Source organism: Malania oleifera, chromosome 1 (assembly GCF_029873635.1).
Source record: "Malania oleifera isolate guangnan ecotype guangnan chromosome 1, ASM2987363v1, whole genome shotgun sequence".
NCBI lineage: Eukaryota > Viridiplantae > Streptophyta > Magnoliopsida > Santalales > Ximeniaceae > Malania > Malania oleifera.
In genome coordinates this window covers 143155347-143299525 of record NC_080417.1, presented here as the reverse complement: position 1 = coordinate 143299525, position 144179 = coordinate 143155347, and the positions used below count along the sequence as shown (strand labels likewise).

At 36.1% G+C, this 144179-nt stretch overlaps 1 protein-coding gene, 1 long non-coding RNA gene, 1 other non-coding gene and 1 pseudogene across 4 annotated transcripts; 1 reads left to right on the top strand and 3 right to left on the bottom strand.

The window, feature by feature from the left end:
• Window positions 1–21370: 21370 nt before the first annotated feature.
• LOC131157836 (uncharacterized) lies at window positions 21371–23904 on the bottom strand. Its single transcript, XR_009137329.1, has 2 exons — window positions 21701–23904; window positions 21371–21612 (listed from the first exon to the last, which is right to left on the bottom strand). It is a non-coding gene; the product is annotated as an uncharacterized LOC131157836 (long non-coding RNA).
• Window positions 23905–29047: 5143 nt separating this feature from the next.
• LOC131157826 (alpha-amylase-like) lies at window positions 29048–69190 on the bottom strand. Of its 2 annotated transcripts, XM_058112229.1 has the most exons (6): window positions 69004–69190; window positions 68331–68405; window positions 30599–30687; window positions 30352–30481; window positions 29483–30246; window positions 29048–29374 (listed from the first exon to the last, which is right to left on the bottom strand). In XM_058112229.1, exons 2-6 carry the CDS (start codon window positions 68368–68370, stop codon window positions 29102–29104), a joined length of 1296 nt encoding a protein of 431 aa, XP_057968212.1. In that variant the 5' UTR covers window positions 68371–68405; window positions 69004–69190; the 3' UTR covers window positions 29048–29101. The 2 variants fall into 2 exon arrangements, with proteins under 2 accessions (XP_057968212.1, XP_057968219.1); XM_058112236.1 differs by lacking the exon at window positions 68331–68405.
• LOC131147428 (small nucleolar RNA R71) lies at window positions 58913–59018 on the top strand. The gene has a single exon (XR_009134808.1). It is a non-coding gene; the product is annotated as a small nucleolar RNA R71 (small nucleolar RNA).
• A 3010-nt stretch (window positions 69191–72200) lies between the features above and the next one.
• Window positions 72201–115957, bottom strand: LOC131149462 (alpha-amylase-like; annotated as a pseudogene).
• Window positions 115958–144179: the final 28222 nt, after the last annotated feature.

Sequence of the window (144179 nt, the reverse complement as noted above, 5' to 3'; positions counted from 1 at the left end):
TAAATGAATTTAATAGAATAATGGCATGTTCTACTGCAAAAGAAATCTAGTATAAGTTAGAAGTTACATATGAGGGTACTAGGGATGTGAAATATAGTAGGATAGATATGCTGACTAGTGAGTATGAGTGTAATGACCCGAATAATAATAATGTAATTTAAATAATAAAGTGGAAGGGAAATTATCAGGGTTTTGTCAACGAACACAGGTGATTCGTCGACGAGGGCATAAGAGGACCTCGTCGACAAAGACAAGATTCGTTGACGAGAAAATACCGAGAGAGGTTTTGGGCAGTCTAAATTTCATCGATGAGGAGTGGGTTTTGTCGACGAAATTATTAAAGGACTCGTCGACGAGATGACGTGTCTCGTCGACGAATCCAGTCCTATAAATATCAAAAACCCGGATTTTAACTTCAAAATTAAGAAATCTCTCACCCTCTCTCTCTCTCCCTTCGGCTCCCTCCTCTTTTCCCTTCCATTTTGGGTCGGATTTTCATCGGATCGAGGATCTGAAGCCACCACAACGCTCCTGGGGAAGTTCTCTCCAAATCTGCTGGAGCGGATCGTTAGTGGAACTCCGTTGGAAATCATCCCTGAGTTGAGGTAAGGCTTTTTAAGCCAAATTTGGTCTTACGGTAGTTATAGGAAATGATATACATGTGAAAATATTGAAGTTTAATGCTGGGAGTTTTCATCAGAAAATCCTACGGGTGTGAGTCCATAATTTATAGGGGCTTTTCTTAGTAGCCAGGTAAGGGAATAAACTAAAGTAATTATTTTCCATGCAAATTATTATTATGTATGAGTAAATTTATTTTCAGGAAAACATGTATTATATCTGTATATTACAAAGGATATGCACGTTTGGGAAAATACTGCTATTATGTTGAAATGTATATATATGTATAAGATGCCAGAAACTATGATTTTAGAATACAATGTATGGTTTTATACAGCAAATGTGTGACATGAATATTATTTTACGTGGAAAAATATCGTGATATGACGATGATATGAAAGAAGTATGTTTTGAGAAATTATGAAAGAATGAAGTACATTATGATGTTGAAAATACATGATAAATTGATTATTTTCATAATGATATACATATATGAAATGATTTCGGCACGAGGCTATATTTATATATGATTTCAGCGCGAGGCCATATTTATGAAACGATCGACACGAGGCCGTATTTATGAAATGTTCGGCGCGAGGCCGTATCTATGAAATGATGAAAAATGCTATAATATCATGTACTATATGTTATCAGAACCTGGATGTTAGTTTAGTTCAGTTCAGGAGCACGGTGCTGTAGCTTACAAATCAGATATCTATGATTAGATTGGTGCTAACCACCCCACGAGGGGGTGGGAGATGGATAGTCGATGTGACTTTTAATAGAGTGTGGACGTCCACCTGACAGTCCGGACCAGGGTGTGGTGGGTCTATCGTACTTATAGACATTTTTGACTCGGCAGTGGTCGACCAGCCATTGTCGGGTCATGCCTTTGGACTGCACAACTCGTCATGGGGGGTAATACATGACATCAGTTAACTATTCATCCTGGGTATGTTTTCAGTATTATTAGTTATAACAGATTTTTTATGTACAATATGATTTATTAGCAAATATGAAAGTATATGATTATTCAGTACGATATGATGAATGTTTACAGAAATATGAAATGTACTGTATATGTATAATTGACTTAAATGTTCATGTTGCCACACAGTTGTATTTAGTTTATTTTCCCTTACTGAGAAGTGTCTCACCTCCGAACATTAAATGATTTTCAGGAAACCCAGAAAGACCGGCGGAGCGTGACCGTCATTGAGTTTATCAAGTTACCCCGTTAGGAGGGTAAGTCTTATACTAGGATCAGGAGATTTTTGTTGTATGATCTTAGGTTTATTTTGACATTTTTGGAGATTGTACATAAACACAGTATTATGGAATTATAGTAGACTCTGATATTATGTATTCTATGGGTTTGAGAATGTGATTTATTTTTACTGTTACTTAGGTTTCTACTGTTTTATGTTAGGCTATCCCCGCTACCTACGGGTTCGGGTCAATGTTATTATTATTTATGTTTGTTATGTGATGAGTTGAGGGGGACGTTACAATGAGGCCTTTAGGATGAATGTAGGTGAGTTCATTCAGAGCATGTACACTAGATTCATACACATCATAAGCTCACTGCATGCATTAGGGAAGACCTATCCCACATATGAGATGATTAGGAAGATCCTTAGAGGCTTGCCTCTTGTTTGGGAAGACAAGGCTACGACCATTTCTGAGGGTAGAGACCTTTAAGCCCATAACTCTAGATGAGTTGATAGGTTCCCTGATCACCTATGAATTAGCTATAAATGAGAGAGTTAATGAACATAATAGGGGGAAAAAAGTGACTGCATTGAAAACCTCCACTAACACATCTAGTGAATGCACCGAACCTGACATTGATGATGATATAGCCATGCTAATTGGAAAATTTTGCAAATTCTTCAGGAAGAATAGAAAGCCATACAAAAAATATAGAAAGCCTGCATCTAAGAAGGGAGAGTTCAGCAAAAGAAAGGAAAAATCAAATGCTCCCACATGTTACAGTTGCAACAAAGTTGGGCACATCAAGTCGGACTGCCCACTACTGAAAAAGGAGGCCAAGAAAAAAAAAAAAAAAACCATGAAGGCAGGGACCTCATGGGATAAATTAAGCAGCAGTGACTCAGAATCAGACCACAGTGACTTAGAGGTCACAAATATGTGCTTAATGACACATGGTGATGAAGTATCATCCTCTTGTTCATTATCTTCATATTATTCATCTGATGATTGTGATTTTGATTGCATGCCTACGTTTAGAGAATTACAATGTGAATATATTCGTGTATCTAAACTGCTGAGTAAAATGACCAAAGAAAATGATGATTTGAAAAAGAAATGTGAAAATTGGTCAAAATTGTTTGGTATTGCAAAAACCTCTTATGCTTCTTTTTTTTAAAAAAATATGTGACTTTTGCTGAGCTTGAGAGGAAATTGGAAGATAGCTCCAAAATTGTTTTTCAATTCACCGAGGGCAAACACAATTTTGAAAAACTACTTGGTGCTCAAAGAAATTCTCTAAGTAAAGAGGGTCTAGGTTTTAATGGCATTGAAAATGTTAGACGACCTAATCTTTACTTGGGACATTTCACACGTGAATCAAAATCTCAAGTCCCACCTAAAGATCCTAAGTGTAGAATGAAATGTTTTAAATGCAAACAAATCAAACATATTCAGTTTGATTGCCCACTTAGGAATAAACATGTGAAAATTAGAAGAGTGTGGGTTGTTAAGGGTGATCCGGTTACTAATCGCCGTTGACTCAACAAAATTTTGGGACCATCATAAGTTATTTAGTCTATTTTGTAGGTATGTTTAAGATTGTCCTCCTCCAAGGATAGATCATACCTGGACAGCGGGTGCTTACAGCACATGATCGGCGACAAGGGAAAATTCGCATCAATCATTCCCAAGGATGGAGGATATGTGACGTTTGATGACAATGCAAAGGGGCGCATCATCGGCATAGGTAAAGTTGGTAAGGATCCTTTCCTTGTTATTGATAATGTTTTATTAGTTGATGGGCTGAAGCATAATTTGTTGAGCATAAGTCAATTGTGTGATAAATGATATAAGGTAACATTTGAAAATGATAAATGCATAGTTGAAAATAAATCAGACCACAAAGTGTTTTTTATAGCAGATCGCCATGAAAATATTTAGACTATCACTTTTGATAACTTAGCTTCACAACAAGTAACTTGTTTCGCTGCAATAAATGAAACTAGTTGGTTATGTCATAGGCGCTTAGGACACGTTAGCATGGACTTACTGTCAAAACTTGTAAGAAAAGAATTAGTAAAAGACCTACCTAAAATGTCATTTGTAAAAGATAAAATTTGTGATGCATGTCAAATGGGTAAGCAAACAAAATCTAGTTTTAAGAAAAAGAAATTTATATCCACCACTAGACCACTTGAAATGCTTCACTTGGATTTGTTTGGTCCTAATTTTATGCATAGTCTTGGTGGTAAATCATATGCTTTTGTCATTGTTGATGACTTTTCTAAATTCATACGGGTGTTATTTCTTTCACATAAAAATGAATCATGTGAACAATTTACCAAACTTTGTAGGAGAATTCAAAATGAAAAAGACTATAAGATAACTCATATAAGAAGTGATAGAGGTACTGAATTTAAGAATGAAGGCATAGAAAATTATTGTGACCTAGAGGACATATCACATAACTTCTTTGCACCTAGGACCCCTCAACAAAAAGGTGTGATAGAAAGAAAGAATAGGTCATTACAAGAAATGGGTAAAACGATGTTGAATGAATATATAACTTACCTAAATATTTTTGGGTCGAGACCATAAATACTGTTTGTTATGTCATGAATAGGGTGTTGATTAGAATGTCAATTAATAAAACCCCTTATGAATTGTGGAACAACCATAAACCTAATATTTCCTATTTTCATGTTTTTGGTTGTAAATGCTTTGTGCTTAGGGATAATGAACATTTAGGGAAATTTGACTCTAAATCTGATGAAGGCATTTTCTTAGGCTATGCTCTTAATAGTAAAGCATATAGGGTTTTCAATAAAAGAACATTAACTGTCATTGAATCTATCCATGTTGTGTTTGATGAATTTAATCCATTTTCTAAGAAAGACGATGAAGATGATATTGATATTAGAAAATGCTTTGATAAATTATCCATTGAAAACAATACAAGTGAAAATTCAGAAGTAAATGATAAATCATCTGAAGAAAATGAAAATGAAATTCAGGAGTTGCCTAGAGATCGGAAATTTATTAGAAACCATCCTATAGGACAAATCATAGACGAACCATCCCGTGGTGTGGCCATAAGATCCTCCTTGAAGAACCTAGTGAGTCATTTTGCTTTCTTGTCCCAAGAAGAACCTAAAAGTATTAAAGAAGTTTTAAAAGATGAGTCTTGGGTAATGTCCATACAAGAAGAACTAAATCAATTTGAAAGCAGCAGAGTGTGGACCTTAGCTCCTAGGCCTAATGATCATATAATTATTGGAACCAAATGGGTATATAGAAATAAGAAAGATGAGAATGGGGTAGTAACTAGAAATAAAGTTAGACTAGTTGCCAAAGGTTATAATCAGGAGGAGGGGATCGACTTTGATGAAACATATGCTCCTGTTGTTAGGTTAGAAGCCATTCATATGCTACTTGCTTATGCTGCTTTTAAAAATTTTACCGGTCGTCTAAGGCCTTGTATGGATTGAAACAAGTTCCTAGAGCTTGGTATAAAAGACTTAGTGGTTTTCTACTAGAAAATGGGTTTACTTGTGACAAGATTGACACTACACTTTTCATCAAATCCAAAAATGATGATATGCTCCTTATTCAAACTTATGTGGACGATATCATTTTTGGAGCCACTAATGATGAGTTGTGTAATGAGTTTGCCAAATGCATGCAAAGTGAATTTGAAATGAGCATGATGGGTGAACTTAGTTTCTTCTTAGGGCTGCAAATTAAACAAGCTGAATATGGAACTTTCATATGCCAATCTAAATATGTTAGGGACTTGCTAAAGAAATTTAATATATAAGATTGAAAAATTCTTGGTACCCCTATGAGTTCTTCCATTAAACTTGATAAAGATGAGCAAGGAATCCCCGTTAACGTGAAATTGTATCATGGCATAATTGGGAGTCTTCTATATCTCATTGCTAGTAGGCCTAATATTATGTTTAGTGTGTGTATGTGTGATAGGTTTCAGGCTGCTCCTAAGGAATCCCATTTATTAGCTGTTAAACAAATCCTTATGTGACGACCTGCTTATTTTCCATTTTTTTTATAAATAATAAAATCAATATTACATATTCCAGCTCAGCAGATCATAATTCACCTAGACCCGTGGGTACCAGGAATGCATCAGAACATAAAATGGAAGCCTAAGCAATAGGAAACATATAATCACAATATTATAAATACAAAAACATCCATCTCATTACCACAAATCCAGAGTCACTATATCCACAGTATTTCCATATATACATCCCAAAATAAGATCTAGGGACATTTCTCACAAAATCTAACTGTCCTTACAAAAGCTTACCCTTCAAAAAGAGCAGATAAATGGCACTAGATCAGCGGGCTTTTCCCGCTCTCCTATCCGAGGCTCCTGAAACGTTTATAAAATTTAGGGGTGAGACAACTCTCAGTAAGGGAAATAAACTAATACCAATGTGTGGCAACATGAGTATTTTGTGTTATATATACACCATATAGAACAAATTCAGTAACTGTTTGTCAAATCTGGGAAAACACACACACACACACACACACACACACACACACACACACACACACACACACACACACATATATATATATATATATATATATATCATCAAAACATGACAGAATATACTGTATTTTCATAAACATATCTCATCTCATATAATAATAATAACACAAAAACATTCCTGGTAGCTTAGTTGGCTCTTGTCATGTATTACCCCCACATGACTGGGTTGTGTGGCCCAAAGGCGGGACTTGACAATGGTTAGCCGACCACTGCCAAGTCAAAAGTACAGTCTGTAAGTCTAATGGGTCTACCAGACCTGGTTCGTACACCAAGGGCGCTCACACACTTATTAAAAACCACATCGACCATTCAATCTCATACCACTCCGTACAGCGGCGTTAATACAAATATCATGACCACGAAGACCATTGACACATAGCAATGGTATTGTGCAAGTGCTAGCCTAGACCAAGCCAACTAGGTTCTGATATCATATAACATATACTGAAATTGTGATACATGGATATCTCATATCATTAATTACCAAACCAATCATGTCGTTTTGCATATATACGTATATTATGAAAATCATCGGCCCGTACGCCGGTATTTCACATTTTATCATAGCTCGGCCCGTACGCCTTCAAATCATAGCATAGCCCGTACGCTGGCAAATCACATTCATAGTTCGGCTCGTACGCCAACAAATCATATCATAGCACAACTCGTACGCTGGCAAATCACATCTATAACACGGCCCGTATGCCGACAAAATCATATACATAGCTCAGCCTGTATGCTGGCAAGTCATACACATAGCACGGCCCGTACGCTGGCAAATCATATAAAAATCTCAGCCCGTACGCTGGTTTTCCATTATAAAAATCCGTATCATAATCATATTTCTAGAAAATAGTATTTCGTAACATTTTATACTCATGCCACACTAACAGGTTTTACACATATTAAACATACCATCATTTTAATAGTATTTTTTCAAAATATGAATCATATATAAATATATTTATTTTTCCTGAAACTAGATGCTATAACAGTATACATATTTTTCATCAAATACTAGCTTAGTTTATCCCCTTACCTGATTCCCGAAAAGCCCCTAAGAAAAATCCGCCCCGCATCTGTAGGGTTCCCAACTCAACACCCTGGAAACAACATTTTCCAGAATTAAAGTTCAGTATTTCTACGTGTATAATATTTTCTTCAGCTGTCAAAAATCCAAATACTGAGTAGAAAGTCTTACCCTAGATTTGGGATGGTTTCCACTTCAACCCCACTGACGATCCACTCCGGCAGACTTACAAAGAACTTTCCCAAGAGCATCGTGGTGGCTTCAAATCGTCGAACTGGTGGAAATTCAGCCCACAATCGAAGAGAGAAGGAGGACGGACCGAAAATCTAGAGAGTGAAGGGATCTGCGCAGAAAAATTCATCCAAAAATGAACTTTAGGCCTATTTAAACTGTGGCCTTTGTCGACGAGCCACGTCACCTCATCGACGAATCCCCTGTGTTCGTCGATGAGGTCCTTTTATACCCTCGTCAACGAATCTCCTGTGTTCGTCGACGAAGTTGACTGCCTCCTTCTGTTTTCGGTTTCCATTTCCTTTTCTTTTATTATTTAAATACCATTATTCTTCGGGTCATTACACCTTAGGTATTTAGTGGAACTATAGAGTTATGCTTATGGTATCCTAAGCATACTACCTTGTGAGTTATACTGATGCTGGCTTTACCGGTAGTAAGGTTGATAAAGAGTACCAGCGGAACTTGTCAATATTTAGGATAATCTCTCGTTTCTTGATTCTCCAAGAAACAAAACTCAGTTGCAGCTGAAGCAGAATATATTGCGGCTAAAAGTTGTTGTGTTCAAACTCTTTATATGAAACAACAACTTATGGATTTTGGGTTACACTATGATACAGTGCCGATTAAATGTGATGATACTAGTGCAATCAACATCTCTAAAAATCCTATCTCACATTCACGAACTAAACACATTGAAATTAGACATCACTTCCTTCGTGATCGTGTGTAGAAAGGGGATGTGACTCTTGAGTTTGTATGCTCTAATGAGAAGTGGGCGGGCATCTTCACTAAACCACTTCTCGAAGATAGGTTCATACAAATTAGACGTGAATTAGCTCCTATGCATAGTAGAGATGCTTCCTAAATATTTCATAGTTTGCATAAATTCAGGGGGAGCTCTTAAATAATTTTACAAGTCTAACAACTAATATAATTTTTGATATCTTGTATTGGCTTAGACTTTGTGAAACTTGATTATTGCCTGTAATGCATAATTCTCATATCTACTGCATGATGATGATGATATTTATGTTTTATTGTATTGATCATACAGGACCAAAACTATTTGATTTTCCTAGTTGTGGATGAATTGCTAAGTCTTATAAACTCAAAACAGGTCATTTTTATACATGATTTTTTTTTGGAATGTCCTATTTTCAATCGTCATTCTGCCCAAATTTTTCAAAAATTTTCCAAACTTATTATGTATAAAAATGATTTTTACCTATTGCCTAAAGCTATAATTTTTAAGGCCCTCTTTGCTGTTGCAAAAAGGGGGAGATGAAGAGAGGCAAAAAATTGGGTAGCACTTAATGCATATTGTTAGGGGGAGCCATCTAAGGCTATACCAATATTTTTTGCATGACGTATTTGTCATCATCAAAAAGGGGGAGAGTGTTGACCTTATAGGTCACACTCGGTTTTGATAATGACAAATACTTGTTGTATTTGATAGGTGTTTGAGGATATGTGCATGTATACAATTGGCAGGTCAAAATGATGGCACAAGATTTATAAGTTGAAGACCCTGAAGATCCTATTTATGTTGTATTTAAAGTCTTTGTTCTTTATGGGTCTGTAATATTAAATAGGGTCTGGACTGTAATAATTATATGCATCACCTGCATGGTATGATAGGTAAGCTTAAAACGAAAAAGGCCTAGAATGATCCTAGGACACTCACACATGCATATATATAGTTGGATAAATGGAATGGGTGATCACATGATTAAACAGAACTGAAATGCACTTAAGTTGCATGTTCGGTCGACCGTACTACTCAAGTACAATATCACCTGGTCGACCAAACTGGTGTCGGGTCAACAGTTTGACCACTGCCCAGTTGACCGAACTTGCCAGTTCATTCTCACCCGGTTGATCGAACTCCCACCAAAGTCAACTATTTGACCATACGATCGACCGAGCCTAAATTGTATGCCAACTACCTGGTCGACCGAGTTCCCATGTGTGAGAACTCAACGCTTCGGTCGATCGAACTACTCAGTTCAAAAGCTCCTGGTCGACCGAACCGCACTAAAATGGAAAATTGCCTCTAGAATTGGGTTGACCGGTCAACCGAACTTCTAGTTCATTTCTTATCCGGTCAATTGAACTTGCACAGCTTGCTCAACCGAACCTGCCTTCGGTCGACCGATGCTCTCCAGTTGCCCCATTATTTTTACCGTGGTTAAAATATTTAAACGGGGTTAATTGTATTAAAATGTATTAAAACATTTATAATAATTCCATATGTGTCCTAAACGGTTATATTATTAAGGAAGTCTTTATATACCCCCTCATTTGGAATAATTAGCACAAGATTGGCAAACTTGATTAGTGAATTTTCTTTAAATTCCAAAATCATACCCTCTTACTTCCAAATATCCTACACTCATACTTACATTGTCATATTGCCAATAATCAGTTTGTAAGTTTGAATTGAGTGTTCTTGTCCTATAGTCTTGCTCTCTCAAATTTGTGATTGTTTGATATTATTTTGTTTGAGAGCAAGACCTCAAGTTTTCTTAGGAGACTTTGCTGATAAGTCTTTCATAAGAAGACTTCACTTGAGCTTTTGAGTATTGTGCTATCATTACAATATCTTAAGAAGTTCTCATTCGATTTTGGTTGCTAAAATATTTCCAAATCATTTTCAAATATCTCGTGTGTTTCATTTTGCGAAAAATTCTTGAGGAGATATTTGTTTATGTTCTAAAGATCTTTGTTGCAATATTCCTTGAGTAATATTATTTTTGAACACAAAAATCAAATCCTTTTTACAAACAAAATTTATACATCTCTTGAGCTTTATACGTTGATAAAAATCATCTGTTGAGATATCTGAAGTGTGGCTAATATCTTTGTTTGAGCATTGTGATTAAATATATTGTGTGATACAAAGATCATATTATTTGCACTCTCGCGCACTGATTGTAATGCTTGAATAAATATTTGAGAGTAGTCATTTAAGACCGCATTGAGCTTACTTCATTATATCATTGGGTGGTGTATGTGATTGTTCAAATCGGGTACATATCTGCTTTACATGAAAGCATAATCATTGTACCAATTTCATTATTGTGAAAATGTCGTTGTGTTTCCAAGCGTGGCCTGAGGGGACGGTAATTTTGCCCAATAAGGATTGAGTGTAAAGGTTGAGGTCAGCCCTGTGCTAATTGACCTGATTGTTTAGGTGTCGCTCCACCCGTTTAAGTGAGCATGATAAGTGGTAATCCTTGTGCTTGTTAGCCAAGGTGGGGACATAGGCAATTGGTCGAACCTCGATAACATTTCTGCGTGTCACTCCTCTTTACTGCTTTCTAGTGCATGTGTAGTTAATTAAATTGTGTTATTTAATTTCTGGTACACATTATAATTGATTTACTTTACTTGCACTAGATTGACCTTAGAGTTGTGAATATACTGCTGTTAGGATACTGACCTAGAGCATTAATTTTAAAAATACCAATTCACCTCCCCTCTTGAGGTCACAGTGAAGCTAACAAACCCCATTCAGATATTTTCTTTGGCTCGCTCGGTATTTCTTCATCGACGACGCTCTGAATTTCGGCGAAGAAGCACTAAAGGGACTTCATCGACGAACTTACTGCTATAATTCCCTTCTTACCCTTTTCTTATTTATTTTACGGGTTCAGGTCTCTACAAATGGTGTTTGTAAATACTGAATGTTTTTGGAAATATGTGTATATATGAGAATGCAGGTGATGAATAATTATTTTGGATTTATTATATTTTTAGAGATTATATTTATGTTTTCCGCTACGTACATGATAGTAGAATTTGGATTATCAGGTAAATGAATGGATTAGTAGCACTCCGGGCCCACGTAGAGGGTCAAGTTGTTACAAGTAACCTGTGGATGTGAAGGATTGAAAGAAAAAAAAATGAAATTAATAGATCTATATGTACGCATAATAAATCTTAAAATATATGGTTCAATATCTTTTCTGTTTTTTTTTTATTACATAGGAACTCCTGCCACCAACAAGCCCAACGGACCCCCTGGTGAGGCACCAAACCAATGGATCGGCGTCTTCCCCCTAGGTCTTGCTGATAAGGTAAAGTTTGAAATGCGAACATGGCTTCCATGCATCAGTTGGACGTTCGGCCAACCCAACCCCCGGGACAGATCTCTATTACCATCCACGGTTCCCGCTAACTCACAAAATAAATTCTCACCATTCACAGGTACCGTTGGCTCCATGAGTGTATCTACTTGGAATTGAACTCTCGATGCTCCTTCTTACGTGCTGGTGCCTTTCCACCGCGCCATGCCCGTGGGGGCTCAATATCTTATTTTGTATGTACCTTCAAGAGAGACTAATTGAGAAGGAGGGGGAAGCCAAACATGGGTAATTCCAGCCGCAGCAATATTAGACACAAAGTTCTTGAGAATGTTATACCATCCTCCTTTTTTTGAAGATTCCCAATTGAAACCCTAATATACATATGGCCATATAAATCAAAAGGTAAAATAACATGTGAAATTGTTCGTAAATAATGATTGATAAATTACTAATAATATATAAGCACTAACTAGGATGTATAAAAAAGTACCTAAAATAACACTTGAGACTCAGTGAAGTTGGGTACGAGACAAAGGAAAAATAAGACACTAATAATTGTAGTGATGCTACTCATGTCTCCTAAATTATAGGGACTATCTTTCTTGAAACAAGTCAAAATCTAAGAATGCAGTGCAACACAACATCCACGTAGCACCTATTTATAGTGTGATGAAAGAAATTTCATTTAATTAATTTGGAAATTTGAAAGATATTTTTTATAGAAAGAAAGAGGAACGTGTTTATCTACACTTCATTTGGAAACCTAAAACTCTCATTTTTACAGTTATATAACTTAATTTTATTTTTAATTAATACTTATTGGATAACTCTCCCCATAAAAACATTAGGACTTCTGTTTAATCTAACTATTTCCTTGGCCGTAATTTAAGCTGATGGGATAGGATAAGCTTTTGCCGGTATTTAATTGCTTGCCAAGTTTGTGGAGTTATTCTTTTGAAGGTAGCTGCTTGCCAAATTTATGGCAGGTCTTATTATAATTTCATTTTCTTTAAATCCTATCTTCAGGATAAATTTATTCTTAGGATCATTTTAGCATTATTTGGCTCCTTTGTGGTTAATGAAATCTGTATCTTTGAAAGGAAAAAAATGATATAAATGCTTGTAAAGAATTGTAAAGTTTTTGAAATATTTAAACTTTAAAATGACCAAAATGCATCTTGCATTTTTAAAAACAAAACTAATGGATAGATAAATTTTGTAATATTTGCAAAAATTAAGGATGTCCATAGATAGTAATGATGTAAAAGTCTAGTTTTTAGATATGACAGATTTGGCAAACCCACTTTTTCGTTGTAATAATATTATATAGTCCTAGCGGCTGGCGGAGTCGGCCTCCGCCATTCCCCTTCTCGCGGGGGAGGCTCGGTCTCTTGGGATTGAGCAGCAAGAGACGGCCCCGCCGCGTAGGCGGAAGCAGGGGAAAGTATATATATATATATGTGTGTGTGTGTGTGTGTGTGCATACAAATAAGCATATAGCATAAACTTTTGTGTATGCATTATGTTAATGTGATTATTGAAAGTAACACGCGAATTGTAGTTGATTGATTTCGGAAAAGTAGATGTACTTTGTGATATCTTTGGAAATTTTGGGAGGAGCTCGTGACAGAGTTAGAAGGAGTGAATGTCATGGTGATGCATCAATATAGGGAAGACAATAGTATAACTGATTTTCTTGCTAAAGAAGGAGAAATGGGAAACAATATAATTTACGAAAAACAATACCTTTTGTCACATTATCTGAAAGGTATCCTTCGGATGGATAGGTGGAGTCTTGTTTTCGTTCATCGTTAGTTCATCTCTAGAGTTTCGTTTGGTGTATTTCGTTTTATTTTTTATTGTTTTTATGTTTTTATCTCCTTTGTTAGTTATGTTTAATTTTGTTTGTCCTAATTCGGTTGGTTGGTTGGTTTTAACTTGTAACCACGGTATTCCTCCGCAAAAAATGAGGGTTTATTAATAAATAAATGGAGGTGCCACCCTCTTTTACCAAATATATATATAGCATAAACTTTTCAGGCACAAATGCAATTTCTTAATTTTGGACATGGCCAGAGTTTGATATGTTAGTACAACGGTGTGTGAATTATTCAGGTAATGTTCGATAAATTCATGATTTAAAAAATTAAACCTTATCATTAATTGGGTTAATTGAAGGAATGATCAGTTTTATTTTTTTTAAAGTTTAAACAAACCCCGAATCTCAAATTTATTATTTCAGGTGAAATTTTTAAACAAACATATATTCATAAATAAATAAATATGCATTTTCTTAGAAAAAGAATGAGACAAAGAAAAGAAAAAAAAAAACAACAATAAACAAAACTTTAAGCTCATAGGAATCGGTTTACATTAATTATTTTTTACTAACTTAGATGATCTTGTGTAATTTCCTTCGACAATTTAAGGGTTATTAAATTTTTATTCACTATGTCAATTTAAGTTAATTATTTTATATCGTACACAAATTTACATTAATCTACCAAATAAGAATGAAATTTGTGTTTTCACAATAAAGTTTGAGAACATTTACTTATTATTTATTTTATGTTTTGAACTTATAAGGATGTGTTTGGAAGCATGAATTTTGAACTTTATATATAAATTTGGATAAGTTTGAACAAATTTTAATATAATTTTATATTACATCGTGTCCAAATCATATCTGCATTCAACTCCAAGACTCTTCCAAACATAGAGTAAACATTTTATATACATGACCATTAACAATGAGCAAGTATCTTATATAAATATTTCAAACCAAACAAGGCAGTTGCTAGTTGTTAATCACCCATTCACACTATTTCCATTTAATTGGTCATTGCATTAATCTTTGCGACAACTTTGATTTTAATAATTCTGTTAGGACCAAGTTAGGGAACATTTCATTACTTAACAAATTCAATAATGCAACATGGCTCGCATCATCCCCATTTAATAATTATTTTTTATGAGTAAAGAATATGTTAATATGATTCACAAGTTAACTATAATTTTTTAATTCAACTAATCAATTAAATAACACGTTTAAATCATGTTCAAGGGTCCGTGCCTTTTTGTCAAAATTCTACTATAACATATTTATTAATAAAGAAAAATATTTATACTCAATTTTTGGGAAACACTTTAGATCTATTTTTTTAAATAAATTTAGATAGAATATAATATAAAATTATATTAAATTTTATTCAAATTTAACATTCGAAATTCATGCTCTCAAAAATAATTATGAGAAACTATTCCCGTAAGTAAGATTTTAATCCATTGGTTATAAATTATTATAATAATATTTGGACCCACTAAATGGCTAAATAGTGTGAAACCTACACCTAACAATATCTCTTATATAGATTTAAGGTCTAGGAGAAAAACTAAGTGAAGGTTTTAGCCTTTCCAGCATCTCCATTTATAAACAATACCATGAAACATGGATAATTGATGAAAGAATCAATAGTCATAGCTTTTAATTTTACATTTTTTTAAATACTGTTGAGTCTCTTTAAGATTGGGGGTGGTTAAGAAAAATTCAATATTTTTTGCTACTTGTTTTATTTCAGTTTAGCACATTCAATATTTTTTTAAGAATTAAACTGTGGACGATGAATTTCACGTATGTTTAATTTCTTGTTAGATGTAACTAAGCTTATGTTGGATGGTAATTTGAAGTTTAAACATTATAATGACTTCTTATTGATGTTGCGGAATGGAAATGTCGAGTGACCTTCGAAGAACCTTCTGATCACAATCGCCTGAAAAAGAAGGAAATGAGGGTGACTTGGAGGACCTGGGGTGTACTCTGGGGGATCACTCTAATGCCTAAGTAAGGGATTTTCTAGAGAGGTTGTAAGCAACAATAAAGATGAGTTAGAATGAGATACCTCAGCCTCTTCGTAATACCCCCTTTTATATTGACGAGGTTTGACTATTGGGAGATTTGCCATTATGGCACTTGGCGTGGATCACTCCGGTTATTATAGTGCTAGCATGGATCACTCTGATCATTATAGGGCTAGCGTCAATTGCTCTGTTCGAGCAATTAACTTGGGTGGTAATGGTTCTCATCAATGCTGGGCACTAGTCTCCCCTTGACTCATGCTAGTTGATATATTTGGGGTATATTAGTTGCCCCCTCTTCAGTTTCGAGTTTTTGAAGCTTGTTTTTAAAGTTTGAAAGTTGTCCAATTGTCCTTTTTGTTTTGAAGCTGTTTTCCCATATATAAGGTTTGCTGGAACGGCGTTGGTGTTTTTTCGGCTTATCCGAGCCGTCTTTGTTGCGTGTAGAGCTTTGCCAAGCCGATCACGTGAGGGTGTCAGCTGATCCGAGTAGAAGTTATTATGTATGTGGCTTTGCTGAGTCGAACTCGTTAGCATGTCGGCTGATTCGAGTCGAGTTGTTGTGCGCACGGCTTTGTCGAACCAAAATCGTGAGGGTGTTGGCTGATCTGAGCCGAAGTTATAGGGTATGCGGCTTTGCCAAGCCAAACTCATCGGCATGTTGGCTGATGTGAGTCGGGTTGTTGTGTGCACGGCTTCACCAAACTGAAATCGTGAGGGAGTCGGCTGATCTAAGCTAGAGTTGTTGCGTATTCAGCTTTGCTGAGCCGAACTCATCGGCATGTCGACTGATCCAAGCTAGGTTGTTGTGTGCATGAATTTGTTGGGCTGAAATCGTGAGGGTGTTGGCTGATCCGAGCTGAAGTTGTCACGTATACGGCTTTACCGAGCCGAACTCGTTGGCAAGTCGGCTGATCCGAGCCGGGTTGATGTGTGCACAGCTTCGCCGAGCCAAAATCATTGAGACGTCGGCTAATTGGAGCTAAGGTCTAGGGATAATGTGGCTTGCTGAGCCATCGTCAACGCGTTTGTTTAGTTTAACTGAGCCAATGTTTCCATCCCTTCGTTGGATCGACCAGCTAAAGATCGAGCAGCTTTTCGAGGTGTATATTATACCGAGTAGTTGGTAATATGAATTTTGTGCTAAGGAGACTTCTAGAAGGACATTTGTGCCAAGCAAATCATCGAGTGTCATTGTATTTATTGCACATATACTCTTGAGCTTAAAATCCCAAATTCTTCAAACACTTTTATTTGCAAAAATCTTTGTTTGAGAACATATTTCTCATATATATATATATATTATTTGAGCAAAAATTATTGGAAGAGCAAAACCCTAGGTTCTGTTATATTTTTATTGAAATATATTTTGGGAGAAAATTTCTTATTAGGGTTTAAATATATTTAAACACTTTTACTCTATTGAGCATTAATTTCATATTATATTAGAGAGTGCATTGTAGAACTTCAACGTATACATCTTTGCTTGTATTTTCAGGAGCATTATCATATACAAAAATATTTTTATTGTATCGGTTCAGTTCATCCTGGAATTGAACTGGGGAGTCTCAACCCCGTAAGTTGGACCGGTTCGGTTCAGCCCAAAAATTGAATTGGGGAGTTTCATCCCCGTAAGTGAGAGAAGTTGGGCTCAGCCTTGTAATTGAGCTGAGGTTTTTCTCGCCCTATAAGTAGAGGATGTAAACAACTTTTACTCCACCCGTTTAAGTGAGTAGGGATAGTGTAATCCTTGGAGGGGTATGCCCAAGGCGGGGACATAGACTGGTTTGACCGAATCTCGATAAAAAATATCATGTGTCGCTCTCTCCTGATCTCATTTAATTTATGCACTTTAAATTTAGCATGTGTATGCTTGTTCACTTATGGTTATATCGAATTGCATGCACACATTCACTTTAAATGAGATACGCATGTATGTCTGTACATATTGCTTATTTTGTTTTTACATACACGATCATAATTAAAATGAGATATGATATGTGGTAAATTGGTGTAAATGTTTAAATTAGTTAAAATATTTTAAAACCCAATTCCCCCTCTCTTGGGATCACACCAATTCCAACATATCCTATTCTTACTTATCCTTCTCGCTAAAATCCTTTGGTAAGAATATTTTGGAGATTGTTTATATTAGCTTACACTCTCAAATTGCTTGATTGATAATTGATTTTATTGAGAGTAAGTGTTTATATTAGCTTACACTCTCAAATTGCTTGATTGATAATTGATTTTATTGAGAGTAAACTTGAGTGTTCCCTTGTGATTTAATTCATAAGTTTTCACTGGGAATAACTCTTAAAGGCTTATAAGTCTTGCATTAGTGTTGCAAGATTCTTGAGCTTGTTTTTGTGCGTTTATGAAATACTTTTCAAACAAACTTGATTTCAAATATCTCCTATATTTTATACTTGATATTTGTCCTAAAAATATTTGAGTGTGCTCTTGAGATCTTTGAGGTTATTGTTTGTGATTGACATACATATTTTTTAATTCAAAGATATATTCACACCACTCTCACATATAAATTGTTATTGTTGCATATAATTGAGAGTTGACATTTATACTTCACTGAGCTTATACATCCATATCATACTGAACTTGATTGGTTATTGCTTGTGCGTATCGGTACAAATCTGCTTGTATTAGAAGTATCTTTATTTATACGCAAAAATTTATATTGATTTATTGTAGTCCAGGCGTGGCCTGAGGGGGTGTTGATCTATCCCGTAAGGATCAGGTTATAAAAGTTGAGGTCAGCCTTGGTAATTTGATATGGTGTTGTATATGGTGCCGCTCCACCTGTTAAGTGAATAATAGTGGAATTCTCGAACTTGCGAGTTAGAGGTAGGGACGTAGGCAGTATTGGCCGAATCCCGATAATATTTCTTGTGTCTGATTTTAATTTTCGCAATTTATTTTCTACACTTGAATGTTTATGTTTTTAATATTGTGAATGATTGAGAAATACTGAGTCAACTTTAATTGTTTAAATACTTGCTCAATTATTTACCAGCATGATTGGGATTACATAGACAGACATTATGTTGTGTATTACTGCTTCTGGTTAATTAGACTTAGGAAGAAATTTTTTAAATACCAAATTCAGAGCGCCCCCCGCCCCCCTCCCCATTTGGTTTGGTTTGGTGGCAGCATTGTTAAGTTTCAAGAGTGATATCTTAGGTTCAATACCAATCAATCCGGTCTGAGTTTTAAAACTATGACGCACACCATTCAACCCGCACATTTTTTTGTGAGGATTATTTTGTCATGCACATGTAATTTTTTAGTCTTAATTATGCTTATATCAACTCAGCTGAATTCCAACACAGCATAAGTGATAAGTCTCTAGTCATAAAAAATAACAATAATCATAATTAGGAGGATATTAAAGTCGAGTAATTAATAATATACCTTTAATCCATCCAAGGAATAAGAACAGTGACAATCATCTGTGCACTTAAATAATAATATGTAAACATTCAATGACATACCATAATTACCATCAAGGATGAGAAGCCAAAAACTCAAAACTAGTTAAAACTCTGAACTCCATAGACAGGTATAGGCCAAATTGAGAGAAAAAAAAAGAAAAGAAAAAGCAACAAAGTCCATATTCCATAACACTTAAAACTATTTAGAATCTCAATTTATTTTACTAATGAAACTTAAGTCCTTCAATCTCATTTTATTTCAAACATCAATTTGTTTCCAAATCAATTAACAATAATAACTCATGGAAGTTCCAATCTAGGATGTAACTTACAAAAACTTCTAGTTAAGCCAATATTGTCAAGATTTGGTTAACTATGATTGTATCTAGGAGAAAAGATTCTGACTTCCTCTAAAGTTTGGCAAAAAGACACGGACCTCTCCTAAGGTTTTAAAAATTCTAGTGACTTTCCATGAAATTTGCCAATAAAGGCACAAACCTCCCCTAACAAGACTTGTTTTTTTTTAAACAAAATACAAGGAAAAGTTTGGGTCTTTTTAACAAACCTCAGGGGAGGTTTTTGAAATTTTTGAAACCTTAGAAGAGATTGGTGTCTTTTGCCCTTGTATTTATTTTATTCCTAAAAGATAATAAATATTTCCGCTAGCTATCTACGGGAAAATTCATTTTCTTAAATAATTGAGAACTATATGAATTTATTTATTTAAATGCTTAAGCATCCCAATCAAGTTTAACATTTGCACTATAAATAATACCTAAATTTTCTTTGGGATACCAAAAAACTTCTCTTACATCTAGGTTATCTATGCTGGGAACAAAAAATTAAATTTAAAAAAAATTAAAAAAACTGTTCATCATCCACAATTCTACCCACCTCAAAAATTACAAAATGTGAACCAGCAATTAAAGAATCCATAAGACAAACCACAAATATAATAATAGGATGATCCATAACTATGCCAACATGTTATGGAAATGATGAGGAGTGATACAAGTCATTAACAAAAGGATATAACTAAAATTCAACACAACATGTGTATTTGAGTTTGGATCGTTATTTCAGATTTTAGAGTTCAAATATTTTGCTACAAGACATGCCCTTTATGTTATGCTAAGTGCGTTAAAATATGATGAATTGTCTAGTCTAGCACTTAGAAAGTAAGGGTCTAGCAACAAGTCAAGCTGAAGTGTAAATGCCTCTATCAGATAATAATGAAAGTTTGAACACGAACAAACAACATGAACAAATGGATAAGTACATAGGGTTTGCAATATCAACAACACATAATAGTAAGTAAGTGAGTTTTACTTTTGTTTTGACATTCAAACAGCAATATATGTACTAATGATGACACCATGCCCAAAAACATTATAATGAAGTTACCTATTCATATCACGTCAACCAATCAAGTTCTTTTTTTATTTTTCTCTTTATTGAAGTTCTATTGTTTTGATTAGTCTCCAACTTTTCTTTGACTTTTACATGAAACCACAAAAGTAATATGGAAGGCTGCCATACTCAATTACGATTAGCATAGATGTTAAATCTCAGAAAAAGCTGGTATGTATTGCAGGAAAATTTTTGGGGGAAAATATTGGCTTGCTTCTGTGTATCACGCTGAATGATCTGAAAATGTAAAATAATTGAAAATCTAAGCAAGGATCTAATTATTGAGCATCATGTCATAATTAGAAGCAGTCCAGACAAGCAGCTTAAGAACAAAGAAGCAGTACTAGGTAATTCCCAGAGCAGAGCAAGTTAGGGTGAAGCAATTTCCCAGCACCAGTGTCATTATACAACAAAAGGGAGGCATCAGTATTCTCTTTTTGAAGACCGAAGGAGTGGAAGACACAGGTAGGTTTTTATGCTTATTCCTATATTTTTTTATATTATTTATTTAATATCAATTCAAAATAGGAATGTAGGCATCTTAATTTTTACCACGTCATTTTAATTATGGTTCAAGTCATCCATTCCAAACAAATAAGGGTTCTAAGTCAAATCGGTCTAAATTTTGATCCCAAGGTTGGGGTTGTTCATCATTAAGTCTTTTGTTGACCATTCTCAAGTGAGTGAGGGGTGTAATTGATGAAACCATACAGCCATGTTCATAAAAGTTTAGCCAGCCCTAGTTAATACATTAGTTAAAAATTATTTTTTGTCTTAGGATTTTGGTAAAGTCATTCCTGTCAATTTTTGGATTAAGTGAAAATTTTAGTTGTGGTCTTTCAGTTTTAACTCCTATTTGTTTGCATGAGTGAATAAGTTTCAGGCATGTGTGACCAAATAAACATTTTATTAAGTGGCCACATGCCCAAGTCATGAGGTACAAGGAATACGGGGAGTGCTGAAGTATAGAGAAATGTTGAGATACATAGAAATACAATACAGGGAAATAATGTACAATATAGGGAAGTACAAAGGAATACAATAAATACAAAGGAAATATAAGGAAAATATTGAAAATAAAAAATCTTCAATTGGCACACACTGGAATATGCTAAAGCATCTTCAGGTTCCCTGTCCACCAAATGGGAAAGAAAAGTTAGTGAATCAAAAAACTTTTAAATGCAGAAATCAGAGAAATTAGACATGTGTGCAGAGTTACCTTAGTGGAAAACCAATTTGGAAACAATCTCCTAGTGAATATTGCAAAATGTTAGACAAAATTTGAAATGTTCCCTCCTCAGACTCGCGCCTAGAATCTCCATTAATTGGAGAATTAGCCCAATCGCAAGAATTTGGGAATGGATCGCTGTTAGAAGGAAAGCCAACAATTGATTGCTGCTAGGAAGGAAAGAAGAAAGAAAAAAGACTGACCTAACCTTACCTAAGCTGACTTAGGACCAACCCTATAAATAGGGGAGTCTCGCACAAAGTAATACACAAAAAATTGAGCGAAGAAGAGAAGGAGTGCATACTGAGAGCAAGGAAGACAGATAGAGGCCGAAAGAAAGAAGTTCCTGAAGAAGTTTTCAAAGTAGTAGCAATCCTACAAGGCTCTCAAAAATCAGAGGCATCCCCTTAAAAGGCACACCCGTTGCCTGACCACCCCATTTGAAGAAGGGGCTCTGTAGTGCCTACATTCAGAACTTAGAAGTCATCCCCAGAAGGACACCCTAGACCAATACCTAACAGACTCACAAGAAGGACAAGAAGACCAGAGGAGAGGAAGACACAAGGTAACTGAAGGCTTTTCCTTCTTGGCTTATAATATTAGACTGTGTATGAGACTCTGAATGTAGGAACTCAAACCCAAATTTGTGTTCAATCCTAAACCTAAACCTGAACTGAACCCCGACCAAGCCCCCTGAACCTGAACCTGAACCTGAATTGAACCTGTCTTAGTCCCACTGAACCCATAACTGAACCAAACCCTAACCAAGTCCCATTCAGCCTGACTCACTTCTAAGCCCCCTTAAGGCCCACACGTTAAAAAAGAAAGCAAGCACACAAACGTTTTAGAAAACCACCAAGCCCATCTATTTTAAAAAAGAGACCCAAAGCCCACTTTAAAGAACCTAGGCTCGCAAAACATTTTTTGAACTCGAGCCCACTAATTTTTATTAAACCTGGGCCCATTTATTTTTAATAACCCAGACCCATGTTTTTAAAAGAACTCGAGCCCACTAATTTTTCTTAAACCCGAGCCCATTTATTTTTAATAACCCAGGCCCATGTTTTTAAAAAACTTGAGCCCACTAATTTTTCTTAAACCCGAGTCCATTTATTTTAAATAACTCAAGCCCATGTTTTTAAAAGAACCCGAGCCCACTAACTTTTTAAAACCCGAGTCCATTTATTTTAAATAACCCAAGCCCATGTTTTTAAAAGAACCCGAGCCCACCAAACATTTTAAACCTAAGCCAATTGACTTTTTTTTTTTTAACCCGAAGCCCATTTTCTTTAAAAAAGAAACTAAGCCCACAACACATTTTAACCCAAACCCAACACGTGTCAAGTCCCCTAGGCCCACTCGGGGCACATCTAAGCCCACATAACCCAGGGGTTGACTCATGCGAGTCAACCCCGTAGCAACTCAACGGGTTAGGGTTCGGACGAGTTGACTCGTCCCTGAACCCTAACCTTTGGATTTGAAAACCCTAGAATCGCTTAAACACGAGCACACAACATCAGATCAACACTTAACCCACATGTAATGACGGATCATACACACAATCACGCACAAAAAAAAAAAACAAAAAGATTGAGTAGGGGGTAATACTTATCTATTGCACCTTCGAGAACCGAATAGACCCCCCATCCTAGATCTAGCACCGAACTTCACCATTGGAACACCCTCGGGTGTTTTACAATTCGCCACTATAAAGGCGAACAAATTTGGGGTAACAATTTAACAGAGAAAGAGGGAAGCTGTAAAATAAGAATTAGGGTTCTTGATTTTTTGAAAGGACAAAGGGTTAGGTTTTCTAATAGTTTAAAATAGGATAGATAAGGGAAATCAAGGGAGTTTTCAAGGAGTGAGAAAACAAAGGGAGATGAAAATCTGAACCAGGGTTTCAGATCATTCAAGGGAGTTGAAAGAAAGAGCAACAAAGGGCTTTTTTTTTTTTTTTTTTTTCCGAGAACCATCAAAGAGTTAAAGAACAAAACCAAAGTAGGTTAGGGTTTTTGGGAGATGAAGATATGAACCAAGGTTTTAGATCGCGAGAGAGAGAGAGAGAGAGAGAGAGAGAGAGAGAGAGAGAGAGAGGATAGCTTATGAGGATAGAGAGAGAAAGGAAGGGGGAAAATGCCTGAAAACGTAAAATCTCACCTTTTATATGTTTAGCCTCGAAGCCACCGGTGTGTGACCCATGGCGCCTCATCCTCCATACATTTAGGGATTTTCGCGGCTCTTCCTTAGCTGTCTAATCTGTGCTTCTTAATGAAGGACATGATAGTGACATGTCAATGATCCAGGTTGTATCGATCCACCCTACCCGATGGCCAACACGTGGCATGTGATGCCACACTGACGTCATCCCCTGCAAGCTTAAATAATTGTATATGTATATGTCCTTGTGTGCACTACGTGTCCTCGCCCAAAGATGGCACGTGGCTTGGCCTGATGACTGGTTCCGGTTCTCTGCAAACCAGTTAACCCTTTGGAGCTGGTTTTAAAATGGTCCCTTTTATTTTCTTTATTTATTTTCGTATTATATTGTTTATTTGATTGTAAATTTGGGAAAAATATGGAAAAAGCACAAAAAATCAGGTAAAATCACGAAAAAAATTTTAAAATATGTTTGAGGTCAAGAAATTCTTTTTACACACTTTTCATCCAGAAAATTAGAAAATGGTTCCCAAAAATCTCCTTGAAAATTTTGAAAATATTGTTCAATATTTAGAGAAATTTTATAAAATTTTGGAAATAAAACTGGGAGCTATTTTCATAAAATATTTTCTCGATTTTTATCCCTATCATTTCAAAAGGGGGCATGGGCTTTTCAAGCTTTACGTGTCTTAGTTGTGAGGGATATTTTATTACAAACATACTAGGTAAAAATGTAAATATTTGTGTGGTCTATTTGTTTGCATGTACATTAATATTTTGTAAATTTGCAAAGGGAGTATAACAAAAGGCTATTAAAATTAATTTAGGATAATTTTTAATTAATTAGGTACCGTTCATAGAACGGGTGTATAGGGGGTGCTAGTACCTTCCCCTCACATGACTGATCTCTCGATCCCGATCATGGTAACGCAGACTAATTCTACTCTTATTTGGGTAGTAATCATGTGTTCTAACTACACTCCAAAAGGTTAGTGGCGCAACTCCAATTTTTTTTTTTTTTTTCAAAAATCAAAACCATTATTTTTCATTCGCCCACCCCAGGGTACCCTCGCTCTTGGGACATCGTGACAAGGAACAAAGGCATTTTGAAATTAGTCTGATCCGACCTGTGGGTCTGGATTTGGCCCGTTAACCCGACCCATTGACTAAATCCATTAACCTAATTTGTGGGTTGACTTGACCCATGGACCAGACCCATTAACCTAGACTCCCTAGTACTTAGGTCTACCTGGGTCCATTAACGTATTTTGATAATAAATTAGGGGCCCAAATTCAATTTTTTTAAAAAGACCCTTTAATTTTTAAAAACAAAGGCCTAGGGTTCCAATTTTTTAAAGCTAATTTTTAACAGTAGGGGCCCTAGGCCCAAAATTTTTTTAAATCCATTAATTTTTAAAACAAGATCTAGGACCCATTTTTCAAGCCCAATTCTTGAACCCAAATTTTTATAACCCACTCAATGTGTCGACTCACCTCAAGTCAACCCAAACTTATCTAGTTTGATGAATTGACCCACCGGGTTTGGCGAGCGGACTCACCCAAAACATATTACAACTCAACCTAAAAATACAGAACATAATCGAACATGAAATCTGATTGAATCTTGCAAAAGCGGAAGAAAATAAATCAGGAAGAAAAAAAAAAGGAAAGGACTTATCTTGGCTGAATTCAACCCCCCCCCCCCCCCCCCCCCACAAAGAAAAAAAAAAAAACTCTGTTTTAACCTGCAAAACAACACAAGAAAATCAAACATTAGAACATAGAGGAAAAGGAAAGAAATAAAAAGAAAAGAAAAGAGAGAGGGGGAGATCAGCATATGAGAGAGAGAGAGAGAGAGAGAATGAGAGAAAAAAAAAGAGAGAGATAAAGAGTGTGCCAAGAGAGAGAAAGAGATTCGCGGCCTAGAAGAAGAGGAAGAAGAAGAAGTAGAAGAAGAGAACCAAAAGAAAGTGGGAGGACGAGAGAGGGAGTGCGCAGAGAGGGAGAAGAAAATAGGAGTAAGAAAGAAATTTGAGCAAATGAAAGAAGAAGAAGAAAAAAAAATTCATTTTTATATGAAAGGGTTTAGTGGCCACGTGTCGCCGCCCCATGGTGACACGTGTCGAAATCTTGTCCAAATTTTTAGGAGAGACGTGACTTCATTTAGATTGTACAATCTGTGTTTTTTTGGATGATCTAGACTGCGCCACGTCATCAATTATTATCCTTTTCCCTGGGTAAATCAGAAACTGCCACGTGGCAGGGATGACGTCAATATGACATCACCTTTTGTAGTAAAATGGGAATAAAAAATATAATATATATATATAATAATTAAAAATAAAAATGTTTTGCCACATGTCCTCACATGGGATTGACACATGGCTCCCACTTCCTGAACTAGTTGAATCGATTCAAATCGGATGAATCGATCTATTTAATTTAGTTTATTATTTTATTAATTAAAATTTTAATTGAGAAAAATAATAAAAATCATTAAAAATAGAAAAAAGTTTGGAAAAATCAAGAAAAATTGGAGAAATTTGAGAAAAGTATTTTGAGTAAAAAAAAAATATATTTTTGGGCTGTTTTTAGCCAAAATAAATGAGAAAAAGTCTTTAAAAACCCAAAACAAATTTAGAAAAAATTTGAAAAATTACAAAAAATTTCTACAAAAGTTTGGAAAAATATAGGGATATTTTTAAAGATTTTTTTGCACATAATTTGATATCTTTCCCCAATTTTAACCTGAATGTGTCCCTATGATTTAAAAAAGAGCAATGGGCTGTTTTTAGACCTCACTTGTATCAATTTCGAGAGGGGTTTTATTAACAAGATTCCTTCATTTGGAGCTCTTCTTAGACATTCCTAATCGCACAATGATTTTTATTTTCTTTTTAAATCGTCCTTATTCATTTCTTTCTTTTATTTATTTAAATATTTATTTGTTTGCTTATTTATTTGTTTATTTCAAAGGGATTAATTAAAGACCATTATCTTGAATTTAGGGATAATTCATAATTAAATAGGCACCATTCGTAGAACGGGTGTGTAGGGGATGATAGTACCTTCTTCTCGCATAACTAAACTCTCAATCCCAAATCTGGTAAAGCAGATTGAGACTACTAGTTCATTGACATAGGTTTAGTCTAGTGTCTAATCAATGAATATTAAATAGGTATTCTAACCACACCAAAGTAAATAATAGGTTAGTGGGGACTCCAATTCAAATTTTTCAAAAATCATATTTTATCCTCTCGCGATCCCGAGACCTCGTCTCTAGGACATCACGACATAGAAACCAATCAACGAGTTGTAATTAGGAGAACTAACTACACCTAGGTAAATAACAGGTTAATAGTGATTCCATCGAACCTTTGTTATTATTACTCCTCGCCATTTTGGACCTTTTTCTGAGACGTTGCAACAAAACTACTAGTACTTTAGGGAACCTAGCTAACCCATACCACATGCATTGTATGTGAAGTTTGATTTTTAGTACATGAACACTATTCTAGGTGTGACATTTGTTTGCGACTAGCGGGGGGGAGTCGGAGGGGGTGCAATCCCCCTCAACGAAGGTCCTATTAAATCCTCATATAAAATGTATTATGCTAAGTTAGAGCGGAGCACTGTTGAACATCAGGGGAGTAAGGTTAAGAAGTTAATTAGAGCATTTTGTTTGTAATTATTGTTGAATAGCGAAATCTTGACCTAATCTAACTCCAAGGACGTAAGAAAATTATCAAATTTCACAAATCTATGTGTTTTATGTGTTAACTGTTTTTTGATTTCTTGTTTCTCTTTCCTTCATTTGCTTGCTTTGTTGCGGGTTTTCATAACAAATATGACAACATTTTAATGGATATACTTAAAAAAAAAATTTTGAATAAATTATGCACAAGAATATCTCGAAAGAAGGGGATGTGACTCGTGAAAAGGTGATATAGTTGTGAGCAAATCTATTGCCTATGGAAACAAGTAGATGTTCATTATCTTAGCTTAGCTCCATCCAGTGGCTTCTCTGGCAGTCTCGAATTCTTGGAGGGTCTATAGTTTACATAAGGATTCATCTTCTATAAAACTAATCATATTTTTGAAAAGACCTTAAATTTAAATTTGTATGAGATTTGAATAAAAAATTAATATAAAATTATGTTGAAATTTATCCGATCAAAATCTAAATCTAAAGTTATAAATTCATATGCTCAAAACCAGAGTAAACCAAAATGAAAATCCAAGCCCAAAAGTCAAGGTCTAGACAAAACAAAATTGGTTGTGGATAGACCTAAGCTTACGAGCAATTATTCGGCCCGGATGGCCCAGCTGGGAGGAGGCCCAAACTTTGGCAAAAAAGGCCACTTCCCTGTTGGGCTTCTTTCAGAATGGCAACAGTAATGAACAATTGTTAACATGTGTTGTTAAATTGATTTCTTGAATTAAAAAGAAAATTATGTGAGTAATTAATGTCGCTTTTGAATCGTAATATCATATTGAATGATTTTCTGTTCATAAGAAACAATTTTTAAATGGGGGATGATGTGATCCATGTTGCATTATTAAATTTGATAATTAATGAAAATTTTCCTTAGTTTGATCCTAAAAAATATTATCAAAATTAATATTATCTAATAAAGATTAATGAAATTATCCATTAGGCTGAAAGACACTAATTTTTTCTTAGATTTAATAAAATGATAATGACTTCTGCTGAGATTTTAAAATTTTCAAAAACTTCTAAGATTTCAAGCATTTTAGGTATCTCCTCTAAAGTATGGTAGAAAAACATAAATCTTCCCTTATATTTTATAAAAAGATAACTTTTTTTGGGAGATGTCATTCCTGCGACATTTTAGAAACTTTATGAAAGATTAATGACATTTTTTAAATTTCTCTATCTTTTAATCAAATCTTAAACAAGATGAGTATCTTTTGTCCTATCAATTAAATGAAGATACTGTGAATGAGTGCTTAAACATCTTGCAACACCCTTGTTTTTGTTTAAAATATTCATGTTTTTAATTTTTTAAAAAATTTAAGATTACGAAAACTCATGCATAATTATTTGCAGTTACTTTAACTAGTTTTTGGAACCAAATTTGAGAAATTAATAGGGTTTCCAACACTCAATACCCCCTCAAACATTACTAGACTTAGAAAGAAAAAGTGAAAAACAAGTTATTAATTACTTTGCATTCCTTTTATTTGAAATAGCACGTGTATCTATTTATTTCAGTCATATTGTGTCAAGCGTGCTCCTTTCTCCCATACAATGTAATTCATACCAGAAGCAGCAACTTGGAAGCCTGAAGGAACAAAGCTGCCCACATCAGTTCTGGGTCCAATCTTGGTAATTACTTTATCATCTATACTCGCTACATAAACATCTGAATCTGCAGCAAGAATATTCACGGTACTGGTAGGTTTGATCCCGTTCCTTGTTCTCACTGCTATGAGTTTTGAAATTTCGTCCTTCAAACCCCAATCCACAAAATGATCGTAAAACTAGAAGAATAACAAGAAAACAAATTTTTATAAGCATTACTAAAGAACTAACTGGTTAAATGTTGTGAAAATAGATAGTTAATAGAACAAAAAATTTAAACTACTTACCACAGATGGAGTTCCTGGATGGGTGAGAATGTAAGCATAACCTTGAATGACTTTATCTGATGGAAATGGCCACAAGTTTTGCGTCGAACCTGTGTCATGATTATCTATGAAAGTGACAGCATTTGCTGGTGATATACCGATCAGGCCTGAAGGTGCTCCATTTGAGTCTTTCAATTGCCCTAGGTTTCCTTGGACAGCATTTTGGAGTATCCCTTTTGTTGCAAAATCAAATGCTGATATAACACCACCTCCAGCCCCATTCAACCATCCATTAATGTCGTCACGATTCCCACTCCAAAATTCTCCTACAACAAAATCCGGGCTTGTGTTTTGCACATACAACTTTGTGTATTGTGGGGCATATCCCTTGACAAAATCAAATCTCCATCCACTGAATCCAATTTCCGTCTTCAACCAATTCATCCAATCTGATAGCTCTTGTTGAACTTGTGTGTTTACATGGTCGATATCAGGTGCTGGCGAATAACCTTCTCCAGTGTCAAGATTTCCAGTGCCATCAGAATATTCGGTGTCATCCTTGCATATCATATGGGGACCCCAATCAAGGCGACTATCAGAGGTTCCTCCTTCAAAGATGCACCATATTCCTCTCCCATCTTTGCTAGCAGCAGTTCTGTGGTTTATAACTATGTCTGCTACGGATTTGATACCCTTATCATTAAAGGCACCTATTAGTGCTTTTAAGTCATCTTGACTCCCATATTTTGATGAGTCAAGGTCATATAACTTTCCCGGCAAGTAACCTGTGGATGTGAAGGATTGAAAGAAAAAAAGCCAAAATTAATAGAAAGATGTGTACACATAATAAATCTTAAAATATAAGGTTCAATATCTTATTTTGTATGAACCTTCAAGAGAGACAGATTGAGAAGGAGGGGGAAGCCAAACATGGGTAATTCCGGCTGCAGCAATATCAGATACAGAGTTCTTGAGAATGTTATACCATCCTTCTTTTTTTGAAGATTCCCAATTGAAACCCTAATATACATATGACCATATAAATCAAAAGGTAATAACACGTTAAATTGTTCATAAATAATGATTGATTAATTACCAATAAAATATAAGCACTAACTAGGATGTATAAAAATGTACCTGAAATAACACTTGAGGCTCAGTGAAGTTGGGTACGAGACAAAGGAAGAGTAAAACACTCGTAATTGTAGTGATGCTACCCATGTCTCCTAAATTATAGGACCCATGTAAGAACTCAAAATCTAAGAATGCAATGCAACACATCCACATAGCACCTATTTATAGGGTGTGATGAAGGAAATTTCATTTAATTAATTTGGAAATTTGAAAGATACTTTTATGGAAAAAAAAAAAAAATAGGAGGAATGTGTATATACACTTCATTTGGGAAACCTAAAACTCTCAGTTTACAATTATGTAAATTTTGTTCTTTATTAATACTTAATGGATAACTCTTTCCACAAAAAAACATTAGGACTTCTGTTTAGTCTAGCTATTTCCTTGGCTGTTGTTTAAACTGATCATATAGGATAAGCTTTTGCAGGTATTTAATTGCTTGCCAAGTTCGTAATAGTTTTTTTTTTTTTTTTTAAGAATATATATTTAACTTACAGCTACACAGACAAGAGTTATTCTTTTGAAGGTAGTTACTTGCTTGCCAAATTTATGGCAGATCATATTATAATTTCTTGTTTTTTTAAGTCTTATGTTAAGGATAAATTTGGGGAGGGAAGGGGAATTTATTCTTAGGATCATTTCAGCATTATTTGGCTCCTTTGTGGGTGATGAAGAGGAACATTTAAAAAAAAAAAATTTATTTAATCCCAACCCATCTTAGAAAGGAAAAAAATATCTAAATGCTTGTAAAAAATTGTAAAGTTTCTGGAATGTTTAAACTTTAAAATGACCAAAATGCATCTTGCATTTTAAAAAAACAAAACTAATGTATAGATAAATTTAGTAATATTTGCAAACCCAGCCGCATCTCCTAGCATGAAATAGCACCTACATCGAGAAAGCAACAGAAAAGCAGAATAAATGGCAATAAAACAGCACTTGCTCGCACTAAACAACACAAAAACATCATTAAAATAGCACCAAAGAGCACCCAAATATATATAAAAATAAAATAAAAACATCAGAATTAAAACACGAATTAAATGGTCCTGGTTGCAATAAAATGAGCTTGTTAAAACATTTTTTTTTAATTAGAAAAATATATAATGACTTAAATGGTCTGGAATTTTGCTCGTTTTATTGCAGGAGACTCAAATATCCCTAGCTCACAAGCATAACAACCAGCATTTGTAAAATCAAGGGACATCCTATTTGAACTCATTATCAATTCCACATGGTACATCTAACTTAGCAACTAGTTCTCTAACTTAATTGTGCTCTTCGATATTCTTTTTCATTTAAAGTACAAATGATAAATCTTATAGAATATCATTCCTTTGGCAATACATACATACATATAGATGTACAAGACTAGAAGGTGCATCTTTCTCCGATTTGAAGTGGTCACTTATGCTTATTGTGGTTGTATAATCAATTTCAGAGTTTTCTGTCAAAGCTGAAGTCAAACTTTAGTTTTGATGGTTTTTTTGTTGCAGGAAGGTTTGTGATTCGTCACTTTTTACAATTTTATTGGCTGCTTTTTGTGCTGCAATCAGTATCTTTGGGGTCAGTTCACTAGATTAAAACATATTATAGTACTAGATTGTTGTTTGGACTGCTAACCAATGGATTTTGAGTGGATTATTTTTGGCAAACTTTCCTAATCTAATATTCTGCATTCAATTAGATTACAAAAATTCCATGGGTGTTATGACACTATTGAGTGTTAGATGCAGGGAAGGAGGACCATTTTCTCTAGATGCACTACCTGGGGCATGCATGATTACTTTTACACACTTAATATTTCTTGCTAGATTGCAGCATTTAGATTGAGGAACAAACTACCTAAGACCAGATGCAAAGAGGGGATCTTCAGTGAACAAGAAGAGTGAACCATCATCGCTGTTCATAGAATGTTGAACAACAGATAGGCTCGGATAGTGATCCATTTGCCAAGTAGAACCAACAATGAGGTGAAGAACTTCTGAAACTTGTGCATTAAAAAAAGCTCCTCGTCCCTCCACACCATCACCAAATCTACAATAACAACGATATTATTATTATTATTATTATTAATTTTTAGGTAAAGTGTTTGCTTAACAATTTTAAGATTGTGGCACTTCTATAGAGTGTTGAATGCGTCCAAGGAGTGTCAAATGATTGTGTATGTTCAAAGAGACATGACACAACACACAAGCAGCACCTTTGTAGGAATGTCGTTGCTATACAGATTTTAACTAATGTGAGTTTAAATCTCGTCAGAATTGGAATTTTCAATGAACCCCCATTTCATTAAAGTTGTGAAAGAGATTTAAGAAAGTTATAGATAACATTGCAATGGAGTAATTCTGAGATATTTAGTTATTATATTGTATGGCGTATTTTTTTGTCATTGTACAGAACTACAAATATGAACAAAATAGGCTCTATTTAGTAAAGCTTCTGTCATTTAAAGAGGAGCTTCAGTACAGCAGAAGCAGTGTCCAAGTGTTCCCTTAAAAAAAAGACTGCTTCTCAGAAATCAACTACTAACCAAAAGTAGAATTTGAGAAGAAACCTTACTTTCTACTTTTGTTTCTTCAATAATTTCCAAATAAATCAATTACCATTACTTTCCAAGATAGCAATATTTACCACACATAAAGCATAGCTGCTATTTATAGCATTGGGGAGGATTGGCTGACGAAGTTCCTTCCGATAGGTTGATGTTGTCTTCGATTTCTTCTTCATCAGAGGGATTTTCGTATCCCGATCTATGAGTGGATGGTTGAGTCATCATTGCTGCTTTAGGGGATGAATCCTCCACTTCAGATGAACATTGGAACGAATCGTCCTCCATTATTCGGAGAGATGGGAGCGTTTCATCCTTTCTCGAGATTTCTTTTGGAGAGTCTTGGGAAGGTGTCGCCAGTTTGGAAAGAAGCTTGGAGATGGAGTTGTCTTTCTCTAGAATTCCCACATTAGGCTCATGATTGCTGGTTTCCCCAATCTTTTGTTTGTCTTTCTTCTTGGCGGATGAGGCTTGCGTTGTTTTAACCCTTTCAGTTTGGGTTGGTTGCTGTTGCGTATGCTGCCTCTTCTTTAGATGCAAAAAGGAATTACTTCCTTTGAATGAAGCTTGCATTGATATTGGCTGGAACATTGGTTGAGGAGAGCTGAATGCCAAGCTGGTTGGCGGGAATAACGGGTCAATCCTTGTCTATCTGTGTTGTTGACTCTGCTTGAGAGAGAATTCAATTGAGCTTTGAGGTATTGCATTTCTGCTTCTTTTTTCTTAAAAGCAGGTGAGAAGGATGAAGTGTGCTAAATTATCTGCATGAGTTCTTCATGGACTCTTTGGATCTAGCTTTGGCACTTATCGATGAGAATGGTTGTGATGTCAAATATGTTGTCAACTTTATTTGCCAATTCCCTTTGGTTGTCAATAATCTGCTGGAGCATTTTGTTCTGGGCAAGGGCATTTTTCAAATTGCCAGTTGAGGGTGGCTTCAACTACAGAAATTTGCTTAGAGGATCCGTCTAGATTGATGATGCCAGGGTCTCTAATCTTCCAGGAATGTCTTGTTTTGAGTCTTGGGTCTTCATACTCCAATGGTGGAAAATCATTTTCATAAATTGAGGTCCTGATCATATTGACCAGAGGAACATCATCACCTTTGTAGGGATACCTACTATCATCGTGAACAAGATAGAGCAAGAGAGAGAGAGGGAGAGAGTATTATAGAACAAACACATTGAGAGATATTTCATTACAAGAAAGAGAGATTACAAAGGAGGATACTAAAGAACTCCTTACAAAGGACTTAGAAGCTCCGACTAGTTCTGCCTCTCAACTTACTAACCATATCCTTATATAGATGAGGAGAGAGGGAATATGCCTCGGCATCTTGGCATATTCTTTTCCCTTTATCTCCTTTACAAAAGCCAAAACAATATATACCACACCTTTTGCTTTTTCTAAAGTAAAGCTTACAACCGGATAAAGGCAAAATTTACGTAAAGACATAAAGTAAAAGCTTACACAGTGACAAAGACATAAAGCAAAAGATTCCATATTGATAAGGTCATAAAGCAAAAGCTAAAGACAAGCGGCTATGTGATCAAGTCAGGGGTGTGATTGGGTCTTGTGTTTGGCTCTGTAGTCCTCTTCCTCTTCTTCAGGATAAACTGCGAGGACCTCCAGGTCATCAATGCCTCCATTGGTACCAATCTGTTCCACGTAGTGAAGTGTCAGCCTGTTTGTGAGATATATGCTATAAAAATGAGGGAACAGTACAGGGTAATGAGTATTTTTGGACCTTCCGTCATCTTGGAAATTAACTGGGTTGAACAGGTCTGGTGGTATCTTGTCTGGATTAACATTGTTAATATAACAAAGGATTTTTCTAGTATTGATCTAATCTCATGCTGACAAGTGCGGGTTAGCAAAGGGATTTTCCTTGAAACTTCTGATCCTTTCACACACTAGAAAAATGTTAACAAACTTGTCCCCTTTGTTATTTTGAATTTCACCTCGTAAGTGGAATGTGACAAGAAGATAAGGGAATTCAGTCATGAAGTCAAGGTGTTCAACCCATTGTTGTTTAGTTGATTACGCACTTAAATTGCATAATTAGGTGTTTTAATTCATGCATTACAAATTATATTTTTCATTAAATGCCTAATTAATCTCAATAAATTAACATTGTGTCCTATTTATAACATTTGCGTTTTATTGAGTAAATTATGAATTTTTGGTATTTTTTATCGTAAGGCGATTATTGGAAGCTAAAAACCGATGGTACTTCGTAATTTGTGCGTAACTCTCTCATCCGACCTCCGATTCCGATGATTCAAGATGCTGTAAAAAGAAAAGAAAACGCTCTACAATTTTCATGTTTTGCGTTTAGAGAAATACTAGCTGCATCAAGGTCGAAATTGGACGTGAAGTTACAATACGTTGTTTTATAGACTGTTTCGGCATTACTCCGTAATTTGGGCGTCACTTTCTCGTCCGAGCTACGATTGAGACGATTCAAAATTCTGGGAAAAGCTGAGAAAGAGATCTACAACTTTCGTGTTTTGAGTTTTGAGAGATACGGGCTTTAGTATGGTCGAAATCGGACTTGTTCGCTGGGAGACAGAAACTTAAAATGGAGCAAACAAAACAAGAAATTGAAGAAATAAAAAGATGTGGGCCAGGTCCATTGATGTAACCCAGCCATGCAACTTAAGGGTACACTGGGAGAGAGTTTTGGCAGCCCGTGTGTGTGTGCTATTAAGGGCAAAAATGAGAGAAAAGCATTAGGGGCATTGGGGGAAAAGGGGGGGTAGCTAGGAAGAGAAAAAGGGAGCTAGGATTTCTTGGCAAAGAGAGGTTGCGTGGGGGAGGCTTGGAGCAGGCAGCATTGGGGGCAGCGCCACTGCTGTTCCTCTCTTCACGGCCAGCCCATTTTTCCATCTCTCTCTCTCTCTCTCTCTCTCTCGATGTTATTTTAATAATTGTTGTAGTATATTAAATTCAGTGGTCTTTATTTCATTTAATGTCATTGTTGATTTTAAACTCTGTTTGGATTATTTTTATTATTTGCTTTTACTCTCTCTCTCTCTCTCTCGAATTTAAGCACTTGTTTGGATTATTTAAAATTGTTAAGTTCAGTATTTCTTTAGAGTAATTGTTGAATTTACATTCTTCCTGAGTTATTTATATTGTTAAATTCAGTTTATCTCTTTTTGTTTTGAAGTCATTGTAGGAATTAATATTAGTTGAGTATTTTTGTTATTGAGTTCACCTTGCCTTTATTTAAAGTTAATGTTGAAACTAAATATTCGTTTAAGTCCCTCCCTCATTCTCTCTCTTTCCCTTGTGGTTGTTTAGTTGTTTTGTTTTAGTTAATGTCGTGTTAAATGTCTTGTTGGAGCTTTAATTAGTCTAAATCTAGTTATCCTTATTTAAGAGTTGTTTAAGTTTATCTATTGTTAGGTCTAGTTTATTTATTTAGTTAAGCTTTACTTATTGTTTAGTTTAGCTATTTTTTTTTTATTTAGTTGAAATGTTGCATGATCCTTATATTTCATTCAAGTCATCATTGTGTTAAGTGGGTGTTTAATCTTAAGTCATTGTTGAGGTTTAATTTTAGTTTATCCTTATTTAATTAGTGAGTTGTTTGGTTGGTTTACGCGTGTTAAATTTTTAGTTTAGGATTTGCGTCATTTCAATTCCATCACAAACTTTCAAAAATCCCAAGATTTCGAATCAGAACCATGTTCAGTAAAATTTGTTTTCTTATTTTTTTTGCCTATTTCACGCTAGTTTAGAACTAATCTGCATTCCCCGTGAAGACAATATGGCCTATTTGGGCTCATTATTACACGACGTAGCTCCTATACTTGGGATAGCCCTAGTGCTACTCATTTTTAGAAGTGAGTCAAGTTTTTAGCGCCGTTGCCGGGGAGTGCTAGAATTAGTTTCAATCTAGTGTTTCTCCATTTATTTTGATTTTTCTCATAATTTAAAAATATAAAATATATATATATATATATAATATTTTCAAAAAAAACAAGAAAAAAATTTTTGATCATGCTTGTCTGCTGCTATGTTGGTGACTGTCAGCTGTTTGGATTGATGTTTGATGCCTTGAGTTTGAGACATTTCACATAAGTTATACAAACTGTCACCTAATATAGTTGTAGGTTTTCTGTTTCTGTTGTGAGTGAGGATATTGAAATTAATTTGAGTGATCTTTTTTAAGAGAATTTTAAGAAAACCATGGTTGAACATCCACCTGCACCACGCACTTTGAAAGACTTTTTGCAGCCTACACGCACCACTACACCATCCTGTATTGCTTTGTCAAATAATGCACCGAATTTCACCATTAAGCATGGTATGTTGTCAGTAATACGTCAGTTCCACGGGATGGATTCTGAGAGTCCTTATCAGCATCTGACCGATTTTGAGTTGGTATGTACTACCTTCATTACTAGAGCAGGAACTGATGAATACATTAAGCTTTGTTTATTTCCTTTTTCCTTGAAGGATAAAGCGAAGATCTAATTTAATTCTCTAAGACCTAACCCTATTTTTGATTGGACAAACATGCAACGTGAGTTCTTACATAAATTTTTTCCTTTTTAGAGAACCCAGTTCCTACAGGAGCAAATCAGTCAGTTTATGCAGAGAGGCAAAGAGACTTTCCAGGCTTGTTGGGAAAGGTTCAAAGAGCTGATAAATATCTGTCCGCATCATGCGTTTGTAAATTATTTCTATACTGCCCTGATTGTAAGCAGTTTGTTCAAACTATGTGTAATGGGTAGTTCTTCAGCAAGGAACCAAATGAGGCACTAACATTCTTTGATTACTTAGCTGAAAGTGCACAATAGTGGAATATACGATCTGATCGGGGCACCAGTGGCAGTGCAACCTCTCAAGGCAATTGGTGGTGGAGGTAGATATGAGGTAAAGGAGGAAACTGATATCTAGGCTCGTATTGCTACATTGGCTAGGAGGGTAGAGGTTATGGAGTTAGAGAAGGTGAAAGCGGCGAAATCAGTTGAGGTGTGCTCTCTATGCGCCGACTCTAGCCATAAGACCCAGGATTGTCCGATCATGACGTTAGTACAAGAGAGTAGGTTTGATTAGATTCCGTCAGCAAATTGGGTTAACGCTCCCAATCAGCCCTTCTTAAACACTTACAATCTGGGATAGAGGAATTACCCAAATTTTTCATAGCGGAATGATCAGCCTGGTCAATCTTCTTCACAGTTTCAGCAACCGTATCGGCCACATCCGATTTCTCAGCATTACTCACCTCCATGATTTCCATCTAATGTTGCACCTGTTCCACCAAAAAGGTCTCTTGAAAATACTCTTCAGCAGTTCATGCAAATTAAGGCCACAACTAACAATGAACTGCGAAACGTCATTAATAAGATCAATACACAGTTGAGTACCTTAGAGAAGGGGAAATTCCCAGCGCAGCCTCAGCCTAATCCTCAAGTATATCGGCAGCAACAGCAGCCAGTGCATAATGTTTCAAGGGATTCCATTGAGACGGCAAAGGCAGTCATTACTTTGAGAAGTGGGAAGGAAGTCCCCCAACTCATGATATCAACTGAGAGGCAAACAGTTGTCCCGACATTGGAAGTTGCAGTTGAGGCAAATGAGACCAAAGAAAAATCAGAGGAAGTAAGTTCAAAATTGAAGAAGTCAGTCGACGTGAAAACCGAGACTAGTAAGGAGTACTGACCTGTGATACCCTATTCTCAGAGGTTGACAGTTGGTCAGAAGAACAAATACCATACTGAGATTCAGGAGATCTTCAAGCATGTGAAGATCAATATCCCACTTCTGGATGTCATTCAGCAGGTTCCTTCATATGCGAAATTTTTAAAAGACTTGTGCACAGTGAAGAGGAAATTGAATGTAAAGAAGAAGACTTTCTTGACAGAACAGGTTAGTGCATTGATATTGAGTGAAACTCCTCAAAAACTCAGAGATCCTGGTTCTCCCACCATCTCCATTATGCTCGATGAATCTCGCATTGGGAGAGCTCTACTTGATTTGGGAAGTAGGGTGAACTTACTACCATTCTCGATAAATGAGCAGTCGAGGTTAGGTGAGCCGAAGAAGACCTCTATTGTGCTACAGTTGGTTGACAGATCAGTGAAGGTACCACGGGGTATTATTGAGGATGTATTGGTTCAAGTCGACAAATTCTACTACCCGGTGGACTTTGTGGTTTTGGATATGCAGCAGCCTATCTCTACCATTTCCCAAGCACCTATCATACTTGGACGCCCATTCCTTGCTACCTCCAATACATTGATCAATTGCCGAAGTGGAGTGCTGAAGCTCACATTCGGGAATATGACATTGGAGATGAACGTGTTCAATGCTTGTAAGATGCCTAGTGGTTGTGATGACTCTGAGGTACGCGCAATTGATGTGATAGATGATTTTGATATTTCAGAGTTGCTATCAATGTTTGGTTCTGACAGTGCATTTGAGAATGACTCTCCTGAGTAGCTTGATGTTTTTGATGAGATAGTTCCTTTGCCTAGAGAGTTGACAGAATCTGAGGGCAGTGCACGGAGACAGATGGTTCCCCTCAGTTGTTAGATGCAGGTTATGAGTAGTTGGCGTAAGCCAACTTTTGAAACTCTTGACTTACCAAGAGTCATGAAGTCATCAGAAGAAGAAGTCCCTACACTTGAGTTTAAGCCACTACCTGAGAACTTGAAATACGTTTTATCAGGCCTAGATGAGGGCACATTCCCTGTGGTAATTTTTTCTCATCTTACTTTGAAGCAGGAAACTAAGTTATTGCACGTATTGAGGCAGCATCGAGGAGCAATAGGCTGGACTATTGCAGACATCAAGGGTATTGATCCTGCAATTTGTACTCACAATATTTTTCTAGAAGGAGATACAGGGCTAGTTCGTAATGCGCAGCGGAGATTGAATTCAACCATGAAAGAAGTGGTAAAGAAAGAAGTGCTGAAACTATTAGCTGCTGACATCATTTTTCCTATCTCTGACAGCAAGTGGGTAAGTCCGGCACAGGTAGTACCAAAAAATTATGGTTTAACTGTCATTGAGAATGCTAGTGGAGAGTTGATCCCATCTAGGAAAGTAACGGGTTGGAGAATGTGCATCGATTATCATAAGTTGAATTCGGTTAGCCAAAAAGATCACTTCCCGTTACCCTTCCTAGATTAGATACTCGAAAAAGTAGCTGGTTATGTTTTTTATTGTTTTCTGGATGATTTTTCTAGGTATTATCAAATTGCCGTAACATAAGAGGATCAAGAGAAGACCACCTTCACTTGCCCCTTTGGTACTTATGCCTTTCGCAGGATGCCATTCGGATTATGCAATGCACCCGCTACTTTCCAGTATTGCATGATGTGTATTTTCTTTGACATGTTATTAGATGAGATGAAGTGTGTGAAATTTTCATGGATGATTTTTCTGCGTTTGGTAAGTCCTTTTGATACCTGTTTGAAAATTTTGACTGTCATTCTAAAAAGATGTGAAGAAAAAAACTTGTTGTTGAATTGAGAAAAGTGTCAGTTTATGGTAAGTAATGGTTCGGTACTTGGCCATTTAGCTTCTGAGCGTGGTATAGAGGTTGACAGAGTCAAGGTAGAGTTGATTTTCCAATTACCTGTCCCTAAGACAGTGAGGGATATCTGTTCTTTCCATGGCCATGCTGGCTTCTATAGGAGTTTCATTCAAAACTTCAGTAGTATTTCTAAACCACTGTGTTCTTTATTGCAAATTGAGACTGAATTTTTATGAACTGATGCATGCCAACAGGCTTTTGAGACATTAAAAAACTATTTGACCTTGGCACCCATTATGCAACCCCCTCGATGCGACTTGCCATTTGAGATTATGACTAATGCTAGTGATTTTGCTCTTGGGGCCGTTCTTGGTCAAAGAGTTGAGAACAAGCCTTCTGTCATCTATTATGCAAGTTGTACCTTGAATGATGCTCATAAAAATTATACCACCACTAAGGAGTTGTTGGCTGTTGTGTTTGCCTTGGAAAAATTTCACTCTTATGTTATTGGATCTCCTGTTATTATTTTTACTGATCATTCTGCATTAAAATATTTGTTGACAAAAAAAGATGCTAAACCCAGGTTGATCAGATAGATTCTACTTCTTCAGGAGTTTGACATCACCATTCGAGATAAAAAAGGAGTAGAAAATGTTGTAGCTGACAATCTTTCTCGTTTGCAACTATCTGGTATATTTGTATCCCTTTCTCCCTTAAATGATAATTTTCCTAATGAGCGTCTTTTTGCAATGTTGCATGCCCCTTGGTTTGTTGATATTATGAACTACCTTGTCACCGACCAAATGCCAGACCATTAGATAACTCAGGATAAGCATCAGTTCCTTACAGAGGTACGACACTAGTATTTTGATAATTCATATTTGTTTAAATATTGTTCTGATCAATTGGTTCGCAGATGTGTGGCCGATGATGAATTTACTTCTGTGATATATTTTTGTCATAGTGGAGCGTGTGGAGGCCACTTTGCTACAAAGAAAACTGTTTCAAAAATTTTGCAAAGTGGACTCTACTGACCTACTATGTTCAAAGATGTTGAGAATTTTTGTAAAACCTGTGAGGCTTGTTAGAAATTAGGGAAAATCACAACAAAGAATGAAATGCCATGTCTCCCATTTTGACTCTTGAAATTTTTGACTGTTGGGGGATTGATTTTATGGGACCATTCCTAAACTCTTTTGGGTAATCTTACATTTTAGTTGCTGTGGATTATATCTCAAAATAAGTGGAAGTTATACCTTGTAGAACAAATGACCACAGGGTTGTTATTTGTTTTCTCAATGAGTTATTTGCACATTTTGGCATACCCAAAGCAATCATTAGTGATGGAGGGTTGCACTTTTGCAACAAACCGTTTGAAAAACTCATGTAAAAGTATAGAATGACCCATAAGGTCTCTGCTCCATATCACTCTCAGACTAATGGTCAAGCTGAGTTGGCCAATAGAGAGATCAAAATCATACTTGAGAAAACGGTGCGACCTAATCGAAAAGATTGGTCAGAAAAACTTGTTGATGCACTTTGGACCTACCGAACTACATTTAAGACGAATTTAGGGATGTCTCCCTACAGGTTAGTCTACGGTAAGGCATGTCATTTGCCTGTTGAGATTCAACATCGTGCTTTATGGGCTAAAAAACAGATTAACTTTTCACTTAATGATACCAAGGGTTTAAGGAAATTGCAGGTATGTGAGCTTGAAGAGTCTATGAGGGAAGCTTACGACAATGCCCGCTTAGCAAAAGGAGCGGATGAAGTTGCTGCATGACAGAAAAATCAAAGACAAACAACTTTTCCCTGCTCAGCAAGTGCTTCTCTATGACTCCAGATTGCATCTGTTTCCTGAGAAACTGAAGTCTCGATGGGGTGGCCTGTACATCATTGAAAAAGTTCATTCTCATGGCGTAGTAGAAATTGTAGGTCCAAAGAATGGCAACAGTTTCACAGTCAATGGCCAGCGTCTCAAGCCTTTTATGACTCCATTCGATTTACATGAGGAGCTCTTGCTTCTGCAAGACTCCAGGGGAGTCCTCTGATCTTTCTCTCTTACTGTTTTTCTTTTTCTTTTCGTTTTATTTGTTCTTATTTGCATCTTTCTTTTCTTTTTCTACTGTGTTTGTTGGTTGTGACTCTCTATTATTCTGTTTTTTTTCTATTGGGTTGTTTCCCCCATTCATATCTTTTCCATCTTTCCTATGCTTTCACATTGAGGACAATGTTACATTTTAGCTGGAGGGAGAGAATTTGCATGTGCAATAGTGTGCTTGCATGTGATAGAATTTCAATGTGAAAATTGCATATGATGTTTGCATGTTAGTTAGGTCCACCTTTTGCGAAATACTGTTATTGAGCTCAAAGCATGCTAAATTCCTCATTTGTGAACATTACATGTCATTTTTTTTTTTTTTTTTTATGATATGGAACATGTAAGATGTAGTGCAATCAAAGTTTGAATCAAAAGAGAGCATTATTCACTTCATTTAGTTGTAACCAAGAGAAGGATGTTGAAAGTCTTGCTACACACACTACACAGGATAGAAGACTTAGAAAGACTACCTTAGACCGTTTCTGGTTGATATACACTTCAGTTGTTTGGGACTCTAATCAACCATATCCTAATGGCTTATAAAAAAAAAAAGTTTGAAGCAAATGAAAAGAAGTAACAAGCCAGGAATCAATTGCAAAAAAAAAACAAAAAACAAAAAACAAAAACAAAAAAAGGGAATAAAAATAGGGGAACAATTATGTAGTGGAAAGGACTACCTATTACCGGGGTCCTACCTAAACAAAAAAGTGGGTACCTTGTAGTAGCGCAACCTACTACCGGGGTTCTAACTAATCAAGAAAGAGGGTGCCTTTTAAAGTGTAATAGTGTGAAAGTCATCAATACAATAATTTTGAATTAGAGTAAGATCGTGCAGTTGTCTCAGACTAATTGATTGTGTTTGAAACTGTTAATGTTTGCTAGTGGTCAATCTTGGAATTCTGATCCTCCCTTGTACACGTGAGCTTTGTTACACTCCATTACCTTAGTTGTTTTACTAAATGATGTATAAATCTTCCAGTTGAGACATAACTTGGATTAACCTGTGTCCTGTGTTCCTAAACTCATTAAGCATATTTCATGACATGTAATTTTCATAAGTATTGAAATTTTAGTGCTTCTCCCCTGGTTTGATTTCATTCACGTTATTTGCTAGGGCCTAACAAAACGTTAGTTGGGAGGTGTGATTACGCGCTTAAATTGCATAATTAGATGTTTTAATTCATGCATTACGAATTATATTTTTAATTAAATGCCTAATTAATCTCAATAAATTAACATTGTATCATGTTTATAACATTTGGGTTTTATTGAGTAAATTATGAATTTTTGGTATTTTTTATCGCATGGCAATTATTGGAAACTAAAAATCGACGGTACTTCGTAATCTGTGCGTAACTCTCTCATCCGACCTCTGATTTCGATAATTTAAGATGCCGTAAAAATATAAGAAAACGCTCTACAATTTTCATGTTTTGTGTTTTGAGAAATACTAACTGCATCAAGGTCAAAATCGGACGTGAAGTTACCATACGTTGTTTTATGGACTATTTCGGCATTACTCCGTAATCTGGGCGTAACTTTCTCGTCCGAACTCCGATTGAGACGATTCAAAATTTTGGGGAAAGATGAGAAGTCATCACTTGAGCTATGTTGCAATATGTGGTTGGAGTTCGTACTTTCCTTGGCTAATTTTCATACCAAGAAAATCCACAATATTAACTCCAATGATTATCTTCTTTTCAAACAGCATAATCCCATATCGTGTGATTAGTCTCTTAAAATCATTCAAAAGTCTGTCATGTGTCTCCTCATCTTTTGAGAATAATAAGATATCATCAATGTAAACCAGGGCATGATGGAGTATGGGCTGGAATATTCTAATCATTGTCTTCTAAAAGATAGATGGAGCAACTTTAAGCCCAAATGGCATGACAATCCATTGGTAGTGGTAGTTTGGAATGCAAAACGCTATTTTGGGCCTATCTTCTGGGCTAAAGTCTAGTTGCCAAAATCCAGCTTTGAGATCAAACTTTGAGAAGACTTAGACCTTTGAAAGTTGTGAAAAGAGACTAGCCCGATTTGGCAATGGGAATTTATCATCAGCAAGAAAGTGGTTGAGTGGCAGGTAGTTGATGACTAACCTGAGTTTTCCTCTCGTCTGCTCAACCCGTTTATTGACATAAAAGTCTTTGCAAGCCCATTGTGATTTGGTGAGCTCAATTTGCCCTTCATCTTGTAGTTCGACCAGTTTGGCTTGGGCCAATGCATAATGATCTGGGTTCATTCTTTTGTGACTTGCCTTCGTTGGGTTAATGTCTTCATTTTTCTTGAAAGGAAGGTTGACAAAGAATTCTGAATTCTTCCATAACAGCTTTGGGCATTTCTTCAGGAATTCACTGTGATTATCTACACAGTTAAATTGGATGAGCTAGACCTTGATTTCTTCCATTATTTGAGTGATATGGAAAACTATTGGAGTCCTTGTCCACTGGAGCAGATATTTTCAAAACTTGAGTCCTTGTTATGTCCACTGGATCTTGCCCATGTGTTGGATAATATCGAACCCAATAAGCATTTCTTTGCCAGGCAAATTGAATCCATAAAATGTGGCTTTAATTAAGTGACTAGGATAGAGTTTAATGTAGATTGGAACACTTTTTCTCTAAACGCCAAAATTTCCTCCATTGGCAATTTTGAAATCTTGGGAACACGGTTTCCTTTTGTCTTTGGGCAGGAAGTTGGGATCCAAGAAGCTGCATGCTAACCCTATATCAAAGAGAGCAATGACCTTGATAGGCTTTGAGTACTTTTCAGCTAGTACCCACAATGAAGCTACTAGAGTAATATGATTCTCTTTTGAACTCAGTTGCCATTGTCACTTGGATGGAGCAAAGGTTGAGGATTTCATCCTCCTTTGTTATGTTGGGACAATCATAATTTTTTATGGGTCGAATGCTGGAGCATTCATAGATCTAGAAACTTTCGAGCTTGTCATCTTCATCGTCTGAAATATCAGTTGCTCCATCTGTTTCATATGTCTGCTGGAATGCGAGGATTGACTCATCATTTTGATCATCATCGAGAGAGAATACCGATTCAATGTCCTCCTCAGAGTCCCAATCTGTGCTCTTGTGCAACATCTGAACAAGTCTTACTCGTTTCTGTTTCTTTGGGCAATCTTTTGCATAATGACCCTTTTAATTGCAGATGTAGCATCTTTGTATTTTTGGGTCTCTTCGATAATTCCTTTTTCTCAGATACTTCCATTTTTTCTTCTTGTGTCTCGACTTTCTGGATTTCATGTGTGTTCGAAAAATCTACTTCTCTAGGTTCTCCTGTTGAGCAGGAGCAATGTTTATCTCCTTCACACTTGATACGAAGGTCCTTCCTCTTGCATTCTTTAGTAATTTTTATGCTTGCTTTCTGGACTCTCTTATACATCTCGTATTTTCTACAGAGTGCATCTAGATTCACAAGAGCACTTTGATAGAGTTTACCTAAAGAGCTCTAGTCTTTTTCCACTCATCTAGAGTTCTCGAAGCACTTCTTCTCCAAGTGGATCTAGCAAGCTATTCAGGTAAGCTTGCTTCAAATTGATGTCGTTAGGTCCGCACAAAGTATAATACCTTTCAAAGATAAGATTATAATGCTTCTCAAGATCTTTTCTTTTAAGGGAGCAGCATTTAATCTTCACATACTCTTCTCGGGCTTGGGTACTGTGATCTTCCCATGCTCCACAAAATTCTTCAAGGATCTGGGAGATGACCACATCTAGGCTTGAAACCTGTGAGAGTTGAAGCTGTCTATATTCTCCAAGGTTAATCCACCAGATTCTTAATCTGCCGACAAACTTTGAGACAGCTCGAGTGATGACTTCTCTAACGTGATTCCTTCTTTCATCATTTCTGTCGTACACCAGGCATGAAGTTCTAGAATCTTATTTCGCCATTGATTAGGTGGAAGTCCTTCGAGGGAGATAGATGGACCATTTGCACTTGAAGCATTCGAGCTTTGGGGAGGATTGGCTGACGAAGTTCCTTCAAAGAGGTTGATGTTGTCTTCGATTTCTTCTTCATCAAAGGGATTTTCGTATCTCGATCTATGAGTGGATGGTTGAGTCATCATTGCCGCTTTAGGGGATGAATCCACCTCTTCAGATGAACATTGGGATGAATCGTCCACCATTATTTGGAGAGCTGGGAGCATTTCATCCTTTCTCAAGATTTCTTTTGGACAATCTTGGGAAGGTGTTGCCAGCTTGGAAAGAAGCTTGTAGATGGAGTTGTCTTTCTCCAGAATTCCCACATTAGGTTCATGACTGCTGGTTTCCCCAATCTTTTGTTTGTCTTTCTTCTTAGCGGATGAGGCTTGCATTGTTTCAACCCTTTCGGTTTGGGTTGGTTGCTATTGCGTATGCTGCCTCTTCTTTAGATGCAAAAAGGAATCACTTCCTCTGAATGAAGCTTGCATTGATATTGGCTGAAACGTTGGTTGAGGAGAGCTGAATGCCAAGCTGGTTGGTGGGAATAACGGGTTAATCTTGGTCTATCTGTGTTGTGGTTGCTGACTCTGCTTGAGAGAATTCAGTTGAGCTTTGAGGTGTTGCATTTCTGCTTCTTTTTTCTTAAAAGCAGGTGAGAAGGATGAAGTGTGCTGAATTATCCGCATGAGTTCTTCATGGACTCTTTGGATCTAGCTTTGGCACTTATCGATGAGAATGGTTGTGATGTCAAATCTGTTGTCAACTTTATTTGCCAATTCCCTTTGGTTGTCAACAATCTGCTGGAGCATTTTGTTATGGGCAAAGGCATTTTCAAATTTCCAGTTGAGGGTGGCTTCAGCTGCAAAAATTTGCTTAGAGGATCCATTTGGATTGATGATGCCAGGGTCTCTAATCTTCTAGGAATGTCTTGTTTTGAGTCTTGGGTCTTCATACTCCAATGGTGGAAAATCATTTTCATAGTTTGAGGTCCTGATCATATTGACCTGAGGAACATCATCACCTTTGTAGGGATACCTACTATCATCGCCTCAATGTTCTTCTGGATATCCATATGGCCATCCAACTCTATAGTTGACATAGTAGTCGAACTTTTCGGATGGTTCTCCCAACAAGCATACTGCCGGATCTCCTTCTTCAAATCTTTCTTTGAGCCGCTATTGAGAATTCTTTTTCTTCTGTTTTCTTTTTCCATTTTTTCTATTCTGATTATCTTCAGAATCATAAATGGGGTTTATCAGACAGTCAACATCAAACCATTTATGTCCGTCGTTTGTGTAGGGCTGATACATAGGAGTGTCATCTCTTTGGAAATAAGGAATTGGAATATTAGATCCCAATGCATTTGGATCTGCCAAGTTGACATTATGAGATGATGGTTTGATTTCTGCCTTTTGCTCTTCTAGATGGATGGGAGGTTTGTGGTATGGCTGAATCATCATGGTAGGGAAGACTGGTTGGGAATCAGTTTTGGATTCATGGGTTTTTGGAAACGATATATGGACATCTCCATTTGGCATGGTTTTGTAAACGGGATCATGAAGGAGACTGGTTTGGGGATATGATGGAGTTGCTCATATTTGGCTATCCAGGCTTTTGAAAGAAGTTTGATGAGCTCTTCTCTGGATTTTTGTCTGAGAATATGGACATGACTAGGAACGAGACCGGTATCATAGTTAACCAGGAGTGCATCCTGATTTTCTTTTGGTGCAACCAGGTCAAAGGAATGATTTTGTAGTCTGTAAACCATCTGGTGATGAAGAGTGGCCGCACAAAAGTCAAAGATCTGCAGAGCTCCAACAATTTGAATTTAGACCTCGAGAGTTGTTCTCATACTTGGATCAGTCAGAGGTATGCAGTAGTCTGGAAAGATCGCGAAGCTCACCGTTCCTGCGTTTAATGTTGTTTGCATAGTAGCGATGCAGGCATGCTCATACTTGCAGAACTTGGAATCCAGTAAAGCAATTCTGGAGCTGACTAGGAGACCTTTCCTCCCGTGAAAGGTTAAATAGAGCTTGACGGCCCCCATGTGTATATGAGCATATCCTTGGTTGAGATATTTTCGTTGGAAGTCATGATCGAATTCCAGAGTCACAAACTGTTCTGCTTCCGTTGCCATCAGCTGGTGAGAATCAAAGTTTGAATCTTCAATAAGCTCCTTCACTCCCTTTGGTATTGCAATCTTTGTTGTGAACTTTTTCAGGAGATTCAAAGGATACTTGGTCTTGTCATAGACAAAGTATGGGTTTGTGATTTTGGGATCTTTGGTTTGGGGAACAAGACTAGTTTCTGGATTTTCTGGTTGGTAATCTACTTCATACATAGAATCATAACGATTAGAAGGGAATAAGGTTGAAGACAAAAATCTTGGGGAAGAACTAGAGGATGAAGATCGACTGAGCATGGTTTTAGAAGACATGGTTACTCAAATGACAAACTCAGAACCCCTTCTGACAACCATTGAATAATAGACCTTCTATTTACCTTTGTTTAGATATGATGGACATATTCAGTCCTAATAACTATGTCTTGTGTCTATTATCAAAAAATGAAGCAATGAATTTGTCTAAGTGTTCTTTTGTTTTCACTACCAGAGAAGCCAGTTAAGCCTGACCAAACATAGCCTCTCTACGGCATTAAGGGCACCTTAGGTCTTACTCCCTGATAATTTCAACAAAATAAAATCACTTCTTCTTTTGTTTTCACTGCACTTCTATACCAGCTTTTGAAAAAGAAGGATGCACCATCATGGGAATCTAAGCATACCACAGCAGTTCACGCTTTAAAAGCAATGGTTATGAAGCTGCCACCACTCCAAATTCCTGACAAAGGAAAAAGAATCCTTTAGACTGATGCCGCTGACTACTATTGGGGTGCAGCTTTAATAGAAGAAAAGAAAGATGGGACTAGACATGTCTATGGTTACAAGAGCGGTGCCTTCAAAGAATCGAAATTACATTATCACTTCACTTTCAAAGAGATTCTGGCAATAAAAAGAGGAATTGAAAAGTTTGAGTTCCATCTAATCGCCTATAGTTTTACAGTCGAAATGGATATGTCATCTTTTCCAAAGATGATCCAATTTAGGCAGAAGATCTTACCACAAGGCCAATTGCTTAGATAGGCAAACTGGTTCTCGCGGTATAAATTTGAGGTAAAGCACATCGAAGGAAAGCACAATGTTCTTAGTGACTTCCTCTCCAGACCAGTCAATCCTTACGTCCTTTTCCTTATGGCATCTTCATCAAACCGATATCTTTCTAGCCTTGTCCAGACTCTCCCAAATAAAGTCCAAGACGACCTTCTTCGTCATACAATAGGGAAAAGTAACAATAAAATGATCCAGAGTCTGCAATCCATCCTCCTTTCTAAATATGGACTTGTTGATGTTCCAATCAAATGCATTGACTGGCATCCACTCCTTCCATACATCAACGGTCTCTGGGTCCCAACGCGACTACATCAATTTTCCTAAAGAAGCCTTCCTTCTCCTCTGGTATCTTGCAAGATCTTATTGTGTTGCTATGATCTTCCACAAACCATGGACATTTGCCTTCCTCACCAACCATACACAAAGGCTTCAGCAGTACGGCCATCTTAAAACTGGCTTCTTTTTTTCATGACAGAACAGCAATGGGTTGAACACCTCGACTTCATGACTGGATTCCCTTATCTTCTTGTCACATTCCACTTACAAGGTGAAATTCAAAATAACAAAGGGGACAAGTTTCTTAACAATTTTCCAGTATGTGAAAGGATCAGAAGTTTCAAGGAAAATCCCTCTACTGACTAGCACTTGTCGGCACGAGACTGGATCAATACTAGAAAAAGCCTTTGTTATATTAACAATGTTAATCCAGACAAGATATCACAAGACCTGTTCAACCCAGTTAATTTCCAAGATGACGGAAGTGCCAAAAATACTCATTACCCCATATTGTTCCCTCATTTTTATAGCATATATCTCACAAATAGGCTGACACTTCACTACATGGAACAGACTGGTATCAATGGAGGCATTGATGACCTGGAGGCCCTGGCAATTTATCCTGAAGAAGATGAAGAGGACTACAGAGCCAAACACAAGCCCTAATCAGACCCCTGACTTGATCACATGGCCGCTTATTTTAGCTTTTGCATTATGACCTTATCAATGTGAAATCTTTTGCTTTATGTCTTTGTCAGTGTGTAAGCTTTTACTTTGTGTCTTCACGTAAGCTTTTGCTTTATCCGATTGTAAGCTTTACTTCAGAAAAAGCAAAAGGTGTGATGCATATTGTTTTGGCTTTTGTAAAGGAAATAAAGGAAAAAGAATTTGCCAAGTGATTATGCGTCAAAGTTATGTAAGTAAGTATTTAAATGCATTAATTAAATGTCCCTATTTTAATTAAATACTTAATTATGTCCCATATTTTAATCAGTGAGCTCATTTGATAATTTTAAGATAATTATCCTATTTTTGTCGGAGATTTACAAATATTCATGTTTAATTATCGCAAGATAATTTTTTGAAAATTTGGAGAGGCCATGCATTTAATGTCTCGGGCCATGCATGCAATAACAAGCAGACCGAGTCATGCAAAATAATGTAAATTGAGGCGTTGAGTGCAAAAACGAAGCTAATTGGGCGATTATAGACAGTTTCGACACTATTTCATAATCTAGACATAACTATCTCATACGAACTCCAACTGAGACGATTCAAGATGCTACGAAATGCTAAGAAAAAGTTCTACAACTTTCATGTTTTGAGTTTTAAGAGATATGTGCTGTAAAAAGGTCAAAATCGGGCTTGAAAGTGCAAGGCAGGCCATGTGCTTTTGAATTAAAAGGAAAAGCCCATGTGTGAGGCCCATGATGTGACCACGTGGGAGGCCATGCGCATAAGACATGCGCTGGAATGAAGGGTCGGCCCTGCTTGGGGGGTTCCTTGTAGGTTTGGAAGGCATTGAATGTAAAGTAATTTTGAAAAGTCAACAAAGGGGAGCTTTATTAGTTTATTATTTCTTTAAGTTTAAAGGTAAGGTTTTTCTTTTGGGGTGGGGGGAGTCTTGTTTTTCTTCCTAGGAGGTGTGCGCAGCAGGGAGTCTCTCTCTCCCCACGGCCTTCAACTCTCTCTCTCTCTCTCTCTCTCTCTCTCTCTCTCTAGCATTTAAATATTTATTTAAGTTCATTGTTAATTTTAGTTTTTTTTATTTAAAATTTGTTGGAATTTCAATGATTATTGGGTTATTTTCATTATTAAAGTTCGGTTGTTTTTTTTATTTAAAGTTTTTGTTTTGAGCAATTTTTATCGTGCGATAGTTATTTTATCATTTTGTTTAAGTTTATTATTGTAATTGAGATTTTTATGGTAGAATAATTAGTTTGAGTAGTAAAGTTTTATTTTTAATCTCTGTTCAAGATAGTACTTAAGTTTAATTTATTGTTGAAATCTTGTTTAAGTTATTTTGATGTTGAAGTCTGAGTTAATTTATTTCTTTGTTTTGTTAGCAACTATGGTTGGATTTAGTTTAATTTTTGTTTACGTTATTGATTGGGTTAATTTTAGTTTTTGAGTTCATGTTTAATTGGTGATTTTAAGGTTGAATATCTTAGTTGCGTGATAAAATTATCATTTTTAGACGTTTGTCTGAAATTTCGAACGTAGGATTTATTTCCTGTCTGAATGGTTAACGTAGGATTGTGTTTTGCATTTAATTTTGTTATCGTCTATCTTATTGTGTCTGTTTCCCATTTCTTGTCGTCAATTTTGTGCGTGTTAGGTTTATAGTTTAGATCTTGCGTCATTTTAATTTCATCACAAAAATCTCACAAATCCAAGAAACTGAATCTGAACCATGTTTAGTAAACTTTTCTTTTCTTAATTTCTTTCGAGTTTACACAAAATTGAAATTAAACTGCATTCCCTGAGGAGACGATCTGACCCTTGGGCTAATTATTACACAACTGAACTCCTATACTTGAGATAGCCTTCGCGCTGCTCATTTATAGAGTGAGTTAAGTTTTTGGCGCCGTTACCGAGGAATATCAAATTTAGTTTCAAACTAGTGTTTTTCCCTTTTATTTTGCTTTTCTTCATGAACAAAAAAAAAAAAGTTTTCAAAATAAAATAAAATATGGCTGCACCTGCACCACGCATGCTTATGAATTTTTTGCAGCCTACACGCACCACCGCACCTTGCATTGCTTTGCCACATGACACACCAAATTTCATGATTAAGCCTAGGGTGTTATCAGTCATACCCCAATTCCACGTGGTAGATTCTGAGAGTCAGTATCAGCATTTGACAGACTTTGAATTGGTCTGCACCACCTTTATTGGAACTGATGAGTATATCAAGCTCCACTCATTTCCTTTTTCTTTGAAGGATAAGGCGAAGATCTGGTTTAACTTATTGATGCATAACTCTATTAATAGTTGGACTGATATGCAGCGTGAGTTCTTACACAAATTCTTTTCTTTCAGAGAACCCAGTACCTGCAGGAGCAGATCAGTCAATTTATGCAGAAGGGTGACGAGACCTTCCAGGCTTGTTGGGAGAGGTTTAAGGATCTGATAAATATCTGTCCACATCACAGGTTCGAATCCTGGAGATTAGCCAATTATTTCTATACAGGTCTTACTTTTTAATGCAAACAGTTTGTCCAAAAAATGTGCAATGGAGAATTCTTCAGAAAGGAATCGAATCAGACTCTATCATTCTTTAATTACTTAGCTGAAAGTGCCCAACAATGGAACACATGATATGATCGGGCACCAATGGCAGCACAACCTCTCAGAGCAATCGGTGGTGGAGGTAAATATAAGGTCAAAGAGGAGACTAATCTATAGGCTCTTGTTACTGCTTTGTCTATGAAAATAGAAGTTATGGAGTAAGAAAAAGTGAAAGCTGCGAAATCGATGGAGGTATGATATATTTGTGATATTCTAACCATAAGATTTAGGATTGTCCGTTTCTACCAGTATTGCATGAGTAGATCTGATCAAATGCAATCAGCAAATTTGGTCAACAAATCTCAAAATCAGCCATTCTCGAAGACTTATAATCCGGGATGAAGGAATCACCCGAACTTCTCATGGAGGAATGATCAATCTGGTCCATCATCTTCACAGTTTCAGCAACTTCCTCAGTCTTATGCACCACCCTAGAATCTACCCCGTGGAATTGGGGTATGACTGACAACAACCCAAGCTTAATCATGAAATTCGGTGCGTCGTGTGGTAAAGCAATACAAGAAGGTGTGGTGGTGCGTGTAGGCTGCAAAAAACCCATAAACGTGCGTGTTGCAGTCATATTTTTTTGTTTTTTTTTTCAAAACTTTTTTTTTCATGAAGAAAAGAAAAATAAAAGGGAAAAACTTTAGTTTGAAACTAAATCTGGCATTTCCCGACAACGGCACCAAAAATTTGACTCACTCTAAAAATGAGCAGCGCGAAAGCTATCTCAAGTATAGAAGTTTAGTCGTGTAATAATTAACCCAAGGGTTATATCATCTTCTCAAGGAATGCAATTTAATTCTAAACTTTGTGTAAACCCGAAAGAAATTAAGAAAAGAAAAGTTTACTGAACATGGTTCAGATTCGGTTTCTTGGATTTGTGAGATTTTTGTGATGAAATTAAAACGACGCAAGATCTAAACTATAAACCTAACACGCACAAAATTAACGATAAGAAATGGGAAACAGGCACAATAAGATAGACGATAACAAAATTAAATGCATAACACAATCCCACGTTAACCATTCAGACACGAAATAAATCATACGTTCGAAATTTCAGACAAACGCCTAAAAATGGTAACTTTATCACGCAACTAAGGCATTCAACCTTGAAATCACCAATCAAACATGAACTCAAAAACTAAAATTAACCCAATCAATAACGTAAACAAAAATTTAACTGAATCCAACCATAGATGCAAACAAAGCAGAGAAATAAATTAACTCAGACTTCAACATTAAAATAAATTAAACAAGACTTCAACAATGAATTAAACTTAAGTACTACCTTGAACAGATATTAAAAATAAAACTTTACTACTCAAACTAATTATCCTACCATAAAAATCTCAATTACAATAATAAATTAAAACAAAATGATAAAATAACCATCGCACAATAAAAATTGCTCAAAACAATAACTTTAAATAATTAAAAAAAACAACCAAATTTTAATAATGAAAATAACCCAACAATCATTGAAATTCCAACAAACTTTAAATAAATAAAAAAACTAAAATTAACAATGAACTTAAATAAATATTTAAATGCTAAAGAGAGAGAGAGTTGAAGGCCGTGAGGAGAGAGAGACTCCCTGCTGCACATGCCTCCTAGGAAGAAAAACAAGACTCCCCCCATCCCAAAAGAAAAACCCTACCTTTAAACCTAAAGAAATAATAAACTAATAAAGCCCCCCTTTGTTGACTTTTCAAAATTATTTTACATTCAATGCCTTCCAAACCAATAAGGAAACCCCCAAGCATGGCTGACCCTTTATTCCAGCGCATGTCTTATGCGCATGGCCTCCCACATGGTCACATCATGGGCCTCACACATGGGCTTTTCCTTTTAATTCAAAAACACATGGTCTGCCTTGCACTTTCAAGCCCGATTTTAACCTTCTTACAGCATATATCTCTTAAAACTCAAAACATGAAAATTGTTGAGTTTTTTTTAGCATTCCGTAGCATCTTGAATTATCTCAATCAGGGCTCGAATGAGAGAATTATGTCCAGATTACAAAATAGTGTCGAAACTGTCCATAATCGCCCGATTAGCTTCATTTTTGCACTCAACACCTCAATTTACATTATTTTGCATATGACCATGTCTCCTTGTTATTGCATGCATGGCCCGAGACATTAAATGCATGGCCTCTCCAAATTTTTGAAAAATTATCTTGCGATAATTAAACATGAATATTCGTAAATCTCCGAAAAAAATAGGATAATTATCTTAAAATTATCAAATGAGCTCAATGATTAAAATATAGGACTTAATTAAGTATTTAATTAAAATAGTGACATTTAATTAATGCATTTAAATACTTAATTACGCAACTTTGACGCGCAATCACACCCCCTAACTAACGTTTTGCTAGTCTCTAGCAAATAACGTGAATGAAATCCAAGACGGTACCCACTAATTCCAATGAATATTAAATGAATGCAGATGCGACACAAATATATCATTTCACATACGGGAATATCATTAGATTATACACAAGCTCATTCATATACAATTCACGCAACTTCAAAGCAAGTCATTCATGCAAGTTTTATCATTATATAGTCATTAAGAACAGTATACTCACATAAAGTTAGCCTGCAATTACGATTCAGAGTTAATGTAGCCGTATGAATTCAAGTATGAATAGGCAAAATCTCGAGGCATGTGTATGACTCGTTACACCCAGGATATCCATAGACACCTACAGAACGGTCGTTTTGACTCGGTCTAACTAAAATATCCTCAAAAACACTCAAAAATGATGGGTTCACTCGTCATATGTGAAGAATGTCATGATCAAACATCTCACATATTGCAAGGAAAAAATACTAAATGTATGGAGTGGACTAGTGTGAAAAAGGATCTAACCTATTTGTGAGGTGTCGGATCCTTCACCCTAGCATCTTCTCACCTACTCGCCATATCCAACTAAGACCACCTTAGATCAACTTATTCACAAACTAGGCGTAAACACATCTGAAGCATTAGGCGACTGAAGAGTCTTCATATATGGAGAACATGTGTCATGTCCCTGACTTTTTGTGGTAGTTGTGTGGAGTAGGTATTAATCATTCACTTCATTCTTGTGCATTTCTATTTCTCTTTTTTCTTTCTACTGCTCATTTTTCAATTTCTTTCTTTTCATAGTCAATTAAAATAATCATTACACTTCTTTTACTGTCTTCATACCGCTCATGTGAATTGAGCTCGAATAGTAATCCATGAAATAAGTCTATTTCTAGGGGTGGCTAAGCCTTCATATCTTAAGTAGGCTACAAGACCTAGGTTTCTATCTCCCCGTTAGATGTTACCTCTAGGCTAGTAAGTCAAAAATCGAGACTAGTGTACAAAGAATATCCGGAAAAAAAAAAAAAAAAGTGAAAGTTGAGTTTCATGAACTCTGAGTTGACGTTAAAACTTAAAAGAACGATAAATGGCTCAACAATACCTCACAAGGTGTAAAAGTCACCATGACCGCTCTCTCAGTGTTCACAAGGAACCCTAAATGCTACAAGTCACGTGAACGTGTATTTTCAGTCTTATGAGATACCATGTAAATACAGAAGTTTATACAGCCAAATTAACACGAATGAACTACCAATCAACCTTCATGGAGTTACAATTCCTAGATTAGTCCTATAAAGGGAAACTACACATAAATAACCCAAGTGTGTAACTTCTATGTTATATGCAAGTATGTAAAGAGTATAAATCAGTGTTAATAATGCCCTAATCATCTATATTCAAATTTTTCTTTTCAGTGTATTTTCTCATCCCCACCCCCCCCCCCCAAAAAAAAAAAAAAAAAACTAAAGTGAAACATTTTCCTCAATGTAAAAGCATAGGGGAGACGGAAGAGACGATAAGGAGGGAAGTAGAGACATACCTGGGTAGAAAAGTAAGGAAAAAGAAAAACTGAAACTAAGGAAAAATGTACCTAAAAATTAACTAAAAATAAAACAAAGTAAAAAAAAATGAAAAGAAAGGAAAGAAAAACATCACAGTCTGTCTAGCAGAGGCTCTGGAGGAATTTCATTTTGTGGGGGCAATTTTATAAATTGAACTAGCGGATCTCCAAATTTGAGCCGCCACAAGGAATCAATCTTATTACATGTACGAAAGTAGCCTCAAATGAATTAATGCTCTTCAAAATACCAGACAATACATGTGCAAATTGACTTTCTTGCTTTAACAAGAAAGGATTTTTATTCAGTATTTTTCCAAGAAATTTACTTCTTTAAAAACTGGTTTTTAAGGAAAAGTTGTCGGAATAGTTACCTTTAGTTTTTCAAAAACATCAACATTAAAATTTTTAACTGATTCATTGAAAGTTGAATTTTTACTATTTTGCTCAACTTCTTCATTTAGTGCACCAATTACCTTGTCGTTGCAGATATTTGCTTCGGCATTGCAATCATTGACATTCACTACAGTAAATAATGACGGTTCCATGGCTATCACTTGCACTTGAATATCTGGTTGGGATGACGGCTCCTTCAATTCCGAGCTAGCTTCCTCTGATTCTTCTTTAGCTTCATCTATCTCAATTACAATTTCAGGTGTCAAGGCAACTGTTTGTCTGTTGATGGATATCTCAGGTCGGGGAACTTCTTCTTCACTTCTCAGAGTACTAATGGCCTTCTCTGTCTCAAGAGGATCCCCTGAGACATCATGTACTTGTTGATATTGTTGTCAGTATACCTGAGGATCAGACTGAGGTTGTGCCAAAAATTCCTCTTTTTCCAGGGTATTCAATGTCATGCTCAACTCAGTCAAATCGGTGTTTAACTCATTGATGGTGCTTCGCAATTCATTCATGGTCTAAGTGTTAATCTACATAAATTCTTGGAGTGTATTATCCATTTGTGTCATGCTATCCTCAAAAGATGTCGTCGATGAAACAGGAGCTTCATTAGATTGAAATTCGGGAAGTGCGTAGCTCTGATAGAACTACTGTGGCTGATACTGATGCGGAGGAGCAACTGGACAATATGTTGGCTACAAAGGTAGTGCATAAGACTGAGGTTGCTGAAACTATGAAAAAGATGGATCAGATTGATCATTCTCCCATGAGAAATTCAGGTGATTCCTCCATCTCGGATTGCAGGTGTTCGAGAATGGCTGATTTGGAGCGTTGTTAACCCAATTTGTTGATTGCATCTTATCAGAACCACTCTCATTTTCTAATTCTTCTACCCTCCTTTCCAACGCAGCAACAAGAACCTGGAGATCATTCTCCTCTTTGACCTCATATTTACCTCCACCACCGATTGTACTAAGAGGTTGTACTGCCATTGGCGCCCAATCATATTGTGTATTCCAGTGTTTGGCATTTTCAGCTAAGTAGTCGAGGGATGACAGTGCCTGATTCGATTCCTTTCTGAAGAATTCTCCATTGCACATATTCTGGACAAACTGTTTGCATTCAAAAGTAAAACCTGTATAGAAATAATTGGCTAACCTCTAGGATTTGAACCCATGATGTGGAGAGATATTTATCAGATCCTTGAACCTCTCCCAATAAGTTTGAAAGGTCTCGTCACCATTCTGCATAAATTGACTGATCTGCTCCTGCAGGTACTGGGTTCTCTGAAAAGAAAAGAATTTGTGTAAGAACTCACGCTGCATATCAATCCAACTATTAATAGAGTTAGGCATCAACAAGTTAAACCAGATTTTCGCCTTATCCTTCAAAGAAAAAGGAAATAAGCGAAGTTTGATATACTCATCAGTTCTAATAAAGGTGGTGCAGGCCAACTCAAAGTCTGTCAAATGCTGACTTCTTCAAACTTCTTATGGAGAAATGATCAATCTGGTCCATCGTCCTCACAGTTTCAGCAACATCCTCAGTCTTATGCACCACCTCCGCTGCCGCTATATCATCTAGTTGCAGTTCCTCAACAGCAGTATCAGCTGCATCTCTCAGAGTTACGCACCTCCAGGATTTCAATCTAATGTAGCTCCTGTTCCACCAATAAAATCTTCTGATGATCGTATGACGCAGATGGTGAATATGTTTCAGCAATTCATGCAGATTCACGTCACGACCACGACCGACAGTCAGAATACTCAAGCCATCAATGAACTGAGAGAGACTATTAATAAGATAAGTACACAGCTGAATACCTTAGAAAAAGAGAAATTTCCAGCACAACCTCAGCCTAATCCTCAGATATACCGACAATGACAACAACCAGTGCATACTGTTTCAGGGGATTCTATTGAAACGGCGAAGGTTGTTATTACCTTGAAGAGCGGAAAAGAAGTTTCCCGTTTTGAGATACCCATTAATCAACAAATAGTTGCCCCAACACCTGATGTTGCAACTAAGACAAATGAAGCAAAAGAAAAATCAGATGAAGCAAGCTCAGATTCAAAGAAGTCAGTTAATGTGGAGGGTGAGACTAGTAAGGAGTACCGACCTGTCGTACCCTATCCTCAGAGGTTAACAACTGGTCAAAAGAACAAATATCACAATGAAATTCAAGAAATCTTCAAGCAAGTGGAGATTAATATCCCACTTTTGGAAGCCATATAGTAAGTTCCTGTGTATGCAAAATTTTTGAAGGATCTGTGCACAGTGAAAAGGAAACTGAACATAAAGAAGAAAGCTTTCTTGACCGAGCAAGCCAGTGAGTTGATATTGAGTCAAACTCCTCAAAAGCTCAGAGATCCCGGTTCTCCCACTATTTTCATTACGATAGGCGAATCTCGTATTGGGAGAGCTTTACTTTATTTGGGGAGCAGTGTTAACTTGCTGCCATTTTCAGTATACGAGCAATAAGGTTAGGTGAGCTGAAGAAAACATCCATGATACTACAGTTGGCAGACAGATCATTAAAAGCTCCACAAGGCGTTATTGAAGATGTATTAGTTCAAGTTGACAAATTCTACTACCCAATGGACTTTGTAGTCTTGGATATGCAGCAGCCTGTCTCCACCATATACCAGGCACCTGTTATTTTTGGACAACCATTCCTTACTACTTCTAATGCCTTGATTAATTGTCGAAGCGGAGTACTGAAGCTCACGTTCGGAAATATGACATTAGAGATGAACATGTTCAATGCTCACAAGACACCAACTGGGTATGATGATTCAGAGATATATGCAGTTGATGTGGTAGATGACTTGGATATTTCAGAGCTATTGTCAGCATTTAATTCTGATGGTGCATTTAAGAGTGAATCTTCCGAGCAGCTTGAGGTATTTGATGAAAAAGTTTCCTTGATTAGAGAGTTTCCAGAATCAGAGAGGTAGTCCACGGACATAGATGCAATACCAGTTCGTGATGCGCAGCGGAGACTAAATCCAACCATGACGGAGGTCGTAAAAAAAGAAGTGTTGAAAATGTTAGATGCTGACATCATCTATCCTATCACCTACATGTCACGTGCCCCTTGGTTTGATGATATTGTGAACTACCTTGTCACCGACCGAACGCCAGAACATGGGGTAATTCAGGATAAGCGTAAGTTCTTTGCAGAGATCAAGATCATACTTGAGAAGACAGGTTGTCCTAATCAAAAAGACTGGTCAGATATACTAGTTGATGCACTCTGGGCCTACCAAACTGCATTCAAGACAAATTTAGGGATGTTCCCCTACAGGTCAGTTTATGGTAAGGTATGTCATTTACCTGTTGAGATTCAGTATCATGCACTATGGGCTATAAAATAGATTAATGTTTCACTTGATGATGCCAAAAGTTTGAGAAAGTTGCAGGCGTGTGAACTTAGAGAATCCTAGAGGGAAGTTTATGACAAGGCTCGCTTAGCAAAGAAGCAGATGAAGTTGCTGCATGACAAGAAAATCAAGGATAAACAACTTTTCCCGAATCAGCAAGTTCTTCTCTCCGACTCCAGATTACATTTGTTTCCTAGAGAGCTAAAGTCCCAATAGGGTGGCTCGCACATCGTTAAACAAATTCACCCTCATGGCACAGTAGATATTTTGGATCCAAAGAATGGTAACAACTTCACGGTCAATTGACAGCGGCTCAAGCCTTTCAGGACTCCCTTCGATCCAAATGAAGAGGTATTGCTTCTGCAAGACCCTAGGGAAGTCTTCTGACCTTTCTCTTCCATTACTTTTTTTTTTCTTTTTGTTTTATTTGTTTATTTATTTGCATTTTTCTTTTCTTTTTCTATTGCTTTAGTTGGTAGTGATTTTCCATGTTTTTCTATTGGCCTATTTCCTCTGTGCACATCTTTTCTATTTCTCTCATGCTTTCACATTGAGGACAATGTTTCGCTTTAGTTGGGTGGGGGGGGGGGGGTGAGAATTTGTATGTGACAATGTGATGAGTTTTTTTATTACAGCAAAATATATATACATACATACATATATATATATATATATATATATTGAATATGAATGATTACACACTTGGGTTATTTATGTATAGTTTCTCTTTATATGACTAATCTAGGAATTGTAACTCCATGAAAGTTGACTGGTAGTTCATTCGTGTTAATTTGGCTATATAAACTCATGTATTTACATGGTATCTCATGAGACTGAAAATACACGTTCACGTGACTTGTAGCACTTAGGGTTCCTTGTGAGCACTGAGAGAGCGCCTGTGACGACTTTGACACCTTGTGAGATACTGTTGAGTCATTTATCGTTCTTTTGAGTTTTGACGTCAACTCAAAATTCATGAAACTCAACTTTCCCTTTCTTTTCTAGATACTCGTTGTACACTAGTCGATGTTTTTGACTCACTAACCTAGAGGTGACATCTAGTGGGGAGATAGAAACTTAGATCTTATAGCCTACTCAAGATGTGAAGGCTGAGTCACCCCTAGAAATAGACTTAACTCATGGACTACTGTTCGAGCTTAATTCAAATGGGTGGCATGAAGACAATAAAAGAAGTGTAATGAATGTCCTAACAGACCATGAAAAGGCAGAAATTGAAGAATGAGCAGAAGAAAGAAAAAGAGAAACAGAAATGCACAAGAATGAAGTGAAAGATTAATACCTGCTCCACACAATTATAATAAAAAGTCAGGGACACGACACATGTTCTCTAAATATGAAAACTCTACAACCGCCTAATGCCTTAGATGTATTCACGTCTGGTTTGTGAATAAGTTGATCTACAGTGGTCTTGGTTGGATATAGCGAGTAGGTGAGAAGATACTAGAATGAAGGACCCAACGCTTTTTAAATAGGCTGGATCCTTTTCAGACTAGTCCACTCCTTACATTTAGCGTTTGTTCCTTACAATATGTGAGATGTTTGATCATGACACTCCTCCTCACATATGATAAGTGAACTCATCATTTTTTAGTGTTTTTTAGGATATACCAGTTAAGACGAGTTAAAACAACCGTTTTATAGGTGTCCACTGGAATCTTGGGTGTAACGAATCTTACACATTACATATGTTTCGAGATTTCACCTATTTATACTCAAATTTATATGGCTACATTAACTCTGAATTGTAATTGCTAGTTAATTTTATGTGAGTATACGATTATTAATGGTTATATAATGATGAAACTTGCATGAATGACTTGCTTCGGAGTTGCATGAATTGTGTAAGAAGAAAGTAAAAGAGAGAAAACTATACAAGAGGAAGTGAATTTCACTTTGTGTATTTTGCTTACAACTTGGAGATGTATATGTATAGCTATACAAGAGGGTGAGGTAATCCTAACATTCCGATGTGGGACTAAAACTATACACTATGTCCAATAGTGTATGAATGAGCTTGTGTGTAATCTGGTGAAATTCCCGTATGTGAAATGGTATATTTGGGTCGTAGGTGCATTCATTTAATATTCATTGGAATTAGTGTTCATGGGTACCGCCCTGGATTTCATTCACGTTATTTACTAGAGACTATCAAAACGTTAGTTGGGGGGTGTGATTATGCGTCAAAGTTACGTAATTAGGCGTTTAAAATCGTGCATTAAAGATTATAAATTTTAATTAAACACTTGATTATGTTCCATATTTTAACATTGAGCTTGTTTGATAACTTTAAGAAAATTATCCTATTTTTACTGCAAATTTACAAATACTCATGTTTAATTATCGCGGGATAATTTTTGGAAATTTGGAGAGGCCATGAACTTATTGTCTCAAGCCATGCACGAAAATGAAGACGTCGAGTCATGCATGAAGAGACTGGTGGTGAACTGGGCCATGTCTCGAAACTAGCATGAAGGGCCATGCATGGGCGTGCGTGGGCTGGCAGCATTAAAAGGAAGCTAAAGAGAGGCCGAGCTGAAGAGAGGCCGGGCTGGGAAACCAAAAAAGAAACAAGAAAACGAAAAAAAAAAAAAAACAACAACAACAAAAAAAAAACTTGATTTGACTCAGCCATGCATGGAGCGTGCATTGGTGCTGGGCTGGGAGTTGAGTCTCCATGAGGCGCTAGGCCTTTCTCTCTCCATGGCAATTTTGAAAAGTCAACAAAGGGGCTTTTGATGGCAATTTTGAATAGTCAAAAAATGGAGGCTAGGTTTTTACTTTTAAGGGGGGAGTAGGTTAGGGTGAGAGGGAATACTAGAGGTTTTCTTTTGGGCTGGGAGGAGGCGCCACACACAGCAACTGCAACTCTCTCTCTCTCTCTCCCCCATTCTCTTTCTCTCTTTTCCCTTGCTCTTCTCTTTTTGTCATCGTACTTTTTCACTTTGATTTTATTTTAACGGTTTGTATAAATTTAATCCTTTTTAATTATTGTTGAAGTTGGTATTTTTATTTGAGTTATTTTATTGTGAGTTTAATTTGCCTCTGCTTATTTCCTTTGTACTACTCCATTATCATTGTCATACTTACTTTAACATTTAGTTTGGGATGATTAGTGAATTGAGTATTTTTGTTTAAGTATTGTTAGGCTTATTTATGCTCGAGATTTTCTTTGGTTATTTTATTTAATGGGTTGTTTTGTTCAAGTGTTAGTTAAATATTTTGTTTAAGCCTATCATTGAGTTTAGTTTAATTTTGTTTAAGAATTTGTTTGATTATTTCTTTAGTAATATTTGAATGAGGATTTAGTGATTGAAAGCTTAATTTGGTTAATAAAGTTTTGATCTTTAGGTTTTTGTTCGGAATTTTCATACATAGTATTTTTTATTGTCAGAATTGGAATTGATTACCGTCATTCGTTTATTATTATTTTATGCGCATTAGGTTCTTAATTTATGTTTTAATTTTAGGTTCTTAAGTTATGTTTTAATTTCGTCACAAAAATCTCAAAAATCCAAGAAACCGAATCTGAACTATGTTCGGTAAAATTTTCTTTTCTTATTTTCTTTTGGATTTACACAAAGTTTGGAATTAAACTGCATTCCCTGAGAAGACGATCTGGCCCTTGGGCTAATTATTACACGACTAAATTCCTATACCTAAGATATCCTTCGCGCTGCTCATTTTTAGAGCGAGTCACCAAGATGTCAAGGCATACTCCCTCTCTCCTCATCTATATAAGGATATGGTTAGTAAGTCAAGAGGCAGAACTAGTCGGAGCTTCTAAGTCCTTTGTAAGAAGTTCTCTAGTATCACTAAAGGGTAAAGTGGCAGAGGATGTATGGACAGGTAATCCAGTAGACTACTACTGTTTAAGGGTTTTCAGTTGTCCAGCCTATTTACATGTATCTAGTGAGGAGAGATCGAAGCTTGACGCAAAGTTTAGATGCTACATTTTTCTAAGGTATCAGAAAGGTGTGAAGGGGTTCAAGCTGTTGGATCTAATGGCAAACAAGGTGGTGATTAGTAGTGACGTAATTTTCGATGAAAATGCTATGGTGAAGCGTACTCAAGAAGATGATGAAGAGAAACAGGAGCCAGAAAACTGAAACAATGATGAGCATGTTGTGCAGGTGGAGCTAGAAACTCAGGGCAACGAACTTGGTCTCTCGGTTACAGCGAGTTCTAGTTCGTAAAACCAACAAGTTGACAGTGTTCCTATACGGAGATCCATACGCACTATCAAACCACCCCCAGGTATGGATTTGATGATCTGGTATCTTATGTTTTCATTACCAATTGCAAGGATCCAGCTACTTTTCAAGAGGCAGTACAAGGCCAGGAGAAAAGTAGGTGGATGGGTGCTATGATTAAGGAAATGAAGCCGTTGCAAAAGAATCAGATTTGGGATTTCGTGGAACCCCCAAATGAGAAAGGGTGATAGGTTGCAAATGGGTATATAGGAAGAAGGAAGCAATTTTAGAAAAAGAATAAGAGAAATTCAAGGCACGGTTAATGGTAAAGGGATACTCACAGAAAAATGGAGTAGATGATCTTCTCACCTGTGGTCCAACACACTTCCATCAAGGTAGTGCTAGGATTAGTGGCTCATTATGACCTATATTTGGAACAAATGGATATGAAGACAACATTTCTCCATCATGACTTGGAGGAGCAAATCTATATGGTACAGCCAGAGGAACTCAGCCAACCCAGCCAAGAGCACTTAGTTTGCAAAATGAAGAAGTCTCTTTATGAACTGAAACAGTTTCCGAGGCAAGGGTACAAACGGTTTGATTTCTATATGATCTAAATAGGCTATAAGAGGTGAGTATGATTGCTGCATGTATGTGAAAGAACTTGATGATGGTTCTCTCATTTTCTTATTGATGTATGTTGATGAAATGCTAATAGCTGCGAAGGACATAACTGAAATAAATCAGTGAAGGTTTCGTTGCATAAAGAATTTGACATGAAGGATCTTGGCGCAGCCAAGAAGATACTTGGAATGGAGATTCGTCGGGAAAGAAATGCAGGGAGGTTATGGTTATCTCACGGCGGTTACGTGGAGAATGCTTTGGAAAGGTTCAGCATAGCTGATGCTAAATCGGCATGTACACCTTTAGTGAATCACTTTAAATTGTCTACCGCTGAATGCCCAAGGACAGATGATAAAATCCGGGACATGTCAAAGGTCCCCTATGCTAGTGTTGTGGGGAGTTTAATGTATGTCATGGTATGTACAAGACCAGACTTGACACATGCAGTAAATGTGGTGAATAAGTTTCTTTCTAAACCAGGTAAACAGTATTGGAAAGCCGTTAAATGGATTTCCAGATACTTACGGGGTACTTCTAATTATGACATCATGTTCGGCAAGCAACAGAGTAGTCAATTAGTTGTGGGATTTGTTGATGCTGATTATACAGGGAATATGGATGACAAAAGGTCTACAACGGGTTATGTATTCACCCTTGTGGGAGGACCTATTTGTTGGAAGTCCATGGTACAATCTCTGGTGGCATTGTCTACAATTAAGTCTAAATATATGGCAGTCGCCGAAACTACAAAGGAAGCGTTGTGGCTTACTGGTTTAGTTAAGGAACTGGGTACATAGCAAGGTGGAGTTGTGCTACGTTGTGACAATTGGAGTATTTTTATTTGGCAAAGAATCAAGTGTATTATGCTAGAACCAAACATATTGATGTAAGGTTCCACAGGATCCATGAATTGATTTTTTCAGGTAAACTTGTACTTGAAAAAGTTCACAGATCTAAGAACGCAATGGATATCTTAACAAAGCTAGTTATCACTGAAAAGTTCAAGTATTGCTTGGATTTACTTCATGTCTCCACGTTCTAGAAGGGAGACGGCCCCAACCTAATGTCCCAAGGTCAAGGTGGAGCAACGGGCTACATTTTCGGTTTTTCCTAAGGGGCGTATACTCGCCAAGTTGGAGATTGTTGTATTATGTGACTCATACACTGAATGGGATGCATGTACAAGGAGAGAACATAGTAAAAAATCAAAGTGCTGAGGAGCAGCAGGGAAACCATTGACGGATTGGCTATGACCATCGACGATTTGACACCTAATTTCAGACAATTTGCATACTATGTGAAATCGTCGACAGTTTGGCCAAATCCGTCGATGGTTTGGCCATATTCGTCAATGGTCTGGCTCGGAATCCAGCACAGATTTTTGAATTTTGAAAGAGATCCGTTAAGTTGGTTGGAGTTTGGAAAAAAAGCCTTCGGAAACTTTATATATACATTGTTCTTGATGTATTTGTAAAGTTGCAAGGGTTATAAGTGTCTTTGACACCATATAGTAAAATTCTTTGTTGATTGCTCCCGTGGATGTAGGCATTACCGAATCACGTAATTCCTTGTGTTGTTTTTATTACTTTCATACATAATGCGCGGTTGTGTTGTTCTCTTGATTTCTCATTGATTACTGCATTTGATTGATTCAATATTCCGCTGCGCAAATACAATTTATATAAGGTAGCTTAGCCCAAGTGGGTTCTTGGTGCTTTTTGTACAATTATAACATTACTACAAATAGCCTCAAAATATTTTGTTGAAGTTGATCATTAATATAATTCTAATAAAAAATTTTACTTTTTTTTGGGAAAATTAAAAAATAAAAAAAACAACAGCATTACAACAAAAAACAAAAATATTCGGCAAAATGAAATACTAGAAAATGCCATCCAACAGCAGCAAACAAGCACAAAGAACAGCAGCAGAGTGCAAGCAAAATGCCAATCTGCAGCAACTATGAAATGCATAAAAACTGGGCAACCTAAAAGAGAACAACTGGATATTTTAAAGCATGAAATACAAGGAAACATATAGAAAGAAATCAGTAGATGTTGATAGAGAATTTGAGGAGACAGGAGGTTTCCTGCAGTGTTTAATTACAAAGTAAGTTCTGGGCTTGTTGTATGCCAAACAAACACGTCTAGAAATATACCCAAGCTTCCTACAAAATCAAGATTTGAAGCAAAGGTGGAATATGAACAAACAATCAATAAAACAGCAGTAAAAACAACAAAAAAGAACCCAAATAGCAGTAAGGAAGCACCAAAAATAGTAGCAAAAGAAGCTTTCTACCACATTTTTTTATCTCATCGTTAATTTTTGTCGTTAATAAACAAAATTCTCGCAGAGCAAAACACCTACCTGTAAGTAGAGCTCCACCAAACGAGCAAGGCCACTTCATCAAGCTAAATAAGCCCACACTAACCAGGGAACAAGCTAATACGCGCAAGATAGCAGTTAAATCTTACATTCCCAAACACTTGGGAAAGAAAATAAAGCCCACACTAACCTTGGAACAATCTAAATTCTACTTGTTTTTATATAAAATCTTTACTAAGAAGATTTTTCACGATAAAGAAAATAAAAAAATTTCAAGTCTAAAGAGAACACTTTCCGCGAGATAACTGAATATATACAAGACCAAATTCATTGACTAAAATAAATGGAGTTGTAAAAAAATAAATAAATAAATAGATAAAGGAAATATCAACCATTGGAATTTTATTTTAGAAACAATTTGCGTTCAGAACAGACAGTGCTTACCCAAACCAAAAGGAAAAAAAAAAGGTAAAAGATCTCTGTCACTGCAATCTACAGAATTTGGACACTTAATTTCCAGATATTCAAACCCTAATTACCATCAATAAGAAAGATGAATTGAACAACATCAATCAAGCAAAATACCCAATTTTGAATAACCGAAAACACATCACTAGGAAAAAGAAAGACCAAGATGTATAAATTATTTTTTTAAAATTGCCAAAATCAAAATACTGATGAAGAAAAAATAGTAATAGAAGCAATAGAACCAGACCTGGAACACCGCCAGGGGCTACTAACTGCTCGAACTTGAGAGTGAGTTGGTGCTAGAACTTTCTCTAGTACAGATCTAGCAGTGTAGTAATTATGTCATTCGGCAAACTCAGGGTGCGCATTGCACAGAGACTCCAAGTGCTGCAAAGCGGCCATGGCTGAGAGAGAGAGAGAGAGAGAGAGAGAGAGAGAGAGAGAGATTGTAAATTTGTCTTATGTAGAAACCCAAAATGATGTCGTCTGGAATTTGAAAAAATAAGGGCATAAAATTTATTGGCTACAACTAATTTTAATTTTCTTAAAAAAAATAACCATATATTATCAATGGCTTGATAATGAATTTATATATATTATAAACCTGATTACTATAAAATTTGTGGTTATTAAAATTTTAAATTAGTGTCACTAAAATTAGACAAATGGTGACATATAAGTTTGATGTCACTAAAATTCCATATAGCATGTATTAATGATGTCACCAAAAGCATATTTTCAGTTACATCTAATTTTCATTTTACAAATCAGATGTCATTGTGAGTCTTTTTTTTAAAAACTCTCTTTATTAACCACCTACAATGCTTTAAATTAATTCATTCAATGATTATCTAAATAAGCACCCCTAGTATGTATGCTAACCTAAAGTATAAGTCAAGTTGATAAGTTCATATACGTGCATGGTATGAGTATGTATGTAAGTTCAAGAGTGTGGATAGGGGTATACAAAATTTATTGAAAAACCGAGAACCGGACCGAAACTGAACCGTTTGAAGCTTCGGTTCGATTTTTGGGTTTCGATTTTGAATATATAAAAAATATATTTTCGGTTTCGGTTTCGGTTTCACTCAAAAACCGAACCGTAAAAACCGAAAATCGATTATAATTTTAAAATAATTATACTCTGTGGGAACTTTGATTACAAGTACATGCGGCAAAAATAATTATACCTACATTATTTTTTTTAATTTGAATTATTGGCTTATACTTTCTCAAGGAGTGGGGAAGGATTTTATAAAGGAGGAATGAGAACCGAAGCTTCCCATTTTGGCCATGTGGGATGAGTGCTATTGGGAAGAACCGAACCAATAGCAGCCTGCTACAGTGCTACTACCACAACAGGCATCATCTTCTCCATCTCTTGGTAACCTGCACACTGCACAGTGCCAAGTGCCGACTGCCATGCCCTCCAACGCTCATGCCCACACCAGCGACGCTCACGCCCACCGCCCACACCAGTTGCTAACGCCCACATCTCCACACCGACGCAGTCACACATAGCAACGCCCATGCTCACGCTCACACAAACACACACAGCAACGCCCACCTCTCCACACCCACGCTCACACACAGGCAAACAGCAACACCCACGCCAACGCCCACGCTCATGCTCGTCGCCCACGCCAGTCGCTCACGGTCATGCCCACATTATCTTGGTGCTCTGGCCATCCCACATCGGTTGGAAATGGGAAGGAAAAAGTTTCCTCACCCTATTTTTTGAAGTTGGATGTGCTTAATCTCTTCCGTGTTGGGCTTTGTAGTCAAAGCCTTGGCTCCGTTGGCTGTGGCCTGACTTGGCTTTATGTAATTATGTTATTATTTTGTTAGTTTAAAATTTGGTAAAACCGAATTAATCGAACCAAACCGTAAAATAAATGATTTGGTTTGGTTTTAAACTGACAGTATACGGTTCGGTTGCGATTTAGTAGTTTTAAAAACCGAGAGGTTCGGTCCGATTGACGGTTTTGGCAATAACCGAACCAAACCGAACTGTGTACACCCCTAAGTGTGGATGCATATATATGAGAGTTGACGTATACATGTATAAGTTTGTGAGGACTTGTGCATACACATCGAATATATACATAAGTTTCTTTGTGTTGGCATGTAGACACATAGTGTGATTTGTAGTATTTTTCACATATATTTTTTCTCGTTGTCCACTGATCTTTGTATTTCTATGTGTTTTATATAATTGCTTATGTTTTCCTCTTTTGAACTATATAACTGTTAAAAAATCTGATGACAAACTTGATAGAGGGGTGGTGTCATTTTTTCAAGGCTCTCAAGGTGAGAGTAGTCTTTGTAATGGCAGGACTATCTAATATTTAATAGACTAATAAACTAAATAAACCTGCAAGAGTCAAAAATATTGTTTAATTAGTTTTGCAAAAGGCAAACATGGGTTAATTAGATACCGTTTGTGGAATGACTATGTAGAGACCATAATTCTTAACTCTAGCTACTTTGGTTATGCAAATTAAGACTATTGATTGTTGAAAATTCCACTTGTGAGCTTGTCCTACATTGGAAAATTAAAGTGGATAATGGGTGCTTATATACATGGATGGACCCAAGACCCAATTAGCTTGAGCTTTTGGGTCAAATTGGTGTTCACTTATGTGTATCAAGTCTACCCATGGGCTCCTCCAGTCTTAACAAGTAGTATTAGAGCCGATGATTTGTAATTCTGGGTGAGTGACATCGTAAAAGTCGAGACGGGAAGCTAATTGGTAAGGCCCACTTGAGCAACTGTTAGAGAATTGTCCCAGAAGGGAGACGGTTTCCGTTCAAGGGGGAGCAGGAATTGACAAATGAGGGGGGGATTGTTGAGAATTCCATTTGAGAGTTTGTCCCACATTGAAAAATTAAAGTGGATAATTGGTGCTTATATACATGGATGGACCCAAGACCCAATTAGCTTGAGCTTTTGGGTCAAATTGGTGTTCACCTATGTGTATCAAGCCCACTCATGGGCTCTTCCGGTCCTAACATTGATTATTGGAACTAGGTATTGTTTAGATACTAAAGACTGACAAAAATTAAAAGATCTAACCACACTTGAAAAAATAAAAGTTAATGTTGACTCCGTAAAATATATAAGACCCATTATCTCACATTTTCTTACCACTCACTTGGTCTCCATCTAGATTGATGTGGTCTTCCCTCGAGGACATGTCAAAAAATTCCATAAATTTATGCATATTACATAATTATTTTATGTTTTTTTTTAATTTCATCAATGGACTATCAGTTATGCACATATGTTTATGTAGTTAGCAAGGGGTTAATTGGGTTTCTAACATTCCAATACCACTTATTGGTTTAATTATTTACTAGTTTAAAATATACATAAAAGAAACAAAAGAAATTATTAATTAGTATTCATTTATTTTAAGTAATACATAATTATTAGTTAATAAATTATGCCATCTTCTCCCACACGATATAGCCTATTCCAGAAGTAGCAATTTGGAAACCTGAAGGAACAAGGGTCCCCATATCAGGTTTTGGTCTGATCTTGGTAATTACTTTATCATATATGTTCACTACATAAATGTCTGAATCTGCAGTAAGAATTTTCACACTACTAGTAGGTTTGATCCCATTTTTGGTTCTCACGGCTATAAGCTTGGCAATTTATCCTTCGAACCCCAATCCACAAAGTGATCATAGAACTACATCAATGGCAAGAGAATAAATTGCATATGCATACCTTGAGATAAAATTAAAATGAACCACTAAAATATTATAGCAATTGCCAGCTGTCAAATAAAAAGGAAAATTAAAAATGCCTACCACAGATGGAGTTCCTTAATGAGTGTGAATGTAAGCATAACCTTGCATGACTTTATCGGATGGAAATGGCCATGAATTTTGTGTGGACCTATATCATGATTGTTGGCCTAACAAGGTTTTTCAATTGATTTTGGTGATAACAAACAAAAGACTATTTAACTTGGAAAAGTTGAGTTTTTGTGTTTCAGGAAAAAGCTCAAGTATGGTTCAAGTAAAGATCAAGTATGAATCAAGTGTGGCTCAACTAATCAATGATCCAAGGAGAATCTAAGACATTTGCAGCTCAAGCAAAAAACTTCAAAAGTCAGATTGAGGAGGATATCAAGCTTGGCATACAAAGTTTTAGGAAATATGTTGTAAGTATTTCAAAAGCTAAAATATCGTTTGAAATATGTTTTGAAGCTCTTTCAATAGATTATAAGGATTTAAAGACCTATTTAAGAATATTGAAACAAGTCTTGTAAAAATCATAAGAGAGCAAATCAGTTTTTAAAGAAAAATATTTTCTAAAATTGTTTCCTGGCAGATTAGATGACTAAACTTTTCAGTTCAGATGCCTGAAGTAATTCTTCAGATGTCTGAACATGAGTGAAGACGTTTGAAGATTTTATGGATCAAAACATAAACAGGCAGTAGCAATTCAGACATTTGAACTCACAACTTTAGACATTTGAACCTAGCACCTCAAACGTCTGAACCCTTTCTTTAGACATCTGACCCTGTATCTAATTCAATTTTTAAAGGGTTTCACGAACTTCAAACATCTGACCTCGAATTCTCAGACATTTGAACACTGTTCAAAGGGCAAATTTTTAAAAAATCTTATTTTTTAAATTATAACCGTTTGAACCCCAAATTTTCTTACAACTTGGGAAACTCTCTAGGGAAACTCTTGCAACAAGAAAACTTGCTTGGAAGCCTATAAATACATGGTTCTTGTAAATCAAAAATACACCAAGCTTTGAAAATCTCTCAAGCTCTATTGCTCTCAAAGTCTCACCTTGATCAATCTCTTGCTAACTAAAAGTATTGTGGTTATGATATTCTTGCTCATCAATTCCTGAAGAAAGATTACTGATTTCTCATCTAGAGAAAAGGAATTTTGTGAAATCCTTGTTAAGCTTCAAAAGTGTATTTCTTTCTTGATATTTATCTTTTGAAGTACATAGTTTCAATTTGTACTAATCTGCTCTTTGTGTGAGCATCTCTTGTACACCAACTTTTTGATATCTCTCTTATAGATTTTGGACGATTCCAGGTTGTTGGATCGTTGACCAAACAAGGGTATATTGTTTGGAGAAGGCGGGCTCTAGCCTTGGCCAAGGAGTGATTGTAAACAGGCATTATTCCACCTGGTAACGGAACTGCTATAGTGGAACCCTTCGGTGTTTTGCCAAGGGTGAGGACGTAGGCTATGTTGAAGCTGAACCTCGTAAAAATCTTGTGTCTTTCTCTCTTCTTTACTTTCTATATTCTGTACTTGCTATTGTTGTGTGATTTAAAGTGCAGGTTGCAAGTTTCAAAAGTTAGACATAAACAAAGACTCTTGATATTTAGAAAGTACATTTTGATTAATCGTTTGCGGAAACCCAAAAGGGAGTACGTTGGTTAATCTGCGAAAATTTTGATCAAGAGAAGTGCATACGAAGAGGTTACTCCAAGAAGGTGGTAAACAATCACAAGGAAATTGACAAAAGTACTAATATTCTTGGTTGAGTGGTTGAATTGTTTTGATTTCATTGATTGACTTGTGAATTTAAATTTCAGTATTTACAAGTGTGATCATCAGTTAGTAATTGTGTTTTTCTTGGTATCATAAGCAAAAACTCAAAAATTATTAAAATTAAAAAGAAGCCAATTCACCTCCCCTCTTAGGAAGCTATTCCTAATTTCAATTGGTATCAGAGTCTAGTTATAGAAATTCCTAACGAGAAACTATAAAAAGATCTAATGGCAAACATTGGAGTAGCACCCTTCGGTGAAGGCAAATTCTCAACCCGTCCACCAATCTTTTATGGATACAAGTATACCTTTTGGAAAAAGAGAATGGAAATATATCTCCAACACATGGATTGGAAAGCGTGGGAAGTCGTTATGGATGGAAATCTTATCCCCACTAAGATAGTTGATGGAAAACATATTCCAAAAGAAAAGAAAGATATGACCGACTCATATTATAAAATGCTTCAAATAAATGCAAGTGCTATAAATGCGTTATATTGTGCATTAGATGCTAATGAATTTAACCGAGTCATGGCTTGCAAAACAGCTAAGGAGATTTGGGACAAACTAGAAGTAACTTATGAATGAACCATTGATGTTAGAGATAATAAGATAAACATGTTAACAAGCGAATACGAAGCATTCAAGATGAATTCTGATGAAACAATATCAAGCATGTACACCAAATTTACCCACATAATAAACTCCTTAAGCGCCTTAAGAAAAACCTATACTACCTATGAAATGATCAGAAAAATTCTAAGAGGCGTTCCCTCTATTTGGGAACCAAAGGCTACAACTATCACGGAAGGTAGAAATCTTAAGACTACTTCTTGGGATGAAATTATAGGCTCACTTCTCACCTATGAGATGGCCTTAAAAGAAAGGAATCCTGAACCAAAGCATAAAAGATCAATAGCACTAAAAGCATCTAGTCACAGCACTAGTGAAGAAGAAAGCGAAACAAGTGACTTAGATCAAGATGAATTAACATTCATTACTAAGAGACTAGGAAAATTTTACAGAAGAAATAAAAGGTTTCCTAGAAAGTTTAATAAAAAGAAAACTGAAAAATGAGAGACAAGTAGGAAAGAAAATAAAGGTAAGAATGAACCACCAACTTGTTATCATTGCAAAAAGCCAGGGCATATCAAACCAGACTCCCTTGCTCAAGAAAGACAAGAAGAAAAAGAAGGAAGCAATGAAGGCTACTTGGGATGACTCAAGCTCCAGCGAAATTGAAATCGAATCAAGTGAACAAGAGATGGAAAATATATGCTTCATGGCGAATGACGAAGAAGTTTGCCTTAGGACAACAACAACAACGGACAAATGGTACTTGGACAGCGGGTGCTCAAGGCATATGATCGGTGACACGACCAAGTTCACTACTTTAAAACAAAAGGATGGGGGATACGTTACCTTCGGCAACAATGCTAAAGGTAAAATCATTGGTATCGAAAAAATTGGTAAAGAACCTTCGCTCACTATAGATAATATGCTATTAGTGGAAGGACTAAAACATAATCTTTTAAGTATTAGCCAACTAAGTGATAAAGGGTTCGAAGTAATTTTCATGAAAGAAAAATGCATTATCCAAAATCCTAAAAATAAAGAAACTTTGTTTATGGCTGATAGAATAAATAATGTCTATTGCATAAATCTTGAGAAATTAGCAAATCAAAACATAACTTGTTTGACAGCTATGAATGAAGTAAGTTGGTTATGGCATAGAAAACTAGGACATGCAAGCATCGACCTACTATAAAAATTGTCTCAGAAAAATCTTGTAAAAGGACTACCAAATACTAAATTCATAAAAGACAAGATGTGTGATGCGTGCCAAAAGGGAAAACAAGTAAAAACAAGCTTTAAAAAGAAAAAATACATATCTACCAAAAGACCTCTAGAACTCTTACATCTAGACTTATTTGGTCCAACTAGAACCTTAAGTTTAGGAGGAAAACAATATGCTTTTGTAATAGTAGATGATTTTTCAAGATTTACTTGGGTAATATTTCTAGCAAACAAAGATGAAGCTTGTAACCAATTAATAACCTTATGCAAGAAATTACAAAATAAGAAAGACTATAATGTAACAAGCTTTAGAAGTGACCAAGGAAGAGAGTTTAAAAACAAGGAAGTTGATAAATTTTGTAATGAACATGGAATAACTCACAATTTTTCAGCACCTAGAACTCCACAACAAAATGGAGTTGTTGAAAGGAAAAATAGAACTCTACAAGAAATGACAAGAACAATGCTTAATGAAAATAATTTACCTAAATACTTTTGGGCAGAAGCTGTAAATACAACATGTTATATTGTAAATAGGGTATCAATAAGATTAAAAATAGATAAAACACCATATGAACGTTGGAAAGATAGAAAACCTAATATTTCCTACTTTCATGTATTCGAATGTAAATGTTTTATACTAAATACTAAAGATAATTTAGGAAAATTTGATGCAAAGTCGGATGAATGTATCTTCCTCAGTTATTCTACAAATAGTAAAGCTTATAGGATTTATAATAAAAGAACTACTACTATTATGGAATCAATTCATATAATTTTTGATGAATCAAATAATCATGACATTAAAGATAAGAATGATGAAAAAGAAGACACTCTACAAAAAGAAGAAGAGCTTGAAATAAAAGAAGAAAAGAATAATGATGCTCCACATGAAAATTTTACAGAAAATTTGAAACTTCCTAAAGAATGGAAAGATGATAAAAATCACCCAAAAGAACAAATTCTTAGTGAAACATCAAAAGGAATAACCATTAGAGCCTCACTAAAAAAATATTTGCAACCATTATGCCTTCTTATTCCAAGATGAAACATTGAAGATGCTTTAAATGATGATTCTTGGATTATTGTTATGCAGGAGGAACTTAATCAATTTGAAAGAAGTCAAGTGTGGGAACTTATACCTAAACCCAAAGATAAATCAATCATAGGAACTGAATGGGTGTTTAGAAATAAGAAGGATGAAAATGGAGTTGTGGTAAGAAATAAAGCAAGACTAGTAGCACAAGGGTATAATCAAGAAGAAAGAATTGATTACAATGAAACCTTTGCCCCTGTGGTAAGGACGGAAGCAATTAGGATGCTTTTAGCTTATGCAGCCCATAAGGATTTTAAGTTATATCAAATGGATGTAAAGAGTGCATTATCGAATGGATATATAAATGAAGAAGTATATGTCAAACAACCTCTAGGTTTTGAAAATTCTAAAAATCCAAACTATGTATTCAAATTGACAAAAGCCCTTTATGGTTTGAAACAAACTCCAAGAGCTTGGTATGAGAGGTTAAGTAAATTTTTACTTAAAAATGAATTTACAAGAGGAATGGCTGACAGTACTTTATTCATTAAATCCAAAAACAAAGATATGCTAATAGTTCAAATATATATGGACGATATTATATTTGGAGCTACAAATGAAGATCTATGCAAGGAATTTGCCACATGTATGCAAAAAGAATTTGAAATGAGTATGATGGGGGAGCTAAATTATTTTCTAGGATTACAAATAAAACAAGCTAAAAATGGAACTTTCATAAATCAAACTAAGTACATCAAGGATATGCTCAAAAAGTTTGATATGGAACAAAGTAAACCCATAGGAACTCCTATGAGTACAACCACAAGTCTTGATAAAGATGAAAAAGGAAAACAAGTAGACATAACACACTATAGAGGAATTATTAGTAGTTTACTATATTTAACTGCTAGTAGGCCTGATATTATGTTTAGTGTGTATATGTATGTATGCTAGATTTCAATCAGCACCCAAGGAATCCCACTTAATAGCCGTTAAGAGAATTCTTAGGTACTTGGTAGGATCACTTGATCTAGGTTTATGGTATCCAAAGGACATGGATTTTAATATGATAAGTTACTCCGATGCTGACTATGCCGGATGTAAAATTGATAGAAAAAGTACAAGTGGGACATGTCACTTTCTAGGACAATGGTTAGTGTCATGGTTCTTAGAAACAAAACTCTATAGTCTTATCAACCGTCGAAGCTGAATATGTGGCAGCGGTAAGTTGTTGTGCACAAATCATATATATGAAACAACAATTAAAAATTTCAATCTAGAGTATAAAACAATACCAATAAAGTGTGACAACACAAGTGCTATAAATATATCGAAAAATCCAATTTCACACTTAAGAACTAAGCATATAGACATAAGACATCATTTTTTGAGAGATCATGTTTAAAAAGAGGATATAATTCTTGAATTTATAAATACAAGTGATCAATGGGCTGACATATTTACAAAACCCCTAAGAGAAGAAAGATTTATACATATAAGAAGAGAACTTGGGCTAATCCATAGCAGAGAAGCATATTAGAAGTGAAATTTTAAAATTTTTATGCACTTCAGACGTCTAAACTTCACACCCCAGACGTCTAAGCATTGTGGCAGACATGTTCAGATGTCTGAACCTGGGACTTCAGACGTCTGAGCGCCTATTGACTTTTCAAATTCCAAGCTTTAAAAACTTCAGACATCTGAAGATAATCTTTAGACATCTAAAGTCGCGGAGTTTAAATACTTTTAGCGCACTAACCCTAATTTCAGACTTCTGAAGTTGCTTGCTTCACTCATCCGAACACCCCCCTCTTCATCTTCTCCCATCCTTACTTTAATCTAAAGCTTCTTCTCTACAAAGATTCACCTCACGAAACCTAGGGCATCCAAAATCTCATATCCTCATACCTCGAATCAAGCAGACTGCAAACAAGGGTTCTTCATCGGGGAAGGATGCTCAAAATATTGACAAATGGTTGGTTGCTCCTCGAGCTCAAATCCGTTATCGAAATTCATTGAGTTTTGTAGAACCAATCTTAGGTAAAATCTTGGATGTATCATTCTTCACTACTGAGTTTCCAGATATCCTTTCATTATTTCATAACATTGGTTGGCTTGATTTCATCACTCAACAACCCAAAGGTTGTTTTCCCCATCTTGTCAAAATTTTCTATGCTAATATGACATATTAAAATGGGATTTTTTCTTCGAAAGTTAAAGGAAAGAAAATTTTGCTGAATTCTGAAATATTGTCTCCTGTTTTCAAAATTACTCCAAAAGATTTTAACTGTCCTATGTTTGCTCAATCTTGGATCTTAGAACAAGGATTCACTCCTAAACCTTTTCTTCCAATGATCATGGAAAAAGAACCCATCTATTTTGCACATCCTCCGCTATACAAACAACTAAACATAAAAGGCTAGATTCTACACAAACTTGTTTGAAACAATATCATACTAAAGCAAGGCTCTTTTGATCATCTTTCCTATATTGAATGCTTTGTTCTTTGGTGTCTTCTTAAAGGAAAGAAACTAGACTTGGCTAGTTTAATCATTCGGTGGATGTGGACCAAATTGGAATCTTCTCGAGTTATTCTTCCTTATGGAGGAATTCTTACTCTCCTCTTTACTCATTTTAATGTTACCAATATCTCTGAATTTTTCATAAAAAGAACTCGATATGATCTTTTTAATGAAACTTTCCTTAAGCAAATGGGGTATGACAAGGGAAATTCAGGATGGTACTTGAAAACAGGAAGGACTACACATGCACCACCTACCTCTGCAACAACCTCAGCTTTAGCTTCAGCCTTAGCCTCAGCACCAATATCAACTACAGCACAATCTTCTTCTACGCAGGACCTTGGTTCATCTCAAGACACACCTTCATGGTTCTTATCCTTTCAAAGGGATTTCTCCAGCTTTTCCTCTTAAGTACGCACTGGATTTTAGAATATAAAAGAAAAAGTCACATCACTCGATAAGCGGGTCACTCATATAAAACAATATTAGGCAAAATCCTCTAAGGGAAGTGATCCTATGGATACTAGTTTTGCTCCTCAGAGTGGAGATGATGATGATGATGATGATGATGATGATGATGATGATGATGATGATGACTCTGCAGAAAAAGAAGGAAATTCTGAAGAAGAAGGAGTTGATGAAGGGAATACTGAAGAAGAAGAAGAAGAGCAAGGAGATGGATCTGAAGAAGAAGACTAGGATGGTTAGAAACTACCTAGCTTAGGTCACTATGAAACTTTTTGTTTGTCATAAAGTATCAAGACTTATGTACCTCAAGATGTTTGTAATCATGACACAATGCAGCCTTTTGTGTTACATTTCTATTTTTGTATGGGAACACATGAAACTTCTATGTATTACCTCTTGTACTAATTACCTTTTGTTATAAGAATGACTTTTTGATGGTTTTTCATAATCTTGTTACTCTTTTTGACAAATGACAAAGGGGGAGAGAGTGCTTAGTAAAGATAAAATAAATAGAGATTTTGATGAACCACATGTGAACAAATGAAAGAACTTGATGAACCACATATTAATAAATGAATCTTTTCATATGAACTAACCTGGCTATTAAATGAATGGATGAATATATGACACATATGAACTTAACATATATGGACATACATGTGAATATTGACATGGAACACATGATGAATTTTCTATAGTAAGGGGGAGTATTTCATTTTTTTTATGGCTTGCTTATTAATGTTTATAGTAAGGGGGAGTATGAATATATGACACATGTGAACTTAACATATATGGACATACATGTGAATATTGACATGGAACACATGATGAATTTTCTATAGTAAGGGGGAGTATTTCATTTTTTTTATGGCTTGCTTATTAATGTTTATAGTAAGGGGGAGTATGAATATATGACACGTGAACCTAACATATATGGACATACATGTGAATATTGACATGGAACACATGATGAATTTTCTATAGTAAGGGGGAGTACTTCATTTTTTTTATGGTTTGCTTATTAATGTTTCTAGTAAGCGAGAGTACTTCATTTCACATAAAACCTCTATCTTTACTTCTTGTTTGTCATCATCAAAAAAGGGGGAGATTGTTGGCCTAACAAGGTTTTTCAATCGGTTTTGGTGATAACAAACAAAAGACTATTTAACTTGGAAAGGTTGAGTTTTTGTGTTTTAGGAAAAAGCTCAAGTATGGTTCAAGTAAAGATCAAGTATGAATCAAGTGTGGGTAAATTAATCAATGATCCAAGGAGAATCTAAGACATTTGCAGCCCAAGCAAAGAACTTCAAAAGTCAGATTGAGGAGGATATCAAGCTTGGCATACAAATTTTTCGGAAATATATTGTAAGTATTTCAAAAGCTAAAATATCGTTTGAAATATGTTTTGAAGCTCTTTCAAGAGATTATAAGGATTTAAAGACCTATTTAAGAATATTGAAACAAGTCTTGTAAAAATCATAAGAGAGCAAATCAGTTTTTAAAGAAAAATATTTTCTAAAATAGGTTCCTGGCAGATCAGATGACTGAACTTTTCAGTTCAGATGTCTGAAGTGGCAACTTCAGATGACTGAACTTCATGTTCAGACATGTGAAGAATTACTTCAGACGTTTGAAGATTTTATGGATCAAAACATAAACAGGCAGTAGCAGTTTAGACGTATGAACTCGCAACTTCAGACATCTGAACTTGGCACCTCAAATGTCTGAACTCTCTCTTTAGACATCTGACCCTGTATCTAGTTCAATTTTTAAAGAGTTTCATGAACTTCAGATGTCTGACCTCGAATCCTCAAACATCTGAACACTGTTTAACGGGCAAATTTTTAAAAAATCTTATTTTTTGAATTATAGCCGTTTGAACCCCAAATTTTCTAACAACTTGGGAAACTCTCTAAGTAAACTCTTTCAACAAGGAAACTTGCTTGGAAGCCTATAAATACATGGTTCTTGTAAATCAAAAATACACCAAGCTTTGAAAATCTCTTAAGCTCTTTTGCTCTCAAAGTCTCACCTTGATCAATCTTTTGGTAACTGAAAGTATTGTGGTTATGATATTCTTGCTCATCAGTTCCTGAAGAAAGATTACTGATTTCTCATATGGAGAAAAGGAATTTTGTAAAATCCTTGTTACGATTCAAAAGTGTATTTCTTTCTTAATATTTATCTTTTGAAGTACATAGTTTCAATTTGTACTAATTTGCTCTTTGTGTGAGCATCTCTTGTACACCAGCTTTTTGATATCTCTCTTGTAGATTTTGGACGATTCCGGGTTGTTGGATCGTTGACCAAACAAGAGTATATTGCTTGGAGAAGGCGGGCTCTAGCCTTGGCCAAGAAGTGATTGTAAACAGGCATTGTTCCACCTGGTAACGGAACTGCTATAGTGGAACCCTTCGGTGTTTTTCCAAGGGCGAGGATGTAGGTTGTGTTGAAGCCGAACCTCGTAAAAACCTTGTGTCTTTCTCTCTTCTTTATTTTCTATATGTTGTACTTGCTGTTGTTGTGTGATTTAAAGTGCAGGTTGCAAGTTTCAAAAGTTAGACATAAACAAAGAGTCTTGATATTTATAAAGTACGTTTTGATTAACCGTTTGCAGAAACCCAAAAGGGAGTACGTTGGTTAATCTGCAAAAATCTTGATCAAGAGAAGTGCATACAAAGAGGTTACTCAAAGAAGGTGGTAAACAATCACATGGAAATTGACAAAAGTACTAATATTCTTGGTTGAGTGGTTGAATTGTTTTGATTTCATTGATTGGCTTGTGAATTTAAATTTCAGTATTTACAAGTGTGATCATCAGTTATTAATTGTGTTTTTCTTGATATCATAAGCAAAAGTTAAAAAATTATTAAAATTAAAAAGAAGCCAATTCACCCCTCCTCTTTGGAAGCTATTCCTAATTTCAATAATTATCTATGAAAGTGACGGTATTTGCCAGAGACAAGACGATTAACCCTGAAGGAGCCTCATTTGGGTCCTTTAATTGCCCAAGGTTTCCTTAAACAACATTTTGGAGTATCCCTTGAAATTAGAAATAGCTTCCCAAGAGGGGGGTGAATTGGCTTTTAAAACTTTCTTTTAACTTCTTTTAAGAATCCTTAACTTCTTTAAACACTTAACCAATTCTTTAACTTATTTGTTTAATTTCACCAATCACACAACAACTTAATTAAACAACCAATCAATTAAACACAATCTTCAATCAATTTAATTTTCAAGTATAAGTCAAACAACAAAAAACCAAACCAAGATATAAAGTATTCAGCACTTTGGTAATATAACAACCCAAGATGGTTGTTTGTTTATATTTGCCAAATTTGAACCAAGCCCTGTAATGAATGAGAATTTATGCTTGCTGATGTAAAGCCCTGTATAGATGAATCAAATCACTCTTTCCAAATATTTAGAACTCAAATAAACTCTTGGTAAATTTATCTTTGGGATGTTAACCAAGTAACGTACTCCCGTAAGGTTTCCGTAAGATATGGTGTCACCAACGTACTCCCTTTCGGTTTCCGCAACCCAAATCAAAATTAAACCTTAAGTTTGTTTGATTTTCCAAATTTATGTAGTTTATATGATTCCCAAATTTTAAACCATCTACACAATTTAAATATGCGGAAAATAAAGAGTAAGGGAAGGAGAGAATGAGACGGAGATTTTTACGAGGTTCGGCTTATACCCAGCCTACGTTCTCGCCTTTGGAAAACCACCAAAGGATTCACTAGTTCAATTCCGTTGACGGGTGGAACAATACCGATTACAACACTCCTTGGTTAAGGCTAGAGCCCGCCTTCTCCAAACGATATTCCCTCGTTCGGTCACTCCTTACATAGGCTAGAGTCCGCCTCTCTAAGCAATGTCCCCTTGCTTAGTCAATGATCCAAACAACCCTTGGAACGTCAAAGAACTATGAGAAACATAAGATAAGATTTGCATACAAGTATACTCTCTCAAAGAGCAAGTTAGTACGATTTCAGCACTATATACTTTGAATGTAAAATACCAATATGAAATACAATGAAACTCAAGTGTAGAATTCACCAATATCCTTATTAGATAAAGATTAGAAATAGGAACTCAGAGAAAGAAGGATCAGCAGTTCAGAATTCTCAGCAAAATAATTTTTCAATGAGTGAACAATAGAGCTTTGGAAGAACAAGAATACTTTCAGCTTTACAAGCAGATTTTTCAATTCTTGGATGTGTTTTGATTTGCAAAACCATGTATTTATAGGCTTTCAAACTTGTTTCCATGTTGCAAAAGTTTCCTTTAAGTGTTTCCCAAAATTTTAGAACGTTTGGAGCATAAACGGCTATATTATAAAATATTAGAATTTTAAAAAATTTTCCCATTGAACGGTGTTCAGTTGACTGAAGTTTTGTGGTCAGTCAATTGAAGTTTCTTAACCCCTTAAAAATATAGAACTAGATACAGGGTCAGTTGACTGAAATCAGGGTTCAGTCATCTGATGTTGCAAGTTCAGTCGACTGAAGTCACAAGTTCAGTCATCTGAACCGCTACTGCCTGTTGTATATTCTGTCCAACAAATCTTCAGTCGACTGAACTTAATCTTCAGTTGACTGAACTTAATCTTCAGTCGTCTGAAGTCATCTGTTCAGTCATCTGAAGTCGCACGTGAACAGTGTTCAGCTGACTGACAGCAATGACCCCCCTTCAGTGTTTTAGCCATAAATTTTTATGTATAACTAAAAATTAGGTGTTCTGGTGTCAAAAGAAAGCTAACAGAAAATCATAAAACTTTTATGTTCATCACTTTTTAAAATAATGAACTTTTGATAGTGAAAAATACACCTGAATACGGCTGTATAAAAACTAACAACAAACGGAAAAACTCTTTTTGGTGCTTTTTATTCCAAAAATGATTCTAACCCTTTTAAAATAATTTTTGACTTTATAAAATTATTTTACAGATATTTTAAAGGGTATTTAGGTCCAAGAAGTTAACCTAAGAGCTTCAAAATATTGCAAATGATATTTTAAACATTTAAAGTACTTAAAAGAAAACTTCTAAAACTTTTCTCATTCTTAAGTCTTCATGTTTTGTTTCTTCAAGCTTCCATCTTCTTTGAGCTTTATCACTTTGCCTTTCTTTGGATCTTTTAGTATTCCTTGGCTTTCAACAACTCATTCATGTCTTCATATTCTTCAGGATTTAATATATCATCTTTAAATCCATGCTTGGACTCTTTTAAGCTTCATTTGATCCTCTTGAACACTTTGACCTTTGCTTTCTCATATATAAGCCCTGAAATATCATTACTCACAAAAATACATTAAATTTCACTTGTTTGTTAGCATCAAAACAGGATAACAAGATTTTAAGCCTTGTAAGGCCAACATCCCCTTTGTAGCAAAATCAAATGCTGATACAATACCACCTCCAACACCAATCAACCATCCATTAATGTCATCTTGCTTCCCACTCCAATATTCTCCTACGATGAAACTTGGGCTAGTGTTTTTCACATACAACTTGCTGTATTACGGCACATATCCCTTGACAAAATCAAATCTCCAACCGCTAAACCCAATTTCAGTCTTTAACTAATTCATCCAATCTGATAGCTCCTTTTGAACTTGTGGGTTTACATAATCAACATTAGGAGCTGGCAGATAGGTTTCTCTATAATCTCGATTTCTAGTGCCATCATAATATTCAATATCATCCTTGCATATCATATGTGGACCCCAATCAAGGCGATTATCGAGGGTTCCTCCTTCAAAGAAACACCATATTCCTCTCCCATCTGTACTAGAAGCAGTTTTATTGTTTATAACTATGTCTGCTATGGATTGGATGTCTTTATCATGTAATGCCCCTATAAGCCCTTTCAAATCACTTTTACTCCAAGATCTTGATGAGTCAAGGTCATATAACTTTCTTGGCAAGTATCACGTGGATGTGAAAAACTAAGAAAAGAAGAAAACCATATTACTTGTAAACATAATAAATCTTAAAATATAGTGGTTTGTTGCGAATGAACTAGAATTTGCGCTGCAAAAATTAAACACAGCAATCAATGAAGAATAAATATGGGACACACAACCGCAATATACCTAAAATCAAGAACAACAATACAAAGATTTATGTGGTTTGGCCATGCCTATATCCACGATGGTAATCGGCAAAGTTTCACTATGTAAGTGTAAAAGAACATATAATAGAATCACTCTTACATGAAATGATCTTCCTCCTTTCTAAATATACCTAGAATGGTATATTTATAAACACTTTGGAGGTTTCCCTCCAAACACCCAACCAACTTAACGTTCACATTCAAATTTTTAAAACCTACGTTAGGTTCCTGAGCCAAATTGTCGACTGTCTGGGCCAAATAGTCGATTGTTTCAAACAAAATGTAAATTTTGTGAAATTTGGAGTCAAACTGTCAACTATTTCAGCCAAATAGTCGATTGTTTCTGTAACGACTTGAAGAATAGTGGTATTTAAATAATAAAAGAAAGTAAAATAGAAACAGGAACCAGAAAGAGTCAGTTGACGACGTTGCATTTTGGATGGGATAATCCCAAGGAATTTTTCAGCTCCTTGTCAACAAACACAGAGGAATCGTCGACAAGGGTAAAAGAGGAGCTCATCGACGAGGACAAGATTCGTCGATGAGAAGATACCAAGAGAGGATTTTCAGAAGTCTGCAATTCGTCGATGAGGGTTGAGGTTCATCGACGAACTTTCTATAGGACTCGTTGATGAGGTGACATGGCTCGTTGATGAATCCCACAGTATAAGTAGTGTTAAACATGATTTTTCAGTCATTTTACTAAGCATAACCTCTCTCTCTCTCTTCTCATACGGTTCCCTACCCTTCTCTCTAAGATCTCAGGCTAATTTTCTGCTGATTTGACGATCTGAAGCCACCACGACGCTCCTGGGAAAGTTCTTTACAAATCTGCCGAAGCAAATCGTCAGTGGGGCTGAGTTGGAAACCGTCTCAAATTTAGGATAAGACTTTTTACTCAGTATTTGGTTATTTGAGAGTTGTAGAAAGCATAGTACGCATAGAAATACTGAACTTTAGTTCTAGGGAATATTGTTTGCAGGGTGTTGAGTAGGGAACCCTGAGGGTTAGGACAGATTTTCTTAGGGGCTTTTCAAGAATCAAGTAAGTGGATAAACTAAGCTAGTATTTTATGAAAAATATGTATATTGTTATAGCATTTGGTTTCAGGAAAATAAATATATTTATATATGATTTATATTTTGGAAAATATTGTTGAAAATGATGGTATGTTAAATATGCAAAAAACTTGTTAGTGTGGTATGAGTAGAAATGGATATGAAATACTATTTTCTGGGAATGTGTTAATGATACGGATCTTTATAATAAAAAATTGGTGTACAGTTTGAGATTTTGATATATTTGCTGGCGTACGGGTTGAACTATGTGGTTGATTTGCCGGCGTACGGGCCGAACTATGGATGTGATTTGCCAACGTACCGGCTGAGCTATGTATATGATTTTTCATCGTATGGGCCGAGCTATGGATGTGATTTGCCAGCGTACGGGCTATGCTATGGATATGATTTGTCGGCGTACGGGCCGAGCTATGGTAAAATCTGAAATACTGGCGTACCGGCCGATGATTTTCATAATATATGTATATATGAAAATTGATATGATTGATTTGATAATTAATGATATGAAATATCTATGTATCACAGTTTCAGTATATGTTATATGATATCAGAACCTGGTTGGCTTGGTTTAGGCTAGCACTCGCACGGTACCGTTGCTATGTGTCCATGGTCATCATGATCATGATATTTGTGTTAACGCCATTGTACGGAGTGGTGTGAGATTGGATGGTCGATATGGTTTTTAAGAAGTGTGTGAGCGCCCTTGGTGTACGGATTAGGTCTGGCAGACCCATCAGACTTATAGACTGTACTTTTAACTTGGCAGTGATCGGCCAACCATTGTCAGGTCCCGCCTTTGGGTCACAGAACCCAGTCATGTGAGGGTAATACATGACAACAGCCAGCTAACCTACCAGGATTGTTTTTGTATTATTATTATATGAGATGATATATGTTTATGGAAATGCAGTATGTTCTGCCATATTTTAATGATATATATGTTTTTACCAGATTTGACATAACTGTTTACTAATTATGTTCTATATGATATATGTATAACACGGAATACTTATGTTGCCACACACTAGTATTAGTTTATTTCCCTTACTAAGAGGTGTCACACCCCAAATTTTATAAACATTTCAGGAGCCCCTAATAGGAGAGCGGGTAAAGCCCCGCTGATCTAGTACGATTGATCTGCCCTTCCAGAAGGGTAAGCATTTTGATAGGGTCAGATGTATTTTGTGGAAATGGCCCTATGACATCTTTTGGGTTGTGTATTGTGTACATATATATATATATATATATATAGTGATTGTAGTAACTCTAGTATTGTGGTGTATGGTATAATAAGGTGTTTATGATTTATGTTTCCTGCTGCTTAGGCTTCTGCATTGTGTTTCTGATGTATTCCTGGTACCCACGGGTCTAGGTGGATTATGATTTGCTGAGTTTTGTGATATTGTATTATATTATGAAAAAAAATAATATATGTGGAAATTAAGTAGGTCGTCATAGTTTGGCATCAGAGCCTAGGTTGCTAGGTTCTGTAGACTTTTGAATGTAACAGAAACAATACTAGAGTATAGGAAATGATTTGAGGTTTTGTTCTATAGTCTAGAGGTAGGACTTCCGTGGTAGTTTCTATGTTTTTCCTGGGGTGACGATTTTAGGAAAACCATAGTAAGCTATTATCGGGTTGTGTTCCTAGAATATAGGACTGGGGATTAGAAATAAGTTGAGAGTGTTGAGATAAGAGACTAGGTTAAGCAGGTAAATTATAAGGATAGGATTTTTGAGTTGCATTTGTTGTTTTCAAGATGGATCTAGGAGGAAGTAGTGTCCATGCGAGTGACAGTAATGGAGCAGGGCCTTCGGGTGCAGCTGGGACCGAATCTGACGCGGTATTATGTAGCGTGGCTTAGAAGGTCATGGCTAAGATCGCTAGGAGCTCGAGGGAGTAGGGTGGTCCATCTGCAGGCCATGGGTGCACCATAGAGAAATTTACGAAGATGAATCCTCCGACATTCTCAAGTGGAGTCGATCCTGCAATTGAGAACTGGATGCAAGAGACCGAGAAAGTTTTGGCTGTGTTGGAGTGTACTGAGGAACAGAGAGTCCTCTTTGCCACCTATAGACTGACGGGAGAGGCCGAGAGGTGGTGGACTATAGTGAGACTATTGGAGCAGCAAAGGGCGACTCCGATAGCCATGACATGGGACCGATTTAAAGAATTGTTCTTTGATAGATATTTTCCAACTACTGTTAGAGAGGCTAAGGTAGAAGAGTTCTTGAGTCTGAAGCAGGGACAACTATCTATTCTGCAGTATGCGGCATGTTTCATTGAGTTCTCTCGTTTCGCCTTATATATTGTTCCTGATGAAGTAAAGAAGGCGAGGCAGTTTGAGAGAGGCTTGAGGCGGAGTATATTGAAGCAGGTGGTGGTGCTGCGGATCCAAGACTTTGCTGAGTTAGTCGATAGGGCAGCCTTGGCAGAGATTGGTGAGCATCTTGATGCAGAGGAGTAGGGACAGAGGAAGAGGTCTACATCTACTGGCTACCAGCAGGGTCATAGACCGGGTCAGTGGAGGAGAGGAAACCATGGCAGAGGGCGGAGACAGGAGACGGGAGGACGTGAAGTGCAGGCGAGGTAGGGTCCTCCAGTATGTCAGACTTGTCTTAAGAGACACTGGGGAGAGTGTCGAGTAGGAGGGGTGGTGTGCTATCACTGCGGCAGAGCGGGGCATATGGTGCAAGACTGCCTTACACCACCATATGCAGTTCCAGCTCCTAGATCATACCAGGGAGGTTATCAGGTGCCACGTGGGGGCCAATAGAAGAATATGGCTCCAGCTAGGGTGTTTACCTTGACACCGGGTGAGGCTGAGATGATAGGTGGCGTGGTGACAGGTATGGTTATTACGTTTTTTTATAAAGTTATTGCATTGTTTGATTCAGGAGCTATACACTCGTTTGTGTCTTCGGGGTGTGTAAAATTATGTGGGGCTGAAACACAACCATTAGATGTTGAATTGTTGGTATCTACACTAACTGGGTTAGTAGTGAGGTGTAGTAGGGTGCTCCGAGGTTGTCCAATTGATATCCAAGGAAAGACTTTGTCTGTTGATTTGATAGTGATAGACATGCATGAGTTTGATGTTATATTTGGCATGGATTGGTAGCAGCTAATTTTGCTAGCATAGATTGCAGAGCACGAGAAGTGATATTCAGATCTCCAAGGGAAGCAGAATTCAAGTTCGCAGGGTCACGAGTGCAATCCCCGCCTCAGCTATTTTCAACTATTCAGGCTAGAAGACTATTGCTGAGTGGTTGTCAGGGGTTTGTGGCTATTGTGAAGGAGCTGTCAAAGAATGAATTGAAACTTGCTAGCACGCCTATAGTAAAGGAATTTACAGATGTTTTCCCAGATGAGTTACTAGGCTTGCCACCCGATCGTGAGGTAGATTTCCCTATTAATCTACTTCCAAGTACAGCACCGATTTCTAAAGTTCCTTACCGGATGGTGCCAGAAGAATTGATAGAATTGAAGAACCAGTTGCAAGATCTACTTGACAAGGGCTTCATACGACCTAGTGTATCTTCGTGGGGAGCTTCAATTTTATTTGTGAAGAAGAAAGATGGGTCTATGAGGATGTGTATAGACTACAGGGAAATCAATAAAGTGACAATCAAGAACAAATATCCTCTACCCTGTATCGATGATTTTTTTTACCAGCTCCAAGGTACACGGGTGTATTCGAAGATTGACCTCAGATCCGACTACCATCAGGTAAAAGTGAAAGCAGAAGACGTCTCGAAGACGGCCTTCAGGACCAGGTACAGGCATTACGAGTTTCTTGTTATGCTGTTTGGTTTGATGAATGCTCCTGTGGTATTTATGGACCTGATGAACAAAGTCTTCCACCAATGCCTAAACCAATTTGTTGTTGTTTTTATTAATGATGTACTGGTCTATTCAAGGAGCTATGAGGAGCATAAGACGCACGTGAGGCAAATTCTTCAGATGCTTCGGGAAAAGAAGTTGTACGCCAAGTTCAATAAATGTAAATTTTGGCTTGAGAAGGTTGTGTTCTTGGGGCATGTTGTGTCCGGAGACGGTATTTCTATCGATCCTAGTAAGGTTGAGGCCGTAGTGAATTGGGCTAGACCAAGGAATGTCCAGGAGATCAGGAGTTTCTTGGGGCTAGCTGGGTATTACCGCTGTTTCGTTGAAGGATTCTCAACTTTATCAGGGCCTTTGACATGACTGACTAGGAAGAATACCAGATTTGAATGAGATGATAGTTGTGAGCAGAGTTTTTAGGAATTGAAGCAGAGGCTAGTCACAGCACCAATACTGACCATCCTATCTGGGGGTGAGGGTTATACTTGAAGGGACTTTATTGTGTATTGATGTAGCATGGCAGGGTAGTGGCTTATACGTCCAGGAAGTTGAAAGAATATGAAAAGAACTACCCTACACATGATCTTGAATTGGATGCAGTAGTACACGCCTTAAAGATTTGGAGGCATTATCTGTACGACAAGCGGTGTGAGATCTTCTCCAACCATAAAAGTTTGAAGTACTTTTTCACTTGAAAGGAATTGAATATGAGGCAGAGAAGGTGGTTGGAGCTAATTAAGGATTTTGATTGTACCATCAATTATCACCCAGGGAAAGCAAACATGGTAGCTGATGCATTGAGCAGAAAATCTAGGGAACTGGAGTTGGCGTCTGTGGAGATCTAGTATTCGATGATGATGGATCTAGAGAGACTCGGCATCGAATTAGTTGAAAATGGTTCTCAAGCTCACATTGCTAGTTTAGTGGTGCAACCTATTATGCAGGAGAGAATTAAAGCCGCCTAGAAGGAAGACCCAGAGTTAGCAAAGGTGATAGATAAAGTACAGAGTGGTCAGGGGGAGGAATTCAGTATTGCAAACAATGGAGCTTTGCGGTTCCGTTCCAGATTATGTGTTCCTGCCGATATTGAGATCAGAAAGACTATTTTAAAGGAGGCTCACGGATCTTTGTATACAGTTCATCCTGGTAGTACAAAGATGTATAGGGATCTGCAAGAGTCATACTGGTGGAGTGGTATGAAGAGAGAGATCTCCGAGTATGTAGCCCAGTGTCTGACGTGCCAGTAGGTAAAAGTTGAGCACTAGAGGCCAACAGGGTAGTTGCAGCCATTATTTATCCTAGAGTGGAAGTGAGATCATATATCTATGGACTTCGTATCAGGACTGCCGATGGCACTACATGGCTAGAATGCCATCTGAGTGATTGTTGATCGTTTGACTAAGAACGCCACTTTTTACCTATAAAGATCAGCTACTCCCTTAACTATTTAGTGGAGATCTACATTCAGGAGATAGTTCGCTCTCATGGGGTGCCAGTATCGATTGTGTCAGATTGAGACTCGCGTTTTACATCACGTTTTTGGAGGAGCCTACAGGATGCACTAGGGTCTCAGTTATCATTTAGCACGACATTCCATCCTCAGTCAGATGGGCAGACTGAGAGGACAATACAGACATTAGAGGATATGCTCCGAGTGTGCGTATTGGATTTTGGGGTAGTTGGACTCAGTTCATGCCATTAGTAGAATTTGTGTATAATAACAGCTATCAGACCAGCATTGGCATAACACCATTTGAGGCTCTATACGGTAAGAGATGCCGTTCTCCTTTATTTTGGGATGAAGTGGGTAAGCGGCGAGTAGTGGGACCAGAGCTTGTTTAGCAAGCACATGATAAGGTTCGGCTTATCAGAGACAGGATCAGTGCAGCTCAGAGCCGATAGAAAATTGATGTTGATAACGCCGCAGGAATGTGGAATTTGATGTTTTTGAAGATAACTTCGTTGAAAGGGGTTATGCGATTTGGGAAGAAGGGTAAACTTAGTCCTAGGTTTATCGGTCCATTTGAGATTCTAGATAAAGTGGGACCGGTAGCCTACGGGCTAGCTTTGCCACCTGTATTGTCCAAGATCCATGACGTATTCCATGTTGCTATGTTAAGGAAGTACGTCCCAGATCCTTCTCATATCATCAGATACTGTGAATTAGAGCTCAATGATTCACTGGTGTAAGAGGAGGTACCAGTACAAATTCTGGATAGGAAAGTGCAGGAGTTACGTAACAAGGAGATTTCCTCAGGTAAAAGTTTTGTGGAGGAATCATGCGATAGAAGAGGTTTCTTGGGAGTCTGAGGAGCAAATGAAGAAGAGGTACCCACAACTATTTCAAGAAATTTAGGTAGTTAATTAATATTTTTTTTTGCAGGTACATGTAATGGTTTAATTAGGGTAACATTTTTAGTTTTTGGAGAATTTTTCTTTTGTATATGTAATCTCCTAGGACTCAAAATGTAACCACGGTATTCCTCCGCCATAAGTGAGGGTAAGTAATAAAATAAGTAGACCCTTTTCTTGTTAAGGGATGATGAGTTGCGTGAAGAGTAAATTTTGATGACAAAATTTTATAAGGAGGGGAGAATGTAACGACCCGATGAATAATGATATTTTATAAGGAGTAGCATCAGCAGCAGCTGCATCTGCTGCCATGGCCAAGCTCTCTCTCTCTCTCTCTCTGCCTTCTTATTTCTTCTTTTGCTTTATGTAGTTATTTTGTTTAAGAGTTTATAAAGTATTGATGTTGTTTTCTCTCTTATCTTTTATTTATTTGTTCTTAAACAGGATATAAATATGATTTTAGTTCTTTTCCTTTAGTATTTAATTTTTTTTAGTTATTTGTTTAAACAGATTAAGTTAGGATTGGTTTGCTTAAAGCTTGTTTCTTTTTATCTGTCGTTATCGTTTATGTGTTAAAATTTTGTTCATTTTGTGATTGTGGGTTGAGTCCTTAATTTGGTTAAAGATTTGATTTTTATTGCGCGCGTGTGTGTTTGGTCGAGTTTCCATTGTGTGTTTTTAATTCCATGTTCTAGGTTGCCATTTTTAATTAACGCGTGTCTCAATGTTTCCTTGAGTAGATTAGTGTTTCCGTTTTTGCTCTCAATTTCAGTGTATGTTAGGTTTAGAGTTTTAATTTGAGTGTTATTTAATTCGTTAGAAGTGAAATTGAGCAATCTTGAAAATCTCGAATCTGAACCGAGTTTAGTAACCTTTTTGTTTTCGATTGGAGAAATGTAAAATTTGAGATTAAAACGCATTCCCTGAGGAGACGATCTAGCCATTTGGCTGAATATTACATGACGTAACTTCTATACTTGGGATAGCTTCCGAGCTGCTCATTTTTTGAGTGAGTCAAGTTTTTGGCGCCGTTGCCGGGGAATGTCGGTCTTAGTCAGAAATTTGCATTTTTTCCATTATTTTTGTTAGTTTTATGAAAAAGAAAAAAAATAGAAAACAAAAACAGAAAAAAAAAGGAGTTTTGCAAGGGTCTGTCCCATTTCAACTCCCCCCTCCGACTGTTATTCTCTGTGACCTCTTCTGGTTCAGAATACGGCCAGTGAGCTTCTCGGGCAAAAAAATGATATCCAAACTGGTTTCCGACGACTGAGCATCTCCGGGTGGGGAAATTCTACTATATCTCAGCTTAAATCGTGCAAAGTGTGTGCGGTCTTTGCTGTCTCAAGAGAAACATCGTGTATTCTGTCTGGTGTTGACGCTTGTACATGCGGAGGACGCGGTTAGGTCGCCCCCATAAGACAAGGCAGTATTCATTCGTTTTTGTCTAAGATGTCCAACTACGTGCTTATCTCATTAATGGTGTCCCTGCAAGTTATTATTATGATCGAGCTGAGTTTAGCATAACTGCTGCTGGAGCACTGTTACTCCATATATGATTATTGCTATCCTCCAGAATTCTGACACGACGTACGAGACTACGTGAGCATCCGTTGTCGCTGGTATTGAGGCGGAGGAATATCTGGGTAGTTTGGTGGTTCAAATGCATCACCACCACTAATTGTGCTGATAGGGTGTGCAGTCATGGGCGCCTGAGTGTATCGCGTGTTGCACTGTGGGACATTGTCAGCTAAGTAATCAAAGAATGACAATACTTGATCTGGATCCTCGCTGACGGGTTCTCCATTGCACATGGTCTGGACAAAATACTTGCAATCAGGGGTAAGAGCAGTATAAAAATAATTAGCTCCATGAGTCAAACTCGTGATATGGGTAAGTATTTAACAGAACCTTGAATCATTCCCAGCAAGCCCCAAATGTCTCGTCATCCTGCTGCACAAAATTAAGAATCTGTTCCTGCAAAAATTGAGTTTTCTGTGAGGGACAAAATGCATATAGGAATTCACGCTCCATATCAACCCAATTAGTGATAAAGTGAGGCCTCAAGGAATGAAACCAGATCAGTGCCCTACCCTGCAAAGTAGCAAGAAATAAATTCAGTCTAATAGATTCGTCAGTTCTAGCATGAGAGAAAAAAATGTTGCAGGTTAACTCAAACTCTGTTAGATGCTGATAGGTGTACTTAGATTCCGACTCGTAAAACTCGGGTAGCAATGACGTCCTCCCGCGTTGCATCATGAAATTAAGCTCGTCATAAGGCAAAACAGTGGAGGAGGATGCAGTGGCATATTCAAGCTGCAAAAAGTCCATTATCGTGCGCGGTGCAGGTGTAGCCATTTTTCAAACCTCAATTTTTTTTTTCTATTTTTGTTTTTTTGTTTTTTTTTTTGTTTTTCATAAAATTAATAAAAATGACAGGAAAAACGCAAATTTGAGACTAAGACCGACATTCCCCAGCAACGGCGCCAAAAACTTGACTCACTCGAAAAATGAGCAGCTCGGAAGCTATCCCAAGTATAGGAGTTACGTCGTGTAATATTCAGTCAAAGGGCTAGATCGTCTCCTCAGGGAATGCGTTTTAATTTCAAATTTTACATTTCTTCAATTGAAAACAAAAAGGTTACTGAATTCGGTTCAGATTCGGATTTTCAAAATTTTGGAGATTTAAACAAAAACTTAAATTAAAGTCCTAAAACTAACATGCTTCAATTTAAAGAGTAAGGATGGAAACTCTAATCTACCTAAGGAAACATCAAACCATGCGCTAATTAAAAATGGTAACATTGATCATGGAATTAAAGCGCGTAATGGAAAATCAATCACACACACGCACGCAATAAAAATCAAATCTTTTACATGAACCAAAAATTATGAACCAAAATCACAAATTAAACGCAGACAAAATGCTGAATTTTTAACATGAGCCAAGAACTCGAACCCAAAGATCAAAACACAACAAAAACCTAAATTTAACAAACACAATAAAACTGTTCCTTTTTTTTTTTTTTGTATTTTAATTTTTTCAAGAAACCGAACTAAACCTTAATCAATAATAATAATAATAAAATTAAAAAAAATAACTCAAACAAATAAAAAAAAAAGTATAAATCTAATGCTAATATCAATTGAGAAGAGAAAGAAAGTAAATAGAATTTAATACTAATCATCCAAAGATTCAAAACTTCAAAACATGAATAGAAATTTTACTAAAATTTAACAATAACTAATTAAAAACAAGAGTAAATAAAGAGAAAAGGAAAGAAGAGGGAGAGAGAGAGAGAGAGAGAGAGAGAGAGAGAAACAGGGCAGCTTGAAGGAGTTGCAGCAGCAGTGGTCTCGAGTTCCAGCAGGGCTGCTGTGTTGGCCGTGGGAGTGGCTCCACTGGTGCTGTCTAGTGCTCGCAGTAGGAGTTGGTGTTGCAGCAACCAGGGGGCTGCTGTGTTGCTGCTCTGCTGGAGGGGAAGAGTGAAGTCGAGAGCATGGCTGGGTTGGGGCTGCTCGGGTGCTGGAGCTGGGAGTCTGGTGTTCAATTGCAGTAGAGGGGAAGTCTCGTGGGCTGGTTGATATGGCAGGTCTGGCTGGGACGGAGAGGAAGGGGGACTAAAGGAAAGAGGAGATACAGAGGGCTGAGAAAAGAGAAGAACAGAGGGAGAAGAGAAGAAAAACAGAGGAACTTTCGGGAGAGAGCAGAGGGAGAGAAGGGCTAAGGAAGAGAGAAGGGAAAGAAGAAGAAGAAGAAGAAGAAGAAGAAGAAGAAGAAGAAGAAGAAGAAGAAGGCTGGGGGCAGCGCCCAACAGGAGAAAAGAAGGAGAATAGGAAATTTAAATAAAGTAGAGGGGAGGCTTGCCCTAGACCCACGACGTGGATGGCTCAACCTGACCCAATTGGAGCAGACCCGGCTTGCATGGCCGAGTCACATCACATGTCCTTATATATTTTTTTTCATTTTTTTTGTTCTCTGTTCATCACTAAATCTGACCCTTTTGGAGTCTATTTCTCACAAAAGTCAAAACACAAAAGTTGTAAATAATCCTTTTTTCTTTCTCCAAAAATTTGAATTGTCTCAATCAGAGTTTGGACGGAAAAGTTATAAATGAAATACGGACAAGTGTTGGTTTTGGTTTCCTGGAATTTTCCAGCGATAAAATATTACCAAAAATTTATAAATTGCACAATAAAACTCAAGAATGATAATTTTGGCACTTTATTCAAATATTGGACAAATTTGGACATTTAATTAAAAATATAAGCCGTAAAGTCTGGATAACAATGCCCAATTACGCAATTTTGACGCGTAATCAGTGGTGCAGGTGCAGCCATAACTTCCTCAAAGAATTGTTCAAACTGATTACTCAAATAAAATTCACAATCACTTGTAAAAGTAATAGGAGAACAATCAGATTTGGCGTTCTGTGTATCACTACTGGTGTTAAGTGAAATTTTGGACAGTCTATTCGAATTATCTCGGACTGAGGGCATCAAACATCAATGCAAACAGCAGAAATTCACCAACACAGCAGCAAACAAGTATTATCAATTTTTTTTTTCAAAATTTTCAATTTTTTTATTTTTATTTTTTATTTAATGGAAAATAAAAAATAATTGGAAAAAAAATTGAAATTAAAACTGGCACTCCCTGGCGACGATGTCAAAAACTTGACTCACTCGAAAAATGAGCAGCTCGAAAGCTATCCCAAGTATAGGGTTCTGTCATATAATATTCAGCCCAAAGGCCGAATCATATCATCAGGGAATGCAATTTTATCTCAATTTTTACGTAATTCTAAGTAGAAAATAAGAAACAAAGGGGCACTTAAAACAGTTCAGATTTGGGTTTTCTGGATTGTTTGAGATTTCTTTTGATAAATGAAATGAACATGCCATTTAAATTCTAAGTCCTAACAAGCACCGAATTTAACAACGAGAAACACTGAGAAACGTAAATCCTATGTTAAACAGGCAAGAATTGAAACACGCATTGAACTTCAAAATAAAAACGAAAGACGATAACTTTTCTACGTAATTAAAACACGCAATTCTAAAAACTCAACCAATCACAAATTTAAATAAAAACTAATTTTAATGTGATCAAGAACTTAACAAAATGCAAATTAAAAACTAAACTCTAATAAAAACCAAATACAAATTAAAAGTTCTAAGATTTTAATTAAAAACGTCATTTTGATAAAAACAATATTAACTTAAATAATTATTCAAAAGAAAAGAGAGAATGAAAGAGAGAGAAGAGAGACAATAATTTTAAAACTGAACATTCAATATAATATTAAACTTAAACCGACATCAAGGTAAATACAAGTAGCAAAACTAATTAACTAAATAAGAAAAAAAAAGGGAATGATTAAACTCAACAAAGTTACTAAGAAATAAATCCCAATCGAAAGCTTAAAAAAAAAAATACTAAACTTCAATACTTGATTAAATAAAAATAAATTCCAACTAAGTATTTAAATGACATTCAAATAAACTAAATAAAGATAATAAAAAAAGAGAGAGATGAGAGAACAAATGGGAGAGAGAGAGAGAGAGAGAGAGAGAGAGAGAGAGAGTAGAAGAGCAGAAGAAGCACGTAGCTGTTTGGAGCAGGAGCAGGAACAGGGCAGTAGTTCAACGGCGAGTTCGGCCTCCAGCCTCCAGCAGCACAGCAGCAGCAGGTTCAGCCTTCAGTCTCCAGCAGCAGCAGGGGGATGTGGCTCTCAGGTTGTGGTTGCTGCAACAGTAACTGGGGAGAGAAGCTGGAGCTGGGATGGTCTTCGGTTGGGAGACTTCCACGACAGCATGGAGGAAGGGCAGCAGGCCTTGAGCGGCTGGGGAGGCTATTTACAGCAGGGAGCAAGGGAAAAGAAGGAGGGAACAGAAGAGAGGAGAAGGGAGAAGGGAAGGATAGAAGAGAAAGGAGAAGAGAGAAGGGGAGAGGGAAGAGAGTTAGGGAAGAGAGAATGAGGGAGAGGGTGTGGCCCATCAAAGAGAAAGAAAGAAAAATTATATATAAGGGAGAGTGGGGAGGCTACCCTATGCCCAAGCAATCGGACTCCAGACCTGGCTTCATGGCTTGGTCAAATTAGGTTTGTATATATATTTTTTCTTTTTCTTGTTTCTTCTTTTTTTCCTTTTTCCGTTTCCTAGCGAACAAGAGCGACTGTGATCATCTTAGAGCATGTATCTTTCGAAACTTAAAACACAAAAGTTGTAGATAATTTTCTCGTCTTTTCACAAAATTTTGAATTGTCTCGATCGAAGCTCGAACGAGAAAATTACGTGCATATTACGTTACAACGTCAGTTTTAGCTTCCAATAATTGCCCTGCGATAAAAAAAATACCCAAAATCCATAAATGTCTAAATAAAACCCAAATATTATAAATAAGATACAATGTTAAAATATTGAGAGTAATTAAGTATTTAATTAAAAATATAAGCCTCAATGCATGAATTAAAGCACCTAATTATGTAGTTTAAGCGTGTAATCAACTAGTGTTAATCTATTCCATCTTAGTGAGATGTGTCTCACCCGTTATACAATTCCTCTTTTTCAGGACCTCCGCATGATTGAGCTTAATGAGCTCGGGGTTGGGTTTGTTGGCATAGTACTTTTATGAGAGGGTACAGATTTTGGTTGCATTTTTGGTTTATGTTTTTTTTAGTTTTCTAAGATATATATATATATGGATACTAAATGTTGGGAAATACTATTTTGGGATGTTTATATAATACTATGGTATATTATTAAGGATGTTTATTTATTTTTCCGCTGTATGATTGAGGTTATGTTAACAGACACAGGTGATTGGATCACATCACACCTTGGGCCCCACTTGGCTGGTTCAGGGTGTGACAGAGTGGTATCAGAGCTTTAGGTTATTTGGTTATGTAATTTCTAAGATGGATTAATACTAGAGTATAGGATCGAGTTAGGATGAGGATAGGAATGGGTAGATTAAGATACTGTTAGGAATTCTAAGTTGTTTTTTGTGGTTTGGAGGCAAAAATCCTTTGACAGACTTCTGTGATTTTCTGATTCAGTCGTGAGTTTCAAAAAACCACAGTAAATCCATCAACGGTGATGATTCTGAGCACTGACCTCGATTTTCAGTGTTTATTGATTTTCCAGTTTAATATTTGTATCACGACTAGTGCGAACATTGTCATGGCACAAGAGTAGGTAATAAGTTTATATTATGAGATAAGCAATAACTATTTTTGGTTTTAGATTAATGTAACTATTTGTAGTTATAAAGTATATTGGAATATGTGTATGGGGTGGTTCGTTAATAATAGAATCTAAATAGAATTATCAGTTCACAAATTTTGAGGATGAAATTCTTTTAAGGAGGGAAGAATGTAGTAATCCGAAAAAAAAAATAATAATTAATTAATTAATTAAACATTATTAAATTGAATCAATTAAATTAAGTTATTTGATGGTTAAATATATATATATATATATATATATATATATATATGCCTAAATGTATAAGGATCAAAGTATATGTATATATATAAAGGAAGCTTAACCTGTAAGCTGTAGGATTGAAATTGAAATTTGGTTTCAATTAGAAATAGAAGCCCCAATGGTCACCACTCTCTTCACTCTCCGTCTCTCTCTCTCTCTCTCTCTCTCTCTCTCTCTCTCTCTCTCTCTCTCTCTCTCTCTCTCTCTCTCTCTCTCAACAAATACTCGATTGATCGGAAAATGGAAAATACCATTGGGTTCCATTCTCTGCCATCGTCAATCCAACTGGAGTGGATTTTTCGTAGGAGCATTGCAGGCACAACTCTTAGGGTAATGTAAACCCACTCTCTCCTCAAATTCTCTTAAATCTCCAGCCTAACTGATGATCTGAAACCACGACGTGGTTCTTGGAGTGTTTCTCTACAAATCTAGTGGAGTGGATTTTAGAATTGGGTTTTCCAAGCACCAATCCAAGGCTAAGATAAGATTTAGGAAATTGAGCAAATTTGTGGTTTTTGGAAATTCAATTATTTATTTGAAGTTTGTGAGTTTAGGAAATATTAAAATAATATTTTATTTGGGGTGGAATTGATAAATTAGGATTTATGAATTTAGGGTTCGGGTGAACGATTTGGGTATAATTTCGAGATTCCTACAGACGTAGTTCAAGAAACCAGGTAAGGGGAATGGATTAAACCAGTAGTTTTTATGAATTTACCGGTTTAAACGGAAAATATAGGTGTTTATAAATGTATATGATTATCATGTGAGTTTTAAAAGGAAAGCCAACCATTTGAACTATGGTTTTGGAGCCTAGGGTTATAGTTATTATTTGTGAAAATGGAATGATTAAAGTAATGTGTTTTCTAGAAATTATGGGAATAATTTGATGTGTATCTTCAGTAAAACGGATGATGAACATGGGTTGGCTTTTGTTATTTCAAATGATATAATTATGCGTATTACTTAAATGGAGTGGCATGAGTAAAATGAAAATACTAAATTGAGTTGTGATATATATGTATGTATGACATGTTGGGAAATATTGAAATGTATCGGGATTATATTGCATGTGTATTGTTATCAGAGTAGGATATGAATGTTAACTTGCAATGTATGATTTGAGAACTCTGGTGGACCATAGTGAGGCACAATACTGTTGCGTATGATTTTTGGCATAGATTAGTGCACCCACACGTCTTAAAGAGAGTGTGGAAATGGGATGGTAGATTGTGCTGTGTAGGGTAGATATTTCCCCTAGAGTCTAGATAAGTGTGGGAAAGCTAATCTGACTTACAGACTGAAGAGGTTGTTTTCTTATTTAACTCTAGTGGGTTAACTAGGGTTAAGTCCAACCTTTGGGTTGCACAACCCGTCATAAGAGGAAGCATGACAGTGATTATCCATCTGGTAGTGAGTTTTAAATGCATAATTATTTAATTTAACCAGTGCATAATATGAGAACAGAACATGTGAATGCAAATGTGAATACAGAGTAGCATGAAATCAGAGTAATGTGAAATGTGAGTGTGAAATATGGATGATATGAAATGTAGAAGTGTGAAATCAAAGTAGCACAAAATCAGAGTAATGTGAAATGTGAAAGTGAACTATATGATGTGAAATACTAAGAACATGAAAAGATGAGTAATACAGAGATAACAGAGACAGAGTAAAGTAAATATGTATTATATATTGTAGTATTATAGGTATTTGGGGAAAAGTATACTCTCTTGGTTTTTTGAGAAAGGCGAGTGCCCTGATTAGTATCTAATGTAGCCATATTGGGATGCATAACATATTAGAGTAGAGGGAAGCTACTTGTATGGGCAGGTAATCTTCCCTATTCTCGAGAACTTCTGCTTGTAAACTTTTGTGTGAATATGTGTGTATACGAGATAAACTATCCACCTAAGGGCTTACTGAGTAAAATAAGTGCCCTGATATGCTTCAGTTGTAACTATAGGTTGCATAAGGTATTAAAGTAGAGGGGTGTTACTTGTATGGGTAGGTAATCACCCCAATCCTTGGGAACTCTCGTTGGTAAAATATTCTGCATGTGTGTGAGTAGGGATAGAGAATGGTTTCATAATTGTGATAATTTTGTAAATGATGATTATATATTTGTACACAAACCTCATAATAGCCACACACTAGTGTTAATCTATTCCGTCTTACTGAGATGTGTCTCACCCATTATACAATTCATCTTTTTCAGGACCTCTGCGTGATTGAGCTTAGCGAGCTCAGGGTTGGGTTTGTGTGCATAGTATTTTTGTGAGAGGGTATAGATTTTTGTTGTATTTTTGGTTTGTGTTTTTTTTTTAATTTTCTTATATATATATATATATATGGATACTGAATGTTGGGAAATACTGTTTTGGGATGTTTATATAGTACTTTGGTATATTATTAAGGATGTTTATTTATTTTTCCGTTGCATGATCGAGGTTATGGCATCAGACACAGGTGATTGGATCATATCCCACCCTGGGCCCCACTTGGCAGTTTTGGGGTATGACATTGTGCACACCATGACATACATTAAACTCCCCACAACGCTAGCCTAAGGGACCTTTGACATGTCCTTGATATCATCATCTGTACTTGGGCATTTAGCAGTAGACAATTTAAAGTGACTAATTAGAGATGTACTTACCGATTTAACATCAGTCATGCTGAACCTTTCCAACACCTTCTCCACATAACCACCATGAGATAACCACAACCTCCCTACAGTTTTTTCCCAACGAATCTCCATCCTAAGTATCTTCTTGGCTGGACCAAGATCCTTCATATCAAACTCTTTACGCAAAAGATCCTTTAACTAATTTACATTATTTAAATCTTTCGCATCTATTAACATGTCATCGACATACAAGAATAAGAAAATAAGAGAACCATCATCAAGATTATTCACATACACGCAATAGTTATACTCACCCCTATTGTAGCCTATCTTGATCATATAGGAATCAAATCTTTTGTACCATTGTCTTGGAGACTGTTTCAGCCCATAAAGAGACTTCTTCAACTTGCAAACTAAGTGTTCTTGCCTTAGTTCACTAAATCCCTCCAGTAGTACCATATAAAATTTGTTCCTCCAAGTCACCATGGAGACATGTTGTCTTCACATCCATTTGTTCCAAATACAGATCACAATGAGCTAGTAACACCAACACTACCCTAATGGAAGTGTGTCAGATCACAGCTGAAAAGATTTCATTATAATCTATTCCCTTTTTCTGTGAGTACCCCTTTGCCACTAACGGTGCCTTGAATTTCTCTCCTACTTTTTCTGAAACTCCTACCTTCTTCCTATACACTCATTTTCAACCTATCGCCCTCTTCCCATTTGGAAGATCCACCAACTCCCAAGTTTGATTCTTATATAGTGATTCCATTTCCTCAATTATAGCACTCATCCACCTACTTTTCTCCTGGCCGTGCACTGCCTCTTGAAAAGTTATTGGATCTTTGCAACTAGTAATGAAAGCATAAGATACTAACTCTTCAAACCCATACCTTGGCGGTGACCTAATAGTGCGCCTAGATCTCCGTATAGGAATATTGTCGACTTGCTGGTTTCCCGAGCTAGAACTCTCTGCAACCGGAGGAACAAAATCATTATCATTTCCCTAAGTTTCTAACTCCACCTACACAACATATTCGTCTTTGCTCCAGTTTTCTGGCTCCTATTTCTCTTCATAAAATTCTTAAGTATGCTTTACCATGATTTTCTCATTGAAAACTACATCTCTACTGATCACCACCTTGTTTGTCATTAGATCCCACAGCTTGAACCCCTTCACACCCTTTTGATATCCCAAAAAGATGCAGCGTTTAGACTTTGTGTCAAGCTTCTATCTCTCCTCACTAGACAAGGGAACATAGGCTGGAAAACCGAATACCTTCAGTCTGGAATAGTCTACTGTATTTTTGGTCCATACCTCATCTGCCACTTTCCTTTCTAGTGATACCATTCGGTCGACCGATGCATTTTTAACATGCCTGGTTCGGTCGCCCGAATCCCTTCCACACTTAAGACTTAGGTCCTATTTTTTAGTATGGTTACGTGCAGGGACCTAGGATCTATCTAAGGTCATTTGAGATTTTTAATTAAGCCCAAAAACGTGGCGTCGGTCGACCAAAGGTTGATCGAAGTCTTGTCTAAGGTCTTTTGGTTATCCTACGGTTTGTCTACGACATTACTGAGCTTACAGTCCTACCATGCATACAGATGCATTAATTATTTCAGACCTTACATTATTATTACAGACTCAAAAGATAAAATGAAATATAAAAGTACAACTTGAAATAGAAAAGGGCTTCATGCTTTCCTCCTCGGAAATTCCATGGATTGCATCGGGGTATGCTCGTTTATGTACTCCTTACGACTTCCAAATTGCATCATCATCATCATCTATGCTAAATGAAACATAAACCTGCTCAAATACTCAATGCACACAGATGAGATACTGTGGTTTGTTATAATCAAAATAGGGATTTAACTAAAAAGTCAATAGTTGTGATTGAACTCGGATTTGCACAGCGGAAATTAAACATAGCAATTAATGAAGAACAAATATGGGACACACACACACACAGCATATCCAAAAGCAAGAACAACAATATAAATATTTATGTGGTTCGACAATGCCTACATACACGGGAGCAATCGGTAAAGTTTCATTATGTAAGTGTAAAAAAACATACAATACAATCACTCTTACAATGATCTTCCTCCACTACAAAATAAAAAAAAAAAAAACAAGTTTTTAGTGACGAAAGTATTAATGACGAATTCAATTTCGTCACTAAGAGTGGGTATTAGTGACGATTTCAGCAACTGTCACTAACATTTTCGTCACCAAAAACCGATTTTCACGCTCAAACTATCGTAGGAAACCATTTTTCACACGAAAATTATCTCGGGAAAATATTAGTGATGATTATGGGCTATTCATGACGAATTCAATCTGTCGCTTTTTGTGACGATTAAGTAACCGTAACTAATAGTATTTATTAATAAATAAAAATAATTTAGTTAACACTATTAGTGATGGTTGGGGAGATTCGTCACTAATAATAGGGTATTAGTGACGGTTTAGATTCGTTACTAATAGTTTTTTTATTAAAAAAATGTGAAAATAATATAGTTAATGTTGAGCTTATAAGGCTTAAAATATTGTTTTGATGATAACAAATAAGATGAACTCAACATATTTGGTTAAGTGATGATATTTCAAGATTCAAGTATGTGAACACAAGGTCAAATGCTTACAAGGATCATTCAAAGCTTATGTTCCAAAGAAAGATGATCAAATAAAGCTTAAAGAGTCAAAATATGGATGTTAAAGTGGACTTGCTAAAAACTTAAAGTATATTAAAGCTTGAAGACAAGAAAGAGCCAAAGGAAGACAAAGCTAAAAGAAAGGACTCAAAGCAAGGATATGCATGAAAACTCCAAGAGCTAAGTTTTAAGAAAGTCTTTATGTAAGTACTTTAGGTAAGACTCAATATAAAAATGATAAAAGTTCTTTAAGACAAGTTAAAATCTAAGAAACCATTTTTATAAAGACCTTGAAATATGTTTTCTAAAGTTAAAAATTATAAAGGTCTCAAATATAAAATGGTTTTCAAAGTCAAATTCTTTATAAAAAAAAAAAAAGAGTTTTTGAATGCCCAGGCGCCTACCGAAACCTCCCAGGGAACTGCCCATTTTGTGTTTTTTAAGAACTGCTGGTGTTCTAACTTTTGAATTTGAACTAAGACAGGTGCTTGCCTTGTCGTGCCAGGCGACTACGACTCGAACAGTATTTTAAAATACCAACAGGAATTATTTTTAAATTAGTTTCTTGGGCTCCAATTCTTTTACAAACTTGACCAACACTCCAAGTAAACTTGGGGAGTAAGGATTTAACTTTTTAAACTCTATAAATAGCCCCCATGACATGGATTTTAATCACCAAGAAATACTAACAGTAATCAAAGAATTCTCTAGTGCTCTCAATTCACTAAAGTTCTCTTGCTAACATCTTGCTGCACACTCAACTGAGTTCTTGCTGATTCTCACACCGAAATTGTACTTTGAAAGTCTAAATGTTTCAATCAAAGGAAAATTAATTTGGTGATATAATTTCATTGAGCTTCAATTATCTTATATTAAATTTACTTTGAAGTATATTGTGTTGATTGTTGTACTAATCTGCTCTTTGTGAGAGTGTCATTGTACGCAACCATTGTTTCTTGTTTCTTGATGATTCTAGGTTGTTGGATCGTTGACCGAGCATGGGGTATCGCTTGAAGAGGTCTTGCTCTAGCCTATTGAAGGAGTGACCAAGCATGGGGTATCGCTTGGAGAGGTCTTGCTCTAGCCTATTGAAGGAGTGACCGAGTGTGGGGTATCACTTGGAGAGGCATTGCTCTAGCCTACTTAAGGAGTGTTTAAGCATGGGGTATCGCTTGTAAAAGGTTTGTTCTGCCTGGAAAAGAACGACATAGTGGAATCCTTTGGTGATATTGGCCAAATGCGAGGACATAGGCTGGGGATAAGCTGAATCTCGTAAAAACTCTTCTCTCTCTCTCTCTCTCTCTCTCTCTCTCTCTCTCTCTCTCTCTCTCTCTTTCCCTTACTCTTTAAATTCCAGCATACTTATAAACTGCTTGGATGTTTTAAATTTCATGATTATAAATACTATGTAGTTTGGAAATTAAATAAATTGAAGTTTAATTTATTTCTGGGATTGTGAAAACCGAAAGGGAGTACGTTGGTTGAGCTATAATTTGCAGAAACCATAAGGGAGTACGTTGATTCATTAACACCCAAAGACTCTTTAACTAAAAGTTTATTTGAAGTCTAAGCTTTTGGAAAGAGTGTTGGATTTTAAATTGTGTTTCATATTGAGAAAACAAATTCATTAATGAGGATTGAATCAAATTCATATACACAGGGCTGCAAACAAAAAAAATACCCTAAATTCTTGTAAAAGTTGAGAATTGCCATAGAGTTGCATAGTATATCTTGTTTTGATCATTTTGGATGAATTGAATTGTTGGAAGAAAATCTAAAAATCCACAAAGTATACAAGTTACCATACTTACTGTAACGCCCCAGAAAGTGATAGGCTTGGAAATAAAATAAAATTTAAAAGTTACCATACTTACTGTAACGCCATCATCTGAAATGCTGAACTCTGGTTCCTGACCATCCTGTACCTTTCCCATAAGCTCTATTAGTTCTACATCATTCCTCTGAGCTACTTTAATCCTCTTTTGTAAAGTCGGCTGCAAAACCAAGTCAGCAATGAACGCCTGGTGATCTCCCTCTACCAACTCCACACCAAGCCTCTCTAGATCCATCTAAATCGGATGCTGAATCTCCACTGCAGATACAGATGAATCCATTGATTTCTGACTCAAAGCATCAGCAACCACATTAGCCTTTCCCAGGTGGTAGCTGATAGTGCAGTTTTAATCCTTTATTAGCTCCAGCCATATTCTCTGCCTCATATTTAATTCCTTCTACATGAAGAAATACTTTAAACTCTTATGGTCAGTAAATATCTCACACCTACCCCCATATAGATAGTGCATCCAAATCTTCAGCGCGTAAACAACCGCCGCCAACTCTAGATCGTGGGTAGGGTAGTTCTTCTTATATTCTTTCAACTGTTGTGAGGCATTGGCTATTACTCTCCCCTGCTGCATCAATACACATCCGAGCCCTTTATGGGGCGCATCACTATAAATTACGAACCCTTCTTCTCGTGAAGGAATCGTCAACACAAGTACAGTAATGAGTCGTTGCTTTAACTCTTGGAAACTCTGTTCACATTCATCAGACCACTCAAACATTGCTCCTTTCCTGGTCAATCTGGTCAACAGGCCTGACAATCTAGAGAAGCTCTCAACAAACCTGCGGTAGTATCCAGCCAATCCCAGGAAACTCCTAATCTCATGCACGTTCTTTGGTCATACCCAGTCTACTACCGCCTCAATCTTACTCGGATCAACAGAAATACCACCCTTGGAAGTAATGTGTCCAAGGAAGGTAACTTGTTCCAGTCAGAACTCACACTTCTTGAGCTTCGCATATAGCTTCTTCTCTCGCAACACCTGCAACACTATACTCAGATGCTCCTCATGCTCCTCTGGACTCTTCGAATACACCAGTATATCATCAATAAATACTACCATAAACTGATCTAAGTACTGGTGAAAAAGCCTGTTCATAAGATCCATAAACACTGTAGGAGCATTCGTCAATCCAAATGGCATAACTAGAAATTCATAGTGACCATACCGTGTTCTGAATGCCGTCTTTGAAACATCTTCTGCCCTGACTTTCACCTGATGGTACCCGGAGCGTAAATCTATCTTCGAAAAGATTTTTGTCCCCTGTAACTGGTCAAACAAATCATCAATACGCGGGAGCGGGTATTTATTCTTTATAGTTACTTTATTTATTTCTCGATAGTCGATGCACAATCTCATTGAGCCATCCTCCTTCCTTACAAACAAAACCGGTGCTCCCCAGGGTGACACACTGGGCCGAATGAACCCCTTATCTAACAGCTCTTGCAACTGCTCTTTCAATTCTTTCAGCTTTGTCGGTGCCAGTCTATATGGCACCTTCGAAATTGGCAATGTCCCCGGAACTAGGTCAATAACGAACTGTACCTCACGATCAGGAGGTAGTCCCGACAAATCCTCGGGAAATACATCAGGAAAATCCCTCACCACTGGGATATCCTCCACCCTCAATTCCCCTTCTGATACAGCTTTCATATAGGCTAAATATCCCTAACAGCCTTCTGATAGCAATCTACGCGCCTGAATAGCAGATAATAACTGAGGTGGGGTGCGCACACGTGATCCCACAAATCTGTACTCCTGTCCCTCTAGAGGTCTGAACACTATCACTCTCTGATGGCAATCAATGCTAGCATAGTGGGCAGCTAGCCAATCCATGCCCAAGATTACCTCAAACCCATGCATGTCTAAAACCACCAGATTAGCTAATAAAGACCTCCCCTGAATATCCACTGGATAGTCCCTGAGTACCTTTCTACATACCCCTATGGTCCTAGTTGGCATAGCAACAGATAAACTAATTTCTAACTGCTGAGGCTCAAACCCACACAATTTAACATAATATCGGCCGATAAATGAATGCGTCGCCCCAGAATCAAATAAAATAGTAGTTTTAAATGACAGTATTGAAACAGTACTTGTCACCACATCTCCTGCCGCCTCAGCATCTCCTGGCGTCAAAGCGAAAACTCTGGCTGGGGCCATATTCCTCTGCTGGCCTCCTCGTGGCGCCTGATAACCTCCTTGGGCAGGTCTAGGAGCAGTACCAGTCTGTGTCGGACACTCCCTCATCTAATGTCCTAGCTCCCCACACCTGTAGCAGATACCTCGCCCAGCACAACACTCTCCCTGGTATCTCTTCCCAACAGATGGGCACGCTGGAGATGGCTGCACACCCTGGAAAGCACGATTCCCGGTCTTCTGTCTCTAGTCCCTATAATAGCCACCTCTCTTCCACACAGCACGATCGACTCCCTGCTGGAAACCAGAAGGTGTAGACCTCTTCTTCTGCCTCTGCTCCTTAGCCTCCAACCGATCACCAATTTCTGCTATAGTGGTTCGGTCAACCAGCTTGGTGAAGTCTTGCAACTTCAAAATCGATATTTGCTTATAAATTTCTCTCCTTAAGCCTCTTTCAAACTGTCGTACCTTCTTCGCCTCATTTGGAATAATATACGGGGCGAAACGAGATAGCTGGATGAACCTCGTCGCGTACTGCTGCACTGATAGCTGTCCCTGCTTCAGATTCAGGAACTCCTTAATCTTAGCCTCCCTAGAAGAGGCTGGCAAATACATGTCGAAGAATGTTTCTTTAAACCGTTCCCACGTCATCTCTACAGATACAATCCTATGTTGCTCTAACAATCTCACTGCTGACCACCACCTCTCGGCCTCTCCAGTCAATTTATAGGTGGCAAACAACACTCTCTGCTCCTCTGAACACTGCAGCACTGCAAATATCTTCTCCATCTCCTGCACCCAATTCTCAGTGATTGCAAGATCTGTTCCCCCTGAGAAAGCTGGAGGATTCATCTTTATGAACTTCTCTATCAAGCTACTGTGGCCTACAGACGGACCACCCTGTTCCTTCGAACTCCTAGCAATTTTTGCCATAACCTACTGTGCTACGCTGCGTAAGACTGCATCTAAATCACTACCCGCAGTGCCTGAGGGTCCAACACCCTCACTCCCACTGGCATGGGCACTATTTCCACTAAGGTCCATCCTGAAAGAAGAAATAACTTAACTCAAACCCTCTTTTCCTACGTGTATCCCCCAACTCATATAGTATATTCTCCTAATTAACTTATCACTCCTGATCTTAATTCAAGGTTCAATCCTGCAACCTAGATACCCAACCCAACGATAGTTTACAATGACTTTCCTAAAATCGTCACTCCAGGAAAATCATACAAACCACCACGGAAGTCCTGCATCTAGACTACAAAATCAGACCTCAAATCCTCGTATCCTATACTCTGGTATTATTACTGCTGCACTCTAGAGTCTACAGAACCTAGTATCCTAAGCTCTGATACCAAATGTAACATCCCTCAATTTCTTAACATAAAATATCACAATAAATAAAATGGTCAACCCGAACCCGTGGGTAGCGGGGACACTTGTCAAACACAGCGAAAAACCTAGCAGCAGTAAACATAAAATCTCAAACATCCAATCATAAAACATAATACCAGAGCATTCTATACATCAATATACTGTTTGTATGTACAATCTCCAAAAAGTCAAAATAACACTAGAACTATACAACAAAAATCTCCTGGTCCTAATTCAATGCTTACCCTTCTAGTAGGGAAGCTCCAATCACTCAATGGAAGCTCTAGCCCGTCGGTCTCACTAGATTTCCTGAAAATCATTTAATGTTCGAGGGTGAGACACTTCTCAGTAAGGGAAAATAAACTAAATATAGCTGTATGGCAACATGAATATTTAAGGTACATATACGTATACATATGCAGTACATTTCATAATTCTGTAAACATCCATCATATCGTACTAGATAAACATATATTTTCACATCTGTTAATAAATCATAACATACATAAAATCATCTGTTATAATTGTAGTACTGTAACAAACCCAGGATAAATAGTTAGCTGGTGTCATGTATTACCCCCCATTACGGGTTGTGCAGCCCGAAGGCGGGACCCGACAATGGTTAGCCGACCACTGTCGAATCAAATATGTCTGTAAGTATGATGAGCCAGCCACACCCTGGTCCGAACTGCCAGGTGGACGTCCACATTCTACTGAAAGCCACATCGACTATCCATCTCTCATCCCCTCGTGGGATGGTTAGCACTAATCTGACGTAAATATCTGATCTACACATATAGCTACGGTACCGAGCCCCTGAACTAAACTAAACTAATATCTTGGTGGTGATAACATATAATACATGATCATATATATAACATCATTATGACCTCGTGCTGAAAATATAGTAATTACGACCTCGTGCCGAAAACATAAATACATGGCCTCGCGCCAATAACATAAATACGGCCTCGTGCTGATAACATAAATATGGCCTCATGCCGATAACATAAATAAATGGCCTCGCGCCAATAACATAAATACGGTCTCGTGCCGATAACATAAATATATGGCCTCGCGCCAATAACATATATACGGCCTCGTGTCGATAACATAAATATATAGCCTCGCGCCAAAATTGTTTCAGGTATATATATTCTGAAAATACTTCATTTATCATATAATCGTCAAAACCATCACAACATAATTCATCTTTTCATAATACCTAAAAACATGTTACGTTCATAAAATTTTTCAAATCATAATACATTCCACGTAAAACAATATTCATGCCACACATGTGTTGTAAAAAAAAAAAATTATACTTCATATTCTAAAATCGTGAATTCCTTACATCTCATACATACATATACATTTTAATCATCATAGTAGTATTTTCCCAATCGTATATTTCATTTGTAATACACAATATAACATATGCTTTTCTGAAAATAAATTTATTCATAATCAATAATAATTTGTATGAAAAATTACTGCTTTAGTTTATTCCCTTACCTAACTATTGAGAAATTTCTTAGGACCCAAATCCTACGCCCTTAGCGCCCAAAATTCAACTCCTGAAATTTACATTTTCCCAAGATTAATTAATCTATTTCTCCAAAATAATACTCATCTAACCTTCCCTAGACTCCATATACCTCAAATTAATATTTAAACTATTATTTAACTTCCCTACTTAATTTTTCAAATTTTGCATGCGGGTCCCAAAATTACATCACGGCGCTCACCCGGGCCCTAAATTTCAAAAATCTTACTTCAGTCCAAGATGCTTAATATTTTAGCATATCTAAATTAATGCTAATTAATTAAAAATAAGTCCCTTAATAATCGCTGCACCCTAAATTTGAGGTTTTGGTCCGACACTCCCACGAGAATTCCATCCCACTAGACTTGTAGAGAATCATCCCTAGATTCTCGTGGTGGTATTCGTTCGTCAATTGAGCTTATATTTTGCAAGAAATTAAAGAAAAAGGAAAAAAATGGCTTACCCTAGGGAATACGCTTACGCCGCTTCTACCACCGATCCGCTTCGGTAGAAATGACGGCAGCGGTGAATGGAGTCCAGTGGTATCTTCGGATTTTATATTGGGCAAAAATCCGTCGCGAAATCGAGGAGAGAGAGAGAGAGAACGTGAGGAGAGAGAGAGAGAGAGTTCAGTGCAGAGAAAAGAATAAAGAAAAGGAAAAGTAAAGAAGAAGAAAAAAAAAAGAAGAAGAAGAAGAAGAAAGGCAAAAAAAAAAAAAAAAAAATTCATTGCATATTTAAATCAACCTTCAGAAACGTCCTGAAGGTTTTATATTCAAAACTTTACCTATATAATTATATTATATTATATTTCTTTTTCCTTTTTACTTTAATCCTTATATATATATATATATATATATATATATATATATATATACACACACACACACACACACACACATATCTTTAATATTATTTATTTAATCAATTCATTTTAATAATATTTAATTAATATTAGTAATAGATTTTATTAATAAAAATAGAAATAAATTTTAATTATTATTTTTTCTTTTTCTTTTAAATCTAATTAATTAATTAATTAATTTTTATTTATTTATTTATTTATTTTATTTTTTGAAAGCAATCCACTAATCTTTTATATCTCTTTTTGGGGTTTTTACAGATTCTTTAAAAGTCTAGTGGGATGAAATTCTCGTGGGATCGTCGTGAGCAAAACCCCAAATTTAGGGTACGGGAGTTTTTAAGGAACTTATTTTTAATTAATTAGTATTAATTTAAAAATGCTAAAATGTTGAGCATCTGGAGTTGAAGCGGAATTTTTAGAATTTAGAGACCGGGTGAGTGCCGCGGGTGTAATTTTGGGACCCGCAAGCAAAATTCAAAAAATTAGATGGGATTGTTAAATGTTAGTTTAAATATTAATTTGAGATATATGGAGTCTAGGGAAGGTTAGATGAATAGTATTTTGGGGAAATGAATTAATTAATCTTGAAAAAATACAAATTGCACGAGTTGAATTTCGAGCGTCAAGGGCGTAGGATTTAGGTCCTAACGAGACTCTCAGTAAGTTAGGTAACGGGAATAAATTATAGCAGTGTTTTTAAAATTACTATTTGAATTAATACATGAAAATGAGCATATGATATTTTGTCTGAAAATTATTATGATATAAATATCAGATAAATTGTGTGGCATTTAAGTAATTTTAAATTGTGATATTTTGGAGTGTGAAATTAATATTTTATGAATAATAGATGAAAACTGTGTGGCATACGATGTATGTTGAAAAATGTGAAATAAAATAATGTGTATTTTTTGAGAAAATAGTGAAATGAGAATGATTGATGTGATATTTACATGTGAGTAGAAATTATTTGCATGAAAAATAAGTTTGTACAAATTACTGATATGAGTTTTGGGAAATGTGGAAATACGTGAAATATGATATATATTATTGTAGACACCCCATTTTTACCCAGGCCCAATATATGTATTACTATTATTATTATTATTGTTATTTTATTATTATTATTATTATTATTTTATTTATTCTTATTATTATTATTATTATTATTATTATTATTATTATTATTAATTTTCACTAATCTTATTATTATTATTATTATTTTTCATTAGTATTATTAATATTACTTTTATTTTTATTTTTTACATCTATTTTATTATTATTATTATTTATTATTTTCATTATTATTTTTATTATCATTATTATTAGTATTTTTATTACTATTATTATTATTATTATTATTATTATTATTATTATTTTTCATTAGTATTATTATTATTACTTTTATTTTTATTTCTATTTATATTGTTTATTATTATTATTATTATTATTATTTATTATTTTCATTATTATTGACATTATTTTTAATTATTATTATTATTAGTATTTTTACCTTTATTATTGCTATTATTATTATTATTATTATTTTATTTATTTATCTTTGTTATTACTATTATTATTATTATTATTATTATTATTATTATTATTATTATTATTATTATTATTATTTCCTTATAACCATAATAGTAGTATATATTATTTCCAAAAAAAGAAAAATACCAAAAACCGAAAAAGGAAATGTTTTTAGGGTTTTTTTTCAAAAATTATTTTTATAAAAGGGGGGGCGCAGCGCACAGGAGAGGCAGCCAAATCAAAAAAAAAAAAAATTTTCTGCTTTTCTTCTTCTTACCCAGGGATTCCCCGAGGGCCTTCCGGGGCTCTCCCTAATCACAAACCTCACCATCCCTCCATCTTCTTCCTCCTTCATTCTCGTTTCTCCCCATCTCTTTCATGCACAAATAGCCGCAGGGAACCCACACGGCCAGAACCCCACCAGCACAGCAGTCCCCAGCGGGCCTCTCGGCCACTCTCTGCAACACTCCACGCCCGTGAGCAACCACCACACCAACCGACCTCAGCCACGCTCCGGCAGAGCCTTAAGACCTCTCGGACAACACCAGCCAAGCACCCGAGCACATCTCCTGCCCTGTTCTCCATCAACACTGCCGTGGACCTCCCACGCACAGCAACACCCGCAGACCACCGGCCAGTCCTCCTCCCCACCGCCTGTCACACCAGCCTCCGGCCATGCACGGCAACCCAGCAGCCGCCGTCGTCACTGTCAGTCCCACCACTCGCCTTTTCCGCCATCACCGCCTCATCGCCCATCCTCCGGCCACTAGCCTCATCTTCGTCAGCCCACGGTAAGCCTGCTGTGAGTTTCCCTGATCTCTGCACACACTCACGCACACTGTACACACACAGACCACCCTCACTCACAGATATACACAATTGTTTTATGGATTAGTGTTAATATATATATATATATATATATATATATATATGTATATAGGCAAGTAGGTACACATATATTTTATATTGATTATACTGTTACTATTACCTGTATTTTATTAGTAATATTGTTATATATATGATTTATGTGGATTTATGTGTATTTATTTTGCCTATTATTATTATTATGTTGCATATTTGTTTTATATATATTTTTACATACATATGTGATTGTTATTATTATAACCTTATATATTTATATTTATGTTATTATTGGTTGCATCTTGTAATTGTATATCTAAGTTGCATGTATATATATTTACGTAATATTATTGTTGTATTATGTATTCATGTGATATTAGTGTTTATTATTGTTATAGTCATCATGTTAATATTTAGGTGACCTTATAATATAACCGTTATATGGTTTTCATAATTGTCTTGTTAAAATAGTATGTTTTAGGTTATCATTATGGTTATCTCAATGTTACGTTCAAGTATATATATTTATGTAATATCATTGTTGTATTGTGTATTCATGTGATATTATTGTTTATTATTGATATAATTATCATGTTAATATTTAGTTGATCTTATTATATAGTTATTTTATGGTTTTCATCATTGTCATATTGATATTATATATTTTGGGTTATCATTATTGTTATATTGATATTGTATATTAGGCCAGTTATATTGTTATAGGGTTTTTGATTATTATTATATATTATTTAGGTTCGATTTGTTGCCTTAATTTCATTAATTGTTTTAAGCATATATTATTGTTCATTAACATGTTAATTTTCAGGTCTATTTGTTTCCATAATTTTAGTTATTTCCATATTTAATACTGCATTTTGTGCATTTATTTTAGGGTCCAAATCGTTTCCATAGGTACTAATTGTTTCCATATGTGTGTATATTGAAAATTAACTTTAAAGTTTTGATTATTTCCGGGATGTTGTTGTATTTATAGGATGTTAATATCTTATTATATGGTAGTATATTATTGTCATTATTAGTATTATTGTTATTATTATTACGTATGATATAGTGTCATTATTATTATTATTCTAAGTTTAGTATTATTATGATATGAGTTACATTATTATTATTATTATTATGCGTGTATTATTACTATCTATTAGGTTGGTTTATTATTAGGGTAAGTTATTAGGTGTTATAAGTAATTTATTATTATATAGTCTATATAGCATATGTGTATCCCTATTATTATTACGTGTATTATGGTAATTTAATTTCTTAGTTTATTATCTTATTAATATATATATTAAAACCTCCCATACTAGTATTGTCCTATAGAAATTTTATATATAATTTCAAAATTTTGGGAGTGTATTTTCTTAATTATTATCCCTATGATTTTATTGCGGGGGTATGAGCCTTCGGACATCACGTACCCTAAGCTCTGAGGGAATACATATGTATATATTATCTTCATTTATTTATTATTTTATTTATTTATTTATTTTTCACATGTATTTATAAATTCATAAAAAGGAATAATTTAAAGACTTATTAGATTAGCTTAGGGATAATTTTAAATTAATTAGGTACCGTTCGTAAGAACGGGCGCGTAGGGGGTGCTCGTACCTTCCCCTCGCGTAACCGAACTCCCGACCCCAACTCTGGTAATGTAGACCGATTCTACCCCTAACGGGGTAGTAATCATGTGTTCTAACCGCACTAAAGGTTAGTGGCGACTCCGATATCCATGTTTTTCTATGAAAATATTAAATTGATTCTAATTTCGCCGCCCGGGGCACACGCGCTCCCGGGACGTCACGACAATTATTATGAGATGATGAAATGTGCAAAATTCCTACTGATGCCGTTGGGGAGGTATGCTCAGTATGGAAACTGTGTGTGCGTGCGAAATTCTTACTGATGTCGTTGGAAAGGTATGCTCAGTATGGAGACTATGTGTGTGTATGAAGTTCCTACCGATGCCGTTGGGGAGGTATGCTCGGTATGGAGATTGTGTGTGTGTGTGTGAAGTTCCTACTAATGTTGTTGGGGAGGTATGCTCAGTATGGAGACTCTGTGTGTGTGTGAAGTTCTTATTGATGTCGTTGGGGAGGTATGCTCAGTATGGAGACTATATGTGTGTATGAAGTTCCTACTGATGCCGTTGGGGAGGTATGCTTAGTATGGAGACTGTGTGTGTATATGAAGTTCCTACTGATGCCGTTGGGGAGGTATGCTCAGTTTGGAGACTATGTGTGTGTATGAAGTTCCTACTGATGCCGTTGCAGAGGTATGCTCAGTATGGAGACTGTGTGTATATGAAGTTCCTATTGATGCTGTTGGGGAGGTATGCTCAGTATGGAGACTGTGTGTGTGTGCGAAGTTCTTACTGATGCCGTTCGGGAGGTATGCTCAGTATGGAGATGGTGTGTGTGTGTGTGTGTGTGTGTGTGTGTGTGTGTGTGTAGTTCCTACTGATGCTGTTGGGGAGGTATGCTCAATATGGAGACTATGTGCGTGTGTGAGAGATTCCTACTAATGCCGTTAGGGAGGTATGCTCAGTATGGAAATCGTGAATATGTTGAGAATTGGAATTATGTGAATTAATGTATTACGTAAAGTACATAAATTTGAATTTATGTATACATAGATATGTAATGAGTTAAAATTGGAAATTATTATGAAAAATGAAAGAGAGTGTGTTTTATAAAATAAATAATTGGGGCGAAGTGAAACTCTCTGTCTGAGGGCTTACTGAGTAAGGTGAGTGCTTTAATAGGTATCAGATGTGTGTGTGTTTTATAAAATAAATAATTGGGGCGAAGTGAAACTCTCTGTCTGAGGGCTTACTGAGTAAGGTGAGTGTCGTGATAGGTATCAGATGTGGCCATTCCTGGCTGCATAACATGTTAGGGCAGAGGGAAGCTACCTGTATGGGCGGGCAATCTTCCCTATTCTCAGGAACTTCGCGGGTAATTATGTGTGTTGGAAATGAATAAACTTGATAAATGGTTTTAAAGCTTATAAAAGCTTGTGTTGTATATCTATAGGATTATGAGAATGTGAAGATCAGTGTATTTTTCTCAGATGAAATGTTGTTTTGAAAAATAAAGTATGTTATAATTGAACTCATATGGCCACACACTGTAAATAATTTATTCCTTCTTATTAAGATGTGTCTCACCCAATTTATCTAAATTTTTCAGAGAACAGGGATAGGCCAGGTGATAGAGTTCCGTGATCATAGGGAGCTGGTACCCTAATATACAAGGTGAATTTGGACTAGGGAGGTGTGATTCCCTAGATTTATATCATTTTTGGGTATGAGATAGTATTGTGTAAATACGTATGTTAGTACTCTGGATATTGTATTTTGGATAATATAAATATACTATCTTCTGTTGTTAGGTTGTATAAATAAAATGAATTTTTACCTAGTACCCAATGCGGGTTGGGTTGTATGAATGATAATAGGGTTGTTGACGTAGCCGATTTGTGGATGTTGTTTATGACGAATGAATATTTATTTATTATCAAAAAAAAAATTATACGAAAATCGGGGCGTCACAGTTTGGTATCAGAGCCTAGGTTGCTAGGTTCTATAGACTTTAGTAGACAGCGGAATACAATGCCATATTATAGGAGTGGATTTTGAGGGAAATAGGAGATGGGTAGATTGAAATGTGAATTAGTGATTGTTAGAGGATGAGGTGAGAATTTAGGATTCTATCTTGCGGCCTTGAGACAAGAGTACCGGGGTTGTTTCTGTGTTTTTCCTGGGGTGACGATTTTAGGAAAACCATGGATACTATCGTTGGGTCTTGTTTTGAGTGGTAAGACTGAATCTTAAATGGGGATTAAGGATGTGGATAGAAAAGTAATTCATGAGTTATAACAATGTATTGGTTGTATGATAGTAATTGTATGTTGAGATTAGTTGTATCTTTTGTGGGATGGATTCGGGGAATAGTAACACGAGTGTGAGAGGTGATGGAGTAGGATCTTCCAGTATGGGTGGTGGAGACTATGATGTAGTGTTGTGTAGCGTCACTTAGTAAGTAATGGTTGAGATGGCCAAGAGTTTGGGGGAGCGGAGCTGCACGATCGAGCAATTCACATGTATGCGCCCCCCATATTTCGCTGGAAGAGCAGACCCACTGGTAGCAGAAAATTGGGTTCAGGACATAGAAGACATACTGACAATCCTCTCATGTATAGACGAGCAGGTGGTAGGTTTCTGAGCACAGACCTTCTTAAAGATAGTGGACAAGGTTGCAGTAATTGAGAGCAGCATACAGAGAGGCGCAGCAGCATAGAGCCAGAGGAAGAGGCCCGCGCCTTCTAATTTCCAGGTAGGGTCCAGTCGAGGGTCATGGAGGAGATATGATAGTAGAGGGGGACGATGACAGGGAGGAGGAGATCGAGTAGTACAGGGCAAATAGATGCTCCCTCCTTGTCCCAGATGTTTGAGGAGGCACACAGGAGAGTGTCGAGCGAGGGAGGTGGTCTGCTATCAGTGCCACTAACCTAGACATATTGTGAGAAACTGCCAGACACCACCAGCGGTAGCGGCTGCTCCTCGACCATATAGAGGAGGTACCAGGCACCTCGAGGTGGATAGTAAAGGAATATTGCTCCGGTGCGAGTTTATGCATTGACGCCAGGAGATGCTGAGGCGGCGGGAGATATGGTGACAAGTACAGTTTCAATACTGTCATTTAAAGCTACTATCTTGTTTGATTCTAGGGTGACTTATTCTTTTATCGCCCAGGAATATATTAAATTGTGTGGGTTTGAACCTCAGCAGTTAGATATTAGTCTATTTGTTGCTACGCTGACTGGGGCTATTGGGATATGTAGAAAGATACTCAGGGATTGTCCAGTGGATATTCAGGGGAGGTCTTTGTTGGCTAATTTGGTGGTTTTAGACATGCATGGGTTTGAGATAATTTTGGGTATGGATTGGCTAGCTGCCCACTATGTTAGCATTGATTGTCATCAGAGAGAGGTAGTATTCAGACCTCCGGAGGGACAAGAGTACAGATTCATGGGATCACGTGTGCGCACCCCACCTCAGTTATTATCTGCTATTCAGGCGCATGGATTTCTATCAGAAGGCTGTTAAGGATATTTAGCCTGTGTGAAAGCAGTATCAGAAAGGGAACTGAGGGTGGAGGACATCCCAGTGGTGAGGGATTATCCTGATGTATTCCCTGAGGATTTTTCGGGACTACCTCCTGATCGAGAGGTAGAGTTTGTTATTGATCTGGTTGCGGGGACAGCACCGATTTCGAAGGCGTCATATAGAATGACATCAGTAGAGCTGAAAGAATTGAAATATCAATAGCAGGAACTATTAGATAAAGGGTTTATTCGGCCCAGTGTGTCACCCTGGGGAGCACCGGTTTTGTTTGTGCTGAAGAAGGATGGGTCGATGAGGTTGTGCATCGACTATCGGGAAATAAACAAAGTGACTATTAAAAATAAATACCCGCTTCTGCGTATCGATGATTTTTTTGACCAGTTACAGGGGACATAGATCTTTTCGAAGATAGACTTACGCTCTGGGTACCATCAGGTGAAAGTCAGGGCGGAAGATGTTCCGAAGACGGCATTTAGAACATGGAATGACCATTATGAATTTCTAGTTATGCCGTTTGGTTTGACGAATGCTCCTGCAATGTTTATGGATTTGATGAACAAGGTTTTTCACCAGTATTTGGATCAGTTTGTGGTAGTATTTATTGATGATATACTGGTGTATTTGAAGAGCCTAGTGGAACATGAGGAACATCTGAGGACAGTGCTTCAGGTGCTGAGAGAGAAGAAGTTGTATGTGAAGCTCAAGAAGTGCGAGTTTTGGATGGAACAGGCTACCTTCCTTGGACACGTTATATCTAGGGGAGGTATATCTATTGATCCGAGTAAGATTGAGATGGTAGTAGACTGGGTACGAGCAAAGAACGTGTACGAGATCAGGAGTTTCCTAGGATTGGCTGGGTACTACCGCAGGTTTGTTGAGGGCTTCTCTAGATTGTTAGGCCTATTGACCAGATTAACTAATAAGGGAGTGAAATTTGAGTGGTCTGATGAATGTGTACAAAGCTTCCAGGAGTTGAAGCAATGACTCATCACTGCGCTTGTGTTGACAATTCCTTCAGGAGAATAGGGGTTCGTAATTTACAGTGATGCGTCCCATAACGGGCTCGGATGCGTGTTGATGCAACGAGAGAGAGTAATAGCCTATGTCTCACGACAATTGAAAGAATATGAGAAGAACTACCCTACCCACGATTTAGAATTGGCAGCAGTGGTTTACATGCTGAAGATTTGGAGGTACTATCTATATAGGGGTAGGTGTGAGATATTTACTGACCATAAGAGTTTAAAATATTTTTTCATGCAGAAGGAATTGAATATGAGGCAAAAGAAATGGCTGGAGCTAATAAGGGATTACGACTGCACTATCAGCTACCACCTGGGAATGGCTAATGTGGTTGCTGATGCGTTGAGTCAGAGATCAGTGAATGCATCTATATCTATAGTGGAGATTCAGCATTCGATCCAGATGGATCTAGAGAGGCTCGAGGTGGAGCTGGTAGAGGGCGATCACTAGGCGTTCAGTGCTGACTTGGTTTTGCATCCGGCTCTACATAAGAGGATTAAAGCAGCCCAAAGGAATGATGTAGAACTAGTAGAGCTTATGGGAAAGGTACAGGATGGTCGGGAACTATAGTTCAGCATTTCAGAAGATGGAGCCTTGAGGTTCCATACCAGGTTATGTGTTCTTGCCGACCCTGAGATCAAGAGGGTTATTTTAGAGGAAGCACATCAGTCCTTGTACACTGTACATCCAGGTAGCACTAAAATGTAAAGGAATCTTCAAGAGTCCTTCTGGTGGAGTAACATGAAGAGGGAGATAGCCCAGTACGTGGATCAGTATTTGACGTGCCAGCAAGTGAAGGCTGAGCATCAGAGACTGGCAGGATCATTGCACCAATCCAGATTTCTGAGTGGAAGTGGGAGCATATAGTGATGGATTTCGTCTCAGGATTACCACCGGCATTGCATGGACAGGATGCTATCTGGGTAGTGGTGGATCGACTGACGAAGACTGCCTACTTTTTGCCGATCAGAGTTAGCTACTCCATGGATAGATTGGCTGAGTTATACATCCACGAAGATCGTTAGACTCCACGGCGTCCTGGTGTCCATAGTTTCAGATAGAGACTCACGGTTAACATCTCGTTTTTGGAAGAGTTTGCAAGGGGCCATGGGTTCTCAGTTGTCATTCAGCATAGATTTTCATCCTCAGACAGATGGACAGATAGAGAGGACGATACAGATTCTTGAGGATATGCTATGAGCATGTGTGCTGGACTTTGGAGGTCGTTGGATGTAGTATCTGCCACTGGTCGAGTTTGCGTATAACAACAACTACCAGGACAGCATTGGGATGCACCGTATGAGGTGCTGTATGGAAGGAGGTGCTGATCCCCGTTATACTGGGATGGGGTTGGAAAGAGATAGGTATTAGGGCCAGAGATGATACTGTAGACTGAAGATAAAGTCAGATTCATCAAAGACAAGATTCGAACAATATAGAGCCGGCAGAAGAGTTATGCAGATACTCGTCGGCGAGAATTGGAGTTTGATGCAGGAGATCATGTATTCCTGAAAGTGTTTTCTCTAAGAATGGGAAACAGACGAATAGCAAATTTTGAGGACAAAATTTTTATAAGGAGGGGAGAATGTAATGCCCTAGAAAGTGACAGGCTTGGAAATAAAATAAAATTAAAAAAATTAAAAAATAATTAATTAATTATTAAATAAATAAATAAATAATTAACTGATTAATTAAGTTAATTAAATAATGATTATTATTAATTAAATAATAATAATGACAATACAATATACATTGGATATATATATATATATATATGTGTGTGTGTGTGTGTGTGTGTGTGTGTGTGTGTGTGTAAGTAAAAGTTATAATATTAACATATATATATATATATATATATAATAATAAAAATAATAATAAAAAATAAAGTTATAAAAATAAAAATAATGAAAAATAATAATTAAAATTTATTTTTATTAATAAAATATATTATTATTAGTATTAATTAATTAATATTATTATTATTATTATTATTATTATTATTATTATTATTATTATTATTATTATTATATATGAAGCAATTCACCAGAAACTTTGAAGCTTCAGGCGAATTCAAGAAGGCTCTTAGATTCTCTCTGAACTCACTCTCTCTCTCCTCTCATTCTCTCTCCCTCTCTCCTCGATTTCGTGATGGATTTTCGCCCGATCGAGAATCAGAAGATACCGTTGAGCTCCATTCTCCGCTGCCGTCATTTCTATCGGAGCGGATCGGTGGTATGAGCGGCATAGAGTTACTAAGGAGCTTATTTTTAATTAATTAGTATTTATTTAGAAATGCTAAAATGTTGAGCATCTGGAGTTGAAGCGGAATTTTTGGAATTTAGGGCCCAGGTGAGCGCCGCGGGTGTAATTTTGGGACCCGTATGTAAAATTCAGAAAATTAGATGTTACTGTTAAATGTTAGTTTAAATATTAATTTGAGGTATTGGAATCTAGGGAAGGTTAGATGAATAGTATTTTGGGGAAATGAATTAATTAATCTTGAAAAAATGCAAATTGCACGAGTTGAATTTCGTGCGCCAAGGGCGTATAGGATTTGGGTCCTAACGAGACTCTCAGTAAGTCAGGTAATGGGAATAAATTATAGCAGTGTTTTTAAAATTAATATTTGAATTAATACATGAAAATAAGCATATGATATTTTGTTTGAAAATTATTATGATATAAATATCAGATAAATTGTGTGGCATTTGAGTAATTTTAAATTGTGATATTTTGGAGTGTGAAATTAATATTTTATGAATAATAAATGAAAATTGTGTGGCATGCGATGTATGTTGAAAAATGTGAAATATAATGACGTGTATTTTCTGAGAAAATAGTGAAATGAGAATGATTAATGTGATATTTACATGTGAGTAGAAATTATTTGTATGAAAAATGAGTTTGTACAAATTACTGATATGAGTTTTGGGAAATGTGAAAATACGTGAAATATGATATATATTATTATGAGATGATGAAATGTGCGAAGTTCCTACTGATGCCGTTGGGGAGGTATGCTCAGTATGGAGACTGTGTGTGTGTGCGAAGTTCGTACTGATGCCGTTGGAGAGGTATGCTCAGTATGGAGACTGTGTGTGTGTATGAAGTTCCTACCAATGCCGTTGGAGAGGTATGCTCAGTATGGAGACTATGTGTGTGTGTGAAGTTCCTACTAATACCGTTGGGGAGGTATGCTCAGTATGGAGACTCTGTGTGTGTGTGAAGTTCCTACTGATGTCGTTGGGGAGGTATGCTCAGTATGGAGACTATGTGTGTGTATGAAGTTCCTACTGATGCCGTTGGAGAGGTATGCTCAGTATGGAGACTGTGTGTGTATATGAAGTTCCTACTGATGCCGTTGGGGAGGTATGCTCAGTATGGAGACCGTGTGTGTGTATGAAGTTCCTACTGATGCCGTTGGGGAGATATGCTCAGTATGGATAATGTGTGTGTATATGAAATTCCTACTGATGTTGCTTGGGACGTATGCTCAGTATGGACTGTGTGTGTGCGCGTGCGAAGTTCCTACTGATGCCGTTGGGGAGATATGCTCAATATGGAGACGGTGTGTGTGTGTGAAGTTCCTATTGATGCTGTTAGGGAGGTATGCTCAGTATGGAGACTATGTGTGTGTGTATGAAATTCCTACTGATGCCGTTGGGGAGGTATGCTCAGTATGGAAATCGTGAATGTGTTGAGAATTGGAATTATGTGAATTAATGTATTACGTAAAGTACATAAATGTGAATTTATGTATACATAGTTATGTAATGAGTTAAAATTGGAAATGATTATGAAAAATGAAAGAGTGTGTGTTTTATAAAATAAATAATTGGGGCGAAGTGAAACTCTCCGTCTGAGGGCTTACTGAGTAAGGTGAGTGCCCTGATAGGTATCAGATGTGGCCATTCCTAACTATATAACATGTTAGGGTAAAGGGAAGCTACCTGTATGGGCGGGTAATCTTCCCTATTCTCAGGAAGTTCGCATGTAATTATGTGTGTTGGAAATGAATAAACTTGAGAAATGGTTTTAAAGGTTATAAAAGCTTGTGTTATATATCTATATGATTATGAGAATGTGAATATCAGTGTATTTTTCTCAGATGAAATGTTGTTTTGAAAAATAAAGCATGTTATAATTGAACTCATATGACCACTCACTCTAAATAAATTATTTCTTCTTACTGAGATGTGTCTCACCCGATTTATCTAAATTTTTCAAGGAACAGAGATAGACAAGGTGATATAGCTCCGTGATCATAGGGAGCTGGGACCCTAATATACAGGGTGAGTTTGGACTAAGGAGGTGTGATTCCCTAGGGTTGTATCGTTTTTGGGTATGAGATAGTATTGTGTAAATACGTATGTTAGTACTCTGGATATTGTATTCTAGATAATATAAATATACTATCTTCCGCTGTTAGGTTGTATAAATAAAATGACTTTTTACCCAGTACCCAATGCAGGTCGGGTTGTATGAATGATAATAGGGTTGTTGATGTGGCCGATTTATGGATCTTGTTTATGAAGAATGAATATTTATTTATTATTGAAAAAAAATTTGTACGAAAATCAGGGCGTCACACTTACACTTAGTTATAAAGGTTTATAACTTAATTAATTTTCCGCTAGACTTGTGATTATAAACCAATTTTGGTTGTGTTGTGTTGAAGTATTGGTTTGTCCAAATAAGGTTTGGTTCTGTGATTGCTAGATTAACAAGAGGTTAAGTATTCATGAAAGGAATTAAAAGAAATTTTAATAATCCAATTCACCCCCCTATTGGGATAGCTCCTTAACTTTCAATTGGTATCAGATCGGGGTTATAACAAATCCTAACAAGTAGTTATATAAAGATCTAGATGGCCCACCTAGGAGTAGCTCCCTTTGGAGAGAGTCAATCCTCAACTAGGCCTCCCATTTTTGTGGTTTAAATAACACATTTTGGAAACAAAGGATGAGAATTTATATTCAAACTATAGATTAGAAAGCTTGGAAGGTTGTCACACATGGTGACTTTATTCCTACAAAACTTGTAGATGGAAAAGAAGTACCCAAGGAAGAAAAAGAGATGATCGAAATAGATCACAAAATGCTGCAAGTTAACTCTAGTACAATAAACGCCTTATATTGTGCACTTGATATTAATGAATTCAATAGAGTTATAACATGTAAAATAGTAAAGGAAATTTGGGATAAACTAGAAGTAACCTATGAAGGCACTGTAGATGTTAGAGACAATAGGATTGATATGTTGACTAGTGAATACGAAGCCTTTAGGATGAATCTGGATGAAACCATCACTAATATGTACACTATGTTCACACACATAATAAACTCCCTTAGAGATGATCCGGAAAATACTTAGAGAACTTCCTCCAATATGGGAACCAAAAGCCACAATTATAACGTAAAGAAGAAATCTTAAAAATACATTCTTAGATGAACTCAAAGGATCCCTTCTCACCTATGAGATGACCATGAATGAAAGAAGTAGTAAATCTAAAGCTCAAGAATCTATAGCCTTTACAGCGTCAAATGAAAACTCTAGCAGTGAAGATGAAGAAGATGAACTAGCCTTCATATCTACGAAATTTGCAAGAATACTAAGAAGGAAGAATAAGTTCAAAAGAAAAATCCAAAACTCAAGTTCAGATGAGGAAGAAACTAAGAAGAAAGAAACGAAGAAAGAACTGCCTACATGCTATAATTGCAAGAAAGTTGGACACTTAAAACCAGATTGTCCAAAACTTAAGAAAGATTCCAAAAAGAAAAAGAAGAAGGCAATGAAAGCCACTACTTAGGACAATATAAGTACAAGTAGTTCCGATAAAGAATCAAGTGACAAGAGGTTACTTATACTTGCTATATGGCTTGGGACGAGGAGGAAAGCTCCTCATCCAAATCAATTAATGATTCTTGCAGTGAGTCATCAAATGATTCCAATGATGAAAGTATGCCTTCCTATGAAGAACTTTAAAATGATCTATTCAAGGTGCATAAAATTCTAGTTAATGTGACTAAACGATACACATCATTGAAAATCAAGAATGAATGAGTAATGAAAGAGTTAGAATCTTTAAGACTTGCTGAAAGTGAAAAAGAGTTAAAAATCCTTAGATTAGAAAGTAAGAATGAAAAGGTGATAAAAGAGTTAGAAGAATTAAAGTCCAAAACTTCTATGGTTTAAGAAAACGACATATATATATATACACATATATTTCTGATTTAGAAAATAAAATCACCAAGGTGTCTCAAAACCAAATAGAGATGCAAAAAAAGGATAAAAAAATACTCAAGACATAGAAATCGGTGATCTTAAAGGAAAAATTGAAGATCAAGAAAAAAAAATTTACAATTTCACAAAAGGAAAAGAAAACTTTGATAAAATGATAGGTGCACAAAGCATGTCTCTAAATAAAGAGGGCATAGAGTTCAATGGAGTTGAAAATACAAAGAAAAAGAACCTCTATATGGGGTACTTTACGAAAGCATTCAAAAACTATGCTAGCACCTCTTTTAATGCCTATACTCACACCATATGCTTTCTATGTAAGAAGAAGGGACATAAAATTTGAATGTCCATTAAAGAGGAAGGGTGTGAAAACTAAACAAGTTTGGAGAATTAAAGAAACATCTCTTGTTAAACCATCCAGACCCAAGAAAGAATGGGTATCAAGATGAAAGACTAATTCATAAACAAATGACTCCATGGATTAAGTCATTCCTCTTAGAAATTAAGAAAACTACTTAATTCAAATCAAGGATATTAAACTAGTTGAAATGAAAAATCTCAAAGATGAGTTTAAGAGCTTATTGATGACTATAACAATTATAACAAATACAAAAATGACATTTTTGGCCAAAATCATAGGATGATTTGTATAAGGCTTAACTTAGAAAATACTAAGGTTTGGAAAGCAATATGAAATGAAATCAAAAGAAAGAAAATTTGAAGCAAAATTGAGCTTATTGCATGAGAACTTTGATTAAGAAAAGATATTTGAGCAAAATGAGAGGCAGAATAAGAAATACTTAAGAAACATGAGCACAATTTGAACAATTGTAGCACAATGCACAATGCAATAATATGCTCCATGCTTGTATATGCTGATATGCTACATGCTAAATGCTGATATTCTGATATGCATATGTGATGAGATACTAATATGAACTATATGCTGATATGCTATGCTAAAATGCTGACATGTATGATATCTATATTTTGCCAAAGAAATGATATTAACTCGACATATATGAATGATCTTATGACTCACTATACATTGCAAATTTGAGCATGAAATTATTGAGCATGGTTATAAAGCATAAATCTTGGCATGATAAGATATTAGCATTGATATCTATGAAATATATTGGTATCTATGAGTATGATAATTAATATTTGAGCATGACAGCATATTTGTATCCATAAGCATGTGATGATATTGATATATGAGTATGAGATTAAGTCTTGATCAGTTTACATGCTAAAAGATGAATCGCTTTATATATCTCTTGCATGATTGACTCATGGATAAACATAAACATGTTATGACATAGATGATATTGAAATAATATTGGTACTATTCTTAATATTGGTATACATGAGCATTTAACATGAAAATAAATTTTTTTATGGCATGATAAATTTTAAAAACACAGTTGGTATCTTTAAGAATACATAGTTTTGAATTGGTATTCCAAATGAAAATCTGAATTTATTGAATATGAGATACATTTCATTCAGGGGGAGTTAGACATGATATCATGATTTATGCGATGTAAAATTTGTTGTATTTTCTTATGCTACTTTGGATCTTGTTGTTGTTATGGGAGAAATTTTGGGCAAAAAATGAGCATGATACTGCATACTTAAGATGATATATTGGTATCTTGATCTTGAAAGATATGATTATTGATATATGAGCATGATATTAAAATTAATATTGAACTTGATCTTGATATTACAAATATTGTTAAGATGATACTTATTGTAAGGGGGAGCCTTTTTAAGGTTTACTCAATTTTTTGCTCTTTATTTGTTATCATAAAAAATGGGGAGATTGTTGGCCTTATAAGGTTTAAAATTTTGTTTTGATGATAACAAATAAGATGAACTTAACATATTTGGTTAAGTGATGATATTTCAGGATTCAAGTATGTGAACATAAGGTCAAATGCTCACAAGGATCATTCAAAACTTATGTTTCAAAGAAAGATGATCAAATGAAGCTTAAAGAGTCAAAACGTGGATGTTAAAGAGGACTTGCTAAAAGCTTAAAGTATATTAAAGCTTGAAGACAAAATGGAGCCAACAGAAGACAAAGCTAAAAGAAAGGACTTAAAGCAAGGACATGCATGAAGACTCCAAGAGCTGAAAGATTTAAAGTCTTAAGAAAGTCTTTATGTAAATACTTCAAGTAAGACTCAACATAAAAAAGATTGAAGCTCTTTAGCACAAGTTAAAATCTAAGAAACCATTTTTATAAAACCTTGAAATATGTTTTCTAAAGTTAAAAATTATAAAGGTCTCAAATATAAGGTTTTCAAAGTCAAATTCTTTATAAAAAAAAAAAAGTTTTTGAATGCCCAGGTGCTTGCCCAAACCTCCCAAGTGACTGCCCATTTTGTGATTTTTAAGAACTACCGGTGTTCTAACTTTTGAATTTGAACTAAGACATGCACTTGCCTTGTCGTGCCAAGCGACTGCGACTCGAACAATATTTTAAAATACCAACGGGAATTATTTTAAATTGGTTTCTTGGGCTCCAATTCTTTTACAAACTTGACCAACACTCCAAGTAAACTTGGGGAGTAACAATTTAAAATTTTAAACTCTATAAATAGCCCCCAAGACATGGATTTTAATCACCAAGAAATACTAACAACAATAAAAGAATTCTCCAGTGCTCTCAATTCACTAAAGCTCTCTTGCTAACATCTTGCTACACACTCAACTGAGTTCTTATTGATTCTCATACCGAAATTGTTCTTTCAAAGTCTGAATCTTTCAATCAAACAAAGATTAATTTGGTGATATAATTTAATTGAGCTTCAATTACTTTATATTGAATTTACTTTGAAGTATATTGTGCTGATTGTTGTACTAATATGCTCTTTGTGAGAGTGTCATTGTACGCAGCCATTGTTTCTTATTTCTTGACGATTCTAGGTTGTTGGATCGTTGACCAAGCGTAAGGTATCGCTTGGAGAAGTCTTACTCTAGCCTATTGAAGGAGTGACCAAGCGTGGGGTATCGCTTGGAGAGGTCTTGCTTTAGTCTATTGAAGGAGTGACCGAGTGTGGGGTTTCACTTGGAGAGGCATTGCTCTAGCCTACTTAAGGAGTGTTTGACCCTGGGGTATCGCTTGTAAAAGGTTTGTTCCGCCTGAAAAGGAATGGCATAGTGGAATCCTTTGGTGGTATTGGCTAAAGGCGAGGACGTAGGCTGGGGATAAGCCGAACCTCGTAAAAACTCCTCTCTCTTTCTCTCTCTCTCTCTCTCTCTCTCTCTCTCTCTCTCTCTCACTCTTTAAATTCCAGCATACTTATAAATTGCGTGGATATTTTAAATTTCATGATAATAAATATTACGTAGTTTGGAAATTAAATAAACTGAAGTTTAATTTGTTTTTGTGATTGCAAAAATCAAAAGGGAGTACATTGGTTGATCTATAATTTGCGGAAACCATAAGCGAGTTCGTTGATTGGTTAACACCCAAAGACTCTTTAACTAAAAATTTATTTAAAGTCTAAAATTTTGGAAAGAGTGTTGGATTTTAAATTGTGCTTCATATTGAGAAAGCAAATTCATTAATACAAAGATTGAATCAAATTCATATACACAGAGCTACAAAAAAAAAAAAAACCTTTGAATTCTTGTAAAAGCTGAGAATTGCCATAGAGCTGCATACTATATCTCGTTTTGATCATTTTGGATGAATTGAATTGTTGGAAGAAAATATGAAAACCCACAAAGTATACAAGTTACCATACTTACACTTAGTTATAAAGATTTATAACTTAATTAATTTTCCGTTGAACTTGTGATTATAAACCAATTTTGGTTGTGTTGTGTTGAAGTATTGGTTTGTGGATTGATCATCCAAATAAGGTTTGGCTGTGTGATTGCTAGATTAACAAGAGGTTAAGAATTTATAAAATGAATTAAAAGAAAATTTAATAATCCAATTCGATCACCCTCCCTCTTGGGACAACTCCTTAACTTTCAGTTAACACTATTAGTGACTGTTGGGGAGATTTGTCACTAATAATTGGGTATCAGTAACGGTTTAGATTTGTCACTAATATTTTTTTTATTAAAAAAAATACAAAAATAATATAGTTAACACTATTAGTGATGGTTGGGAAGATTCGTCACTAATAATAGGGTATTAGTGATGGTTTATATTCGTCACTAATAATTTTTTATTAAAAAAATGTTAAAAATATATAGTTAACACTATTAGTGACGGTTGGGGAGATTTGTCACTAATAACAGGGTATTAGTGACGGTTTAGATTCATCACTAATAGTTTTTTTATTAAAAAAATGTAAAAATAATATAGTTTACACTATTAGTGATGGTTGGGGAGATTCGTCACTAATAATAGGGTATTAGTGACGGTGTAGATTTGTCACTAATAGTTTTTTTATTAAAAAAAATGTAAATATATATATATATAGTTAACACTACTAGTGACGGTTGGGGAGATTCATCACTAATAATAGGGTATTAGTGATGGTTTAGATTCGTCACTGATAGTTTTTTTATTTAAAAAAATTATATAAATAATAAGTTAACACTATTAGTGACGGTTGAGGAGATTTGTCACTAATAATAGGGTATTAGTGATGGTTTAGATTTGTCACTAATACCAATAAATATATTTACTCACGCCACTTGGGTTTCCCCCAATCTCCCCCATTTCCCTCCTTTCCCTATCTATTTCCCACTCCTCCCCTCCCGATTCTCCTTCTTTCCTTCCTTCCTTTTCTTGATCTGTTTCCCTTCTCCCCTCCTGATCCTCCTCTCTCCATCGCAGTCCCAGCCTCTCGCCCGTCGCCGTTCGCAGACCGTCACAGCCCCTCTCCATAGCCGTCGTAGCCTTTTGTTGTCGATTTCAGTGCTCGACGATTTCCACGAGGTTCTGATTCCTCTTCTGCCTCATTCCTCTCTTTTCTTCTACGCTCCACAGGGTCGAGAAGTAAAAAAAAAACAAGTCAGATTCTCAGTTGATTTACCCTTTTCTATTCTCATAATTGTTAGTTATGTGCTTGGTCTAATCTCTTAATAAAATTGTTGCTGTTGTCACGACGTCCCGAAGCGCGTATGCCCCGGGCGGCGAAATTAAAAATCAATTTTAATTTTCAGGGAAAAATAGGGAATGTCGGAGTCGCCACTAACCTTTTAGTGTGGTTAGAACACATGATTACTACCTCGTTAGGGGTAGAATGGACCTATGTTACCATAGTTAGGGTCGGGAGTTCGGTTATGCGAGGGGAAGGTACGAGCACCCCCTACGCGCCTGTTCTTAAGAACGGTACCTAATTAATTTAGAATTATCCTTAAGTTAATTTAAAAAGTCTTTAAATTACTCCTTTTATGAATTTATAAATGCACATGAAAAATAAATAAATAAATAAATATAATATATACATATATATATTCCCTCAGAGTTTAAAGTACGTGAAACCTGAAAGCTCATACCCTAGCATTAAAATCATAGGGATAAAAAATAAAAAATATTTAATAAAAAAAATAAAATAATAATAATCATTATAATAATGAACATAATAATAACAATAATAATAATAATAATAAATAACAATAGTAAAAATAATAATAATGGTACTAATAATAATAATAATAATAATAATAATAATAATATTAATAGTAGTAATCCCATAATGATAATAATAAATAATATTAATAGTAACAATATGCACATATTAACAATAAATACATATTCTGAATATCATAATGGTAACGTAATAATTTCACACATGATAATAATAATAATAATACACTATAAATAAAAGGTAATAATAATAATCTTCCTCATGGTGCACACCCCTAATATCCTATAAATACCTTTACACCCATATGGAAATAATTAATAAAAGAAATAAACTAAATTTAAAATTAAAACATGGAAACCAATGCAAAGGTAAAGAAATAATGAAATTATGGAAACAAGGTATTGCTGAAAATAATATATACCAATAAAGCATGGTTTCCAAAATTAATATACACCCTAAATATACAAGTATTAAACATAAAATGGGTACAATAATAGCAAAAATCCTACATACACACAATAATGAATATGGCCTTAATAAAAACAACTAAAATCCTAAACATTAACCCCATCACATGAACCTTACATATTCAAACGCAATCAAAACAAACATATCATGTGAGCACTACATATTTGATAATAACAACAATATACCAATATTATGACAACAATAATAGTAACATGCTAATTATATAATAATCTTACCAATAATGCTATATAAATAAATATAATACTAATACTAATATAATTAATATAATAATAATGCTAACGATAATGAGCCAACTACATAATAATATGACTAATAATAACAATACACTTATAATATGATGACAATATTAAAAATAATATACAAACCATATAATAATATTATTGATGGTAATATATAAATAATATAACAACACTATTAATAATGATATTCACATGATAATAATATTATTACTAATAATATACAAATAATAATATTATTAACAATAATATACAACAATTACAACTAAGAACCTAAACATGAAGATCAAGTATCAAAACCCAAACCAACAAAATATCAAATATCAAAATCTAATATATAATATTAATATTAACATAATTCATATAATAGTGATACTAACAAATTGATAATAAAATAACTAATAATAGTATATGAACAAATAATAATAATATTAATAATAACATACCAATAATAATAATATTACTAATAGTAATATAGGATAATATAATAATGTTACAAATAATAATATACAAACGATGTAATAATATTACTAGTAATTACATGGCAATAATAACATCAATACTATTAATAATATACGAATAACAATAATAATATAATCAATATAAACATATATAACACTATCAATAAAATAAATATGTATATGTGTGTGTTGTGTGTGCTGAGTTCACTGTGTGTGTGTGTATTTTCAGTGAGATGCTGGCTGGAGGGCAGGGGATTTACAGGGGGTTCACCGCCGGGGACGAAGGTGGCTTCGGGTGGTTGGGACAGGGGAGGATGCCGGAGACGACAACGACGACGGCGACGGCGGCAGGAGCGAGTGACGAGAGGCGAAGATGACGGAGTCTGAGGAGCGACGGCCTTGGGGGATGACGACGGTGGTGGTACAGCGGGTTGGCAGCAGGTTGCTGCTGGGGGTTGTTGCGGAGCTTCTGGTATGAGATGGGGCCTCCCGGAGTGAGGCGGAGATGGCGTGGTCCTGCGGTGGCGAGGACGTAGCGTGGCCGTGGGGTGCGTGACTGGAACAGGGGAGGTCCCGCGACGGTGCCGAATTGATGGGGAATCGCGGTTGCCTGAGCTGGCGTCTCGTCTAGAACAGAGGAGGTTGTGGCTGCTGTCTGATGTTGCAGTGGCCATGCGAGGAGGTTGCTGGGGCTGGGCTGCTGCAGAGGCTCGTCTGGAGCAGAGGAGGTCAAGAGTGGAACCAGAGAGAGGAGAAGAACTGGGAGCGGCAGAGCAGAGGGGGTGAGGATGGAGCCCGAGAGACTAGGTGTGGAGGCGTTGAAGGAGATGGAGAGAATTGAGAGAGTGAGGCTGTGTGTTGGGGAGAAAGGGATAGCCCCTGCAGGTTTAGGTTTTTTTTTTAATTTTGCTTGGCTCCCCCTTTTGGCCTTCTAAAATCCCTAAAAAAAACTTCCTTTTTTTATTTTCTTTTTCTTTTTCTGCTTTTACTATTATGGTAATAATGAAAATAATAATAATAATAATAATAATAATAATAATTATAATAATATAAGGATCAATAAGGAAATAATAATAATGATACTACTACTAATAGTAAATAATAATAAATAATTATAGTAAAAATAAAAATAATAAAGATATTATCAGTAAAATAATAATAATAATAATAATAATACTAATAAAAATAAATTAATAATACAAATATTAAAAGTAATAATTAATAATAATAATAATAATGATAACATTACTAATAAAAATAATAATAGTCAAAATAAGATACTAATGCTAATAATAATAATAATAATAATAATAATAATAATAATAATATTGTTGGGCCTAGGTAAAAATGGGGTGTCTACAGCTGTGTAAGTCTCTACCCCCATAAAATTTTCTATTATTCGAAATCCTAAATAGGAGATTCATATGTTCCATATATAGTACTTGAATACGTAAATTATGCCTCCACAGAAATCATAATAACATTTTTAAGAAATAGTCCAAAAGTTGGACTACTAATGTGCCCAAGTTGGAGGCATCAATTAAGTTCAAATCTTACAAATAGTGAAAGGAGATTTGAAATGAGGAAGAGATTGTTGTTTATTTTGTCATAAATGTAACGTCCCTCAATTTCTTAACATAAAATATCACATAATAAATAAAATGGTCAACCCGAACCCGTGGGTAGCGGGGACACCTGTCAAACACAGCGGAAAACCTAGCAGCAGTAAACATAAAATCTCAAATATTCAATCATAAAACATAATACTAGAGCATTCTATACATCCTCACATACATCCAAATATCTCTAGGGTCAAACACAAAATAACTCTGACGCTATTACAAAATCTTACCCTTCTCATAGGGTAATCTCACTAGCTCAACGGCGGCCCTGACCCGCCAGTCTCTCAAGAGCTCCTGAAAAATTAATTAAGTTTGGGGATGAGACACTTCTCAGTAAGGGAAAATAAACTAAATACAGCTGTGTAGCAACATGAATATTTAATGCATTTGTACGTATACAGTACATTTCATAATTCTATAAACATAATCATATCGTACTGGGTAAACATATATTTTCACATCTGTTAATAAATCATATCATACATAAAATCATCTGTTATAACTGTAGTACTGAAAACAAACCCAGGATGACTAGCTAGCTGGTGTCATGTATTACCCCCCATGACGGGTTGTGCAGCCCGAAGGCGGGACCCGACAATGGCTGGCCGACCACTGCCGAATCAAATATGTCTATAAGTACGATGAGCCCGCCACACCCTGGTCCGGACTACCAGGTGGATGTCCACACTCTACTGAAAGTCACATCAACTATCCATCTCCCATCCCCTCGTGGGACGGTAGCACTAATAAGGCCTCGTGCCAAAATTAACCCATAGCTACGGTACCGAGCTCCTGGTCTGAACTAAACTAACATCCTGGTTATGAAAACATATAATACATGATCATACATAACATCATTACGGCCTCGTGCCGAAAACATAGATACGGCCTCGCGCCGAAATCATACATATGGCCTCGCGCCAAAATCATAGTAAATATGGCCTCGCGCCAATAATATAAATACGGCCTCGTGCCGATAGCATAAATACGGCCTCGTGCCGATAACATAAATACATGGCCTCGTGCCAATAACATAAATACGGTCTCGTGCCGATAACATAAATATATGGCCTCGCGCCAAAATTGTTTCAGGTATATATATACTGAAAATACATCATTTATCATATAATCGTCAAAACCATCACAACATAATTCATCTTTTCATAATACCTGAAAACATGTTTTGTTCGTAAAATCTTTTACATCATAATACATTTCATATAAAATAATATTCATGCCATACATATGCTGTTAAAAGTCATACTTCATATTCTAAAATCGTGAATTCCTTACATCTCATACATATATATACATTTTAATCATCATAGCAGTATTTTCCCAATCGTACATTTCATTCGTAATACACAATATAACATATGCTTTTCTGAAAATAAATTTACTCATAATGAATAATAATTTGCATGGAAAATTACTGTTTTAGTTTATTCCCTTACCTGACTATTGAGAAATTCCTTGGGACCCAAAATTTCACGCCCTTGGCGCCCGAAATTTAACTCCTGCAATTTACATTTTTCCCCAGATTAATTAATCTATTTCTCCAAAATAATACTCATCTAGCCTTCCTTAGGCTCCATATACCTCAAATTAATATTTAAACTATTATTTAACATCTCCACTTAATTTTCTAAATTTTGCCTGCGGGTCCCAAAATTACACCCGCGGCGCTCACCCGGGCCCTAAATTTCAGAAATCCTACTTCAGTTCCAAATGCTTAATATTTTAACATTTCTAAATTAATGCTAACTAATTAAAAATAAGCCCCTTAATAATCGTCGCACCCCAAATTTGGGGTTTTGACCCGACACCCCCACGAGAATTCCGTCCCACTAGACTTGTAGAAAATCATCCCTAGATTCTCGTGGTGGTGTCCGTTTGTCAATTGGGCTTATATTTTGCAAGAATTAAAGAAAAAGGAAAAAATGGCTTACTCCAGGGAATACGCTTACGTCGCTCCTACCACTGATCCGCTTTGATAGAAATGTCGGCAGCGGCGAATGGAGTCCAGTGGTATTTTCAGATTTTCGATCGGGGGAAAATCCGTCACGAAATCGAGGAGAGAGGGAGAGAGAACGTGAGGAGAGAGAGAGAGAGAGATTGCAAGTTGCAGGAAATAGTATAAAGAAAAGAAAAAATAAAGAAGAAGAAGAAGAAGAAGAAGATAATCTGGGGGGGGGGGCGTGAATTTAAATTACAGAATCTACCTGAAGCTTCAAGAAGCTTCAGGTGGTTAACATATAATAATAATAATAATAATAATAAATTTAATTATTATTATTAATATATTTTATAAATAAAATACAAATAAATTTTAATTAATTAATTTTTTTTCTTTTTAAATTCGTTTAATTAATTAGTTAATTTATTAATTAATTATTTAATTATTTTTTTAATTTATTATTATTATTTTATTATTTTTTATTTATTATTTTTATTTTTTTTGGAAATCAATCCACTAATCTTTTATATCTTTTTTTTTTTTTTTTTTGGGTTTTTACAATAGAGGCTAAAGATTATGCCTCCTAATTGATGAAAGAAAATGACAATTTTTTTTCTTCGAACCATAATATGTGCTTGAGCAAAGGTGTTTGTTCAATTTAATTATTAGAAGGTTTGCTAGCCTTGGTTATATGATGAATGCTTTTGTTATTTCATATTTTATTTCTATTTTTCTTAAGGCTTTGTTTGAAACTTGGAAAATGTGAGGCAAAGAAAAGGAAATTATGGAGGAATCTACTTTTCATGTTTGATTATCAAGAAAAGTATGAAAGAAAAAAAAATCAAATATATGAATAAAATTTTAATTTTAGGCATTAGTAAGTTTTATTTTTTTTAAAAATTTTTAATTATATTAGAACGACTTCTCATTTTAGTATTATTTTGTCTAAAAAAATAATAGAAAATAAATTTTCTACTTATTTTACTTTTATTTCGCCATGAAAATTCTCCATCCAAATGGATCATAAAAGAAAAGCAAGTTAAGGTTTCAACTATTACATAAGCTCTTGTCTTGTTTCCTAATATTAAGGGTAGCCTGTAGGTGAAACTTTCACCTTTTGTTCTAGATAAGAAAGAAACAATAGTAATTTATATTATGTAACAAAATAAGAATAGTGTAAATTATTTTATAATATCCTAATTTATATAATGTAATATATATTACATAAATTTAAAGTGATCTTTGATAATACCTAAGTGATCTATGCATAATCAGTTAAAACTTAGAGTCATTCTAACTTGTTGCATGTCTGTTATTATGTTATATGATTTGTTGATTAAACAACTATCCAAATGCATGGTTGTGTTGAACGCCAACTGTATTGCTGATGCAATATATTGTGAATTGTATGCTGGTAGTGGATTTAGGTTGTTGCATGCTTGAAATGTTTTCCTTGCCGAACACAATATACTGTTTTAGGTACATGTTTTATGGGAAAATGTCCAATTTATAGACAGCATGCTGCCGAAATTTTGTTAAATTTTTTCCAAAATATAACCATATACAAATAAAAGCATGTATGATAAGTTAAAACTTTCTAGCTCGCGCCTCTCACGTGTTCAAATTCGTAAGAAAATAGGCATCGTAGACTTATCATTGAAAATCTAAAACACTTGACTAAGAACAACAATGTATAGAATACAGTGAAAGGCCAAAAACTAAATGTCATATAAAGTAAAATGTCAAATTAATTACTGTCATTTCATGTGTTCATTGGAGCTTAGACCCGTTCAAGAATGTTTACTATACATTCATGCCTCATCGTACATGTGAGATAAAACAATTATTGAAATTCAATTGATTATTAGTCATACTATGTAGACTAATAATCAATTGAACATGTTAATTATTTGTTTCACTTACAATTAGTGATGTTTGTATTTCAACCATTTTTGAATTTTCTAATGTGGACAGTTTAGGAAGTTGTATTTACATTGTTGTCATCGTTCACGCTTTGTCGATTATCATTATATATTTTGAGCGCGTCTCAACTTGTGTTACTCTGGGTGCATAGTAGGGTGTCGTGATAATTTGTTAGCGATGGAAAACTAGCAACATGTTCACTTCCCCCATCTTGTGTACTTGGAGATCCATGGGGAGATGCTGCTGAAATTTATAGTGACTACGATGAAGGAATTTGAGTGATTGTTTGCAATGTAAATGCAACATTCTTGAATGGGATAGGATCCATACCCTTTTGACGGAAGGTGGTTGATTTTAGGATTCATGATGCATGTGTCATAAACATTTTGAGAATATGTAATCAACCCCATTTACTTGAACATGTTATAGGGTAATTAATGAACATGGATAAGAGTTGGATGAAGGCTTGGGGTAGGTTTTTGCCAGAATACGTGAAAGGGGTACATGATTTCATAGAGTTTGCGCGTTCTCATGCAGACAAAGCCAGTAGAATAAGGTGTCCTTGCAAAAAAATGCCAAAACATAATGAGTGTTATGATGTATTCCCAAGAGGAGGGCGAATTGGGTATTAAAAAAAAATCTTCCTAGGTCGCGTATGTCCTATTTTCAAAATCCATAAATAGTATAACAAAACTTAAGGCTTCAAGCCTAGAATAAAAAGATTAATAAGTAAGGGGGGATTCCAAATAAAGTTAACAAGAAGAAGGGGTCTGGCCCCTTCCCTGCATCATGAAGATAGCCTCATGGAATATCAAGGGTCTTAATAGGCCCCTAAAGCAAAATGGGGTTTATGATCTCATTAATAAAAATAAAATTGATATATGTTGTATCCTGGAAACAAAACTCTCATCCTCTAATCATGAGAGTATGATGAATTCAAAATTTAGAAGATGGAATCAGGTTAACAACTTTGAACACCACAGGGCTAGGAGAATTATTATGCTTTGGAATTCTCAGAAGGTGAAGTTGTAGGTGTTGGCAATCAATGCTTAGGTAATCCATTGTTATATAGTATGCTCTATTACTTCTAACAAGTTTGCTTTGAGCTTTGTATATGGTTTCAACTCAATTGTTGTCAGGAGAACTCTTTGGCAGGACTTCACTCAGTTCAGTCTCTCTTCTAAACCTTGGTTGATCATGGGAGATTTCAACCGTGCCTGCTCTACTGAGGAAAAGAAAAATGGTAATCTTGTTACAGATTATGAAAGCAAAGACATTAATAAATGTTTTAGTGATGCTGGGCTCTTAGATTTGAATTCCTCTAGTTGTTTCTCACGTGGAATAATGGGAAGGTGTGGTGCATGTAACGACTTGATTTTACATGTCATTTCATTTTTTTCCTTATAAAAATAATTGTAAAATTTCACTGCTCTGATACCTTCTAATAAAACCAAACCATCATCATGGACCAGATAGGAATCGTGGAATTTGGAACTCAATAAACTACCTATGCAGCGGAAAGCGGGATACATATAACCACATCAATATATACAATACCAGAGTTTCAGAATTTATCCCAAGATATGCATACATAACCATTCCCACAATACCCTCCTATGGACCTAGGGACTACTCAAAAATGACTTCCCAAAAACACTCACCCTACAAATAGGGCAGTACTGTAGTCCCATTTATCTGCGAGCCTGATCTGCGAGCCTAACTGGATCACCTGAAAAATGTTAAATCATTGGGGTGAGATAACGCTCAGTAAGACGAAATATACTATTGCTAGTGTGTGACAGATGAGTTTACATAATTGTAAAATTTGATTTTGAAATACCATAAACAACTGAATCTGAGAAAACACGTATAGATAATGTATAGTATAGCTCATACCTATGTTACTTAACATAATTGTTTATCTGAATTTTCTATTCATAATACTTCTAATATCATAGGTATGTCTACGGTTTTTGTAAATATGGATATATATATATAATAACTGAGAACATTTTCCGGATGAATAACTGAATGTCATGACTTAACCCCTCATGACAGGGTTATGCGGCTCGCAGGCGGGACCTATTACTGGCTAGCCGACCAAGATAAGTCAATTGAACTCCAAAAGTCAGATTGGTCTCCTCAACCCTATCTGATGAGGAGCCTATCCACAACATAGACACGATCGACTGATGAAAATCCACATACTATCTGAGTTATGTGGTTGCACTCTGAACTGAAAATAGTTACGGTACCGTACTCTGCTGTCTGGATTTGGTCCATTAGGGTATGATTCTATACACATATGTAACTGATATATATCTATATTACTATTTTTCCATGATTTTGAAATAACCATAACACTTGTAAAACTTGTCGTGACGTCCCTGACCCAGAAAATGTGGGTTCGGTTGCGAACAAGGAAAAATGGGGTGTATTTTGAAAAAAAAAATTTTTGTGGACAACGGTGTGTGATGGAGTCACCACTAACCTTTTAGTGTGCGGTTAAAACACTTGATTGTTACCCCGTTACGGTAGAATCGGTCTGTGTAACCAGAGTCAGGCTCGGGAGTACGATTACGCAAGGGGAAGGTATTAGCACCCCCTACGCACCCGTTCTTACGAATGGTACAAGATTAATCACGAATTATCCCAAAATAAATCGAATGAGTCTTTTAAAATTACTCCCTTTCAAAAATTAAAAGATTGAAAATACTATATGAGTATTCCCTCAGAACCGGCGCAGTCCAATACTTCGAAGAGTTCATGTCCTTTGCTGCAATCATCGGGAAGGAAAATCAAGAAAATAAAATATAAAATACACTCCCGAAGATTTTGAAATCCGTAGGTTTTTCTAAGTAGGAAAATATTATTCCTGGAGGTTTTTGAAATTTGTTCTGGATGGAAATGATTTTCTGTGCCTAAAAAAAATATTTTTGTGATTTTTCCAAGTGTGAAAACATTTTATGTGATTTTTCAATATTTTTCCCGAACTTTGAAGTAGCACAACATAAAAATTATGGAAATCAAAGTATGAAAATATTTTTGA

Bases quoted from the DNA above. Each gene is read 5' to 3' on its own strand.
- LOC131157826 (XM_058112229.1), bottom strand. From the start codon at position 68,370: ATGAAGTGGCCTTGCTCGTTTGGTGGAGCTCTACTTACAG. The intron at 30,688-68,330 runs GTAGGTGTTTTG...CCTATAATTTAG, and splicing joins TGGTGGAGCTCTACTTACAG to GAGACATGGGTAGCATCACT. The intron at 30,482-30,598 runs GTACATTTTTAT...TATGTATATTAG, and splicing joins AGCCTCAAGTGTTATTTCAG to GGTTTCAATTGGGAATCTTC.